Raw genomic sequence first — 119,589 nt, forward strand, 5'->3', positions numbered from 1 at the left:
AGAAGGAGCAGGAGGAGGGGAGGGAGTGGGAACTGGGATTGAGATGTAAAATTTCAAAATAATAATAATAACAATAATAATAATAATAATATAATAAATTTAGACCCTTTGTCTAAAAAAAATCAAACAAATAGAGCAATCCCTAGTCATGAAGCTCTTTATAGGTAGATACCAAGATGACTGTCACACTGCAAGCTGAATACTATTTCAATCAAAAGCAAAGGTATTTATCACCTGAGTTTTTCTAGTGAAATTTTTAACTGGAAAAAAGTATTATTTTCATTATATTAAAACGCAGTGATGGAGCTTACAGAACTCTTCTTTCATGGCTATGCATGCACATGTGTGTGCCTGTGTGTGTGTGTGTGTGTGTGTGTGCGCACGTGTGTGTGTATGCTTCTGTGTGTCTGGGAAGGCCTGAGGTTGCTGTTTTTCTTGATTGTTCTCTATCACTTTTATTTTATAAGTCAAACTCTATTCAACTTTATTAAACACACCTTTCACAAATGTTTATGGCTATTCAGGCCGGACATGGGCAGACAAGTATTAACACAATTTAGGTACTTTCGAATTCCCTTTTTAGGTGGACTCCAAAATCCAGTGGAATCTGTAATTGATGCTCTGAACAGGAGACGTTCAGAATGAAGGCAGACATTACAGGCAAGCCTTGTTCAACAACTTTCCAGAAGCTACGATTGGCTTCCAGGAGAGGAAATGCAGTGAGAAGAATTATCAGTCTGAAAAACCATAGTCTTTTAGAGAAAGGACAGCTGCCTGTTGAGGACGACCATCTCAGTTCTGTCCCTGCAAAACTCAGTCACTTAACACATTAGTTTAAACGATTTCAGGAGGTCAGTTCCAAACAAGTATCTTATTTTAAAGGAGTTAAATCTCCTTTAAATGGTAGATGGTGAGGAAGACATGAAAAAATAAGTTTTGAGTTTTCGTACACCACAAAGCATTTTGTGCTAAGGTGGCCAAATATATCAGCATCAGAGAATGCCACCTGGGATACAAGAAGAACCTTTCAAAACATGGAGAATAAGGTGTTTCTTCCACATCAATACAACTGGGTAGACATTTTGTTAGCAACACATTTCCCACCCTGCAAGCAATAAAGTGTGTTCTGTGTGTTAACAGCATGGCTTAAAACAAAGCAGCAAATCAAAGTTCTGCATTTGCATAACACTTGATAACGATAGTATTTCAAACTCTACAGTCACCAGAAGCACACAGCTACCAAAAATTCAGACAGTTTCCTGGACACCCCAAGGCCCTCAGCTTTCTGTGCTGTTCAGCTTTTGCATGTCCATTTTTACAGGATTTTTTTTCTTATCCTTGCCAGTCTCAGCTTTCCCCTTTTCCCTTGGGACACTGTCTCTCTCTCTCTCTCTCTCTCTCTCTCTCTCTCTCTCTCTCTCTCTCTCTCTCTTCTCTGCAGTGGCCTTTGCAAGCTTATGCTTTGGATTTGGAGGAGCAAGTTTCACAGATAACCTTGAAGATAGATAAATCTCAACTTTCACTTGGGGGCTTTGTCTCCTCTAGCGTTCTTCTGGGCATAGCTGTGGAAACAAAGGTAAGTGTTGACTCAGCAGATAGAGTGGCCTTTGGCTTTGGACTTTCTCATTTCTTCATGACACTGCTCCTGCACCGAATTTTTTTAAAGAGAGGGTTTACTCCTTGAACTGGAGTTCACTGCTGACTGGGCTAAACTGGTGGGCCAGTAAACCTCAGGGCTATTTCTGCCTCTGCCTCCCCAGTGTTGAGATTAAAAATGTAGGCTCCATTCATAGTATTTTACCTAGGTGTAGGAAATGGATGGAAGTCAAGTCTTAATGCTTTGACAAGCATATTACTGAATGAGATGTTTTACCAGGCCCTCAAAATTTTTGAGGGCAGTCTTTTTTAGTTCCAGATAGCAGGAGCTACTTACATTGAACCTTCTGGCCTAGAGAAAATTTCATTGCAAAGAACCTGGTCAATGGTTGTTCTCACAGAACACATTAGTCACTCTGTCCCCCGGGGATGGCTTGCTGTTGTATTTTTTGTTTCATTGCATGTCAGTGAAAGCACTTAGATTCTATAACCTCAAAACAATAGAAGTGATTTCAATAATCAACTTTTGGGTGCAGCATTCTCTGGATTACAGGTTGAGTATTGGCTACCCTTTTTACACAATTAATGTAAGTAAAAAAATCTTCTTTAGCTTTTGTTTCTTCATCTTTAAAGGAGGCTAAGCTCCAAAAAAGAGTTCCAATGAGAACTTTTGTACAGATGCAAAGGTCAGTGTCTGAAATTTGGCAGGAACATGTTTAGATTAGGATGGTCATCTAGAAATGATGTCTTTTATGTTTTTGTCCTTGTTATTATTATTTTTTTCTAAAAGTAGCTGAGCCTTTAAAACTTGTCTTTTATGAAACTAATCTTTCAAACCGTGTGGTCTTCTCAGAACATTGCAGAGACATGACTACTTTGACTTCCTATAGGTCTGGCCCCATTTATTGGATGAGAGAACCAGAGGCACACGCCTGGTCTTTTTCAGAGGCGGCACTGCTGGGGGTTTCCACGTGTGACTTCCCTGCATCCTTAGGTATAACAATGCTAATAAGACTTTAGTAATGACTTACACATAATATGGTCCCAGCCTCCAGCTGCGGAAGTTTCCTGATTCACTCATGCTTGCGACTGATTATATATTAAAATGAGATGATGGAAAGACACGTGTGTGGAAGTCAACCAAGACCTGATATGGACCTTTTCTAGCTGTTTTCCAACTGAAGACTGAAATCATTATACGGTTTCTTAAATTAACTCAAATAAGGACACTGCATGAAGTAAGGAGAGCATGATTTTTATTAAAATTTAGATTCAACTATATGCCACGGCCAGTGTGATAAAACGAATGTTATTTTAAAAGAAGAATCTTGCAAATCACACGATTAAGTCAGGCATGTCAAATGACTTTCTGGCACCTGTGAAGTATATTAATAGTCACTGAACATCGATTATGCTACCCACATTATTTCATGTTGTTAGCTGTTTAATTAACTATGCCCACTGCACCCTCCTTAGCGTTCCTTGAACTTCTGGTATAAATTTGAGAGGTTTTCTTTTTTCTAAGTTGGCTTTGCAATTAGGCAGCTTAAAGAGTACACTCCTAGAGGGAATCCGGGCCTCCCGATAATGACGTCAGTGTTAACGCTTTGCGGGCCTGATTTGTGGTTAGCAAAGTCTAGAAAGCTTTATCTCAAGATGGGATGGGCCAGCGAGAAAGGAGAAGCAAAGAGAGACTGGCCTTTAGGCTTTAGCTGCGAAGTGGTATTTGTAGGTAGGGCCGCTCACCTAGGGCTGGCAGGACAGAGGACGCTAATACACAAAAGGCTACTTCCGCTCAAATTTCCTTACCAAGTTTCCTTCTTTCTGCTGAACTTTTTTTTTTTTTTTTGAGGGGGATGGGGACAGACTCATTCCTAAGAAAGTAGGTGTGCGCGCGCCTGGATGCAGAGATCCTTCCCACATCTCCTATTCTCGTTCCCACATCTGGGGGCGGGGGTGTCGTCTGCAGCTGGACAGGCGGGGCTGGAAGCTGCAGGGGACGCCTCCACCTTCCCACCCGGGACGTCCTGAGCCGCCACAACAACAGGCTCGCGCGAGACAAAGGAGCCGGCACGGGGCGGCGCACAGGGCCAGGGGGGACGCGGGGAGGCGAGGGCGCGGCGCGGGTGGGAGCCGGGGCGGAGACCTCCTGCCCGGCCTCCGGACTCGGTCCAGCCTTTGACCCTCGGTCCCCCGCGGCCCCCCTGCAGGCCTCGCCCCGGCAACCGCTGCCCCGGCCTCAACTCGCCCCTTTCAGCCCCACGCACGGAGCGGAGCGCAGCACCCGGGCGCCGGCGGCATGGCGGTGTCCTGGAGCAGCTGGCTGGCCAACGAAGGGGTTAAACACCTCTGCCTGGTAGGATGGCGGGCCAGGCTGGCTTGGCGCCCTGTCTGTCTCACAGCGAGTTTGATTCATTCTTGGAGTGTGCACGGGTGGGATAAAAGAAGTGGAAGTTTGGGACCGGGACGGGGAGCGGGAGGGGAGAGTTGTTCCAGACTTTTTCACCTAGGCTCAACTTTACGCATTACTGAAGATAACTCCTTCCTGCTCAACCTAGACGAACTTCACTACAGAGTGATGGAGAGTCTACGTGGAGGAAGGGGAAGCCAAAGCGGCTTTTCCTTAGCCTTTCAAAGGCTTGCCTCTTTTACTCTTCCAATTGCTTTAGTTCCCTTCTGCCATGGTGATGTCTGGTATCTTAGCCTCAGTTTGTTCAGGGGTGGATTTACCACCAACCTTTATTTCAGGTGCAGAGTCTGCGTAAGGCCAAACGAGGGTCCTCAGAGTGGCTTTTCCACTTCTGATTGAGCATGCTTTCGGTGAATGCTGAGGTTGCCTGTGCAGGGCTGAGAGTCCAGTGAGGGGCTTCTATGGAGTTGTGTTTTTTTTTTTTTTTTTGTAATTTTTTTTGTAATTTTTGATTCTTTCCTTTACTGCTCTAGCTCATTTGGCTGTCCCTAAATGTCCTGCTTTTCTGGAAAACCTTCCTGCTGTACAACCAAGGGCCCGAATACTACTACATTCATGAGATGTTGGGTGTAAGTGAAACTGGGGTGACCTGGAGGAGTGGGTTTAAGGGAGCAGAGGGCTACAGAGCTTTGTCAGGCTGCCCATTTATCAGAGTAATACTTGTGTAAACACGTTTCTCTCAGAAAGCGGCTCTCTAAGGACCAGGGGTAGTATCTGCTAAAGTGAGGCGAATGAACTTGTCAGACCAGGCTATTAGTGCCTGAAGGAAATTGCTGCTTTTTTGTAAACTGCACCAGGGAGCCCTGAAGGGTTTGCTTCTCCAGGAGGACCAACCTAGGACAGGCTGTTAGTCTACACTTAGCAAGGCTTTCTGCCTGCACCCACGTCTGTCCAGAGCATTTCAGCTGTTTTACTAACACCCACAAAGTGAGCTGTTCCTTACTTCTGGGTAGGTCTCGGCTGGTGGCCTTAGGTGGCTGGCTGGATATGGTTCAGTCTGAGGACACTATCATACAAGCCTCTGCCGTGGTTTGTTTCATGTTGATGTTTCTCTTGGTTGTGCGTCTCACATCCTTCTCCCGTTCCATGTCCACCTTACCTGAGCCTGTGACTGTCAGAATTCCTCAAGGACATCTTACTCTGTATAAGGAGACAGAATTTTTGTATGCAACCACCAAAATTAGAAATGTGTTGTACAATCCCAGGGCAGCCGATCTATCATTGTCACTCGAAAGAGGAGACTTACTGCTTTGATTTTTATAAATATGTAACTATCTAAAAAAGTTAACATTACTTGAGATGAGTTCAGGGTAACTAGTTCTCCTCCTGTGCCTGACATACACATGCTCATGTTTTAGCCTTAGTACTCAGAGACAGTCATTAGCACATGCCAAGCCTGCAGTAAGTTCAACTAATAGATATTTTACAAAACAGACTACTGTATTTGTTATTGGTGGTGACGTCTTTTAACATTTAATCGCTCTAGTTTTAAGTAATGGGTTCAGAAAAATAGTTTAAAAAACAAACGACCTCTTATTGAAGAATTCTGAAGTTAGCATGCTTGCCTTTCTTTCATCCGTCCAACTTTGATCTAGTTATTTAGGACTGTCCTTCACATTGCTTTTTAAATGGACACAGGGATTAAAATCTTTACTGGTTTTTAAATGCCTTACACTCTAATGTAAACTAGCAACAAAACCCTACAAACAAACAAAAACAAGCAAGTAACTGTAGTCTAATAAAAAAAAAAACTAAGAAACTTTTCTCCCATGAATTCCCAAGAATGTCCAGCCTTTCATACCCATTTCTTGAAAACTCACTGCTCAAAGTGAATTAATAAGTTATAAATTTTCAAATGTGAGGCTTATTTCACTTAATACATAACTTGGTGGACCACTTGGGAAAAATCCTGAGATTTACACTAGCAGAATGTCTTCTGATTAGGGTGCTTTTGTTACTATATAAATCTACGATCTGCAAAAGCCATAACTCCTCTTTGAATTTTTACTCTAACCCTGTGACAACATTTAGCAATTAGCAAACTAATTTTGTAAAAATCCAACAAGGTAGTCTTTATGTACTTGGATGCTGTGTAATTTAACTTCAAGTTGATGCTGGTGGCAAATCGAATATGATTAAGATGGCGTGTTCAAGCACATGCACAAAGGAATAGACAAAATCCAACATATTTGAAGGACATATTAAAGTAGGATCCACTTTTCTATCTTCATTCTGCATTAGTGCTTTTGAGCAAATGATATTACAAATCAGAGAAGTCCAAGAACTGTTGGTGCATGGCAGGGACTGGATACATGAGTGAAAGACTCAACTACCTTAGCTTTCTTGGAAACTCCAGACTAATCATAGTGGGTGGACCTCCGAGCTACCTATGCAGGCCTCAACACTTCAACAAAACTCCTTGTAGAAAGGAATGGCCTTTCTTGGCACTTCTGAAAATTACCTGTTGTGAGTTCTGTAGTATTAATTATCTAAGCTATTTGTAACAGATACTTCAATTTACATATTAGTTTCTAATGAATAAGAGCTTCCATCCGTAGTAATACTGTGTACTTTGTAGAGGCATATGTAATGTGACTTTTGTCGATAGTCTTTCTGGGCTTACCTTTCTCATCTTACAAAGATGGGGTATGGTATTATAGTGGAAGAACTTACAGTTTCTTCTCTATTACAAATATGGTGCACCAATGAGATACAATTAATTTTAAAATGTACATTTTGGTCTCCATGTGTTACATTTTTTGCATATTACTTGTTTAATAAGCTAAAATTATATATGTGAAACAGTTCCACGCTGACAGAAATCTAGAAATGCTGAGGGCTATACAAGTATTGTGGTGTTTTAAGTCACCTTCAGGTAAACAATAGGTTTAAACAAAACAAACAAAAGAACATGGTGATATTTCTAGAAATCATTTACATTGCTTTAAATCCCAAATGGAGACTGGAAGACGGCACTTGTCCTGCAAGCACGAATTCCCGAGTTCAAATGCCCAGCAGACACGTACAAAGTAAGGAATAACCACAAGCTTCTATAACCCCAGTGCTGTGGGAAGCGGACACAGCAGGGACACTGAGAATTGCTGGATGTTAGCCCAGCTCCAGGTCAGGGAGAGTCCCTGTCTCAAGGCAATGAGAGGGATAGAGCCAGACATCTGGTATCTACATACATGGGCTCATGTACTCAGACACAGAAGCTTACAGATCACACACTCACTTAGATACATAAACAAACACATACCAAAAAGGGGAAAAAAGCACAAAGGGAAATAAACCCATTCCCCAAACATTTTGATAATAACATTAAGTGCACAGTTGCTCTCATTTATCTGTAAAATGTAGTAACAAAGGTATCCTGGTATCATAAGCTGTAAGGAACCACTGATCCTAAGTACTTATCCCATTGGTTAATATTTTTTTTATCAGTGTTGTTCAATAGAAATATAATGCACGACAAAGTAAAAAGCTGCAGGAATTAACTGAAAAATACCTTTAGCTCAGTAAACATAAAGTATCATTCTTTTGACATATATTCATTATTTAAAAAGATCAAAGTGATATTTGACAGTTTATCTTGCCAAATATTTGTATATTTGTAATAGAGTATGGATTCTGTTCTCTTTTAAGTTATAACCTCATATTGATTCACAAAATTACTAGACTTATTTAGATTTTACAAAGTTCATAGATAATAAGCAGATTCACACACATAAATACACACACATAAACTTTTCTGATAACGCACATGAGCAGTATCAACTTTAAATTTAAAATATAGGAGTCAGGTGCCTGTGGCGTGTACCTGTAGTGCCTACAGTCTCAACTACTTAAGAAACTGTAGCAGGTGGGTTGCTTGAACTCTAGGTAGCATGGTAGTAAGACCCTGTCTTGAGAATAAAAGTTAATAAAATCACTGAACAAACACAACAAATCAGTCCCATATTAATCCTAGGCATAATTAACATACCAAATCACCAGATGTGGCAAGTGGCTTGTTTTGGACATTTCAAGTAACAACTTTGGAGGTAGAATATTGTTACCTGGATAGTCATGTGACCTTACCATTCACCAAACTAGCTCAGTTACAGATGCCTCTGGGACCAATGAGATGGCTCAGCAGGAAAAGCGTTTGCTGCTAGACCTGGTGAACTGGGTCAATCCCCAGGACTCACCTGGTGGAAGGATTGAAATGGCTTTCCTAAGTTATCCTCCACACACACACACACACACACACCACACACATGCACGCAGGCATGCACACACGCACCCCCTCAAACACACACACATGCACAAACCCCATAAATGTAAAAACAAAACAAAACAAAACAATTTATCTAGATCTGAATTTTGGTGTCTTCCGAGTTCCTTCTCCACTGAACAGAAGTTCACACTGAATAGGATGGTGTGGGATGTGATAATTATTGGCTTGGACCATAAAATACTTCTCAGAGTTCTGCGTCATGATCGAAACTTGCTGGTGAGAGCTGGTTAGCGTTATGGGAAAGCCAATTCGCAAAAGTGGAGTGTTTGTTTTTATGATCATGTGGTTGTTTTTAGAACAATTTTAAAGGTTAGGAAACTTCTGACAGAGAAGAACCACTGGAAGATTAAGTAAAGGTGAGATTAATATGCTTTGGTAGGATTTCTTAGGATTATTTGTTCCTAGATTGAGAGGCAACCTTATCACGGCTGGTTTATGCTCAAATTAAAGTGCTAATCAGATCATGCACGCCTTTGGAGATGTTTAATTGTGACAAGCTGCATTTTGGAAACAGCCAAACAAACAAATAAGTAAATCCAAGATAACTTCATCCAATCTCCCATAGCATCTTTTAAAATAAAAGATACTTCTGAATGTTTAAGGTGAACTCTGTTTCCATTTATTTTTTTTAAGGATGTAAAATGTGGTTACTTTTTTTTCCACCACAATAATGAATACCAATGTATTATGAGCCACCCTGAGAAAACTAGGTTTGTGCCTTTAGTTGGTATAAAGTCATTGTTTATAGTATTAGATTTCATAAACACAATTTCTTTCTAATGTATCATGTGTCAAAAAAAAAAAAAAAGAATCTGGACTGAGTGATGTAGCTCTGTGGTCCAGTGCTTGCCTAATATACACAGTGCCCTGAATGCTACCAACTGTCAAGGGTGTTTTTTTTTTTAATTGCTATAAATAATATAATGTGAATCAAACATATATCTTCTAATAACAGATCAAGTTGTCTCAATTTTCTATATTGTATTCTCTACAAATTAATTTCTTTGTGCAAAATATTTATTTTCTCTGTAATTGTTCTTAGGCTATGATGAGAACTTTTTTTCCCTCCTTTTTCCCACAAATGTTTGAGATCTACTGCAGTGATCTTTTCCTTTGGAAAGCCTTAACTGAGATTTCCATGTTGAAAGAAAGTTGAGAGTGTTCTGACTCTTTTTAAATCTCTAGTGATAGCCAAGAGCATTTACCATGTCTTGGTGCCTAGGGTTATTCCATAACGTTTTAGGAGGCAGCTCTCTGCCTGTTCCCAATGGGGTCTGTGGTCTCCAGGTGGAAAGACCTGGGGTTTCAAGTCAGTGTTACTTTCACAGCTTTGAATCTGCTGAGGAAGGAAATAATATATGTTCTTTGAATTTCCAACCCAAGGGGGCTTAATCATTAACTCTTCCCCTTATTCTATAAATTATAAAAGTCTCTGTCTAGACTTAGCCACGCATGGATTGAGCTTTCAGCTCAGAGATATTTGTAGGCAAGAGTTTTTGTTGATGTTGAAATGCGAGATCTTAATCACTGACCAGTGAGAGGGTCTATATTATATTACTTTGACATTAGTCACATGTTCTTTATCTGCTTTTACTAGGTAGCAAATTTTGGTATTTTTTTCCTGATACCAAAAAAAGCAAGAAGGAAAATTCGCCGCTAGAAACACTGGGCTATAGTCCAAGAGCATGACTAGGAAGTCAAAGAGTCTATAATTCAGTTTCTACAAAACAAAAAACTGAAAAACCTCTAATTCGTGGTTTAATTTAAAAGATAAATAATTAATCAATGAAATGATATATTTATGGTCTAGATTCCACTAGTCTCCAATGACGCAATGTTATTGATATTACTACTTCCATCACAAAATGAAGAAAACAGATTTGAAAATGTTTAAGATCATCTCAGCTTCCACTTTAATGCGGTTTTATATATTTATAAAAATGAATGATGTGGTAGACACATAGCAGAGGTTAAAGATTAAGCCCTAAATTTCCGATATGTGGAATTGGGAGTAACCTACGTAAAATATCTCATACTTCTTTAACAATTTCAGAAGAATCAAAAATAAGCTCAAGGCCGAAAATAAATTTTACCCTGAAGGCAAGTCACTAAGCTTCCTCAACTGTCATATGTGTTCACGTATCATTTCATATAAAATAAAAAGCTAGTAGCCACGCAGTGTGGAGTTTAATGTGTTCTTTTTCTATGATTTCGGCTATTATTATTGTAAGTGCATGAGCATACATGATATATGTGTGTGATGAGGGGAGGTGGAATGTGCCACAGCATGGGACTGGAGGTCAGAGATACCGCATGTGCCACCAAAGCTCTAACTTAAGTTGCCTAGGGTATATAGCCATCTTGACAGTCCAATTAATGCTGTTTATTCCAGCGGGGCTAACTCTGGCCTGAGAATCAATAGGTTAAATAGTGTTCAGGCCACTGATTCCGTGGACGACAGTGAATGAACCACTTCAAACTCCAGTTTTCTATTTTGGAAAATATAAAAGGAAATCCACGATAAGGCATGCAAACACACGGCACCACTGGTACATGGCTGTAATCACAGTACTCAAAGGGAGGATCACTAGGGCATGGCTACGCAGTATTTTTGTATGTAGACTGTATGCGTGTGTCTTGGGTTTGGGGAGACACATGCTGTGGCACATGTGTGGAAGACAGTTTGTAAGAGTGGTTTCTTTCCTGCTAACGTATGCATGCCTTGGAGAGATAAAGCTGATGCCACCAGGTTTGGTAGGGAGTGTCTGTATTTGCTGAGCTCTCTCGGAAGCCTACATTCTCTGTCCTTAACTGAGGTTCATGTACATCCTCTCACAATGGTCCTGAATGAGATTTTTTGGATGTTTGTTTATATATTATGTATTATACCTTTATCTTTGTCAATAAGTACTTGATCAAACTTATATTATTAAAGACTACTATATTATTCTGAAAATATTTTCAATATTTATTTATTTTATTTTGTTTAATGAATGATTTGTCTGCTTGTATGTCTGTGTGCTACTTACATCCTTAGTGGCCACAGAGGTCAGAAGGCAGCATTGGATTTCCTGGGACTAGAGTGTTAGAAAGTTGTGAACCACCATGTGGATGCTAGGAATCAAACCTGTGTCCTCTGGATGAGGAGCAAGTGCTCATAACCACTGAGCCGTCTCTCCAGCCCTACTACCTTTATTTCAAATAATGTTCTTCGTTGATCCTTATACTTTCTTCATGTCCTTGGGAATCAAATAAATGAACTCTCCAGGAGCAATAGGATCAGCATTTCCTTTTGATAGCTTAAATGGCATTAAATCTGACTCCAGGGAACGAGCTTTGTGGATTCTGAAGGCTGTTTGGTTTCACGTGCAGCACAGGCCCTAGATCCTTCTATTGAGAATTAGTCAGCCTGCAGAAACGTGAGGGAAGACAGTAGTCCTGTGATGTGCCCCAGAGACTAAAGGGATTGTTACAGTCTTCCTGTACTCAGAGTAAAACTGAATGTGGAAAGCCAATCTTCTAACTTCTATTCAGTGTTTCTTCATGTCCAATCTGCTAACTACTGAGTTTACCATAGTAACAATTTTTAAAATCCCAGAGCTAATTCTGGAGAGGAAGAATAAAGATTTCTTTGTACTTTCTTATTACAAAAACTTCGGGTTTTAGAATTCTATGGAGATGAGTTTAAATAATGGTTCAGGGCTTTTTTTTTTTTTTTTTTTTTTTTTTTTTTTTTTTTTTTTTTTTTTTGAGACAAAGTTTCTTTTGTAGCCTTGGCTGTCCTGGAACTTGCTCTGTAGACCAGGTTGGCCTCGAATTCAAAGAACATGTTCAGGCATTCCTATGCATTTAGGCTTTGGGTAAACTAAGTTCTGACACAATCTAATGTTTGAAATGAAATTTAGGTATTGAAGATTGCATAAGAAAAGGCAGGTGCAATGCTTAGCATCTGGTACATAAATGCTTAGAGTATAAGTATTGCTATAAATACTATATAGTAGTATTTAGTGTTGTTGGTAGTGACACTGTAGATACCATTAAAGACTAATATTTTGTATTATTTATGTTTATAAGTATACATGCTAAATGGGGTTCAATGACATAGAGATGGGGGGGATTTGCTGAGCATACAGTACATGGCTTGCAAGGCATGTTGGTTTGTCCCTTTATCCATTATTGTAGTGCTTATACGATGCTTAGTAAATAGATATGCAGTAATGAGGCTGTGTTTCATTGGTCATCTGGAACCTTTGATTGACCACTGCTTTCATCCCTGCTTCTTTCTGAGAGGAGAAAGATATGTATTGCTTTTTGTTATGGTCGCAAAGTTTGTAGGAACTTGACTGATTGTTGGGTAGAATTTCTGTTTGAGGTAGATTTTTTTTAATTAGGAAGTCATTAAGAAGACCTATTACTATTATTAATTGCAGTTTTTAAGCAAATAATAAAATATAATTATCTCATGATATTGTTCTGATTCTTTAAACAAAGTTAAAGTAACAGCAGTGTTCATGGAAGTCTACTCATGGGCTTGAAATTGGTCTATATTCTTACTATATATTTTTTAAAAGTCCTGAATCTTCTTCAACACAGGTCCTATTCATAAGAGGAAGTTAAGAAAAGAATTTAAACATGAAGGTCACTGTGTTATTTTTAAAATCTTGAAAGATGGCAGTTTCCTTCTTTCCTGTATTCTCTTCCTTTACAACCTTATATAGTAATTCATGTTACTACTCGTTACCCGGGAAAACACAAATATGTTCTAGTCATATCCGTATTACACAGCACATTATGACATGTTTAGGGGAACTGAACGCAGCACAGATGTGAAAGATGTCATATAGTGTTTGTGTCTCTCAGCAGGCAACAGGTTCTAATTACCATAGTGCCATGGCATGACACTCCTGAAGGTCACTAAGAAACGTTTGCAGAAAGCAATAAGAGAAGGGTTTTCCTTCCTGAAGGAAAACTGGAGTTAACTTCAATGTCAAATATACCACTTACATTTACAGAAGTGCCTACTGAAGTGTGACTTCAAATGCCTGTGCCATGTTATAGGTAATAAGGAAACTTGTTTAACAGCAAGTTACTCGCTTAGGAAATACTCAGCACCTAGAGCCTACTTCGCTTTACACCTTCATAGACAATAAAGTTTGCTCTGTGATAAACTTAAACGGTGTGACATAGCATTTATGATGAAAATGAGTTCTTTCCAATACTGACAATGGTACTAAGGGAATAGTGGAAGGAGTAAGTAGAATGTAGATTTTGATTGTGTGTATTGTTAGAAATTAGAAAGCTGAATTTGACAATGGTTTCTATGATATGTTATTTCAATATATTGTCTTATATGGCCTAATTTATTTCTATGGCCCTAGAAATTCTTAAAGACAGGTATCTGTATTAAAAGTCACATGTAGTAAAGGCAAAATGAAATGAATTATGTACTCAGAGTAAAGCATTTTATATCTCTGGGATTAAAAATAGAGAGATTTTTAAATTAAGAATTGTTTAAGAAATAACTTTAGATGATGCCTTTTTTGACCTGATTCCCTTTTCTCTTAATAAAATTTTCAATTTCATGACTTCAGATTATGAGTAAGTTAAAAGTAAAGTTAAAAGTAAACATTTAACGAAACTTGGGAAGCTCACTTCAGCTGGAGGGAAACAGCCTGACAGCTGCTCTGGCAGATTTCTAGTCCTTGTTTGTCCAGCTCCTTCCTCAGTATGCTTTGCCTGTGTGCCTTCCTCTCACCCTGCCATCCCCGACTTCAAGGTGCATGATGGTACTCTAAGCAAAGAGGGTTTGATATGAAACTTGAAAGTAAAAAGTAGTACCTGCGGGTACAGATGAGCTGATGAGTTAGTGTGATGACGCTGCTTTTATCTACCCCACTGATAGTCCTTGCTCATGTTACCTTATAAGTTACGTGGGCGTTTTGAGCTGTGTCAGATATTCTGGTTTGAAGAAACATGATCTTTGAATTCCATTTTCAAAATACATTGAAGTAGACAAAGTGAAAAATTTCTTTTCTTCCCCCATAGTTCATAATGTCTAAGGGGAACACCTGACAAACATCAGTGGTTTGTATTAATGTCTTTCAGCTGGCATGGAATGACACAAGAATGTAGGATTTCCACACGAGGTTTCAGTCTCTATTTGAGAGATAAGGTGGTGTTTGCTGTTGGGAGTTGTCTGTATCCCATTTGTTACATCTCATTCTTCTTTTCTTTAGAGTTGAATACCGTCTTGGAATCTAGAAACTTTCACTGAAACAACTATTTAGATGTTTGAATTTTGTACATCTTTTCAAACATAAGATAGAAAATTCAATTCTTTGAAAAGTTTAGTTGCTGGTTCAAACTGGATTCATTTTTTCAAAAGTTTGTTTGAATAAAACTGGTCTATTCTTGTAGTTGAATATGTCAAATGTAAGGAGAAAAAATGCATTTTAAAGGAAGAGTTTTAGATATATAAAATTTAATTTGTTGGAGTCTTTTTGCCATCCATTCTAACTTCTGTTGAAATGAGGTGTTTGCCATTAATGTTTTCTGAGCATGATGTGATTCTTAGTTCAAAGGTCAAAATGGAAATAACTATAGACATCAAGAGTATCAATGGTAATGGTATGATATTGCACAAATAGCATAAATTTTTGAACGTTGACCAAGTTGTGAGCTTCAAATTATACTTTATATAAAATTTATTAACTACAGGGTCTGGTTCTTCAATTTCCATTGAAAATGTAGGTACCCGCTTTGGCTTTTAATTTTAGAAAGAATATGGGAAAATTTGAAAATGGATTAATGACGAGGGATGAGGCAAGGGTTTGGGATGGTTGCCTTGGATGAAGAGTGTCTGCGAAGTCACTCTGCAGGTGATGATTGTTGTCAAATGTGGTATGTCTATCCCTTGAGAAAATCTGGGCCCTGCTGAGTTTTCAAGTCGATCGTTCAGCAAAGTCAGTTGTACTCCTGACCATTCCCAGGTCCCAGATTACTTACGTTGAAGGAAGAAAATTTAGCAGTGTTATTTAACCAACTTCTCTAATTCTTGAAGCTTTTTTATATCTTAAAAGGTAATAAAGACTTAGGTGTGGGCACAAACATCATCATAAAAAAAAAAAAAGAGATCACCATATCATAAAAAGAGATGATTCATCTCACTAATGTCTTTCAGCCAAATAAGTGAAGCCACTTCATGGGTTTACTGGAAGTATTTTTGTTCCTTAAAGCCAAGTGAAGGTGGTTTTTAATGCTCTTTAACTTCTTCGGTTCTAAGTCTTAGAAGCCAGTGACCTCAATTGAGGCCACAGGTGTTACCCGAGATCCACATTTTTTTGCTTGGCAGCTGCTGATCTCTTCCTTCAACAGCACTGTCTGTAGAAGCTCATGAACATGCTTATATGCAATCTTGAATTCCAGTCCTGTTGAACTTTAACTTTCCCAGACAGACACAGTCTAGAAATGAATCACTGTTGTCATAGTGGTTGGATACATGAAAGACAAGCTAGATACAAACTGACAGAAATATCAAGCTCTGATACTGTTTTCCTCTGTACTTTAAAGAAAGAGGCTTAAATTCTTATGTAATAGCTACATGCTCCATTGACTTGTAATAAACGTTTATGAGGAAAAACCATGCTTGCATTGAACATAAAAGAATCTTCACTTTTAGAAAGAATGGAAAGAAATACACTAGCATTCAACGCAGGAAGGATTTAAGTTGGCAATAAGGAAATCTGGATACAGAGTAGGATAGGTTCTTGCTGTTTGGTTATATATTTATTTTTATGAGGAAACAATTCTTAAGCCTGTTCTATTTATCCCGGGCCCGCGCCCTAGGCTTCAAGGCTCACCGCAGCGGCCATTTAGCGTGCATGCCTGTGAGTGTAAATGTGCGTGAACACTTTTGCACATGGGCAGAACCCAGAGACTGCAATCAAGGTGTCTTCCTCTGTTGCTCTCCACCATATTTTTTGAGACAAGGTCTCACACTGAACCCGGAGCTCAGTGATTGACAAGAATGTCTGACCAGGAACCTCCAGGGATTTACCTGTCTCTTCACTCTGGCACTAGGGTTACACACAGCAATGACTACACTCAGCTTTAAACAAGACCCTGGGCAGGGAGCCTGGGTCCCTGTGCTATGGTGGCAGGCATGTTGCTCACTGATCTCCCATCGGCTATTCCTCTGGAAATGATCACTTGTTTTGGAGATTTTCTTTTCCCTTCGCACTGTTTAAACTGAGAAACGGTGTCAGTTGTAGTCAAATATTACGGGAAAGTTTGAAGTTTCTAGGGCAGCTGGAGGACAGAAGCCTGTTAGCATTATTTGACCTCAGTTATAGTTTATTACAGGCTTAAGGATGTCCACTTTCATTTGTTTTATAAGAAGTGATGATTGGAGAATATACATTTTTAAACAATTAATCAATATGGATGATTTCCTAGTTGTCCACCACATGCCATCTATAACTGACTTGGTGAAGCCGTATCAAAATCATTATTGTTTAATCTGATTTTTAACTAACTCATAACTGAATGCCATTTTTATTTTCCCCATCTGTCACCTGTTTCTCCTTTCGCTCCTCCCACTTTCCCCCTTCTCCTTCCTCCTCTTTCCCTTCTCCTGTCTGATTCCTCTTCGTTCTACCCTCTCCTGTCCTTGTCGTCTTCTCTTGTTCTCCCTTTTCTTTGTGGTTCTGGAATCAAGTTTATGGACTCTCACATACTAAACAATTGCTCCAGTACTCAGCTAACTGTTGTTTTGTTTTTAGTGTTTTTAGTGTGTGTGTGTGTGTGTATTGCATACACGTGGGTATACCCACCCATGTGTGTGTGTCGGGGGGTGTTTACAAGGCACAAGCCTGTCTTCTGTATCACCCTTGACTTCCTACTTCATTTATTTATTTATTATTTTATTTTGAGACAGGATTTCTCGTTGAACCTGTAGCACACCTACTGGCTTGACTGACTGGCCATCGAGCCTCCAGAATTCACCTGTCTCTTCCTCATAGTGTTGGAATCAGAGGCATACACCATCATGCTCTTTTTTTTATGGGTTTTGTGGATATAAACTCAGTTCCTAGTGCTCGTGCAGCAAGCATTTTACTGCCTGAGCCATCTCCCCAACTCTCTAGCTCATATTTTCTTCTTGAGTGAAGTTTTGCTGCCATGGAACATCCATTGTGTTCTAAATTCATATCCTTATAATGATGTATTCATTATACAAACTGAATAATGAAACCATTCACATAAGAAAAAAGAATTGATTTATAGGCACAAGAACCACAGTATCACAGGCATTTTAGGTTATGAAAAAGAAAATACAAAAACCTTCAAGATTTTGGAGCATTATATAATCAGCTTCTTCATGGGTTTGTCTTTTATCTCTATTTGTTTGATGACCACATTTTATTTTTGCCACCTTTCATTGCTCAAACCATGTTTTGCCCAGTGAGTACTTATTACACATAAAGTCTTTATGAATGACTATGCATTTTGAGATCACCAGGAATAAGACGCAATTTAAGCTTTGACATTTAACCTGTACGGACACTTGATAAGTTAGGGAGATGTGAATAATTAAATATAAAACAATCTGGCCTGTAATTAAATGCTCTTTGACATAAATGAATCATTGAAAAAGGCTCCAGGCTTGTCAGAGTTTCTGAAAATGGGAGAAGAGATATAGAGGGCAGAGTGAAGTGTTTGCTCTAATAGATCCTCACAGAAAAGTAAGCCTTGAGCTGGAGTTCCAAGGTTGTTAGAGTTTGTCTATTTGTCACGGAGGCTGCATAAGGTCAAGTTGCATCACAGATGGGATAGAAATACTGTGAGCTGTGGATAGGGAACGGGGACTTGTAGAGATAATGTGGACTAATTTAAGCAATGCATCTGGGAGCTAATCTGAGCCACATATGAAAATATAGCCTCATGGCCTTATGATATCATCAATTTGGCTTGTCAAAACCTACTTGTAATATAAATTAAGACAAAAATGGCTTGGACTGACTGACCCCTGTAGACTCATGAAAGAGTTCTAGCTGCTCTCAGATATTTTTACAGACTGGGCATTGCTCATTTCCAGAATTAGTCTGAGCTGCTGGAAACGGGAGAGTCGAGAAGACTGGTTACTTCCGGGTGATAAGACAGAGCGGTTCTGAATTCTAAGCCTAGATCTGAACTGTATTTCTTGAGTGATCACTTTTTGTTCCCTCTTTTTACTGGTGGAAAAAACGTTGAAGGGCCATTCATTTATTCAGCATCTAATAGTTGCTTAGAACTTCCTTTGAATTCATTAGATGCAGATGGGTGAAATCAAGCTCACCTTCATAATTGTAACGGGGACCCCATTCTACAGAGATGAAGATGAGATATCTGAAAGAATGGACTTTAGAGAAACTTTATCTTATTTTTGTGGATGGCTAACAATGCCTGTTGCTAAGCACCCCTACACTTAATTCTATATCATGCACTTATTACTATATATTTCTTTCTGATGTATGTACTATTGTCTCTTCGTTTTTCAAATTGCAGGTGAGAAAAAAATTAGGTTGAGATAGAATAAGTATTACGTAAGTTCACACAGCTAGTAAAGAGACTTCTAACTTAAATTAATGGCTTCAGAGTGTATGCTGAACTGGGACAGCATAAAATTAGTTGTGAGTCTTGAGGGGCCCACAACAGAGCTTTTTTGTTTGTTTGTTTGTTGTTTGTTTTGCGTGTGATATAATATATACAATTATGTATGGTATATGCACATTTGTGTGAGGTATGTGTTCCAGGCATACGTGTGTGTGATATAGCTATGTGTGGTTTATGAATGTGTGTATGTGTACATGTATGTGTGCACGTGTGGGCCTGTGTTTATAAATTCAAATGCGAACGTGAAGGACAGAGGACAATGTGAGGTGTCCCTCTCAGTCATATTTCCTTGAGACAGATTTCTCATTGGTTGTACCTGGACCAAGGCCGGCATAAGCTAAGCCCCCATTCTTCTGACCTGACCCCCACTGTGTTGGGGTTGCAGACATGTGATCTCTTCTGGCTTTTTATGAGGGCTCTGGTAGTCTGATTTCAGCAAGCACTTTTAGCCACTGAGCCATCTCTCTAGACTGCTACCCATCATGAGATACAAAACCCAGAATTCTACAAAGGGCATTGAAGGTATGCAGATTTTAAAGTAGCCCATCAGTACATCGGGCATTTCTCATCTGTAGTCAGATTTGGGAAAGTCTGGTAAAGTCTTCCATGTCATAATAGGAAACTCTAGGAGTTGAGAAAAAAGGATGAGCGGATAAAAGGGTAAAGAGGTATTGTGCTTTGGAGGGGTACTGGATAAGGTGTGTAAACTCACATTTTCCTCTGCCTGTGTTGTGTAGTTAGGAAATGACAGTGCCTGGAGGGGAGTTCACCTCCCATCCTTGTTTCTTTATAAAATGTTGGTGTAGTTTAATTAAATACAAACAGAAGAGCTGATGATCTGCCAGTCTATGAAAGAGCTGTAAGAATTAGGCATTGTATAGTTTAATATACAATACTTGGTTTAATTAAATATGGTTCAGAGGGAGAAGAATCAATTAAAATTAACTTTACAGGATCACATATATCTTGACAAATAGCGGATCACAATACACATACGCTTTATAAACTCTAGTATTTTATTTTTCCTGGAAATGGCTGATTGTTGATGCACAAGAGGAAGCTAAAGAAAGGGACCTGTTCTATACGTACTATTAACACTGCCAAGGCCTTTTCAGAGCCCTTTGAGCAACATATTTGCATAGCCCTTTGTAAGATGTCATATTTCTCCAAACTGTGAAGAGATTCCTAGTTGGAAGAAAAATGCTTGTTTGAAAATTAATTCACCAGAAAAGGTACCTGGTGTTGTTCTCCTGGAATTGGCTAATTCGCAGAATTTTTTTTCCTTTTAATTTTTTTAAAAAGTCTTTTAATAAGATGCCAAAACTTTGGGTAGGAAGCAAACCACATGAATGGAAAGCTTTTAGCTTAGGTAAAGTTAAGAGGGAAATAGGAATGTTGGCTTTACACTCCATGTAATGTAGTGAGCTGCAGTAGGAGCAAATTCTGTTCCTACTCTTTCTTCCTCATTGTATTTTCCCCTACTAGTGTAGAAAAGAAGGGTCATGGCTTCACAGTGAATCCTGGGAATCAGACTTACGTGTCACGAACGCAAGGACAACAGTTGTTCTATAATCTTGGATCCCGTAGAGTAAGGAATATGGTGGTGATCTTCCTGTGCCTCTTTTGTGGATTTATTTAACAGAGGTGCCTTGGGAAGTGTCTGCGACGATAAGCAACTCGTAAAATTATTTCAAGAGTTACAAACGCCATCAGTTATTTTCAACATGAAAAAATAATACTAGACCAGGAAATCATCCCCTTTTCAGACCCCCTTTATCTTCTGTTTTAGATATCCATTTCAGGAAATTGTTATCCAGTGCAGCTCTGTGGGTGGAAGTTACCAGGAAACAGATTTCATCTGCACATAAGAAAATAAAACAGTTTGACAGTGGAACAGACTGCTGTCTCCGGAGGAATTCAAGCAGGATGTTTCCTCTTGGCTGGAAACTCGCAGAGAAGAGATAGACCCTAGGTTAGATGGTAGGAGATGAGACCCTTTAGGTTTTCTGGTTATAAAAAATATATGTTCTACAACAAGTGATGGTGACAATTTAGCCAGGGAAAAGACTTCTTTTATACACCCCTAATGGGAATAAAAACTATTGTCGTCTCCATAGACATCACCACAGAGTGTGCGCAAAACAACAGCAAAAACCCCTAAACACAGAACTGCTGAGTCATTCCTCACTCTATCCCTGAAGGAATTTGTGTTAGCCTACAGCTAAGATACCTGCACCTCCACGTAAAGAAGCATTAATCACAGTAAGCAATCATGGACTCCGGCACATCAGAGATGAGTAGATAATGTAATATGTATACACAGATGTTTACTTAGCCAGAAAATAAAATCATTTCATCTGCGGGAAATTGAGAAGAACTGGAGATCCTTAGGATAAGCAAAGTAAGTCAGTTCCATAGAGAGAAATGTTGTTTCTTTCACATATAGGGAATCTAGATGTTTTTTTAAAATACAGAAGTGCAAAATAGGGACAACCAAGGAAGAAACGGATCAATGTGGGGAGAGGGGAGATAGAAGGTGAAGGGGACATTGTGAAAGAACGTTATTTGAATGTACTCAGTGTCGCCATGACACCCCCTGCTTAGTGCAGTCAATACATGTTGATAAAAACAGAGCTGGGAAGGAGCTTTAGATTCGCAGGCATGCAGATTGCCAGGGGAACAGAAGCCTTTGGAACAAGTCACTAAAAGGCAGTGTATTGACAGGTGGACCCCATCCCCAGTGAGGGTGATAATGTATCTTTAAAAGCTGTGCCATTTGTAATTAGTTACTAGAAATCTGTCTTACGCAATGGGTAGATATATTGAGAAAGTTTATATGCAAGATGCTTACCTTAGATGTTTTATTCTGCCTAATGTTAGAAACCTTAAAAAAATTCAATTGTATGTGAATACCTCCAAAAATGGACATAAGCCATCATTGTATAAACAAGCAGTAGGATTATCATAGTAGTTAAGATTAATATAATTGAGGGATATTTAATATTGTGAAGTCTGTTTAGCTAGATATAACCATTTGAATTTAAAATATGATTGTTTTTTTTCTGAAATTTTAGTATAATTACATCATTTCTCCCTCCCATTTCCTCTATCCACTTTTAAGAAATTATAATTAACTTATTTTCTACTTACGGAGTAAAAGGAATTAAGATTGATAATTCAAAAGACTGCATATTAAAGATACACAACTCAATTAATTATGTGTATATACTGTGAAATAGCACTTAAGTCAAGCTAATTAGAATATCTGCCAACTCAATAAAAAGAATTATACTTTAATAAAGTTAGTGACAACATAAATTCCCTGACAAACCCTGGTTATTCCTGACTCCTTTCTAGAGGTAACTCAGACATAAGTGGCTTGTCATTAACAAAGTTTCATTTTTGTTATCAGTGATATACGGTAACCAAGGTACCACGCTCTGTTCTAGTTCCTTCTAGTCTGTTCCTTGATAGTAGTTGTTATTAAACAGCAGTCCCCTTAATGACCACTCTCATCCAAAAATGCACTTATCCTGTGCTGTGTATAGTTTGAACGTATGTAACCTCTCCCCTTTCACTCCTACAGTGCTGGGTTTAAGAGTTGAGGCCTTTAGTTGATGAGACAAATAGGCCAGAAGGGTAGAGTCTGCGTGACAAAGACGAGGGTATACTATGTAAGGAATCCCTAAAGAAGAAGGAAAGACTAGTTCATGTTCCATGTCTGTCTGTGTGTCTGTTCATATCTACTGATTTCCATCATGATGTTCAGTTGCACCCTGAGAACAGCCATCTACAAAGCAGAAAGATGGCCCTCACAGACACACTGAACACCCTGGTAGCTTGTTCTTGGATTTTCTGGACCCAAGAGCAATAGAAAACAAACAGATGCTTTTGAAGTTGCTTTCTTTAAGGTGCGTTGTTAAAGATGGCCAAGCTAACCCTGCACAATTATGAAATCACACAATAAGACATCTGGATACAAGTACCTGAATTTTCAAATACAGGGCTTTGCAGCCTAAATTTGCTACTCCCTCTTTGTCTGTAGCAACTTAACTGCCTATAAAGCTAATCTAACTTAATGTTATGTAACATCAGCTGAATGAAATTAAATAAGACAAATATAATAGAAAAAACTATAACATGGTAATAGAATTCTAATTCTTTCCGGAGATGGCGGGGGTCTTGATTTCTTTAAGCTGTTGTTTTCCAATGTGCTGAAGAATTTTGAGGACCTTGAGGACTAATGCTTCAATAAATAAACATGGTGGGGGGCGGACAGATCAAGCAGTCCATCACAAGGATTTCAAGATTTCAAGTGTATGTATCATCTTACCATGACAGCACACCAGAAATTCTGTTAATTATGTCTCTGGGACATTGGGACAAACGTGAACTAGGAAAATAATACTGCCCTCTAGTGACCACCAGCTCCCTGAGACGGGAACTCTGGAGCGTTCATTTCAGAATGTGGATTCTCTTGGAGCCAATGGCAGGATAGGAATTAAATAAAAATGAATAGACTTAGCAAACATACTGATGTAGAATGTCACTCAAGAAGTAAAGAGGTGAATGATTTCTAATAATGCCAATTTAAAAACACTTTTCTGTTTTCCTCAATCTCGACACTGTTCTGAATGCATGAGTTTTGTACCTTATGAATTGAGGGGAAAGCTTTGGTTTTAGTTTTTTTTTTTTAAACCAAGTATATTCAGAAAACATATGTGAGGAAATGAATCATTGGTAAAATTTCCAGTTGGGTTTTGCATCATGCAAACGGAAAGGAATTCCAAAATAAACCCTGTCCTTCCCAAAGGTGCATTTAAAATCACTTTGATTTGAATTACTGTGTAGTTTAATGTAAAAACAATAATTAAATGGTTCCAGAATGAAATGACTACTAATGAGGAAGAATACAAATTTTTTATAAAGTATTTAATCCTAAAGGAAGTGGAGACGATTTATTAGTATTTTTAAAGTTCTGAACTTTCATGTTTAATTAGATCTTAGTTTACATATTTTAAGAGACATTATTATCCTGGTATGTTAATATTGCAGATAAAGCAGCCGTCTAGAATCTTGTGGGTTAAATTTTTCCGGGTCTCTTAGAAGTGGAGTTGGATGCTTGTGAGCCAATTTATGAGTGCTGGGAACCGACCCTAGGTCTGAGTCCTCTGAAAGAGCAAGTCCTCTTTACAACTGAGCCATTTTCTCTTTTCCCTATTTTGTTTTTTATTTGGCAGAATCTTATTGTTATTTTCATATCTTTTAAAAATATTTCTGATAATACATTGGTAATATTTTTACATAATTTCCACTCTTCCTCTCCCCTCTCCAACTACTTCTGTGTTCCTTACTCTCAACTTTATTACTAATTTTGAAATGATTGTTTTTTTCTTTTTCTTTTCTTTTTTCTTTTCCTTTTTTTTTTTTTTTTTTTACAAATATACATCCTACCATGTCCATTTAGTGCTTTTTGTATGCACATGTGTTAGGGCTGGCCACTTGGGATTGGATTACCCCTATTGAAGGCTCGTCCCTGGAGAAGGCTAATTCTTCTTCTGTCTGCAGTCATTGATATCCTGTAGCTCTTCACCTACAGGTGGGGCCTCGTGAGGTTTCCTCACCTATGTTGTTGGCATGTCCACTTGTGTGGTCATTATTTAGGTCTTATTTACACATTTGTATTAGTGAGATTTCACGGGTGTAGCCTTTTCATGTCTAGAAGACTATCTCACATCAGGAATCCTGGTCCTCTGCCTTGTACAGTCTCAATATCCCTTCTGTGATGAGAGGATGGACTAGTTACATTCTTTTATAATTCCTCTTTTTCTCCTCCACTCAAAACAATGTTTTAGTTTTATTTAGTTTATTTTATCGACAGTGCTTAACTCATGTATCCCTGTCCTTCAAATGTGTGCTCAGTACCTGCAGAAGAGGACTTTGAATCTCCTAGAACTGAAGCTATGGATGGTTATGCACCCTGATGTGAGTGCTGGGAACTGATTCTGGGTCCTTTGTAAGAGGAGCTCTTAACTACAAGACATTTCTCCAGGCCCTTCTCTTTTCATTTCTAAGAAAAAAATTGGGGTTCAACGAAGAAATGAGTAATGTAAAAATGTAATATATTTCAGAGAATTTTTTAATTTTTTTCTTCCATATTTCTTCTTGCTTTCTCTTTGTTTTATTTCTTACCATTCTATCTTCTTTTTTTCTTTTTCCTCCACCAAAAGCAGAATACATCAAATGTTAGAAAGAATAGCATTTATGGTGTAGAAAATGCCTTCTATTTTACAATAATTTGTGACTCCTTACAAGATGCTGCAGATGAATAATACAAACATCAGAAAGTAGAAATAACTTTCCCATATCTGGAGAGAATTGGTAGTAGTCTTTAAATTCTCACAACTTTGATTTGAAGACCTGTAACTTATAAAATATGCTCTACTGAGAATCTGTTCTTCCCTCCTCTGATTTGTCTCACAATCTTACTGGATTTAATTATGTCCTTCTTAACTAGATTTCAATCTTAAAAAAACCTATTAAAATAAGCATTTGTGTTGATTTATGTGAGATATATTTACTAGAATTTTTTACAGATTCAATCACTTCACAGAAGATTTATCTAAGGTTGTCTTAATGCATGGATTTGCATATGACTTCTGGGGGTTACAATAAGAGAGTTATGGCAGTGACCTATGTAAGTTTGTAGCTTTTAAAATGTATTTCTTTTTCTTTATATGTGTATAAATATTACTGCATTTCATGTAGAGACATGATATCTTCTGATAATAGTGGGACTTTCATTGACTATTCAAATTATTTTCTGTGATACCGTGAACTCCTCAATGTAAATTTACTGTTAGATACACATACATTATGAATAAAGACACAAGGAATCATTGCTAGTAGTAAGCTTGCTATCAATGCATGGTTTATGTCTGGAGTCAATTAAATTTTGCTTTTACAGAGTACTGCCATCATGTTAGGCCTGAGGTTAAAATTCTGTGAAGACCAGTCATTGCTTCTGAGAATCATGGGTATGATGAAAGAGTAGACAGGAAAAAGTCAAGGATGTAGTCCTGGAGTTGACTGCCAGTTGAGAGAGTCAAGGAGAGATTAGTTGACATAAAGATATTGTTTCCCTCTCTGAATGGCTTTGTGAGAATCAAGGCAACACAGGAGAACTTCAGGTTTGATGCCTAAACAGACACACATCCATTTATGAGCGTCCTGACTGAAGAGGAGGTGGCTCTGGCTAGAACTACAGTCGTAAATCAGAACCCAAGCATACAGTGAAACACCCAGGCTTGATGGGAGATGAAATTCAAGATTTTGACTTGGCCAGTGAGTTGTACTGGCAACTGCGACATGATGGAGGAGGCCCATGGGAACTATTGGAGCTAACTTATTACATTTCACGGTTTTCCTCCCATAGTTTTTGATGCCTTTTGATTCCCCGTGTTTTTAATATGAGATCAAAAGGCGTATTCTGGGTACAGAATTTACTTCCTTCAATTTCTGTGGCTTTGGGCAAACTACTTGACTTCTTCAGATTCCTTTATAAATCATCTGCAAAATGCATGAAGTACTTGCTTTCTTACAACGGTTTGTAACACAAGAAAACATCTTTTATTCATCCAGCTTCATTTTGTGCATCAGATTATCAAGCAGTGGGCCCAGCTTCTGTGATATATACCGTGTCAGCTTTATAGAGGTGACGTTGCTGTCACTTCTTGGTTTTATGTATATTTGGAATAATTGCTTTAATATTTCTAATGAAAATTAAGTTTTGAAGTTAAATTTGGCCATACATTTGGGAATACACATTTACTTGTTATAATTTAATGGTTGCCGTCATTTCCTACCTCATAAGCAGCACAGCTTAGCCAAGTAGCTTAAGATTGTGGTCTTCAACCTAGGCTACATTTTTAGAGTTATCTGGAAAAATTGTAGAAAAGGTATCCAGATACTACTCCAAAATTCTCCATGGAACTGAGAATTCCTAGCTGAATATCTCTTCTTTTGTAACAGCTGTCATCTATGAGGTGTCAGAGCCTAACTTAAGGAGCTCATCTGAGGATCACAGTAACAATCTGTTCTAAAGCAACCGATGCAAAGTGACGTTAAAGCATTTTAGAGATACTGTGTTCATAGGGAGATTAGCAGGCACCAGGAGAAACAGGAAAAAGCAAAGGAAGTCAAAGGCAGTCATACGTCATAGAGCAAAGGAAAAAGTGTGTTGGAAATCCCATCTCCACCATACCATTTCCAGTCCATTGTAATGAATATGCCCTTGTGGCTTCCTCTAGTACTACAGAATTCATACCTCAGGCTTCTCTAATGATTACGAGCAGGAACAAAGACCATCTTGGGAATGGACAGCGTCATGAAAAGGGAAGGCATCTAGGGTGGTTTTCTAAAACCACTTAGTTCTAATCTTCAGTGATCAACCAACAAAGTATTTATTGTCTGCTATTTGCTTCCGTTCTTTATTTAAAGTCAAGCTTAGGAGGTGGTGTGTGCAGTGATTAAGAGCACAGCTACTTGAGGCAGAATCTTTAGGATGGTGATTTGGTTCTATAAATTTCATGTTGTTTTTGTTGTTGTTGTTGCTGCTGCTCCTAGCGGTGGTGGGTCAAATCTTAATATCATAATGACATGTTCTGTCATATAGAAGAGATATTACTACCAATTACATTCTCAAGTTTCAGGGGGATGTTTAGAGTTAATAAATGCAAATTGAACAGTAAAGATAGGTGTTTACTAACATCTATAGGATCTGTTCTATATAATTCCTTTATTCAAGCATGAAGAAATATTTTAACAGTGATCAAATGGAAATGAATTTCTTTTAAAAAAGTTAAAACACTAAAACAACAAAAAGACCCTATATATTTAGACAAATGAATCACAGTTTTACTAGATATGGTCTTATTTCAAATTGGTAATTTGTAACAACGTATTGAACTTAGAGTGTTCTCAGTCAAGTGAGCCACACAGAGACGAGAACTATCATGGTGTTACTTACAATTTAGAATCTAATAGTTGAATTCACAGAATCAGAGGGTAGAATAATGATTACTGGGGCTTGCTGTGGTGAACTTTGTTAGTTGAAGATTATTAGTAAACGGGAGAAACAAGTTCCGATGACCAGTTGAGCAATGTGGCAATTGTAAGTCAGTAATGTATTACGTGTTTCACAGTGCAGAAAAGAGTTGAATTAGTGACCTTAATGCAAACAATGGTAAGTGTTGATGCAAAGCAGGAAGTGACGCATCTCGGTTAGTGTAGTGTGGTCATCTTACATTGTGTGTTCATGTAAATATTTCACCTTATACCTAATGAATGTGTACAGTACTTATTTGTCAATTAAAAATAAAATAAGATTTAAAAAGAGGTGATTGGAAGAGTGTTGAAAACATGATGGGACAATACAAAAGTAACAAGAGTCCTTGTCTCACTGGGATAGCTCCCATCTTCAGGCCAGGGCAGTACCCATAGTTTAAGGCGAAGCTGGAAGAGGAACAGAGCGGCTGGAGTGAAGAGTTGGAGGGGACTGTGTGTGAATGGGTAGCTGTGTAGAGATGGAGGGAGTTCCAGAGACAGGGCAGACTACAAATGCAGTTCCTTTTAGAACTCTCCTTAGCTTATCAGCGAGTTCTGATTCCTGTGATGCCTGTTCCTGGGGTTGTAGAACACATAGTGTTGAGACCACAAGCTTCTTAAAGCGAGGGTAGTGTAAGAAATTGACCCACAAATGCAAAAATATGTTAAAGTGATTATATCATTAGCAGAAAGGAGAAAAGTCAGTTTTATGGCCATTGGGAGCAGAAAGATTTTCTTTCCCCCTCAGGAAGCTTTAGTGAGATGAAAGGAACCCTTCAGGACTCTTGAAGGACTTGGCATTTGTAATGGTCCTTAGAGAGCAGGGCGAGACCTGTTGCTTTTCATTTATACTTGACTCTGTTTTGACCCTTGTCTTGTTTGTTCAGGTAGGATTGTGTCTAAGCAGAGCCTCTGCATCTGTCCTGAACCTCAACTGCAGCCTTATCCTTTTACCCATGTGCCGGACACTCCTGGCTTATCTTAGAGGATCACAGAAGGTATGAAAAAATATGTTTATGAATTTCTGTTTAGAAATCAAGTATAAGGATCACATGTTAATTTTGCTGTTTTTTTTAATTGATTCCTTTTAGAATTTTACTTCTCGGTGATGGTAAGGGACACAGCCATTGTAAAAGCGGTCAGAAAACTATTCTGCAAAATTAGTGTAGGATAGAGAATTGCAGACGTATTATCAATCATGCTTTCAGGGACTATTTTCAGTACTTCAGAACTCTCATGACTCCTAACAACAACTCTGCAATCAGATATCACTGGTCTATTTTAAGCTTGAGAACCCGAGGTATAGAGAGTATGGCTTGACCAAGATCGGAAATGCGTGAATGACAGAGCTAAAAGTTAATTCCAGTTCTGAGCTTTTTTCCACTCTATCAGACCTCATTGAGGTCTAAAATTTTCCTTAACAAAGTTCACATGAGCAAACCTGAGTCCTGTGGCCTTGGAGTATTGTACAGATTGCTAATAAGTGCAATTTTTCATTGCTTAGCACGCATGACTCATTTTGAGCTATGCAAGAGGCTGAAATAGATGCCTTTATTCAGTACCAATTCTCATCTATGATGCTTACGGTTGCAAAGTGAGAGAGGGAATGAACAAATTCTGTGTCATTATTTAAGAACTCACCTACAATTTTTTTTGGGTTTGATTAGTCTTTTGCATATGTGTGAGCATGAACATGTTTGTATGCATGTGTTGATTCTTCACCAAAATAACCAGGGATACACGGGTAGATAATTAATTATGTTTTCAGAGCTGTTGTCAGTGATCTGTGAAGTGTGCAATGCTGATTTACTCTAGCAAAACTTCTCAGTTTTTTTTCCAGGCAGTTATACTTGAAAAGTCTTTATCTTAATGCAGTCATTTATGAAAATAACATTCCCCAGGTTGCCAATATTCCTAAATGCTAGGATTTGGTCCCTCTGGCCAGACACTGGCTTGGCACGAAGAGAAGGAATATAAGTGGCGGAATGCGAGAAGTTCCCTCCAGATTTCTCATTAGATAATAGCCTTAAAGAGTTGGTGCCCAGTACGAATCACAGCTATTTAAAGATCCTTGGCTATTATGTTTCTACAAATCCAGCGGGTATTTAAAACCATAGATGTGATTGGCCTAACTAAAAAATAACTTTACTTTGCAACAAAAAGGAAGTCATGTATTCTATCAAATTTAAACATTTAAAAAGTATGCCAAGTTATCAGACAGTTTCACCTATGTTGTGACAGATGAGAGTTGGAGACAAATGTCAGCCCAGACATAAGTCCAGTGATGTTTGCTTCGAGCAACGTAAGAACACAGTGTGGTTCTAATCTTTTTATCCAACAGTGTGTCTTTCAGTTTTTTACAGCTCAATAGTATACTTTCTCACATTCATTTGAATGCCTTCAGTGAATCATGATGCCATAATTCCCTCAATTTTGACTATTAGGCTTGTGCTGTAGATTCACATTTTTGATGATATTAGCAATGGTGTAATGAAAAAAATTATACATATTTTGACTGGTTGTATTACTCTTACCATATTAATTTGTTTTTATTTAGGTTCCAAGCAGGAGAACGAGAAGATTATTGGATAAAAGTAAGACGTTCCACATAACCTGTGGCATAACTATCTGTATTTTCTCAGGTGAGAAAGTGGAAAATGATCTTTTTTTTTTTCAGAATTGTCCATCTTACCAATGCAGAATATTTGATTTCCTTCTGTATGTTTTCTCCTACCATGAGCTTATTTAGTGATTTTCTAATTAGGTATTTTAGTCACTCTTTTTGTGAGTCTGGAGACAGGTGTGAAAGGAACTAAGAACATAGGTATTTCTTTTTTAATTGATTTTTATTGAGCTCTGCTCGCCTCTCTGTCTCTCCCCTCCCCTTCAACCCTCTCCCAAGGTCCCCATGCTCCCAATTTACTCAGGAGATCTTGTTTATTTTCTACTTCAAACATGGGTGTTTCTTACGGCATTTTGCATTATGTTGTTCAGATGCTGAACCCAAGGTCATAGTGACTTTCTTATAATAGTAAATAACATCATTTGTAAAGGTTAAAGTAAGGAGACTAAGCATTTCCAGGCTCAAATGTAATATTGTATGACCATATGTGAATGAAAATTAGAATGTGAGATTTTTGTTTAAAAATATGATTCTAGCTCAAGATGTATTTGGCCAGCATTTTTTATATTGACAATTGAGTAGAAGAATAGAATTTAAATGCATGTAATTTTAGTAAGTTATCTACATTCAGGTGATCTTCATTTTGTGTTTTAGAATAGTTTCACCCAGATATTTCATTGCTTAGATAACTATTGGAGTTTTTTTTATGGAGAACTGTTGACTTCTAGACAAAGAACATGCGTTGAAATCCCCACTGACTTATCCCTGGTGTGGTCCCATAGGGGTGCATGTGGCTGCCCACTTGATGAATGCCCTCAACTTCTCAGTGAACTATAGCGAAGATTTCCCTGAACTGAATGCAGCACGATACCAAAATGAGGTGGGTGGTCCTTGCCCTTCCATTTTCCTTTCGCTTGTCATTAGATAACTAATGAGGGGCTGTGATTTTTACAGAAAATTTGTACCTTGCTGCTCCTTTGAGTGCTTTTAAAATGCGGTTGTCAAGTTGAGTTTTATTCCCTTTCAATAGAAATTGCAGGTAATTACTATTCTATAGTTTCTCCTGCTGAAAAATGGGAGTTTGCAGGGTCTACTTTTTATACCCTGCCGTATTCAGAAGGTTGCCACTCAGATCTCCGTTCTGACTCCCAGCAGCCTTTGTCTAATTCCTCTCGGTTAGCCGAAAGTGACGCCAGTGCCAATCTTAGGTAAAAATACTTTAATAACTCCCTTACTGAGCAGGGGGAACAGGGCACAGCTGCAGGCTGATTATTTGTGGATACTAAATAATGAAGTTATTTGACTTAGGATGTTAGTGTCTTTTTATGATTCTTTTGTTTCCGTGGAATAGACGACCTTGAGCTGAATTTCCTAGCATGCCTTATCTGACTTAGGGGATGCTCTTCTTTCATTTCATCTCTCTGTTCTTGAGATGAGATTGTATGTGGTCAGCCAGAGTAGATGTGCGGCTCATGCACAGCCCTGGCTAGGTCTCTGTGGCTCAGTACATTCACATTGTCTTCCCAGGACCAAGGCTGCAACCAAGCCAAGCTGCTCTGTCTCCATGCCCTTTTATGATAAATGACAGTGACTTGCCCTCTTATTAAATGTTCCCCTCATTCCATACTCCATTTAGTGCTTCACATATCATTAGAGCCTTCTCAGCCAACACAGCTATCATCATTTGTTTGACTCTTCCTAAAAGGAAACAAATGACAAAACAAATTGTAAAACTGAATACCGCAAATAATGTTCGATGAATCTGTTGCCTCTAGGACCATATATAAACATGAATATGATTTGATTAGTATGACTAGGGCATGGGAATTGCTACTTTTAAAAGGATGACCAAGTGATTATATACTGAGTAAAGCCCTGAGATTCTCTGGAGAATGTAGCTTCCTAGCCTGTCCAGTGTCAACTCTTCACATGGCATGTATCAGGCTGAGTTCTGTTTCTCTGTCTCCACCAAACTCCCTGTGCCATCCTCTAGCCTTCCCCCACCTTATCAATATTTGCTTCTTTCTCACTATTATCTCCTTAGCGTAGCATTCCCTTTTATGCTCCTCTTTCTGTAATTCATACTTCTTTAACACCTACAGTAGTTTTCCCATTTTCATACTATCTGCTTATAGTTAGTTGCCCAATATTCCACTGTCTTGGCTTTTTTTTAGTCTTTCAGATGGCAGATTATGAGGATGTGACAGGACATGCCTGTGTTGCCCTGGCTGTACTGGAACTCACTTTGTAGACTAGACAGGCCATGAACTCGCAGAACTCTACCTGCCTTTGACTTTCTGAGTGCTGGGATTAAAGGCATGTGCTAACATGACTGGCCCGTGTTTTAGAGTTAAAAATTATTATTTTTTGGGCATTGAATGCAGAGTATTTAAAAGCTATCTTAGCTGTAGAGTCTGGACGATAATAAATTTTTAAACGTACAATATTCTGGGCAACATAGTGAGACCATAATATACATTCAGTTTTGCAATATAGCTTAAGCTATTGAGTCTCAATGTCATTGAAGAATAAACATTACAGACAGCCTGTAATCACATCAATGGTCAGGTCTTCTACCTTATCCAGCACTTCCCTTTTCTCAGGCAGGAAGACTTCTCTGATTTTGCTTTATATAATGCAAAAATGTCCTGAGACTTAATTGAGCTGTTATTCACACTGTAAGAGTGCTGCTCTAATTCCTAATACACGGCAACAAACCTTGCGAACTTCTTGCAGAGGTTTATGCCGTTAGCATTTTATTTTCCAGTGAAATATTTTTTTTTTCTTTTCTCAGGATCCTAGAAAGCTTCTCTTCACAACTGGTAAGTTGTTATTCGTTGTTTTTCCTTAGATTCACAAAGGCCTTTGGAAATTAGCATAGTCAAATTCCCACATTCTATAAGTGATGTTAATAGTCTGGCTATGATGCTGCAGTGCCCACTGAGGGAAGGAAACAGGTAGTTTGGAGCTCAAAGAAACAAAGAGTAAAAGCAATCAGTGACATTGGTTTGTTGTATATTCTTTGACAAGTTCTTTGAATGAAAAGACTATAATGCCTATGCCCCCAGAAGGCCTGCTTTGAACAGTGACTGGTGCTGTGCAAGGTCAGATACATGTCCTGAGTACCTGCTCTCAAAGTTTAGAGGGAAAACAACCAGACTCTTGGCGTCAGTGCAGTTCTAATAATTGAGTCATCTTACACTGATAAGCGAGATTCGATCTTAAAATCAATAAGCAAGGTAGTTACTTAAGTTTTGGGTCTGTGTTACCTTTTCTATTCGTGATTGAGTGATTGATTGTTCCTTTTCAAGACTATCCTTTCAAGGTCATTCGGGCAGGGCATTTTGGTGCAATTATGCATTGTAAAGGCTACTAATTAATCATTTTCATATGAATAGATGTAAATAAGTAAGAATACATGTGCCAGTTTTCTTTCTCAAAAATACAAGTATATGTCTTTATTATTTGAGGGGCTCAAGTACTTTCAGATAAACAGGGATAATTCATGTGAGCAAGTTTATGCAGCTGGACTAGTGATTAATTTTAGTCTGTTTTTCCTGTGTTTTAGAATTTATGTCCATAAGCGTCTAATGGATTAGAACTTAGCTTAGTTGTGAGTCAAGAGTGTATTAGAAGCCATTCAATGTTTCAAGGATAACTCTGTGTTTATCACTTAGAGTCCCCCTGTGCTTTATTTTCTATGTTCTTCAATCTCTCTGGATTCACTACTGGACCAAGATTTTTTTTTTAGACTAATTTCATTTTATATTAAATATCCAATGACACGCTTTAAAAGTCCACCAATATTTAACTGAAAACAAAAGCCCTGGTTTATCTCTTTAATTTGTTGCATACATCTACACCAAATCCCAGATTGTAAGAAACAATTTTTTTGCCTATTTACTTGCATTTACTAGGACCTGGGTTTCTTTAAGATGGTCTCAACCCTTACCTTTTTGGTCATTCTAATTACAATGGGTTTGGGTATCTTTACCAATTGTATATTTTTCTTCTTAAGTTATCTGAATGAAATAATCTACTTTATACGTTTTGATCAGCAGTCAGTTTTGTGAGACTGAATCCAGAGCTTTTACATTCTGGGTAAAAGGTCTATGACAGAACTTCGTACTCAGTATGAACTATATGGACTCTTAATCATTTCGAGAGACAGAATTCTGCACATACATGTTTTTTTTATACATTATTCACAGTATCTAAGAAACTGAGCCATACCAGCTAAAGAAAATATGGTACATACATGTGATTGAATTTTTATCCATCCTTGGAAAAATATAAAATCATGACATCTATAGAAAATAGGTGGAACTGAAAATTATGTTATATAAATTATGTTAGGGATAAAGCCTGTATGTTTTCTCCCACAACCAAATCCTACTTTAATTTTGTGTGTGTGTGTGTGTGTGTGTGTGTGTGTGTGTGTGTGTAAGGAAATCACGGAGGGAGGGTTAGAACCCTAAGGGGTGAAATGGGGAAAAACAGACAATAAAAAGTATTTGACATGAAAGTGGAAGTGAGCTCATGGGAGAGCCTAGGGGATCTGAGAGAGGAGAACAGGGGGAGGCAAACAGGAAGATTCAACAGGAACAAAATATGACTGCAAATGTCCTAATGAAGCCCAATATGTTGTATACTGTGTTTAAAAATACTGCAAAAACAAATTGGGTATACAGAAAATAAAAGCAACAACAAATTTTAGATAAAAAAGATAATTTTATCAAGAGAATTAAAAATCATTGAATTTCTTCTCTGTAGTTTTCTGATGACTTTGCCAGAGGAATAATTACAAGACCGTAATGTCAGACCATTTTGAAGATAGGCTGGGTGGTCATGGGCTTCTCTTTCATCTTCCAGTGACAAGAGTTAAGCCTGCTATGTTCTCTCCCTCTCGTTCCAGATTTTTCCTCCGTGTTTTCCTCGTTCTGTTTCATGCAGGACATTCTCTAGTCAATTTTAGGAAATATTCCATCCCAGTGCATCTTTGTAGTTCTTCTGAGATGCTTTATTGCACTAATAAGGCTTGTGACTCTTCAAAGAATGCTTCTGATTCTTTTGAGAAACAGAAGTGAATATCTTACTAATAGAAAACTGTGGATGTATTCCAAATTACCCATTAAGATGCTTTGTAGAGAGATGCTTTATTTACTGACCAATTGTGGTAGGTTTAGACTGACACAGGAATCCTCCAAACCTAAATACTTAATGAAGGCAGAATGAAATTATCAGGGAAGTCCATCGGATCCCAAATTTTATAGTATGTAATAATCATGGATTCTAACACTTACATAGCTTTTGAGGCTTAAGTAGAGGGTTTTGTTGTTTGTTTGTTTTTCAAATCTTTCCACATCTAACTAACATCCACTAAATTGCCCATATATATGGAAAACACATTCTTTGATTGACTTTAATATGCATATGAGTTAGTCTTTACCAAAATCAAGACTTCATTTATTTCCATTACCCTGCTCCCAAATATGACCCTTAATTATCTCTCTTATTTTCTGTCCCTTCATGTGACTCAGCTGCTTTCATAACTAAAAGGTAACACGAAAATTCTAGACTTTTACATAAAAATTAATCAGCACATTTTTACATGTTAGTGGATGGGAAAACTTTACATCTTTTACTCAATCTAATAATTTGGGGGATTCAATCATGGTGATGCTTAATCCATCAATACTTCTTGTTATATTGCTCATTAATTTTCCAGATATGTGTAGCAATACAACTATTTCTCTACTTATCTGTTGATGTTAATGCGAGTAACTATATTCATGACTATTAAAAACAGCTATGAATATTCTCAGAAGAGTATTCGAGTTGATATATGCTTTCTTCTTTGAGTATATATTCAGGAACTAGGCCATTCAGGGATACTGCTTTCAAATATCCTATTGTCTGTCCTTCAGGGCAAGGTGGACTAATTTCCCCCCATATGGTTGGAAAGCAATCATTTACCAAGAGGAAATGGAAAAGATGCCATGAAATGAGTAACATAGGAAAAAAAAAAATGCACGGAAGACATTGTTCAGGTTAGGTGCATAAGGCAAGGGCAGTTTTTTCGAATGGCACTAAGTCTGTGTATTTGGAAAAGAACTCAAAAGTTTAAGTGCCAGAGATTAGATCCCTTGTTTTATATGTGGCTCTTTAAAGTGAAATTTGTTTCTAACATGGCGAGTATTCTGATATCATAATTTTTTAAACTTTCTTCCCAGTATTAAGTTAAAATGCACTTGTTAATGCTTTCCCAGTTCCAGGTCTGACGGGTGTCTGCATGGTGGTGGCACTGTTTCTCATGGTTACAGGTTCTACCTATGCGATAAGGTAAGTGTCGGAGTTTCCTTCCTCACCTGTCCATGGTGTCCACATTGCTGTCCATTTATACTCATTTCTGTGCCAATAGGAAAAGTCTCGGGTGGCTAAAGTATTTAGACAGTGCGGTTTTCAGCGGGTTCTTGTGGGTTGGCACAGTTGCAGTGGAGACATTTCTATATTTTGTTTCCAGATTTTGAAAATTACATTTTACTAGTCAAAAGGAATAATATATGGGAATTTCTACTGAATACCTCCGGAAGTAGAATTCTTCAGGATCTTTCCTATTAAACATAATTGGATGTAGCCCCGAATTTGACTGCCTGCCCACCGAACTTGAGAGTTCCCAGGAATATATGCTTTAAAAACATTTTGCAGCTGGCAGTTTTTGGTTTTGACTATAATATAAAGTAGTGTTTTAAGTAAAGCCTCTGAAACAAAACTGACACAAACTGAAATAGTGAGAAACATGATTCACATTGATTTTTCAGGTTAAAATATTGTTGGTGGGGCTTGGGAGAAGACCCAGGTGGGAAAGTGCTTGCCACCCAAGCGTGAGGTCCTGAGTGCAAATCCATATTCTCAATGTATAAGTCATGCATAGTGCTTATCCAGCACTGGCTGGAGCTACCTGTAGACCGATGGAAAATGGGGGCTTTCTGGACAGACACATCTACACATGAGCACACACAAACACACTATTCCCCCACCTCTCCCTCCCACACACCTTGATAAGTGTCAGATATGTGTCAGGAGCACTTGCATGTATTTTTTTTTTCTGAGTGAGCACACTCCATTTCAGAATAGAAGTGTCTCTCATAATCAATTAAACTTTTTGCTTGAATAAAGGAAAAGAGAGAAAAAAATATCAACAGATCTCGTAGCTTAAAAATATTTAATTATTGCATTGACTGAGATATAAAAATCAACGAACAAATAAATGTGTGTACAATTTTAAAATAATTTAAAAATGTTATTTTCAAAGGACTCTATTTTTATACTTTCATATACATCTCCCCATAATTATACTCCCCTCCCAATCATCACAGAAGATCAGTTTTGCCATTCTGTGGTTTATTTTCCTGGACACAACCCCTTACTCTTGATTGCTATGTGCCATTCCACCAACGGAACTTGGACTCACATAAGAGTTTTAAACATTTTCCGTGTTAACATATCTTAGTTTTCTCTGTCACCATGCACGTAGCACAGTATTTTTTAAGACCTATGCGTGTTGAGCTTTTGGGGTTAGCATATTTAGTTGTAAAACACTTGGCTCAAATAGTAAATTCTGAAACAGGTACCCGACATTATGTTTACATACATATTTAGATGTAAAACACTTGGCTCAAAAAGTAAGTGTATTTTTAAGCTTCTTATAGAAACTATAAATTTTAAAGTCTAGGTTTGGGGAAAATAGGCTGTTCTTCCCTATGAATGGGCCTGAAATAGATAAACTTATTTTTAGAGAGCATTAGATACTTATTATATTTATTTATTTTTATTTAAAGAAAAAAAAATTTCCGCCTCCTCCCAGCCACCCATTTCCCTCCGATACTTATTGGAAGTATTAACATTCATGTAGTATTTGACCTAAAGATAAAAACAAATTAGATAGGCACAAAATTCATATTATGAAGACTTTGGTGACATTCTTTGGGAAAGCAAATGCTATAAATTAAGCAAATGGAAAATAATTAACTCTTACTTAAAGAGGGTTTTTAAAAGTTGTTAGTGAAGTATTAAAGTCATTCAAAGAACTCTTACAAATATCTACCCTCTAACTCTAACATTTAATAAGTAAATATTTCCTCTAAACTCGTGAAATAAAATAAATCTGTGTGCCTCTCACATATATTAAACAAACAATGCTTATTTTATATCCTATACTCCTACAGAGCAATAACACTCTTATCTAGGGTTTCTATTGCTGTGAGAAAACACTTTGACTAAAAACAATATGAGGAGGAGCGGGCTTGTTTCAGCTTAGGAGTCTCAGGTGTCACCCTCCATCACCAAGGGACGTCTAGGCAGGAAGTCAAGGCAGGAACTTGGAGGCCACTACTGAACTGGAAGCTGTGGAGGAGCTACTTATTAGCTTCCTCCCCATTTTCTCAGCCCACTTATGCAATTTAGTACTACTCGCCCAAGGTGGAGACCTTCCACAATGGACTGGGCTTCTCTGCAGCAACCATTAATCAAGAGAATGGCCCATAGCATTTTCTACAGGCAATCTGATGGAAGTCTTTCCTCAATTAAAGTTTGTTTTCCCAAACACACTAGCTTGTATCAAGTTAATAAACAAAACAAAACAAAAGCTAGAACAATTGGCCGTCTTTCCAAATTGACACATCACTGTATGACGCAATATATTACTTTTCTTTATTGTTTATCCTCAAGGTCTCATCTTCATATCTATTTTTTTATTATATAATGTGATACTTCCACATTTAAAATTCAGTTTTTAAAGATCCAGTCTCTTTAAACTGTCCGAAATCCCTTTAAATTCCAAAATCTCGTCATTGTATTCTTGCAAAATCAAAAATAAATTGCTTACTACTACTTTCTAAAAGAAGATCCTGGGAACAGTTCAAATGAGATCAAAGTAAAAACCAATGTTCACCCATGGAAAGCTCTGTGTCCGCTGGGCTTCAAAGGCCTGGGCACCCCACTTCTGTGGTTCACTTCTATGGTTCTGCCATCCGCATTCCATGCAGAATGTCTTGCAGGCTCATGTTTCCTTCCATACTTGCCGCAGTCCTTGGTTTCTCCAAGATGCTGGGATCTCTGCTGCAACTGGGCCGCACCTTAGCCTGTAAACTTTCTGTTAGGGACTCTGGCCCTGTCACATGATGCTTAACCTCTGCTTCTTCCTAAGATTCCTTCAGTCCTGGAGCTTTTATCACAGCTATGTCTGTTCCTTTACCAGTGGTTTCTCCAGACCACTCACAGTGCCAAACACTCAGGTGCTCTCCATAACCCTTCATGCCTCCAAAATCAGTACCACCTGGGAAACACATTACCCAATTCAGTTGGCAGCCTGAACTTGGCCATTTCTGGACCATGGCTTCAAAGTTCTGACCTGGAGAAAATATTTCCCAGAGGATTTCTTTTCAGCCACTATGGTCTCTTCTTAATCAAGGCTTATTTTTCACCACTGGCTGACCAGAACCATTTATTCTTAGTCCAAAATATCGACTATCCCAGATAGTCTTTAAGGAATTCTCAAACTTCCCTCTGAAAATTTATGTGCCAGACCGATGTTATCTGCAGTGTCTTTTGCATTAAAAGTTCCCACAGTAGCTCAGTATACTCTGAACATCCATTTTTTTTTCTATCCCAAACTTTCAAGTCCTTGCACAACTACCCCCACCGCCACCCCAGAACATGCTCAGGTGTGTCAAAAAAAAAAATCCCGATTTCATGATACCAGAAATGTCTTAGATCGTCTTTCTGTTGCTGTGATGAAACACCATGACCAACCAAAAAGAAAGGATTTATTTCGGCTTCCAGTTCCGCATCACAATCTATTGTCAAAGAAAGTCAGGGTAGAAACTCAAGGTAGAGACCTGGAAGCAGTGACTGAAGCAGGTCGAGGATGCTGAAATTTTAGTAATAGTCTCATTTCTTTCCATTGGAGTTTTCTTTGAACTTCTTCAAAACATCCTTTGAAACCAGAACAGTATTACATTGGAAAATACTTGACAATTTAAATTTTAAAATTTTAATACATTTTAAAAAAAAGAGCTTAAATTGTGGTGCCTGCCTTTGATTGCCACATTCAGGAGTCAGTGACAGGTGGGTCTTTGAATCTGAGGCCAAGCTGATCTACAAAGTGAGTTCCAGGGTTACATAGAGAAACCCTGTCTCAAAAAAACAAGCAAATGAAAAGAAAATGCTACTGAAAAAGGACAGAAAAATTCTAAATCAGACTACACCATGGTCTTTATTTGAATTAAGCAGTATACACAACTTTCAAATGGTATTACTTGTGAGTTTTGATAGTTACCTTGTGTCGTGAGTTAAGACCCCGATCTCAGTAGATGGATGTTTGACACTTGAGAGTTCAGTGTTCTTCAAATATGGTTTTCAAAATGAATGTTCCTTTTCTGTGGCAAAGGTGAAGTCAGACTGAGATGAAGTGCTTTGCTTTTGCAGAGTTTCTAATTATGATATCTTCTGGTATACTCACAACCTCTTCTTTGTCTTCTACATGCTGCTGCTCCTGCATGTTTCAGGGTAAGTGGAACAACGTGTGCCGGCAATGCGTGTTCTCACCTCTCCTACAGCAGACGGGGAACCATCTGTGGAGAGGGTGATCCTCTGCAGGGGCAATCAACGTGTTAGCACCCCAGGGCTTCCACAAGGGACGCCCTCAATGCACTCAGCACCCACCTACTAGGAGCTGAAGTCCTGATCTTTGAATTATATTTTAGTTTCATCACTTTCTTCTAGTTTAGGTTGTTTTCACAAATCCTAAATAGTATTGGGTAGGAGTACAACTGGCGCCCTCTGATTTTCTCATGTCAAGTTTTTCCAGGGAAAGAGAGCTTCGAGAAACAACCCATTGCCGTTATATTGTTTTATAAACTACTTGTCAAGCTGTTAAGTAATTTATCTAAATTAGTTAGTTATTTCAGGGTGCGTCTTCAAAATACTCATTCCCTCCTCTCTTCAGTTTTGGATGTCATTGATATGGACAGGGATATTAACCAACTGGAGTGAATTTTTTTTTGATACCCCAACTCTAGAACATAGAGATGTAAGGCTTCAGAAACTTGACCACTTATAAATCATGAGCCCTGACCAATCATTGCTGCTCAAAAGGGGGAGGGCTTTGATAGATACAACTGAGAACTGTTTTTGTTCCCATGGTGGAGGTGCATTCAGTTTAGTCTTCGGCTGCAACAAAAGCGTTGGGTACAGTGAATTTCTTTGCATTTTCTCCTGGAAAGCAGCTGTGCTTATACCACGAACGCACCATGTGCTCTCGCCTTTAAATGGCTAATTTGTGAGTTCAGAACTGTGGTTATGGAGGAGACATTGGATCAGCATATTCTACTCAGGGTGCCAGTAATTTAAAATACAATTATTCATATACAATAGGCCAACCATAAAGTCCAATGTTTTTAAATATCTTCTGACATAAATTCTCAGGATTTTATGAAGATAATATTTTGAAAGCTCCAAGTGGGAAACTAAGGTTGAGAAAGATTCAGTGACTTTTCAGAATTTGCTTAATTAATATAAAATTGATTCAGTCATAGGCATTTTGAAGTTTCTTTTTTACTGCTAGACAATACACACACATATGACATGCATATTTTTGAGAGCTCGCCCTTCTCATTATGTGACTTTCTATTGTAATGTTTCTTTAAAGTTTTTCTGGCCTTACTTGGGACTATAATCTCTTTGTCACTATCTCTCCGTTGTTTAGTTCCTTTCTTTCCTCCTTTCCCCTTCTTTTCATCCTATTTGGAAAGAGAAAACATGATCACTTACTAGTATATACAATTATTCATTCTGCTTTTATGCCTTATTAAATAAAAATTATGAAAAAAGAAGTTCCATTGCAATTCAAAACAGTGGCTTTTTATGGTTCAGGAGCTCAAAAAGTTGTTACTTTAAAGGAGGATTATAGTAAGACCTTTTTAGCGCAATCTTTTCAAGAAAATGGCTACTGGTAAATTTTGCAGCTTGTTCAAAGTTTTCTTTTTAATTAACAAGTGCACATATGTGGGCAAATTATTTTACATTATCTTTTATGCCATTTCTGGGAATTCAGACACATTTTTACTCCTAAAACACATGCGTAATATCGTCCTCCAATCTTTTTTTAATAGGAAGGAGGTGGAGTTGTTGGAAACAAGATTCATGCATGCATGCTAAGATTTCTATTTAACAGTACACTGTAGACTCGATGAGAACAGTCTCTATGTGTTGGGCGCCCACGCCTCTGCCCATCAATGTACTGAACACTTGAGGTAAAGAAGAGCAATCTGCCATAGGACTTCAGTCTCCTAGGAGATAATTGATTTGAGATTAAACAAAGTCAATAAAGAGCCTCAGAATGTATCTTTGAAATACAAGCATTTATTTACAGGAATTATAGCAATTCAGGGAATAGATGAATCCGTACTGACTAGAAATTTTAGAAAAGATTTGGCTTCAAAGAAGAGGTGATTCGATTGTTTTGGCTGCTCTTTCTGCTTACATAGATTTTACAGGAAAAGGGTTGATTACATCAAGTGATTTTGTTAGGTTTTGTTTAACCGTAGAATTTTCAAATGTACTTTGAGCTAGCACTTTTTTCTTAATGTCAGACAACTTTTCTCTTTAAAATTGTGCTTCCTATTTAAATGACTGATAGCAATTGTTTGTTTATGAATAATGATATGAATTTTGATACATATATACATTCTTGGTTGATAAAGCCAGGTTTCCCTGTGTCTATCATAGATTAGCCTCAAATGTACTTCTGTTTTCTGAATAGCTGTGTCCCTATGGAGTAAATGCCAAATTCTGAAAATGCTCATTTTAATGTGGCAAAACTCTAATTCCCACTCATTTTCTTCCTTTTAGATCCCAAATTAATGTCCCTAAACTTTAACCCAGGGATTTAAACTCTATACACAACATCATTCTTAACTTTTGTTGTTGGACATGTTATAAGTTAACATTGACTGAGTGCTAATCACACACACACACACACACACACACACACACACACACATGTGCTGGGGATTAACCCCGGGGCTTCAAGCATTAGCCTTGCTAGGTGGGTGCTCTGCCACAGAGCAGCTATAGCACCAGCTCACTGATGTTTATTTTTTTGAGTTTTCCCAACAAGCTGACAGTTATTTGTTCTTCCTTTCACTGCTTGTCAGTGCAAGCAGTTACACAATCCAGGGTTGGTGAGTTGGCTGAGAGGGTAAAAGCACTTGTTCCGGACGTTGATCTCCAGAATCCGTATTGTGGAAGAAAAATACTGACCCCCGCCAGTTGTCCGCCAGCCTCTTCATGACACATGGGTGTGCATGCTTATGGGCAAGTGCACATGTGCATACAGTCCCATGCACACACACACACACACACACACACACACACACACACACACTAAAATAAATGAAGACTGAAAGAAAGAAAATATTCAGATCTCAGGAATCAACATAGCAAAATAAGAAAGCATGAAATGCCCTTGTGAATAGGGTTTCGAGCTATGTTCACTATCAGCTTTTTATGTGGTTTTGTTTATAACTCTCTCTCTATATATAACGCTATAGCGAGATTGAAAACAAACAGCTTTGGGAGTTAATGAGTATGTAAAAATTGTTTTCATAGATGCAACAAGCTCTAGCATTTGATGCCTGTTATTTTTGTTTACTATTTCTCCATGAACCATGAAGTCTGTTTTATCTAGTCTTATCCAGATCAAATATGATCCGTCTGCTTTTCTTTAAACCTTGGAGATGTATAGCAACGGAGCTATTTTTACAGTGTTGATTCAAGTGAAAACTTGTAAGTGGCTGTACAAATGCCTGATAGGAATCAAGCTTGTCCAACTCAAATAACATCAAGCAGCTTGAACACGCTTTCCTCTACCACCCAGACATAGTATTTGTGTGGGGAGCTAAGCATTTTCCCCTACTGCTTAGTAAAGAGAATTTATTTAAAATTTAAGACATTTTAGTAGTTCTGGAATAGATTACATATGGAATACCTTTTATAAAAGTTTATGTAAGGCCAACAAGGAAAAGGAAATAATTGTTTCCCTTTACCCCATTTCGTCCACTGACTCGGTCTTTTTTCCATCTCCTTGTTTTGATCTGATTTAACATAGTGGGCTGTTGAAGTATCAAACCAATCTAGATACCCACCCTCCTGGCTGCATCAGCCTTAACCGGACCCAGTCTCAGGCTGCTTCCTCCCCAGACTATATCGCCGAACATTTTCATGGATCTTTGCCTGAAGGATTTTCAAAACTAGAAGATGGTAACCAGAAAACACTTGTGAAGATTTGCCTGGAAGAACCCAAGTTCCAAGCTCATTTTCCACAGGTTAGATAAATTCTGTGTTTAAGAACTGCCAAGTCTGTGGTTTCACATGACTGAAATTACATTTAAGCAAGTCTCCGAACCTGTGTTTTCAGATACCATGAGATTTTTGAGGACACTGAGAAAGCAAATTGGTATTTTTTTGTAATGTATCTAATACTTCAAGGCAAAAGGCATACATTTAGAATATAGAAAAATGTCTAGTTATACGGTTTTACTGAAGTATGCTTCTTCTAGAGTTTGCTTCCAAATACTACATATTTATTCTAAAGCTACTAAGACGTGCAGATTGAATAGGAAAAACTGTAATACAAAACAAAAGCAGCTACCAATTATAATACGGTTTTTCATAATAATACAAAGATTATAAATTGTGAAGTTAATTTCTTGAAAGCTTGCTGTGGTATTCTTGGCACTACGCTGAGTTGCTCTGTATGCACAACTTCCTTCAGTGTCCACAGTTTAAAATTTAAAGCAATTACCCAACTATCAGCTGAAGACATTGAGCTTAAACATGTTTCCCGACTAAAGCCTATAACAAGTGGTGGAGGAGTAGTGTGTAGGTGCAGGTCTTTAACTCAAATGCTGTTCTTGAAAAGCTCCCCAAGGAATCCACAAATACTTCAGTAATTTCTACTCCCCTCTTCCCCTGACACACACACACACACACACACACACACACACACACACACACACACTCATGATGTCTGCCCTTGTGGCTGAGGGAACTGTCAACATCTAAGTGAGACCTCTATTCTGAATATGAAATGGAGGACTGGATAGACTTAGGAAATTCTGCTTTCAAGAGAAAAGATAGAGAAGTAACAAAGCTAGCATGAAGTTTTAGATGACTTTGGAGTCAGCTGGCCAGTTTTCTGAGTGTCATATAATAATGAATATCATCTGAGGTAAACATGACAAGTTCCATTTTCCAGACATGGGCCTTAATCATCAACGAGCGATCGGCTCAAAATTGCAAGCTCACTGTGCTGCAGGACTTATCCTGCCCTGCTTACTCTTCAGAGTGTCACGTTCATTGTCATAGTTTGCAGAGCAGGAGCTAGGTGTTTTCACTGAAGGAGCAATGTCTGGAACAACAGTGTAAATAAGGTTTCTATGAAGAGTCGTTAAAATCAGACTGAAGGTAAAATGGAATAAAAAGCCTGTAAACCTGTAATCAAGAGGCAGAGGCAATAGGATAGCAAGTCCAAAAGCGTGTTGTACTAACACAGTGAAGCTCGTCTCAGATAAACAAATAAAATAAACGTCTCTATAAATAAAATATAATTCGGTTGGAAGCTTTAAAGAGATGTGGAGGTGATAGTGTGCCCTTGTAGGGGAAAAAATTGTTCTCATAGGCATCTGACTTTCTCCATTTTTATATAAATGTAATTTTGACCATACTGTGTAAAAGTTATAATAAAACATGTTCAGTGCACCCTAATTTCAAAACTAGGAATGTATTTACATTTAACATTGTTTATGTAAGTCATATTTGCATCTACATACCTATCTTATGTTAATTAAATATCTAGAGCAATATTTTATTTTACTAAATACTGAACTGGTTTATTCTTCTAAATAATACTCAGATAAATATGAAGCTTTAGCTTGACCTTTGTTTGAATGAATTGCTGTGAGCATCAGCCGTTTTACTCATTCTTACCAATATCTTAATGTTTTAAACATACGTTGAAATATTATTTCTCAATTGTTTATACAGTCATCTGTTCTTGAAGCATACTTATACGAATTTCTCTTAGACCTGGATTTGGATTTGTGGACCTTTGTGCCTGTACTGTGCTGAGAGACTTTACCGATGCATCAGGAGCAACAAACCTGTCACCATCATCTCAGTAATTCATCATCCCTCAGATGTCATGGAACTCCGCATGGTCAAAGAAAACTTTAAAGCAAGACCTGGCCAGGTGAGCCAGTGGTTAGTGGCTATGCTGATATCCTTTATCGTTAGGTAGTTTTTGAACATTAGTAGACAGATGTTTTGCAATAATTTCATTTCTCTTTTGATCATTTAAAACATTATCTGTTTGTTGCTTTTTTAGTATATTATTCTACATTGTCCCAGTGTATCAGCATTAGAAAACCACCCATTTACTCTCACGATGGTAAGACATACATTTCTTGAATTTTAAAAATTTTAGAATGCAGAGCAGTTTTGTGTGTGTGTGTGCATGTACACATATGGGCATATGTATTTGTGTACCTGTGTGTGCATACATGTCTGTGTACACACGTATGTGTGTCTATACATGTGCACACGTCTGAGTATATGTATGTATTTATAGGAGTGAGTACATATGTGCAACAGACGTGTGTATTTGTGTGTGTATGGGTTTGACGTCACTCTAAAAATTATTGGAGTAGGGTCATGGTTCCCTTCATGTCTTAGTAAACTGTCTTTATTGTATTTATTTGTTTCTTGCAAAGAACTGTAGTTTTCTGTTCAGAAACTTTGTCACTCTTAGTTGTCCGTTATTTTCTCATTCTTTACTATTTAAATAAGTATATATTATACTTATTTAAAACTTTATAAAACTTACTAATTTAATGTGCAGACAATTGTTTCATTTTTTCATGTGTGTATTATGGACAGGGGGATGTTGATAGTTGTTAAAGTGCCTTTTTCGTATGCATGAAACGCTGGTGGGTTCTCTCCCCAGAACCTTGTGCCCTGCACATGCTGGTACATGCCTGCAGTCTCACTGCTCCAGAGACAGAGGCAGGGGAATCCTAAATTCAAGGTCATTCATGGCAAAAATAGTTCAAGGACAATGAAAATGGCATGAATTTCTGTCTCCAAAAATATTTTGTGGTGTTCCATGTGTGAATTATGCTTAGAAATCAGGTATGTAAGAAGGAAATGTAAGAGAAACAGGATTAAATAAAATAAAGGAAACAGCAGATGATTGATAAGAATATTAAGGAGAGTGGAAAGAAGAAAAAATAAAATAGCACAATAATAAAAGCAATTATAAAGACAATTTGATAAATGCAAAGGAACAAAAGGTAAAGCTTCTAAAATGAAGACCACGAGAGATATTGCATGAGGTGAGTTTGTTGGGAACTATGCTCAGGACAGCATCCAGGAAGGCTTGATGGACAGGAAGGCGGCCAGAACTTGAACAATGTGGTAGAGTAACAGAGGAGATCTCAAAGTGGCTAACTAAGAGTTCTCCAGATGACTTTTTATTCCACAGTTGTCTGACATGAAGTCAGGGGCCCAAAACTTTTTATCTCCCGGTTGACCTGTTTCTGAATTTGAGGTGCCTCCAGGACAAGGAAATTAGACACGGATGAGGAATAAACTTTTGGAATGAGTATAAGTTTCTGGGGAAAGTCCCAGTAGAAAGCCATCCCCACAGCCAGGAGAGTTACTGAATGCTTGGATTGTGAAAGTGGGGAAAGATTGAAAGGAAAGTGAAAAACCTGGGCAGCATAACATGTCAATCACAAGTTTCATCTCAAGACAATATTTTTTGCAAAGTAATTCCTTCTTTAGAATCTGAAATTAATCATATAGGTCCCTTTTATTAATATATTTAAGCTTCAACATCTCCTGTCCAAATTACATTTGGAGGATCAAAAATAAAAATTGTTGAAGGGAACAAAATCATTGTAGAATATAATTGATAAGAAAAACTTATCAGAACCCAAGTTTTATGATTTTTCCCTCATTAGACCTTTGTTGACTTAATACCTATATAAAATTTTACACTTGGTTCCTAAGCTACTCAGTGAGTCTTGGCAAGTGTTTCCCAGCTGTGTTCTGTAATGATAATATGTTTGTATTTTTCTTTTGCCAAAACTCTATTATGTTTTTTTTCTAATTTACAAAATTAAATCCAAAATGAAGTTTTCAAAAGCCAAGACTTAAGAAAGCATAAGATGTTCTACTTGCTACACAATATAGCACCTCTCATTTTTAGCTGAGGTAGATGTTATGTCCCTTGATACTTCTAATCAATTCTCATTTATGGAAATAATTCACAATCTTCCTTTTCATTGTTAACTCATTGAAGCATATGTGAATACATCCATGTCCTTTCAGTATTATTTTTATTCAGTAATAAACATGCTTTTCTGACATCTGTAATTTAGGTTATATTATTCATTATTTTTTAAGCTTGAATAACCTGATTTCACGTAAGTTTTGAGTCAGACTCCAGTGGCAGTCCTGTTTTTGTCTACACTTTACATAGCAGGCCTGCTCTTTCATCATTTCTATGTGGCATGTTTTTTTTTTTTTTTTTATCTCCTAAACAGTTACTTTTGGGAGTATTCTTTTATTTAAAGAAAATAAGACAAAAATTTATGGTTGTTAATTATTAAATTTTATGACATTATATATAATTAGAAAGTCTGTGTCAACTACTTTGATGGTTTGCCTTAATCTCATCTACTTAATTCTTAAACCTTGTTTTACTTTTCTATTCCCCAAGTCTTTTTTGCTCTAGAAACTAAGATGGATGAGGAGAAGGTAGACTGCCAGGAGCAATGTGTCATTATGTATTCTGCACAGCGATGCAAACCACAGACAGTGATTAGTATCCAAGGAACCCAGCAAAATGTTTGAGTTTTTTGAGAATTAAACATCAGCTAACTCCTGCTCTTTGGCTGTATTCCAGGAGAAAAGAAATGTCTCCTCAGAGGCTAATCCTAGCCCCTGTGATAAATGTGATTTAAATAATGTACCATGTTTGGAACAAATGGATTAGTTAATATTAATTTGATTAATTCAGTAAATAGGGTTTTTTGGTTTTTATTGTTTGTTTCTTATAGTTTTTTTATTTTTTGTTTGTAGTTTTTGTTTGTTTTCTTGACAGGGTTTCACTGTGTAGTCTTGGCTGTTCTAGAACTCTCTCTGTAGACCAGACTGGCCTCAAACTCACAGAGATTCTCCTGGTTCTGCCTCCCCAGTTCTGGGATTAAAAGTCTGTGCCACCACCCTTGGCTCAGTCTATAGTTTCTGATACTTCTTTCACCTCCAGGTATCAAGAAAAAATGCTGAAGGTACTTCCTTCTTGACTCTGCCCTCTGGCTACTGTCTAGCTCGTCAAATTTGATTTTCCTCTCTTAGTCTTTTACTTACCCTCAGATTTGTCCACAGCCCTATTCCCTGAAGATAATTCACGATGCACACTGCCCTCTTACTGTTAAATACAGTAACCATTTTCCAGTACTTAATGGTCTTCAGAGCTCGGCACCTTTTTATGCAGCTGACCATTTTATTGAAACACTTAAATTTTCATTTTGTTTCCAGGACATCGATTTATCTGGCTTTCTTCCTCATTCTCTGACATTGATTCCATATTATTTCTTTTATTCTCCTTGTCATCCTCGTGAGCTCTAAAGATCACGATGCACTGTGGTCCATTCCCAGAACCCCTATTACTTTACAGCTGTGCATATTTCTCTGGCGACCCATCTGTGTTTCCAGTTCTGAAATTCTGGTTCCCATCACTAAGTGTTCCCAGATATTTCAGGCCCTTCTTTTGATTGATAAAGCATCCACCGGATAGCCAGTATAGATAAATGAGGTGCGATGACTTACTTTTTATTATTAATTAAATTTATTCATTTATTTTATACCAGACTGCTCTTCCCCCTTCCTCCTCTCCTCTTATTTCCTCCTCTTCTCCTTTGTCCCCGTTCCTGCCCCCCACAACCCACTCCTATTTCTGATTAGAAAGGGCCAGGCCTCCTGTGGGTATAACTTTGGAACAGACTCTGTTTGCTACATTAAGAGTAGGCAAAGAAGCCGGATGGTGGTAGTGCACACTTTTAATTCCAGTACTCGGGAGGCAGAGGCTGATGAATTCCTGTGTGTTTGAAGCCAGCCTGGTCTACAAGAGCTAGTTCAAGGACAGGCTCCAAAGCTACAGAGAAACCCTGTCTCGAAAAAACACAAAAGAAAAAAAAGAGTAGGCAAAGGAGCAAAAACATACATAGGAAGGTCATCTAGTAGAGGTGTGATGATTGCTTTGACTGTGGTGTTGACATTGGAGATGGTGAGAGGGGCCAGCTTCTGAATCCATTTTCATTTTGAAGTGTAAATGGTCAGGACTTGCTCTCCCCCCCTCCCAGAAACTGGATTTTAATTAAAACTTCGTATCTCAGTTTCTGCCTAAACAATTAGAGGTCTATTGACTGAAACAGACAATCTTGGACTGGGTTTCAGATTGTGATGGGAATTTTAGGAACACGGTTTCAATTATAATATTTGGACATTACATGCAGTATCTTGTGTTACTTATTCAATAAATGAATGGCAGCCCATTCTTTGTTTTCAATGGACCATTGGTACCCAACCCAGTCCCCTGTGTGTTTTGCCTCTGCTTGCCTTAGAGTTTGTGGAATGGTACTTTCCCTATTTTTTCCCTTCTGGGAGAGATGAGGTAACAAAGAAATATAGACAGAAACTTTTAAATATCTTTGAATCTGAGCTCTTGCTTCCTGTCTCAGAGAGCTAAGATTCTCCAGTATATTTTTATTAATTTTTTGTTAATTAATTTTTTCCAGCCCAATCATATTTTTTCCTCTCTCCCTTCTCTCCCCACAACCTTTGCTCTCCCTTGCCCATCTATTCCACTTTTTTTCTTTCTCTTCCTTTTTTTTTTTTCTAGAAAAGGGCAGGCCTCGCACGTATCTGCCAGCCATGGCATATGAATTTTCAGTAAGACTAGACATCTCCTCTCTTACTAAGGCTGGATGAGGCAACACAGTAGAATGAAAGAGTCCCCAAAAAGCAGGTAGCACATCAGAGACAGTTCCCGCTCCCACTGTTAGGAGTCCCACAGGAAGATCAAGTATCGCTCTACCATATGTTCAGAGGGCCTAGGTCATTCCCACGCAAACTCTTGTGCTTGGATCTTCTGATTTCTCATGGTATGGGTCTCAAACTGGATTACCAGGCATTGTTTGGCCATTCCCATAATTTCTTGTCATCTTTACCCTGGCATATCCTGTAATCAGGGCAAATTGTTAATCGAAGGTTATATGGCTAGGTTAGTAGCACAGTCCTGCACTGTACTTGAATCAATCTGAGTGGTCACTATCAGATAATCTTTATCCATAATCATTAGGTTATATTTAAGTTTCCTGTGATTTAGCAGGTATATGCCCTTCCTATGTGAGTCCCTACCATGGGACATTAGCCAGCACTCCTAAATCAATTGGAGAGTCGTTAGGATAATACTTCTTTCTTACTGTCATGGCAAAAAGTTTACACTTTACGTCCTGTCATAACTTCAGGCTATGTAACGCTACCAAATGGATTGGGGAAAAAATATCCAGTATCGAAAAACGTTAAATTTGGGGATTGTAAATGAGCAATTAGCAGTCTGGAAAATGAGGGAAATATTTTCTCATCACTGGATGAAATGTATTCTGGAACCATAGAATAATCCTGTTTTACCTGCATTTTGAAACTCACTGGTCTCTACAGGTGTCAAACAGATTTTTTTTCCTGAAAATTAAAGACAAAATATATTAAATGTATTTTGACCAGTGCCACAGTGGACATGGAAATTCATATCATATTTAGAATATTTTGCTCATTGACTTCTCACGATGCATAATATCTGATGCCTTTGAATATGACACACAAATATCATTATTTTCAGTGCTTAGTTCTTCCTTATGGCTCCTATATTTTGTCTCAAAAGATATTTTAACAGGATTTATAGTTAAATACAATATGCTATTAAATTTTGTCTGTAGTTTTGTTTTATATGTTATTTATGGATCTTTAGAACAATTCAGATGTCCAAATGATCAAATAGCATTGCTTTTTCTATCATATAAATTTTATCCTTTTTTTTCTATTAGTCGTTGATCTGGGGACTTATTATCAGAATAAAAGTTTTGATCAGATCATGTACTTCTAATATATAACAATTAATCCAATTTTTTTTTCAGTGTCCTACTGAAACCAAGGCAACATTTGGTGTCCACTTTAAAGTAGTAGGAGACTGGACAGGTATGTACCATTTAAGAGTTTTAAATACCTTGAAAAGAATGGAGCATGACAAAATATATCAACAAAATAAATACTCCAATATATGGAAAATTACAGAGGTATTGAGCAGTTTAATTATTTCTTCGCTTACTAGCTATTATGTTTGAGTGTTTTTTCTCAGTTATTTTTGATCATTAGTATCTCATTAAAATAAATAATTACTTTAATATTTATTTTAATTATCTCCACCGGGAGCATTTAATATTGTCAGTTTTGCCCTCAGTGTGCTGTAATATTGAGAGAAATACAAGATCATTCTATTCAATGAGTTCAATTCTGCCGACAGTAAGACATTTCTCACATAATGGAGCCAAGCATGCATATTGGGAAGCCCTAAATAATTCTGTCCCTCATTGAAACAATATTTCAAAAGGAGATTTAACTGCCAGGAAACAACAAAGTTACAATTACTGGAGGAAAAATGAGAACATTGTCCCGAGAGATGTGAAATTAATGAATTTTCCTCCAAAATTAAAATTATTAACAGAGCACTATGTATAGAAGTGACAGAGATATAAGATAAGAATTTGAACATCACAAGCTTGTTTCTCTTAAGGGATATGACTTATTATTAGTGTGTGTGTGGATTATGATGTGTGTGTGCTCGCATGCATGAAGCTGCGTGTAAGCCCTAGTGTGCATTTGGAGTCATTGTGTGCTAGTGGAGGAATGTTCTTACCTTCCAAAATAGGTTTCGATTGGATCACTAGGTTTGAGTGCACTCACTTTTACCTACGGCCATCGCTCAGATCCTTGTTGTGGATTTTAGCATTGACTTTGCTGTGATAAAATGTGCTCTACCATGGGCAGCAGACAGGAAATAAAGAAAAGATTATTCCATACTTATCTTTCCGAGAGAAGCCTACTATACGCAATGTACACGATGTAACTGGAACGGCTGCATAGCAGGAGAGAAGTCACCAAGTTTCACACTTGTCCGCATTTGTTGCATCTTCTGATTGCATGAGTCACCCATTAAATTTAGAGAAGTCATGAAGCCTCAAGTGTGCAAGATAGTTTTTCTCCTTCTGCAATGATAATGTTAGTCAAAAGAATTGAATTAGCATTTTGTTTCTCTTCCAAAATTTATCATATTTCTGTTTCAAACATATGAACCCAGACTGCTATCTTGATTACCATTCTGTCTAAAAATATCTGTGCTAGATATGATTATTGTAGAATAATTTCAGCATCAGCATTTTACTGTTATTTTAATGGTTTAAATAGTAGATTTTTAAAAGGTTTTGAATTTTTATAACAAAAGTGTTATGTACACAGTGTCCACACATAATTAGTCTAAATTTTTGCTGTGGACAAATTCAATAACCAGTTGGTAGGTAATCATAGATAGACATTAAATAGAGTGCCTGTTATATGTGTCACATAATGACTTTTTATTAATTCATGTTTATAAAATTTTTGTATTGTCTATTATCATTTGTAATAATCATTAGATATGGTTAACTTATAGAATCCAAAGGGATATAAGGACAATATATCGCTGTGGATTTGCTTTGATAACATGAAACCAATCAACCACAGTATAAGAAATGTTACAAACATCCGCAAAATATTAGCTATTGCATCTGTCTGTGTCTATTTTACTATAAAGCATGCTTCATGTTCCATCCTGCTGATTTTTCATGAAAAGACTAAGAAAGGGCATGTGCTTTGTATGTTAAGTACTTTCTTAAATTTGTAATTCTCCTTATAAGTTAGATATAACCACACTAAATTACATTAATTTATGGTGACAACATATTCAGGAAAAAAATATATATATATAATTCTCCATATAGTAGAAATGACTTTGCCTGGGTCTGAAAAAGCCCGGGTTAAAACCAGTCTCGCTGAACATAGTGGACAATGAGGACTACTGAGACCTCAAGAACAATGGCAATGGGTTTTTGATCCTACTGTACCTATTGGTTTCGTGGGAGCCTAGGCAGTTTCGTGGATGCTCACCTTACTAGACCTGGATGGAGGTGGGTGGCCCTTGGATTTCCTACAGGGCAGGGAATCCTGACTGCTCTATGGGCTGACAAGGGACTGGGACTTGATTGGGGGAGGGGGAGGGAAAGGGGAGGCAGCGGTGGGGAAGAGAGAGAAATCTTTAATAAATAAATAAGTAATTAAAAAAATAATAATATAAAAAAATAAGTTAACACATGATACAAAAAAATGACTTTGAATGCTCAGTTTGCTTTTGTTTCAAGTAGCTTTAATAAATTCACAGAATCGTGGTATTATGAACAGGTTTTCAATTTACTTATATTTCTTTTTAACTTTCATTAATTGTATACAGTGAATTGTATTTCTTTTCTTCCTTATTGCCCTCGTCCATCTCCATCAGCCCCGCCACCAGCCATCTTCCTACATTCCAATCTTCTTTTCGTGCGTGACTCAATGAATCTAATTCCAGTTATAGGAGCATGATCGGGACTTATTAGAGCATGATCGGGACTTATTAGAGCATGAGCAAGGCATCAGTAGGCTGAGCACTGAAGAAAATGGTATTGCCTCCCCTAGCAGCCATTAGCTGCCAATAGATCCTCAGGGAAGATTGGGGCCTTTTCGTTACTGCAAAATTACAAATAATCCTGAATACTACCACTAAATCCAAATGTAAAGGCCATGCAAAGGGGAGAGCTAAAATAAATTGCAGAGACTAATAATCAGTCATGAAATAAACATTTTCTCTAGGCTGTAGGAGGATGAGCCAGGTCGAAGGCACGGTTTTCAAATCTGTCTCAAGGATTATTCATTTGGTCCTAATTGGTTCTACCTAGTGGTATCAGGAGGTACTTATTTAAATGGAGTGCATTTAGGAGGAAGGGAAAATGGTTGAGAATCCTGAGCTTGAAAGAAAAATGATGTTACATTTCACAGTAGGGAGCAGGGCCAGGCTCCAAGGACCTCGCAGACAAAAAGGTGGGCTCTACTCATTTTCTTATAATGAAAGCATAATAAGAGAACTCTTGTTCTCTAAAGAAATTAAAACTTTTAAAACAAAGTTATTTACTTATTAATATATTTATATGTAATGTATATATATATATACACACACACATGCATATGGACCAACAATTAATGTTAAAAGAGGCTTTGAATTGAAAAAGAGCAAGGAGGGGCATTTGGTAAGCATCGGAAGGAGGAAAAGGAAGCAGAAAATTATGTGATTATAATCTCAAAAAATAACTTACAGAAATTTGAAATATTTAAAAGCAACAAAATTAAAGCAAGATTGAATGTAGTTATGCAGGTAAGAGTCTTAAGGTTGCAAATATAAAACAATCACGATATTCACTTCATTTAAACTAAAGGAGGGCTGGACATGGCTCAGCAATTAAGAGCACTTGTGTTTTTCAGAGCATCTGGGTTTGAGTCCCAGCAACGACATGGCAGCAGACAACTATCTGTAACTCCAGTTCTAATAGATCAAACACCCTCCCCAGACTTGCAGAGGCAACAGGCACTCAAGTACTGCACAAACATATATGCAAGTGAAACATACATACACATAAAAATAATAATTTTCTTTAAAAGTTAAAGGAACAGAACAATATTTTGTATATTTTAAACATAATAAAGTTTGGGTGGGGGGGTGTACAGGCCTAGTGAAGGTCAGTGTTCAGAGAGAGAGAGAGGTGTGAAGATGGCGCCTCCAGCTTTTAAGGGCTGCCTGTGCATCTGCACAGGGGGATGGGGTGGTTACATCTTACGCAGATGACGGAGCTCACACATGTGCACAAGGGCTCATATAGCGGTGTCATACATTGATGCACCCATGCTGCACAGGGGTCACACAGGTCCTTTAAGATTCCCGGGGCCAACAATGAGGACCCTAAGAGAGACATATGTAAGATTTAATCTACATGGCAAGTAGAAAAAGACAAGAACTCCTGAGTAAATTCGGAGCATGGCGACCTTGGGAGAGGGTTGAAGGGGAGGGAAGAGGAGGGGAGCAGAGAAAAATGTAGAGCTCAATAAAAATCAATAAAAAATAATAAAATAATAAAATAAAGATTCCTGGCACCCATTAGGCACTTCTGCCTGAGGGCTTGTCCGCACATGCTTGGCCCCGGAACCCGGAAGTGTCAGCCATGTTGTGGGGCTGAATCATTACAGAAGGTGTATGCTGCCAACATAGAAAAGGCTGAACCATGTAAAAAAAAAAATCAGCCATTTTTCTGGATTAGTGTCAGAGATATTATGTGCCAGGCTAGATCCCCTCCCTCATGTAATCTTGATAAGAGGATTCCAGGAGTTTTCCACAGAGGGACTCATCACCTGAACTCCATGGTCCCAGTGTCTGGGTAGAACAGCTCCATGAACAGCAAGAACCTCCTTGTGGGCAAGGCTAAGCGATACCCAGTCTCCAAGAGGTCCGTGCTTTCACGAATTTATTGTCTCTGAGAGTTATAAGGTCTTCATAACAAAACGTTAAGAGAAAAATCTTGGACTTTTGTCAATGGCTTGGAAAAAATGAACTGCCTAAAAAAGTACCGAACATTCTTCTCCCTCAGCAGCCTGCCTTCAGGAGAAACTATTCTGCCAGTGAGTAGCTATCAGGGGACCAGCCTTGACAAAAGCTCCTCTTGTGAAGGTAGGAGCATAGGGATTTATGAATATAAGTAAAGAATACAAAGATGCCTGAAAAATAGTAATACAGAAACCATAGAATAGTACCAGGAGGGCATTCCGGTGAATACTGAAATCATCCACATTACCACAATAGTACTGTGGTATAACAAAAAACTTCTTTAACATGATACAAAGGACAATTCAAACAGTTAATTGCTTTAACACTTTGAGGCATCAAGTCATTAGCATTCTGTTGTTTAGGCAGTGAAGCCACCTTAGACCAAGTATCCTGAAGACAGCCACTCCCAGTTAACCTCATATAACAAAAGAAGGGCCGAAATAAGTTTGCATATCTGGACCATCTGTCTAGATGGAAATATTCTCACCATTTTGGGCTTCCAGTAGCCTGATGGGAACCTACTGCACATGTCTTCCTGGAGAAACAGGAATTCCGTACTCCAGCATCTCCCAGCTGTCGATCCTTCTCAAGCTAAGAGAACAGAAAACAAACAAACAGGCACAAGCTCACTGGAGCACCAAGACTAGTCTTCCATTACCCCATTCTTACACCTGTCCTAATAAAAAGCTATGGTCTGCCACTGATTCCACCCAGTGCATAAAAGTCTTATTTTACACAGATTAGAGGATTTTTATAAAGCAAAAACCAGAGGAGTATAAAATAGACAAAACTGGCATCCAAACTTTATTCAAACTGGCAGTTAATGTTTGAATTACTTGATTAGGAACTGCTAAAAACTGACTAATATGCTAAGATCTTTAAGAGAAAATGCAGACGCTTGCCAAAACATATAAGGAATTTGTATGGCCAAAGTGGACCTTAAAAAACAAGCAAGGAGAAATAATAAATACATGCTCGTTAGACAGTGGTCTTGTGTTCATGGGGCTGAGCAGTTGGTTTATATTCAAAGGTCTTGGAAGAGGGAGAGCTAAGACACACACACGAGATCTTTTGGCTTTTCTTTGCAAATATAAAAAAAAATAATGCTAAGCCAAAGGAACTGGACTTTAATTTCTGTCCTAGGGCCGATGAAGAATCTTTACCCCATGGGCTGCGCTCATTGTATATAATTTCTCTCTTGTCATCAAACTGTGAGCTGAGGAAATTCTGTGAAAATATTTTTTCTGTTCAGCATGATCAATCAAGACCTTTTCAAAGACTGAGCTTCTGAGTTGGCCCTTAAGTCCTGGGCAGAATTTGATTAAAGACCAGCATTAAAAGAAAAGAGGACATGGCAGTAGGAAAGCAGATGAAGGAGGAATTGGGGGGCTTATGGAAAACTGTCCAGTCCACTAGAACAGCACTATTTCCTTGCTGCTCTTCCCTGATACGGATTTTCTTTAGGCCTTGTCTATATCCAGTGTGTCCTATATTTAAGAACACAAAAGGCACACTGCTGGGTTGGTTTTGATAGATTTCAAAAGACCATGTACTTCATGGTATTAATTTTCATAGCCCAGGTTTTAGGCAAGAACACTTTAAACACACACACACACACACACACACACATACAGCCTTGCATTTTCTTTGAGTCCTGAACAAAATTGCCTATTCCTTTTTGAATATGAGCGTAGGTAGTATTAGAGTTTGTGCTGAAAGCCAAAACTGAATTAGTATCAAGCTGAGCCTTGATCATTTTGAGGTGTTACTTTTGTTCAGTGCCAACACTGTTTAACAATGTATTTGCTGTGGCAATTGTTCAGTAGAGCATTTTCCTTAGAAGGTAGATTGTGTGGAAGGAAACTTAGTAGCAGTAATGTGTTTATCCAAGAGTGCCTCTGATAATTGCTTTCACTCTTCCTGAATCTGTGTTTTCTTTCTTGCCCTTGTCGGTGCTTTTCTTGTTACTGCATAGCCTCCACAGCAATAAAAGAGAATTTACATCTTAGGAGAAATCCATTTATAGACAGCGAATCATTGATGTGTTTAGAGGCCAAGAAGTTTGTTTGTAGTTTTCAAAAGCTCATTCCATGTCTTTAAATTGTACGCTTACCAAATAGGAAGCAGAATAATGGGTCCAACGGGGATAGAATTTTATCACTGCTTCCCTCAAAAGTGGACAGGCCCATTGAAAATAGTTTTCCCTCTAATAATACTGCATTGTCTCCCTTCAGACGTGTGGTGCTGAAATCGTAGCAGGTGTGGTGGCGTGCAGATGTTAGGTGTGGTTTATTCTCACTATGTAATCCTTAGAAGGAAAGGGATACATACTGGTCCTAGTGCATGAACTGGCTCCTTGGAGCCCATTCCCTGTAGAAGGATGCTGTGGGATAATGCTCTTATACACTCTAAAGATTTATCACTCATATTATTTTAATAAAATGCTGGTTTGCTGTTAGTCAGGCAGGAAGTATAGGCAGGGTGACCAGACTAAGAATTCTGGGAAGAAGAAGGGCAGAGTCAGCCACCAGCCAGATGCAGAGGAGGCAAGATGAGAATGCCTTACTGACAAAAAGTACCAAGCCATGTGACTAAACATAGACAAGAATTATGGGTTAATTTAAGTTGTAAGAGCTAGATAATAATAATAATAATAATAATCCTGAGCTAATAGGCCAAACAGTTTATGATTAATATAAGCCCCTGTGTGATTCTTTGGGACTGAATGGCTATAAGACCAGGTGAGACAATTACTTCCCTTTACAGAGGGATAACTTGCTCAGTCTAGATACACAGGGCCTTGATCCTGCCTCAAGTAATGTGACAGACATTGTTGACTCCCCATGGAAGGCCTCATCCTCTCTGAGAAGTGTTTTGGAAGTGGGTATGATGAGGGAGTTAAGTGGAGAAGGAGGAGGGGAGGGAGGGGGAACTAGGATTGGTAGGTAAATTAAGATTGTTTTTAGAAAGGAAAAAAAGGGAGGGAGGACAAATGAACAGAGTGCTTTGTCTGGAAAGAAAACTGTGCAAACCAAGAAATCAAAACAATACTGGATGGCAGTTTGATTCTGCAATGCTTCTGTTTGGTTTTTGTCTCTACCTCCTCCTAGCCAGCAGACCTGTGGGTTGTCAGGCTCTGCCTGATGTTTAGTTTCCTTGCCCACAACACACAAATTCTTTCTAATCATTTCTCTGCTCATTATAGATGTCACATTATAAATCTTTTCAGAGAGGCAAAGGCTAGAATTAATATCTTATCTCTATCTGAAGTATTAGTGAAAGTAGATACCTTTTCATATAGTTGAGAGAATCTAAAAGGAATGTAGTTCAGGAGTTATGGCCAGAGCAGGGAGGGTGTAACGCCTCTTCTCAGGTTCAGCAGGTATAACTCAATTACTAGCTCTGGTTACACATGTTTTGCGTTTCTGCTGTCTTTTGAAAAGTATGTTTTGAGTTTGTTTTGTGTGCCTGTATATAAGACAGAAAAATAAGGTTTTGTTTTGTATTATTTTCACAATGGCCTTGATATTTGTGGAAAGGATGTTTCATAAAAATCCAAATGGGCAGCTGACATTTTTATTTTAAAGTTGTTGTCTATTTCCTTTTGAGTTCTGTTAGAGAAGGTTTGGCTATAAATGTAAAAAGAAAATGTTCTTTCTCTAGATCTAGATTTCTTGATCTATCCAAAGTAGTCTATTATGGATGCTTTTAATGTTGTTTTGAAAGCAATACTTTAAATAGAAGCCATTGTTGTTCAGCACTAGTTACCATGGTAATGAACAAAGTTATTTGATTTAAACAAATTCTCCAGAACAGAAAATTTATCCTCTATCTCTTTTCAGTTTATATGGCTGTCTCTATGTCTGCCCTTTAATTTCCATTGTTAGAAGTAATTGGTTTTGCTAAGATTAATGTGCATATTTTTCCTAGGAAAATAAACATCAAAACTTGAAAACCATTAATTTTGAGTTACTAGAAGTAATGCTCCTCTTTCCCTCTTTAAGTAATTTAAGTAATTTTGTAAGTCCCTTTAAAACCCCATCAACACATGTCTATAACGACTGTGAAATTGTTTTTGTTTTGAGCATTTGTTTCTGCAATAAGCAGAGTTGCCTTGATGAGAATTTTCTCTATTCATAGAACGTGCAAATAAGAACCGCTCAGTAAATGTTTTGTTGTGTGAGAAAAACAAATGTTTAATGTGAAGGAATTTCCAGCTTCCCTAAATATTGATCTTACTCTCAACTGTCTTCCATTAGGGTTTGTTGGCCTTTATTGATGAGGGAGAAAAGGAAGAATTTTATCAAATATATTTAGCTTGTCTTGTAGTTCCATGGATTAGAAAGGTTTCTTCTATGGATATCCTAACACTTTACTCATCTTCTTTTCTTTCTTTTATTTTATTTCTTAATAACCAACATGTTCAAGAAGCATGTTCCGCAAAGTTTGCAGTTCTGAGCTTACAGAATAACAGAGTTAGCATTGACGAATAAGTGGGTGTCTTTCTATAATGCCTTATACTTTGCTTTTTACTCACTGAGTCCCAGATACGACATCACAGGGAAATTGGGCTCTCCTCTTAGAATTCTAAGTCTAACGAGTAAGAATGGATTCAAAAGGGAGTTCAAGGCCTCTAGTAAAAAGAATGGTTTTGATCGTGCTATAAAAGTGGAGGGAATTGCATTGTACCAACCTTTCAGCCATATCAGATAGTGGCACCTGTTCCAAGGAATCTGTGTCTGAGAAGACTTTTTTTTTTTTTAACAGTGAGCATCTGAATATACAATTCAGATGTTTATGAAACATCTGGAATATGGGAAATAGTTCATTCCTGACCTTAGTCCTTCTTAGTAGCATGCACGTGTGTTTCACCTAGTGGCAAATTTCATAGAGAACCTCTCAGTACAAAATTTAGGCCTGCCAGTCTCATCTTTTGCAAGTTGTGTTCCAATGAAACTGATGCTGTGTTTTGTTTGTTTGTTTAATGTAATATTCTTGTTAAAAATCAATACCTTGACAAGAATTTATTGGATTGAGAGAAGTTGAGCAGCTGCTATACGGGGTCAATCCAATGCAGATACATTTATAATAGGCTTTAGAACAAATATTGATAATCGGATCTGTTCGGATAGGGCTGGAAGATCCCTACTTTCTGCATTTGGAGTTGGGAACTGTTCTGGGGGAAATCATTGCCTTTGAACATATGATCACCGCAGAAGGAGCTTAAGGGTCATGATGTGTGTCTGACTGCCATTTCTAGAGCTAAGCAACAAGCCCTTTGAAGAGGAATTTGAGAAAAAATGTGTCTACTGACTACATCACCACTAGCTTATTTTCTTCTCATTTAATTAAAAGAAGCATGCAATAAGTACTACACAGATCAAATGTCAGGAGGCAGGCATAAACCAAGCTGGACAAGGCAAGCAGAGATATTTAGAGTCATGTTCTTCTAAATGTATACTAAATGAATAAAGAAATTGGTGAATAAAGAAATTGCCTTGACCTGTAGGTAGGGCAGAATTTAGGTAAGCCAGGAAATCTAAATTGAATGCTGGGAGAAAGGAGGCTGAGTGGGAGAGAAGCCATGTAACCCTGCTGGAGACAGATGCCAGAACTTTACCCAGACAGCCACAGCCATGTGGCAATACACAAATTAATGGAGCTAGGTTACATTAAGATGTGTTAGCCAAAAGAAGCTAGAGCTAATGGGCCAAGAAGTAAATTAATTAATATAGTTTTTGTGTGATTATTTCGGGGCTGAGCAGCTTGGAACCAACAAGCGGCCTTCTTTCAACACCTCTAATGAGTTAAAATTAAGACATCAGGCTGAACTCATGCTTTCCTATGAGTAGAGGGTGATTGACTTATTAAAGTTGTTAACTTTATTTAATAAATTCATTGTGTATAATCAAGTTATACAATATAATATTTGTCATATACTATGAAATGATCACTATAAACAGTCAAATGCATACGTTTCCATGTCTCATTGATACCTTCTTGCGTCTTTGCAGTGATGAGAATATCAAAGGTCTTGTTGGATATCATGATTGCTATAATCTCTTGCTTTTAAGTGTTGTAAAGTATACAATAAGAAAGATTTGTCGGCATTATAAAATAATTTAATCTTTCAGCATAAAATTATTGTAAAAAGCATCACAGTATAAAAAAAGAGCCAAAAGAATTTGCATGTATATATTTGCATAAATAGGCAAATGATAGAAATTAGATAGATAGAAAAATAGACAGATAGGTATTTAGATATTAGATGACAGATGATATATAAATTATTAATAGATATATAAACAGATATGATATTATATTATATGATATGACAAATGATACATTGAGAGATCAGAAAATGGGATTATGTTTCAGACTGACTTAAACCTCAGATTCTAGGTGATCTAACAACTGCTGTCTGGACTCTATAGCAGAGAACCAAGTAGTTCCCTGTCCAAGAAACTTATCAATCTTAATGCAAGGTTGAAGCTCACTGGAAAGTTGCTGGTGTTGTTGGTTCACGGAAGGTCTAAGAAGCTAGAGTGTAGTGGCAGCAGCAAAATTCAAACCGTCTTACAAAGAAATGGCTCCCGGGCTACGAACACTGTTTTTCTCAGACCTCTTTTTCAGCCGGGGCTCCAGTTTCTTGGAAAGTGCCACTAATATGTTACTCTTCACACTCTCCAGCCATGCATTCACCACCAAAACACTCTAATTTTCTCACATGTGGACCCTTTTGAAAATGCCTCCTGAGGTACACAGTGATATATTAGCAGTCTTAGATACCTCTCATTGTAATCCAGTTGACTACAAAGACCAAATTTCACATATCTATACTGATATAGTACTTTCTATGTTAAAAAAAAATCAATGTAAAATCTGGTAAGTATCATGATAGAATCAATTTTACAGTTTCATTTTATATTGCCTGGGTGTAGTTTCTGTTTCCTTGACAACACAACTTCTAATATTACCTGTCATATACCTCCATTTATTTTTCCCATTTTCTTATGCATTTTCAAGAAGGAAACTTACTGTGTAGTAACGACTGGCTCTTATTTGCAATTTTCTTGCCCCAGCCTCTCAAGTGTTATATTAAAGGTGTGCACCACCATGGCTGACTTATTTCAGTTAACTTTATAAATAAGATCAAATATACCCTGGGGAACTTCAGTGTTCTTTAAGGATTTGATTTCGGGGCTTTTTGAAAAAGACAACCAAAACTGGGAAATTGTACATAATATAAAGATTAAAAGAAAAAGGATAAAATTGTATGTTTTAATAAAAATGCAATAAATGTCTCATTTTGGGGCAATTCTGTCACCTTTGAGAGATGCTTTATATGACTTTCCTTTCTTGCCTGTGATATTTGAGTATTCAAAGTAAGTGAAGCATTCATTTTCATATTGAAGATAATAGTGAAAGAAACAAAAAAAAGACCACCTATAGAAACACAATTATTTGAAGTTGCTCAAATCTTGCCTCTACCAAATAAATTCCTTTCAAGTATGTTACTGAACAAGATTAGTTAAGTTCTGTAATCAAAAGATTTTTTCCTAGGTTATAAAGGGATATCATTCCTCACTGTCAATTTTTCTCTTAAATCATTCCATCTTCCTCATTTTCTTGGTAGTGATAGGAATATTCCATTCTCACAACAGAAATAGATTCCCATGATTTTTATTGTCATTACACAAATCCTTGTTGTAGTTCATGTACTGCACATTGCCAATAATTGGATGATTGATTAGTTTCTCCTAAAGGTAACATGACACTGGGGCATAGTAAATATATCAAAACAAAATTTTTAAATTGGGAAATATTCCTTCTAATTTTGTTCTTGAATGGCTATATTGTGTCATAAGTGATTGTCTATACTGCACACATTAGTGTAGTTCTGTATAGGTTGTCCTCCAGGCCCATTTTGTTGATTGAATTAGAGAGAAATAAAATGAAGTTGAAAGTCTGTAGGAGCTCGTGTCAATTAAGGAATTCCCGGCTGGTGGAAAATCACCTCCAGACATCTCTACCTCATTAGTCAGCTCATCACTGCATCATGGCAGCGAGTCCCTTGGTTCTTGTCAGTGGCTTTAACAACTTCCTCTAGGATGCCTTGTGAAAGGCCTGAGCAATAGTGTTGGGAATCTGCTATTTTCTAAGAAAATCCTGTGTCGGCTGAATAAGCACGTTGTTTGGCATTTTACTTTCCTTTCTCGGCAAATGAAAAATCAAAGTATGTTTCTTGTGGAATCAGATGAAGAACGGATGGCCCTTGATAACTGATGGCAGGAATCTGAGCGGCTGAAGCATTTTCGTCTTAAGCAAGCTTGGAACTCAGTCTCCAAATTTCAAGGCATGCTTTTAGCTCCCAGTGAATTCTGCTATACGTTTTAGAGAAAACATTCTTTTACATGGTCAATAAACTTCTTGATTTCTTTTGGTCTTAAGTTTCATTTTTCAGGATCTATTTTAGAAAAGGATTGAATAGTAAAAGTATTTGGAAAGAGGTAAACATTGAAAAGTACTCCTTTAAAATAAAAGGCAGGGTCATGTGTCATCAAATAACAGATGCCATAAATTTGAAAGAGAGCAAGTGTTGTAAATAGAAGGGTTTGGAGGGAAGAAAGAGATGGGAAAATGATTTAATTATAATCTTACATAATAAAAGAAATATTTTTAAGAGAAGAAAGCAGACCACTTTCAAAAATAGTTGATATCATCCTACTGGAACAAATAATAACTTCATAGATTAAACATAACAACCCAGCAGTAGTTAATGTTTCATAAGTTTTCAAAAATTTGGATGCAAATTAAAGAGTAAATCCAAAAGGAAAAAATGAGAGCTTCAGCTTCAGAACTCTGCACTTCAAAATAGAACCAGAAAATATAAGGCCGTTCTTGGATCCCACTGCTTCACCCCCAAGCGTGTTGCTGTAAAGACTGAGTGACAAAGGCAAAAATTGTGATGGAAAACTGTGACATGATTCTGGTTAAACATGTGAAAAGAAGTTGTATGCCTCTTCTCTTGGGAATCCTTTGTGGCCTTCTGTTATGCTTACAAGTGACTATCTTTGTAACATACAGTAACTGGGAAGGAGCATTGTCGTCAAGTGTAGATTTTAGTATTTCAGGGAGAGTGCTCCCCTCTAGTGACAATAGATCTACAGCAGCACTGGCATTTTAGGTTGGCCCACTGCTGCAGCTGGGTTGTGTAAGTTGGGCAGAAGTACTCATTCTCTAGATTTACTAGTGGAGACAAAGACTCAGCTGTTCCCTAATGAATCATGATGCTCTACCTTGCCCAATTTTGCTACAGTAAACACTTCAACAATGCAGGCAGCGAGGCACTTAGTTAGTATTGCTAAGGTAGCATTTAATATAATTCGTGCCTTTTTCTCTGTCATATCTTCTCCTTGCCTTCCTTAAGAATTTTAAATGCCCTAAAGTCCATTCAACTAAATCTTGGTTCATGACCTCCTCTCCTTGTTTGACTACTCTAAACTCAGTCATTCAGTTATCGTGATAATATAATTAGTACATTTGAAGTATTGAGAAACATTCATTCATTATAACATAATTAGTGCATATGAAGTATTAAAAATTACTCACAATGACCTTTTTGCTTCTTCATTACTGAATACATCTAACTCTTCCTAAAAGTTACTGTGAAATGGAATTGACTGCCTCATTGTCTTCATTGGTTTCTTCAGCTTTATAAACACTGTGCTGACACAATGCATTATTTCATTGCCTTCTATCTCTATAAAATGATATTTTGTGCATTCCCATCCTCAAAAGCTTACAACATGATTCGGTTTGTATCTACAAATAAAAGCATTCAGTTTGCTTCTATTAGTAAGTGTTCTATTATCCGAAGAGAATAGGTTTCTTAGTCGCATGTTTATGAGAAATTTAGATATTTCTGTTTATGATTGTTATAAAAATGTTGCTTTGCATACCCTCATGCTTTCTACCCAGTCATACTGAAAGTTGCTACAGGGTATGGACTAGAAAGATTTAACAATAGTCATTGCAAAGTTCACATTTCCAGAATAACCCTAAAGCACTCTTACAAGCTCTTATAACTGCTCTTTATTATCAGCAGTGTATAGTGGCATGCTTAGGCCTAATGTTAATCTTATGACACTCATCGCTGCCAAATGCCTGCCACATAACATGAGAGCTACAATTGATATTTTTCAACTTATATAAGTAATAGCAGTATACATCTCTAATAATTAATGTCATTGTGTGTTTTCTGATGTTTCAGTGATAAGATTTTACAAGTCTATACCAAAGAATATACTTTTAAAAATTATTTTCAGTTACTTTATTATTTTAGTCATGAAATACATGCAGAGAGTAGAAAGAAAACTAATTCTATTTTGAGATGATTCTCTTGATGAACTTTTCACAGTTGATAATTACTTTTTTTTTTCTTTTGACAGAACGATTCCGAGATTTACTGCTCCCTCCATCTGGCCAGGACTCTGAGATTCTGCCCTTCATTCAGTCTAGAAATTATCCCAAGTAAGTAGCAGGAGTCTGCTGGGTGTTGAGAGGAGAAGCACTAGATATTGGCAGAACTTGATGCAAGGAAGCAAAATGTAATTATTCTGTGGGATTTGTAAAGATCCCGAGTAACCTAGCCAAATCACTTAATATCTCACTTATAACGTCTGATCTTTGGCTCCTCAGAAGTGGTGCAGAAGACCAATCTCTGCTTCTAATTACAGTGATCTTTGTGTGCCTGGGGAGTTGCTCCTCAGTGCAAGCAATGAGCCTCCTGTATAGTCATGCTGTATCATCAGTGGATGGCTCCTAATCTTATTCTCTATTTTCTATTCTTTACATTAAAGAAGGTGTATTTCCATAAAGATTGTCCTCTTAATTTTCTACTTCCTTTGCCGATTAATTGCAATAAACCATTTTTTGTTTAAAAATATGCCTTATGACCTAAAACACAAGGTAGAAAGCAACTTGTCTACAATATATTGCATATGAAGGATAATATCTATGAAACCTATAATATCCCACATAGGCTCACAATACTCTAGCTAATGAATGTGGTGGGTTTGGGATTTGGGTGGACTTAATTAGATTGTATGATTTCTTTTAATCTTTAGCATTCTCTGAACATGAAAAATCTAACAAACAATAGAGAATATGAAAATGTGGTCTTGAGGTGAAATAAACTCATGTGGTAGAAAACGTGACTCATCAATGAAATGTATGTTTGATTATATGACAGAGGAACAGAAACATAACCAAAGAAATATTAAGGGAAAGCCATTTGAAAAACATTTTGTAATAATTCTGGGAAACATGGTTCTAAATTATGACAAATTTTCTTAATCACATTCTTAAATTCATGGACTCTCATTTGACCCGTTGCCAAAAATAGGGACACCCGTTTTCCAAAAGTCAAGTGCAGACACTGTTCTGTAAGAGTTTTCAGTGTGAATAAATGTGGCTGTTATGAGAATAAACATGAGGACTCAAAGAGAGGAAGAGGACACTTAGTGCAAAGCACATTTGGATGTGGAGGTTAGAGGAAATAAACAGGCGTAACACATCTGGTTTCTCAGTCTCTGTTCAGCTCATGATGTCTGAAAAGATGTTGGCTTATGATATGTTTTTAGAGGATTTTTATATTTTATTCTTATTTAATCAGCTTATATGTGCAAAATGTTTGAAGAAATTTGACATAATTTAGACTGGAAGTTTAAGTGGATAATTAAGTCAACAAAACATAACACAGTAGCTTTGGAAGGCTTAGTGTGGATGTGGACAAAGTGTTGTGAAAATGCAGAAAAACTTATTTCCATTTTCCTTTCATATAGATTAAGTCCTATGAGATGCTAAGCACTTAGATAAGCATCCACTACTTATAAACAGGAATATTATTTATAACAGAAGTCAGAATTATTGTTTTGCTTGACTGCCAAAGAACAATCTTAATTATTTGGATAGTAAAATCTGTCTCAACCCAATCTTATTTCCAACTGGCTGCTTAAAAATGTCTTCAAGTCATAATATTGTGTAATATCTCTACAGCACAGTCCTCAGATGACCTTTCAGGTTTCATCTCTTAGCAAGATAGTCTTCCTTTTTCTTCGGTATTCAGAGTCCTATTTCTAGAAATTCTCTCTCTTCAGTAGTTTTTGTTCACTTAAGAGTAATATATTTTTCCATACTTTTATTATCACACTAATAATGAAATGTTAGTAGCATGCAGAATATATTTATATGTTAGGATTTATATTATACCTTTCAATGAATAATTCCATGAAATCTTTATCATTTCCCTAGTATTATTGTTTTCTTTTTATTATTATTATTATTTTTCCAGAGGATTGAGAAGAAAAAAATTAAATATCATAACCAAGTAATGTGGTGCCATTGATTCTCAAACTCAGATCTCTGTTATTCCAAATTATATTTAATCTTGTTATACAGGCTCTCATTCATTTATCCACCCATATTTTTATCTAACCATTCATCAAATGTGCATTGAATACATACCTCATGACACTTGATCATAACTACCAATAATATAAAAATGACTAAGGTACAGTGTATTATTTGAGGGCGCTAGAATTCTTAGAGGGAAAAGCTTAATGAATAAATAATATCAATGTGTTAAGGCATATGTGGAGAAATTGAAAAAAAAAGTATATAAAGTTAATTTTGTCCTTGAGTAAAATGTCCAGATGAGAGGTTCTTTAGTTAAAACCAAGAGTACATAACACATGAAGCCATTGTAATGCCTGAGGAGCACACCAGCCTACAATAATTGTGCAGTACACACATCTGTAGGCACACTCTAGTGAGAAGAATATAAAGATAAATGAAGATGACTCCATCTGGTCTGCTATTTAACGAAACTTAGACTTTGTTGCGATGACAGTGGAGAATCGTGAGAAGGATTTAAGCAATGGGAATAAAAGCTAACCTATATTTTCATCCACTTACCATGGATCAAAAGTAAAACATGAAGCATTGTCTCAGGATAACATAATCTCCATTCAAAATTCATAAAGGATCCATGAGGTGCTGGTGATAGGAACTGTTCAGTGACTATCATGGGATGTCAGGAGGCACAATCCACAAAATGTAGTGGTTACTCACTAGATGGAGGTGAAGAGGAGAGAAGACGCAGTCTGAATTTTGGGTGACTGCAACCTCTTTTTACTGCCCTCATGATGGGAAATGAGTGACAGTTTCTATGAATATCTTTCTTTACTCCTATGTTTTGATCAGAAGTAGCAAAGATGTTTTCTTCCTACATTAATTTGAGGAAGGCACAGTGTCTGTCCTAATTCCATTTTACACAGCTTTGTGGTATTAAAGAAAAGGATGTGAAACCCCAGGCCTGTAAAAAAGAAGTCAGTTCTCATCCTATTCCTCATTTCTCTCTGTTCTGCACTTCCTCAACCCTAAGCCTTGCCTCCGTGCAGCATGAAAGCTCTGTGTGTGGTCTGATTACCATTTTCCAAGCTTGATGCTGTCATAGGGATCACTGTGCTTCCCAAGAAAGATGTCCTGTTCATAGGCTCTGTTTGGGGGGGGGGTGATTAGTAAGGTTGAAGCCCTTTCTGTTGTGTTCCTGCTTATGTGATATGGATGCTCTTCTGGATGTTTCCACAGCCACAATTATGATTTTCTTTATCACAAATAGACTTTTTTTTTTTTTACTTACATTGTTGGTATAATGGAAGTGACTCAATGGTTAAGAGATGTGATGCTCTTGCAAAAGATCTGAGTTTGGTTCCCAGTATCCACATCAGGTGGCTCACCACAGTCTGTAAGGACTCCTTCACTCACATCATGCACATAGATACACAGACATATAAATACACAAAAATCAAAAAGAAATCTTTTTAAAATGAAAAGACAAAACAAGAATTATTGTCTCTTCTCTACTCCTCCCTACACTAGGACATCTTTACTAGTGGAATTCTAATACCTAGCTGAAAAGATAGCTAAAAATGTAAATTTTGGACTTGTTTGTAGAATTGAATCATGAATATTTCTGATGCCATTGGTATTCTCTAGTCTAGGGAAGCAATATGTCAAAGGGGGGTTATTCTGTTAATATTATCAGGTAGTAAGTCCCACAGCCCCTAACATTCAACTCACAATTAAAACATACTCTTTAGAGCTTTAGAAAACTAGCAGACCACTAAAATAAAATGATATTCCAAAAACTGAAGTACTGCTAAAATTTTAAGATTCTCTTTAAGAGATACGACAAATCAAGAAGCCGGCAGTTCAAAACCAATAAACAAACAAACAAGAGGACACCTATGTGTCTGACAGAGTAACTCAGACATATTCATAAGAACCGGTTCTAGAGGAGCCATGTGAGTCAGTTGGCTGGAGGTTTGCCTGATGCCTCTAACATTCTGAGTATGCACGCGTGTCCAAGAGATATGTATGCATGACTTAGCATCTGCGTGCTTGAGAGGCTTTGCTGGTTTGTCCTCCTCTGTTATTATTGCCTGCCAGACACCTTTCAGTGTCAGTGGACTTTAGGTTTGTGAGGTTTTCGTTGATTGGGAACTTTTTTTTTCTTTGTTTTGTTTTTGACTAGTAGATTGTCCTGAAATTCTTCGTTTGTGAAAAGATCTTAAAAATCCAGGTTGAGTTTCTTTCATTGATAAAGGGCTACTTGGCGTGCTTTGAACCTGTGGCTTTGATCCCCAACATGGAAAGAAGAGAAAAGTAAACCTTAAGAATCCCATGATAGAAACCACCCACTTTTAACAGAGTATTGTTTGTTCATTGCTCTTCAAAAGTATCCTCAGCAAACAGATAGATATCAGAGTTAATTCATAGCCTCAATAATAGTTGATGAATATGTTTTATAGATGAGTACTAAAATGAAAGTTAAAAGCTACTCTTAAACTAAATGTGTCAATTCATAATGGATATAAGAATATAATTTCAAGAATATGCTTTTTTTTGGTAGTTCCATTCCAGAAAAATTTTATCCTTGCAGATTTTTAAGTGATGAATGGCTTCTGTCTTCAAAGGCTTACTTAACATTTTGCTAGCAATGTTTCTTTCCTTAAATGTATATTGCCATCCAAATCTTCTAGCAAGGTCTGTGCTTGCTTGTTTTGTATCTCCATGTTTGCAGGCTCAGTGGCTCCTAGGTGGGCAAGTGTTTTACTGAACTTTACCACTGAGTTAAGTCTCCTGCCCTCTACAGAGTTTTGATCCAAATGTTATGGGCTTCCAGGAGCTCCCATGATCACTGTATTCAAAATCATCATCTGCAGTAGTACAGCTCTGCTGGGGATGCCAGGGATGCTGTTAGAGCTTCATGTCTTAGCCTTCATCCAGAAAATTAACCTTGAATAGAGAGTCTAGGGGTAGGGCCCAGATCTGCATGTGTTAATAAGCCCTCCAAGAAATTCCATTCTCACGTTCCTTTACAACCCATTAAAGCAAGACAGATTTTGAAGACCATCTCGGTCTTTTAATGCTCCCTCGCCACTTTTTATGGCTTTTACTGATGTAATTATCTCTTGAGTGATCTAAACTGCAAATCCATCTTCTCCTGGGGAGTAGTTAATCATAATCATTTTTCTCCCAGATGAAGAAGAAATTGTTACCTGATGGATGGTCGAGGACTGCATGCCCTTTATTTTCCCAACCAAAAGAAGTGGTGATTGGCTGGTATGATTAATGTCTAGTCATTAAGGAAAGGAATGCTGGAGATAGATTCAAAAGGAATTTAGAAATTATCTTTTCTCTAAATAGGAGTTGTGGTCTAGGGAAAATTACTTGATGTTTCGGCATTTAAATTTCCATTACAATTAAATGGCAATTTATTATGCCTACTTTAAGTTATTTTGTGACTCTACAGTGACGGGATATATAGAATAATTAGTACAGCTTCTGGAACAGATTAAATTTTAAATAAGCAGTTTTTATTTTGATGATATCTTGTTTTAGACTCTGAGGTAAAACTTAAGCATTTGTTGATTTTCTTAATTTAAAACTTTTAAGAAGAGAAGCCTCAAGAAAAAAAATCACATGTGACTCTAGTGCCAGTGCCTCTTCTGGCCTCCAAGGGCCACTGCGTATCGGTGGCATATAATGACATGCATGTGCGCACACACCCACACATACAACCACACACACACACAAATTAAAATAACAATTATTTAAAGATTTTTAAACGGTTTAAAAAATTAAAAAGATATATAAATAGTTTTCAAAGTACGAATGAAATGATTGTATACAGATCATAAATATTTGTCACCAGTAACAATATCATGATTTTTTAAAGTATGTTATATGTCAAAGTTCCATGTTAAAAGGCTTCTTTGGTTCTAAAAGTAGAAATGAATTTTGAATATAAAGGTATGCTGTCCTTCATAATAGAATGTTCCATCACTTGTCAACTGAAGTTTAAAATTATGTCCATAGCTCAGCTGCAGTTTTATAGAAGTGAAGACTTGCATTTAATATCCATAATCTTGTCACATATAATGTAATTGTAAAATCTGGTACTAAAGGTTACTACTACTCATAAAGTAAAACCAAGTTATTTTGCACATTAATGAAGTTAATGTGTAAAAAATTAGATTTCTTGTTTTTTTTTTTCTTGTCTCTTTCTACCTTCATAAAAAAATCTAGGTCTCATCAATCAGTGAACAGGTCACTAGTGATTTTGTAATCTTTTCCCTTCACCATTGTTTGGGCCGTGTGTGTGTGTGTGTGTGTGTGTGTGTGTGTGTTTGAATTCTGTTACTGAGATGATTTAAATATTTCATAGTAAATTCAGTTTTCAAAATATTACATGGGACCTCATTTATATGTATTAATTTATAACGAATTTTTAAAACTGTTTCTAATGAAAAGCAACTGATTCTCAGAGATCCATCATAACAAATCCTTACCATCCCCACCTTGTATTGAGCTTAGTCCACTTCTTCTGTTGATGCTGTGCCTCATCCCAGTGGCATACTATAAACACACTGATGTCTTATGTAGAAACGATCTCTGGTGTTTGGGTTGCATTCTACAATTCCTAACAGGTTTTCTCTGTCTCATCACATTTTGTATCTTTTATGGATGAAGAAAATGGAGTTTAGCAAGGTCAAGTAGCTCCTCGGTGATCTCATTCCTAGTAAGTGACTGGAACTTCAAGTTCTAGTGTTTGTGTTCAAAGCTATTACAAAACACCAGAGAATAGCCATGTGGGGAGGGAGGAGGATGTGTTGCTTTGGAAGCAGACACATAGTGGAAAGGTCTTTTTCATGATTCCTCTTACTTATTTGTTGATGAAATAATGTATAAATATTAATTCTGAAATTTACAGTCTCATCTTTTAAGGTATCAATGCATTCAATTAATCTGTTATCTAACTCATTCAATGTGGCATAGGTGAAGATGCAAACATTTATAGGGTAGGTCTCAAGTCATTGTGGGTCTTGAATCAAAAACATCATCATACAAATAATTCACACATATTTCATGTTTGCTGACTAAATGTAAGCTATGAGTTAAGTAGACAGAGTAAGAATTGTACATATGTAATTGTATAAGATATGTAGTCATAGGATTTCTTCCTACATTAGGCATATCAATTTTGATGCTTGTTTGTTGAGATAAATGTTCAATGCAACTGTCTTATCTACATAAGGTCTATCTTTCCTGTCAAGATGCTGAAATCACACAAACCACAAAAATATGGTTATTCTGCAATCATCACAGATAACTATTTGACCATAAAAATGGACCTTTTAGACATCGGGGATACAAGAGGAAAGGTGAAGGGAAAGAGTCACAGCAGCCAAGTGAGACAACCTCTCATAAGACGTCTTTCCATTCCAGAATCATTTGTTCCACATCTGCCAAAATAGCCACACAGTCAAAACAGATGAATGGAATCTGAGAAATGTGGTGTTTTGGCTGGACGTTCGCTTCCCTGAATAAAATTAATGTTCTGTTACTACGAGAAGAAGGATGGATACTAAGTAGACAATTGGTGATTTCTGTTTACAGTTAAGGATGTTTAAATGTATACACACACACACACACAAGCACTCACAGATCAAGGACAATATCTATTGTGATTTCTTAATAATTTATCTAGGGCAAGCGAGGAGCAATTAGATTCTTCTGCTTTCTCTGATTTCCAGTCCATATACTGTATATGTGAGTAAATATGTGTGACAGAGTACTTGCTACTCAAGGGTACACTATTAAGTTTCAAACATAGAAGAAACTGGTATTTTCATTTGGTCAGTTGTCATAGTGAAATATTACCAGAGCTTTAACCAATCACTCCTTTACAGAATAGTTTTTCCTGTGCTTTCCTAAACTTTTGTTTAAGGTAGAAATGGAAGGATGTTCTTGTTTTGGTATCAGTTGCTCAAAACAAATTGCTTTTTCCTTACGACTTCTCACTGTAAGAAACAAAGAGATAATGCCTGAGAAATCACAGTACCTAGAATTTGGATTCAGCATGAATAGTAAATGTCATAAGAAATTAGTTTATTTTCTTTGTCCACCTTCTCTATAGGTTGTACATTGATGGTCCATTTGGAAGTCCATTTGAGGAGTCGCTGAACTATGAAGTTAGCCTCTGTGTGGCCGGAGGCATTGGGGTCACTCCGTTTGCATCGATACTAAACACCCTGCTGTATGTCACTTAGATCTATTTTTACTCCAAACAGAGAAGTACCAATATTTAAATAATTCTAGTTTATATATGAAATAGTTCTTTACAGAGTTTTCCTACTCGCTATTCAAGACATTTCATTTCCTACTAAGAGAAGTGAAAAATTCAGTAACTCACAGTTTATGAGCTTCAGCACCCAGCATGCTCCCTGGAAAAAGAAATCCATCTTCTTTTCCTATTAAGAATTATACACCCTAGGCCTTCTTGCTTGACCTCCTCACAGTGGTGCCATTGTTCATTCATTTTGTGAAAATTACTTTGGGGTGCCTTTGTGCCAATTAATCTTAGAGTTACTGGGGGTAAAACAGTCAATGGAAACATAGACTCTGCTGTTAGAAAGTCAACATTCAATTAGAGCAACTTAAAATAAAGTAACACATTTATATGGTGAATTGTTTCTGAAAATATCAAATCCAATGAAAAGCTCTGTAAGGATCAGAGAATATTTTAATACAGGGAGGCAGAAAGAATAGAGATTATAGAGGCCAGGATTGAAATGTCCTCTTCTGGACAAAACATAACCATTGCAGTCATGACTTTCTGAGTCTGCAGAAGTATGAGCACATCAGTAGTAAGGGATTGATGAAGCCATTGCCAAACTACATGCTACTGATAGACTCAGGGAAAGAAAGTCAATGTCTTTAGTTTTGTGACCACTGGTGACCCCACCAGGCTCCGATGGTTAATTCAATCCTGTGGTCACAAATGGCTCTGGTAAAGCTAAATGGACCACAGGTCAAAACCAAAAGTCATGAATCTGGGAACAGGATTGATAGGGAATTAAGGAAAAATGATAGTGATGGAGGGAGAGAAGATAGGATTGTGGGGGGAGAACCAGAATACATTATATATATATAATTATGAAATTAATTCATAAAAAACCTTTTAAGCAAAAAAATGTTGAATAGATTATAAAAATAAATGTCTGGGGGTAATTATAAGAGTCTGATCAGGGAAAGCTCCTTTGAGAAGATGATGGACACTTCATCACCTCAGCCCTTCATTTATTAGCAACTTTGTAACAAACCGAAGAAAAGAAATGTCAAAGTTGAGGTTGCCCAAATGGGACATACTCTCAGTACTTTAGTTCCAGAATTATAAACAAAGGTTGATTCTTCACCATAAAAACACACAGTGACAGCAAAAAAGGTGATCCCGGATCACTTCCATTCACTTCTCAAATAGACAAAATTCACTTTAAAATGTTTGAGGGAATATTTTAAAAAGAAGGAGAAGGAGGAAGAAGAAGCAGAGGCATTAACACTCCTTTGGCTTAGTTAGGAGTGTCACGAGTTCAAAATAAGTTTGGGTTACATAGCTAGACCTTGTCTCAGCACAAAAGATAAATGAAAGATATTTTTGAATAATATTTTATTTCATTTCAAGTATTCTACTGGATGTGATTTGGGGACATGTTGGAGACTCTTAAAAAAATAAGCATGTTACAATCCAGAAATCATTTGTTTCTGACAATATATTATGAGTTATTTTGATATTTAGTATTATAAAAATAGGAACATTTTCTTAACCTCAAGTCAGCTTCATAGTCATAACTAGGCATCCTGACTTGGAATTGAGAGTGAATGGAATGTATTACATAGTGAGTGGTTGTGAAATCTTTATTAAGTGAGTGTTAAGAAAGGGATAAACAACCAAGTTTCTGGAATGATTTTTGCCTAAAAGTGAGGGCAAGGCCGAATGACCTTTTGATTCCTGCACAATGATACAGTTCCCTGAAATAGAGAACTTGTTTTTCTGAGACTCATGAGCCAGTGCTCTTCTTATCCAATAGTTCAGTTTATGGTCTCAAAGTGGATGTGTATATAATACTGATAAATTTAGCAGTTGATGACATCATAGAGTCAATGTATTGTTTACAGTAAGCGACAGTAATAGCATATAGTGTATAGCATGCTGACATGGAAGTGACTGGGTTTGGGACATCTTTGTTTGTCTCTTAGTGGTTGCTTATGAATGAAAATGTTCAAGAATAGGTGAATTTTGTATTGTTCATCCAGTTCCAGTCACAACTTCACTCTTGATTTTCAAGGGACGACTGGAAACCATACAAGCTAAGAAGACTGTACTTTATCTGGGTGTGCAGAGACATCCGGTCCTTCCAGTGGTTTGCAGACTTGCTCTGTATGTTACACAACAAGGTATTATTAGGATGGTTATTATTTTTTAGTTATCTCATTTTCTAAATATTTTTATATTTTAAAAGCAAGAAATACTCATTATAGAATAAAAGTTCTTTAGTATCTACAACCAGAAGTAATATCTAACAAAAACAGATGTACATCTTCTCAGATATGAGTGCTTTCAAATATATGTGTGTTCCTGTGACATTCTTTAACATGTGTTTTTGCATTTTAACATAAAACACTCCACATACATGTATATGCACATGGCTAGAAGTGATGAGAAAATAGAGAAAAGGGATGAAGGGACCACCACAAACACTACATCATCTTCTAAGCTCAATTATAATAAGTTTGTCCCATATTCTTGTTTTAATGTTATAGTCAGCAAGTTTCATGATCCACTATACATGATTAAAAATCAATTTTTTATTTCTTACTCAGAAATAATATGCATTTTGCCTATTCTATCATTAATACTTTCCATTAATTTTTATGTATAGAGAGGTATAGATACAAATTATATAAATAAAGCTATAAATACTTCAAATCAATTGAGTAAAGGCAAATCTCTTACTAATTTATCTATAAAGTCTATATCACTAGAATTATGAAAGTTCTAGCATGTTATTTATGTTTTTCTTCAAATCATTTGAAAACTTCTTTCTACATCATAAATGTTGTTTTTCTATGAGTGAGCATAGAATCAATTTGTTGTCTATACTGCTGTGGAGAATTCCATGGCTCACTGTTACTGACTTATCATTTCCTTAATGTTGGCACTTTCTAAATGTAAAAAGTTCTTCAGTGATCATCATTCACATGCTTCATTGCAATATTTTTTTCTACATGGAATCAATCTTGCTATCATCCAGCAAATATCATTAACTGCCAACTGTGAATTAGGATATAAAGATATATACGGTAACAAAATATAGCCATGTTTTTATCTTTCTTATATTAGTAGTAGGATAGACAACTAAACCAATAAATATGCAGTATGTCTGATTCTGAGATTTCAATTTGGGTCAAAAAGAAAGGAACGTAGAAGTATATCAGTGTTGCTGACAGAGTGTCTGTTTATTTAAGGAGTGAGTTCAGGAGTGTCGACCAAACCAAATGCTGTTGGGGTACAGACTTGAATGGATTGATTAGTCAAGAACCTTGGCAGCAAATTCAAGATGGGGAACCCAGCATTCCAGGAAGTGCTGTGATAGAGTCGTATGCTTAATGCAATAGATGAATAGTAGAGGAGTCTACAACATAAGAAAAAGCAAGAATAGAGTTGTGTGTATGTGTGCATATGTAGGGCTTGTGTTCATATGTTGCATGCATGCATGTGTATTCATTATGCATGTATGTGTGTGGTACTTCAGACTTTATGTTAGGAAAAAATTTTTAAGTACAAATCTAGTGTTATTGAAGATGTGGACTTGCACAAAGTGTTCCTAGAAGCATTATTCATAATATTCTAAACATGCAAACATCTCATGTATGCCTGATGAAGAAACGAAATACAGTGAATTTGTACACTAAAATTCTTTAACCTGAAGAGATGAGCACTCTGACACATGGTAAAGTGTGGATGAACCTTAGAAATACTCTATAATTGATGTGACATAACCCAAATATGAAGCTACTTGGAATAGTTAATGTAGAATCAAGGTTTCCAGGTGGGAGAGGAAAAGGAAAGCCTGTTGTTTCACTTTTTCTAGGCTGCTTCTTTGCCAGTTGCCTCTTGTCTCTTCCACTTTTACTTGAGGAAAGTCGGCAGTGAATGACCATAAACAAGGCACATGTCTACTTTTTATTCTTTTGATTTTTCCCTATGATGAATATCCTATATCCCTATTGTCTTTTTAAATAAAAATTATGTTTATTGATGAGTGAAGCAACAGGCTAAAATTTAGGGCCTCACAGAAAATAAAATAAAGGATGTTTAAAGGGGACTAGTAGGAATAAGATGGTGCTTAGAATGACTTATACTGCATCTTTAGGTGTACATAATTTTTTTCTGCCATCATCATCATCCCTAAATATCAGCATTAGATCAGAGCAAGGTATGAATATGAATCCTGTCACCTGTTGCTTGTCTGTGTATTTATTAATCACCTATCAACTCCATGACTACTTTCTATGACTATGTTACTATGATCAGCCAAATTATCTATTGTGTTATAGAATCACATATGCTAGGTAAAACCTGAGCATTTGGAAAGAACTTAAATGAGTCTATTCATTGTCTTGTTGCTCTCAGTTTTGGCAGGAAAACAGACCTGACTATGTGAACATCCAGCTGTACCTCAGTCAAACAGATGGGATTCAGGTATGTGGCTGGATGTTATTGTTAATTAAATGAGCCTCTTGATAATGGAAGATTTACAAGAAGAGCTATACTGGAAAAAAAAATTACCGCAGGAGGTTTGAGCAGAAGTGTCCTAAAGGAAAGCCTCTTTTGGAATCTGCCCAGAAAATTCATCACTTGTCCTTGAAGTCAACCATGTTGTGCCTTTCAGTTCCGCTCACAGCATGCTGAAGAAAACTTTTTGATTCCATCTTTCCTTTTGGGGTTGATTTGAAGTTCTTTGTCTCTAGGGAGACGGCAGCAATAAGTGTACACCCTTGTGATTCTTTTTCCATAGAGGGCAGTTTTGCTATGGTGAGCAAAGATAAAGCCATGCCCAATTAAACTTGGTCCTTCCCAGAGGAATCTCATGTAGAAACAGTAAGAGCTGCCCTGCCTTGTTTACGATAAGAGAGTACGCTGAGCATTTCCACATGGCATTTTGTTTACGATAAGAGAGTACGCTGAGCATTTCCACACAGCATTTTGTGTCATCTCAACTCATCGGGACAATGTCTGCTCTTAGTGGCGATATTTTGATGTGAAACAAACTCATGTTTAAAAATATCAAATAGCTGTATAAAATGTGATGAACCTTGGGGCAAATGTTTTTTTTTTTCAGGTTAAAAAAATCCTCTCTCTCTCTCTCTCTCTCTCTCTCTCTCTCTCTCTCTCTCTCTCTCTCTCTCTGTGTTTCATCTGACTATTATTCACTGACAATTAAGGAGTGTTTTTATTTCTAACAATGAACCCATCAACAGTCATTGATTGATAGGGTAGAAATTTTGAGCTCTGCTCTTTTGGGATGTCTTGTCTGCAGTTATTCCCCAAATTTTGTGATTAAATTGTGTTAATTTACTCACATAATGAGCATAATTTGACAGCTATCCTTACATACAAACATATGTCAGTGACATTTAATTTTGAGCCCATTTAATAGTATGCAGTGAAGTGGTATTTGTTCTTTATCTTACTTTGAATTTATTAAAAAGGAAACAACTAAAATTTAGGTATGTCAGCAACTTATAGAAATGGCATTCAAAAGGATAATGAATTTTAAAGGGAAAGAAAATGAAAGTGACATTTTGAAATGGTTGTACTTCATATATTTCCATTTCTTACCTTCTGTCTTAGCAATTGGGAAGTTAAGATATGGTCCAGATGAATTCACATAAGAGAAATGTGCTATTTATTCAAAGCTATGTCTTATAAAACATGTGCTTTCTTTTTGACAGAAGATAATTGGAGAAAACTATCCCACACTGAATTGTAGACTTTTTATTGGACGTCCTCGGTGGAAGCTTTTATTTGATGAAATAGCAAAATGTAACAGAGGGTAAGTAATGCACCTCATAAAACTGATGTATGGCTGAAGGTCAAATTAAAATCTTTCTAGACCTTCCCATGAAATGTTTAAAGATGAATTGTCCATATGGTTTCAAATCACAAAGTCATTTGAACATTCAATCAAAGGTTGAAGTCAGATATTTACCACCCTAAAAGCAGGGAATACCAAAAAATTAAAATTGATTTAGAAATCGCTAATGAATTAGACTCACCTATTTTTAAATCTCTGTACTCACTTTTACTTGGACATTTATTTACATGGTATATTCCAGGCAACTGGAATAAAATATTTTCAATGTCATTTTGGTAAACAAGGGAATGTCACCAATGGTTACATTCAGAAATTAATTTTTTGTACTTTATTGTCAGATTGGAGTTTTTTCAAAGCTTTTATTTTTATGTTAACTATTCAAAAAAGAAGTATTTCCAAATGCATTTTTCCTTTTTAGAAGCTGAGGTTCTATGAAGAATCTTAGTGTTATAGATGTGTCTGTGACCTGAAGAATTAATGGTGGAAGGAAAGGCATTTACATTAGGACAGATGAACCAGTCATATATGTTCACTGAAACTACCAGATTGAACTGCATTAGCCATAAAATACCGAAAATAGTTTGAAAGCTGTGTGCCCATGAACATCTAAAATTTATAACTTGAGTTTAATTTTCAGATGTTTCATAAGTTGTACTAAAAAGTTTGCAGATGTGGACATTTTGCAATTAATTACTTTAAACATGTATACTGGGATAGAAATATATTAACTCCTTGGCTATAAAAATGATGCCCGAAGAAGCTCTTGTTAGCAACTGAACATTGTACAACCTTTCCTCTTAAACTTGAATTGTTGTTTAATTTATTAATGATTTATTAATGATTTAATTATTGAACTCTCTTGGAATTCAATTTACTTTATACCTGAAAAATTGATGTCTTTATTGCTAAATTGATATTACTTCTATAACATCAAGTATGCATATAAATTGTAATTGTGTTTTTAAATTTTTTTATGAGAAGTTTGTACATAGGTTAGTATTTTTCGTATGACTTTACCATTGTAATCACTAATATGTACATTCAGTTAGCGATCTAGACATTTTTGGAATTGTTCGTCATGGGGAAGCACACACTTATATATTATATATTATGATTATTATATTATCATATAATTATTTATGTAATATGTAACATAACGATATTATATAACATGTAAAACCAATTATATGCATAATACATATATAATTATAGGGCAATATAATAATAATTATTATATGGTTCACAGTACAGTCCAACTGCTTGTACCAACTTGAGCACAAAGTCATGAACAATGTCCTGTACTTATGTTTTAGTCACAGCTACAGCATTATTAGGTGAGCAGAACTTTTAGTTCTGTTTCCATGTTATGGTACCACAATCATTTTTTATTAATCTTTGATTGAAATGTCATTATGTCATTCCTGAATGTAGTTGAATAATTCATAATTTTAATAATACATTATATATAAAGGTTAATATATATATATACACACACACAGAGGGTATTTAAGCAAACAAACTTGCTTAAGATAGGACATACCTCAGATCTCTATATGTGTCTATCTATACATGTGTTTATTTAGATAGACATAGTATTCCTAATGCAATAATGAGCAAAGCAATATAAGATTAAATGAAGCACAAGAGAAAATAATGCAGCCAAAAGTAATACTCTACCAGACATTTCTGAGGCTGCTGCTACTTTGCAGTAACTCTCTTTTTTAAGTAGAAGGAATGCATTCTACAATAACAAAATGTATAGTATAATAAACTTAGAAACGTACTAGCAACATGCTCATTTATCAATTGATAATTTTCATCATCAAGAACATTTTTTAACTATTTTCATCTAATGGGAGCACAGTTATATGTATGACAAATCTTTGATTGAAATTCATTCTGTGGTGCATGAATGTAGTTGAAAATTTTGCAATTTTAAAAACGCATCTTGATGTATAGAGGGTATTGATTGATTTTAAGTGCATAGACCATCTTGAATGAGGGTAAGCTTTAAAGAAGACCTCCAAGCCATGAGTGCACGGATGATAAAAAGTATTGAAGAGACCATTAATATTGGTGGGTTACTCCCACAAGCTTTGTGCCACCACTGCACTAATCTGTCTTGCAGGCAGGAAGCAGTTGACAATAGAGGGCTTGTAGCTGACTTGGGGTTTATGTTTCTCTTTTGGTAACATGTGCCATCTGGTACTAAGAACACTAGCCCCTAGGGTGCAGTTTCTAGGTAGGCACTAGTTTGTCTTCTCTATGTTCAATGGGCTGTGTGGTTGTTGGTTTCAGCAATGGGACCTGACTGTCAGCTGAGACGAGCCAACTACAGTCTTGCTGACAACTTGGTTTATGTGGGGAGTTCAAATGGATACTTTTTGGCTAACAAATCAATTAGATATAACCCAATCCTGCTACTGGAAGCATCATTTCGATACAAGAATAGTCCAGGTGCAGCAGCTCTGTCTCCCTGTTATTTGGTGATTTCATTTCGATCACCTTCATAGATCCTACTTGAGGATGTTTCTACTGTATTAGGTTTCCATACTACTACTCAAATGGTCCTTAATTTTGTCTGTCTCTCCCATATATCCTTCCTCATACCGTTTTTCATCCCACTCCCCAGCTGGTGAGTTTGGAACCCTTTTGAGATATAGGCAAGTATAAGAAAGTCAGGTTATTTAAGGACACGTTCAAGATGGGCAAGGCAAATAGAGATGACAGATCCTGTCTCTGTGTTCACTTGATACCGGAGTGAGAAAAATTTACTTTCCACTGTGACTGTGCACCTCCATTGTCAAGGTGACAGGATTTGGTGTCATCATGGAAACAAATCTCTGGACATTGATGTGAGGAATTTTATAAAGTTTACCTAAGATGGAAAATGCCACTCTGAAAGTCACAACATTCCGTTGGCTGTTGTCTTGGAGTGAATTGTAAGGGAAAAGGAGTTAAGCAGCCACTTTCATTGCTCCCTGACCCTTGACTGCGAATGTGATGATATTCACTACCTCAAGCCCCTACAGCCATGTCTCTCCTACTATAATGGGCTGTGACTGCAAACTATCAGATTAATAAGCCTAAGTACATTTTCTGGGATTTAATAAAGTTTTTAAAGCAATGAGTACACTAGATAGGTTCAAAAACAAAAGAGAAACAAAATGAAAACTATAAAATTAGAATCTATACAAATCAAATTCTGTAGAGAACAAAGACTGAGAAAAATATTACCAGCGAAGTTTGGAATAACAGCAACTATTTTAACATGTGCAGCTGATGCCCCGGTGGGAGAGAAGACAGACGAAGACAAAGCTGTGGAATTAGCTATAAAACATCCCTCAAGTTTGCTGTAAAAAAAAAAAGCCTCACAACCCATAAATCCATGAATCACATGAACCTTAAGAAAATGCTGAAAACAATACAACAAAGAGAAAAAACTTAGGTATACCTAGCAGGGGATAAAAAACCATGCATTATGCATCATAAACAGAAGATGAAATGCAATATTGTCAGCATTTGTCTCAAAACATGCATGTAAGAATGCAGTGGAGAGGCATCTCAAAGTGCCAACAGACCAAAATGCCAACTTTTGTATGACCAACCATAACATTCTTCCTAGAAGAAGCTAAATGTTACCAGATGGTATCCTGCTGAGCCTTAATTGTCAATTTAACACAGCTGAGAGTCATCTGAGAGGAAAGCCCTGCTACAGAAATTGTCTCAGACTGACTAGTAGACGTGTCTTTGGGGCTTATCTTGATTATTATTGGATTCAGGATGGCTCAGGCTATAGAAACCTATGGGTAATATTAAGCATGATTTTGTATAACTTCTAATCTCTTTAATACTTTCTTGGCTTTTGAAACAAAGAACAAGCGAAAAACAAGGAATGATGTTTATAGCCAGGTAAGGTGACTGGCAGCAACAGAAAACTGTCTGAACCCCTGTTATACATGTGTCTGTTCTCTTTCTGCCTCTTCATATGACCTTCCCCCCCATTCTTACTCAATACTTGTGCTCAAATTCCATCTAGATATATTACTTATATTGTATTCAAGCCAATTCTTCATGTTTAATTTTAACTTAGTCATCTTTTTAAGAGTCCTGTGGCCAAAAATAGTCACAATCTTAGGCACTGAAGTTAGGATTTTAACGTAGGAATGGAGGGGAACAAATTAGTCTATAATAATTCTAAGTAAATTTTGTCTTTCCTTTATATTATTGTGTGTGTGTGTGTTTTAGAGAGAGAGAGAAAGAGAGAAAGAGAGATGGGGTACATGCTGAGCACGTGATGTAATATTCACCTATATACTTGGGCCCTTCTGATAACATTTAAGTTCTGCCCATTTTAAGGTTTGGATGCTAAATGCCAATTTTAGCTTTTTCTTCTCAACTGTATTGGATTGTAGCATACAACTGCACTACTTTATATCAGTTTGCTCTTTTGAAGACTTCCTGTGAGATTTCTTAGTACAGAAGTAGATCAGTCTGAAGATTAAAGCTACTTTTATCAACCTCTTTACTAACTACCCTTTGCAAATAAGGGAAAACTTAGGCACATGACTCAGGAACCATGAAGCACAGGTCTTTCCATTCCGGTTTATGGTTTTAAAAGCTGTACACAGCACTCTCCCAACGTTGAGAAGTGTTTGACCTAGTGATCTCTTGAAATCTTTTGACTAAATTTATGTGGTTGAAAATGACCAGATGATTTTTTCAGTCAGGTATTCGAGGTTTCTATTTTCCAGAACTTTGGAGCTTCTTGCTGTAGATCTATCTCTTCTTTATTTTGTTACATGGCTTATAATTCCTTTGGCCTCTGTAAACTCATTTTTTTTTTGTCGTTTTAACCCAGTGAGACTTTTGAGGTTTTGCACAGTGTTTTTTTTTGGCATACAGATTTTTGCTGGGCAATAAGCGATGATAATCCTAAACTTAGTTTGTTTCTTTATTTTTTTTCCCCAAGATCGTAGTTATGTGTTCAGTTTCTGAAACACTTCCTTCACACATTTTGGGATATTTGATAAATATAAAGTATTTGAGAATTTTACACGTCTCAAGTGTGTTTTGATTACCTCTGCCTCCCACTCCTAAGTTCTCTCACATCCAACTCCCCTTCTCCCCATTTCACATCCTCTTAAAGCAGCAACACTGAGCCCAGCGTGTGCTGTCCTCATACGCATTTGTGTGAGGCTTTACTAGGGACCAGACCCTTAAAGAAAACTGTCCCTCTCCAGCCTCCATCAGCTGTCAATGACTCCTCAGTTCAGGGTTGCTGTTCCTGAACCCCACCTTCATGCTGCAATGTTGACCTGCCTGTTCTTGAGTAGGTCTTGTGCAGACAGACACTGCCACCATGAATTCATGAGTACAGTAGTCCCTCATATTCAGAAGAGTTTCACCCAAGTTCTCCCTGTACTTCAGCTCTTAAAATCTTCCATTCTTCCATCATGGGCTCTGAACCTTAAAAAGAGGGTGTGTGGTATAGATGCCCCATTTGTGAGAAAGCCCTCCATAGACATTAATTCTCTTCACTTTTCCAGTTGTAAGTTTCTACTTTAACTACCAACCATTGCATCATCTCCTGCTGAGTTCTGGGACCTGAACCAATTTATGAGTATAAAGATATGAATTGAGTGGGCAGATCAGTACTATGTTCATTTAGCAGATTTTGAGTATTGAGTAAGTTCATCCGTAGAGCCTGTGAGCTGCCCTGCCTTGGTTTCTTTCCCAGATTTATAGTACTAGGCATGCATTCCTCCCTTGAAGTGGGTCTTAAACCTAATCAGAAAGCAGATGGTTACACATAGTTTTTTGCTATTATTGCAACCATGGTCATATCTTGCTACACTATTCCTTATTATATCTCTCAGTGTTTACAGCTGGGTTAAGACCATGGATAATTTATCTCCAACAGTGTTCATAGTATCTTTTTAGACAACGAAAACTATCTATCTCAGGGAAGGTTTGTCACATTTGGCTCTGAGCTTTTTATTTGTCAGCCTGTGGCTTCCTGCATGATCTCCAATGTACAGTAGTATTATGTAAACTTATATATATATATATGTGTGTGTGTGTGTGTGTGTGTGTGTGTGTGTGTGTGTGTGAAGTTTATACAATAGTAGGTTTGTCATAATGGCAAGGTTAGAGATCAAAATTAGGGTGTCCCATATGAGAGGCAAAGGCACTAACCCTGAGATGTACCTATAGCCCTTTCTTTGGTTCTTTAATGGAAGAGGATGTCTGCATTTTACCATCATTGTTACAAGGAAACATTCTGTTTTAATGTTTCTTAATTTAATTTTCAAAGTGAAAAGTCTTACTATAACTGTTTTCTGTGTTTGTATGTTTCAATAAATTTTGGTCTTTGTCTTTTGCTCACCATTATACTGGGGTACTGAGGGTTTTCTGCATTTGTCTTAGTTGGAATAGGTCATTTTAAACATTTGATGTCCTAGAAAAAAGCCAGTGTGCATCAATAAACCTTGGATGGAGATCACATTGAAATATTTAATTCTTGGAATGTATGTTTTCTATTTGTTACAGCTGCATGGTTTTGATTATTGTAGGAAGTTTTATGTTAGCGAACAATAAAACCCATTTGTCATTTTTCGTGGATATAGCAGTATATATCTTCCCCCAGGTCGATAAAAAATGCTGTTTTCCAACTGGTAGTGATTTTCAGTCTCTTTTCTAAACTACGGCTCATGCAACTCCATGTGAAAAGTTTAGAACAACATTTATAAAATGCCAATTAAACAGTTGTCACCTCTTCACTCTTTCTCTTAGTGTGGTCACCACTGGCCTGTGGTGAAAGTATTAGATGCATGCATAATTTCCACCAGCCAGTTTGTGCTCACAGTTACATTGTTCCGAATTCAACCGTGAATGTCATAATTGGAAAGTTGTTTTAAAATGGAAAGCAGCACGGAATTAGCTTTCCCAGTACCTTAAAGCCACGTTCATACAGCTCGCTGCTTGTCGTGTTCTGTCGAATTCTGTGCCTGATTACCCATTTCTTCTCTTTCCAGGAAAACAGTTGGAGTTTTCTGCTGTGGACCAAGTTCCATTTCCAAAACTCTTCATAATATAAGTAACCGGAGCAACTCATATGGGACAAGATTTGAATATAACAAAGAATCCTTCAGCTGAAGCCTTAGGGAACTAATCTTTTCAGGACTACAAAGAAGGAACAGTGCAATTTCTAAGACTTGGAAACTTAGCTGAATCAAACAACTGTGCTACGCCAAAGAATATCAAGGTTTTATTATTTATGATTATTTAAAATGAGATCGCGAAGAATGTTGCAAAATGACATGTTTAATCTGCGAGCCAAAGAGGCCCTGAAGAATATTAGATGTGGTGATTCACATTTTGATGGGCAAATTAAAAAGAATGCTGTTAGATGCACACTGTTGATTTTTATGGGAGATTCAAGAAGTCTCTTGCGAGGAGCTGAACTTACTTACTCTGAAGCTGATAGCGGCAGTCCTCCTTAAATTGTTTTTGGTTGAGCAGATTCAAGATTGAACAAAATTAAAAATTCATTGAAACTAGACTTCATTTTCTCCGTTTTGCGTAAGTGGAGTAGCTTTCATTTGGAAAGGATCCTGGCCAACCCTTGGAGTTGGAAGCGGCAGCACAAAACTTTGTATCGATACGGGTACTTCACGTCCACTGAGGATTTTCTCTGCTCACTCTGTTGTCTCCCTGTGTTGTGTGTACTGCACAGGCTCCCAGGCCATCTGCCCTTGTTGATACAGTATCTGCTTTCTTATTTTTGCACCTTATCCTCTCCTAGGGAAATTTCATTCCCTCAGCAGGCCTTCCACACAATGATTTAATTGAACTAGTTTATCACCAATTTGCTCAATTTAGTGCTTTTGCATAGCAATGAAAACTGGGAAAGGTAGCCTCCTAGAGTGCTTGGCTTAGGCAATGCTTCGTAGACACCAAAGAGCAAATCTTGCAGGGAACACTGAAGCACAAAACCTCTCTCCCTTGTCTCCTTTTGCTTTCAGATAGAGATGTTGAAGTTACATTCCTGCAGTGCGACCCTCACTTTGCTTCCTAGAAAAGTGGGGCTATTTCACTATTTATTCAAATTTAAGTTAAGAATCACTAATATGATTTTTGCACTGTTTCATATCATGGTGAGTTATTAGATTTAATTTTCCTATTTTCATGATCCAATCGGTTTATGGCCTTTCATTATTTAATATTTTTTAATCAGAAGGAAAATCTACTTTACGAACTTAATTAAGATATTCGTACAGTTTGTCCATTTAATTTGGTACATAGCTATTAATGCTATCAAGTGTCATACATTGCTGTAATCAGTTTCTTGCCTTATTTTTGGTAGTCTTTTGTATGTCACATAACAGTGGTAAATGCTGTTATTATTTGATTTTGGTGTCATTCACCACTAACAAACAAGTTTACTAAAACAGCTAGCGTCAAATGACCACATGTGTATTTATTACACATATTTTTTTTCTTTCCTTGAAACACTTTCTTATCACTTCTGTGGGCAATGTGCAATGCTCATGTAGATTGAGCTCTGAAGACATATAGAGAGAAACACACACACACACACATATCATTACATCTTGGTAATGCTCAGATACAGATCAGAAAGAACTCACAAAAAGAAACGAGTTTATCCAGGCTTGTACACAATAACGAATCCTTATTAATCATAACATTCATTTGATTATGTAAATTCATCAAATTTCAATAATTCAGATCAAACATTTAGAAAAGAAGAATGACATTTTCAGAGCTTATCTGCGATGATAGATGGGCCTCCTTGCCTGATCTAAATTCCAGCGCATGTTCAAGCATCTATAAGTTAAAAATAGTTTTATTTTAGCAGGAATCTAATTAAAGCTTTATCACACATATAGAAGACAGCTTTGTTTGTTTTGACAAATTCTTTCTATGGTGGTGGTTATTGTCATGTATACTTTAAATCCCTAATTTGAATGGCAATAAATATAAAATTGAACTGGTGTCCATGAATCTCTTTTACAACAGATATGTCTGCAATTTGGTACGATAACCTTAAGAATTTGCATTCTGCAACTATAAATGTCATAGTTTAGTCATATAACTGTGGGTGAAGATTTTTCATTTGGGCTCAGTTAATATTTGTAGTAGTGTTTTTTTAATTTGCTTTGAAAAATTGTCTTGTATAGAGAAATTGTCCTCAAGTTTAAACAATTAAAAAATTGTTTAAGGCCAAAGTTAGCTTTAAGCTTCTTTTTCTCCTGTCTCTTCTTCCCAAGTGTAGAATTATAAACATTACCGCCATGCAAAATACAAGTTATTTTAGGTAAGATATCTATTTGAGAACATAATGTAAATCATGCTATGATATATATTGAACATAATATAAGGCCACAAACATCCTCAAATGGCAAGATCATATATCAAAGACTCTCTAGAGAACATGATTTCTGCTGTGGGTCGTTCTCCTTGCACATTCCCTTTATTTTTTGAAGAAATTATCAATAATTTATAGATTTATACTAACAAGTTTTCTTTGTGGATAGAGATTTAATGTGTGAAGGAATATTTAACCACCCTTTATAATATTATGAGCTTAGAATCTTTCCTCCAATAAGAAATGTTTTATCTCAGAGGAAATTGCTACACAACAGCCACCCATATGGACACAAGTGTGGAGCCACTCACTGGAGAATGGCTTATCTATTAGGGACCACACTTATAAAGAGAACTGACCCAACCTCCTCTAGAAACTCTAAACTGTCCATAGTTTCTTCTAGGGGTGGGAGCTCATGAGTTTCTTCTACCTTCGTGATAGAATGTTGAGTGACAAGATCTTGTATAAGCAACTGTACCAGCCCTGAGTTCATGAGAACATCATTCCTGTCCTGTCCAGAAGACCGTTTTGACACCATCTCCCCTAACTTCTGCTTCTTAAGTATTCCTGTTCCCTCTCCCACCATGTTTCCTTCATTTTGGGGAAAGACTCGTGAGATAGATGATCTCTCCACAGATAATGTGACCAATATGTAAAAGCACTTGCTACGGAAGCCTGATGATTTGAGCTCTGTGTGCAGAACCCATACAGACACACATCCCAGACCTCCTTCATCAGGAAGGCAGGCATATACAGGAGTATTTCCAGAAACATGCAGGTTGGTTAATCTGAAGTATGTAGCACAAAAGAAATGATAAAAAGGACTGTCTCATCAGGGTAGGAGGAGAGGACTGATTCCCAAAAAGTTTTCCTCTGACCTCCACAAGTAGAGCACAGCATTCACATGTACCAATCTCCCTCCCCCCTCTCAAATAATAAATATAACGACTGCTAGTTATGAAAAAGTTTCCTTTTCTTATGGTAGCTATGACATTTCCACATTCAGTTATGATGTAGTAATATAAAATGCTGAAGTTAGAACTCTTCTTTTGTACTTAAACTAGTGCCCAAAGAGAGCATGTGACATATTTTAAGATATCCATTTATAGCAGAATTCCGTTTATAGAAATTTGCTGCCAGGCTCTTTCCACTTTGCTATGAGATATACATTCAATTGAATATCTAGTCCTGTTTTTCCCGAATCTCTCTATAAATACCCTGTTTCATCTGGGGTGGGACATGACGTGAGGAAGATCACGTTTTCTGTCATTGGCAACTAACTATGCTAAAGGGTAAGGTTCTCTAAAGCTTAATGTTGGAAAATGCAAAATAAGCTTTCTAGAAACCTTAATATTAAAACTTTAGTTTTAAATGTAGACTCATAGTTGCAAGACATAATTTAGCCAACTTTCTGGTCTCCAAGAGACAATTTGATGTGAAAACACATGATTATTCTCCTGTCTTTCTGTTTCCATAACTTGCTACTTGGCCAGCAGAGCCAGCCTTTGTAAACTAGTGAGAAAAGAAACAAATGAAATAAAACAATGTGCTTTATCACATTGTTTTATTTCAATCACATCACAGGACAGTGAGAATCATTGTTGCTTTAGGTCTAAATTATTCTCCACTCCCTCCAATTTTACCTCATTGTGTATTATTTTCAATGAATAAAATTTGAAAAATCTGAGAATCTAGGTTTCCTAAAGGAAAATATAAGAATTCTAACAAATTGCAAAGGAGAATCAATTAAGGAATAAAGTGTCGCGTCTTTTTTAAGTTCTGCATGAGTTAAATATTTGAATAGATATTTTCATTTAAATGCAAAATACTAATTTTTATGCTTAGGAATTGTTCACTTCAGAAACATTCCTATAAGAATAGTGTTTGAGCATGGGATAAAACCGGACTCTCTGATCATGGCGAACAATGAGGACTGATGAGAAGCCAAGGTCAATGGCAAGGGGTTTTGATCCTACTTCATGTTCTGGCTTGATGGGAGCCTAGCCAGTTTGGATGTTCACCTTCCTAGACATGGACGGAAGGGGGAGGACCTTGGACTTTCCACAGGGCAGGGAACCATGACTGCTCTTTGGATAGGAGAGGGAGGGGGAGAGGAGTGGGGGGAGGGGGAGAAGAAAGGGGGGAGGGGGAGAGGAGTGGGGGAAGGGGAGAAGAGTGGGGGAAGGGGAGAAGAGAGGGGGGAGGGGGAGGGAAATGGGAGGCTGGGAGGAGGCGGATACTTTTTTTTTTTTCTTATTCTCAATAAAATAAAAAAAAGGAAAAAAAAAGAATAGTGTTTGAAACTTGTACAACGAACCTGGAAATTAGTATGGTGGCTTCTCAGAAAATTAGGAATCAGTCTACCTAAAGACCCATCAATACCACTCTTGGGCATATACCCAAAGGATGCTCAATCATACTACAAGGACCTTTGTTCAACTATGTTCATAGCAGCATTATTTGTATTAGTCAGAACCTAGAAACAACGTAGATGCCACTCAACCAAAGAATGGATAAAGAAATTGGTACATTTACATAGTAGAGTACTACTCAATGGTTAATAAAAAAATAACATCTCTGCAATTGCAATTAACAAGAAACTTTACTTTCTTTTAGTTATAATTGTTTTTAAATCAGTTGTGATTTAAGAACTAAAATTATTTGTGCTGCTAATATTATCTCAGATGTATAGCTTTCTACTTCAGAATGTCCCACCCAACAATGGCTACACCACTAAAGAAAACGGATTTTCCTTCTCTCCACAACTCACCAGCCAGAGGTAGGACTTCTTGCCCCCATCCCTGCACCGTGCTCAGAGTTTTGTTGAACTAGAGCTCGTGTAAGTTTTGTGTATGCTACCAACAACTACTGAGAGTCCACGGAGCAACTGCCCTGCTGTGCCCAGAAAACGGTATTTCTGTTTTATCATCCTCGACTTGTGACTCCTAATTTTTTCCACTTCCTCTTCTAACCATTCAGAGGAGAAATATGTGGAAAAGTGGCTGTCTATAAGATGTCATATCAAACTCCCCTTAGCTTATAACTGAAATAATTTTACAACAGGAAATATGTAATATATTGTGACTTCTTTCTCTTTAGAAAGAACTAAGGAAAATTTACAAATCCTTTACTCTCACCAAAAATACTTTGCATTATGTACTTGACAAGTCATACTGTTTTTTTTTTAGATTTTAATATTTAAATTACATCTGTAAGGGCCCAGACGATGACCTACAGACAAAGGGAGGAAATCACCTGGTCACAGAGGAGGAAAAGTACAGAAAGTAAGAAGGTGAGCGACCATCCCTAGAGAAACTGGGTGAATGATAGATTAAAAATGTATTGGGGTTGGTAAGCAAATTTCGTGTTCATCTATTACCATGGTATCTTCAGGGAAGGGAGGGCAAGAATTTAGACAAGCTTCTGTTCTAGTATTGTCATTGTTTATCCACAATGAAGGAGCTTTGCACGTTGCTTTGACCATGGTTTACAGTGGATATATATCTTTGTGGCTGAAGGTAAGAAGCATGTTTGACTGAAAATAAATTGATGACACTTATGCAATGACCTTTCCATACTTCACAGTAGCATAACAGTTAGCTCCAAGTTGAAAAAAACATAATCCTGTAATCAAAACTTTAGGTGCGTACCGTGTCATTTAATGCTGTAACAGCTGTAGAAAGCAAGAGAAGGATCGCAAAAAGATTTAATCTCCCTCTATTGTAAATTAATTTTGTATTCTGTGTGGAAAATCACATGGAATTTCGAGCAGAATATAGAATCTTGTTTTCACTGTTTCTGATCTTGAAATCTTTATATTCTAAGACTTTAGTTTTATTTATTTGAGGTGTTTATTTTGTTATGGTCAATTCTAATATTTGTTTCATCAAAAGTATAACATTTGCCTGCAAACTTCAAGAAGTCCTTGTTTTTTTACTGCTAAGTAGTACTCTAATATGTATATATTCCATACTTTCTTCATCCATTCTTCAATTGAAGGGCATCTAGGTTGTTTCCAGGTTCTGGCTATTACAAACAATGCTGCTATGAACATAGTAGAGCATATACTTTTGTTGTATGATAAGGCCTCTCTTGGGTATATTCCCAAGAGTGGTATTGCTGGGTCCAGGGGTAGGTTGATCCCGAATTTTCTGAGAAACCGCCACACTGCTTTCCAAAGTGGTTGCACAAGTTTGCATTCCCACCAGCAATGGATGAGTGTACCCCTTTCTCCACAACCTCTCCAGCAAAGGCTATCATTGGTGTTTTTGATTTTAGCCATTCTGACAGGTGTAAGATGGTATCTTAAAGTTGTCTTGATTTGCATTTCCCTGATCGCTAAGGAAGTTGAGCATGACCTTAGGTGTCTTTTGGCCATTTGAACTTCTTCTGTTGAGAGATCTCTGTTCAGCTCAGTGCCCCATTTTATAATTGGGTTGATTAGCCTTTTACGGTCTACTTTCTTGAGTTCTTTATATATTTTGGAGATCAGACCTTTGTCACTTGCGGGGTTGGTGAAGATTTTCTCCCAGTCAGTGGGTTACCTTTCTGTCTTAGCAACAGTGTCCTTTGCTTTACAGAAGCTTCTCAGTCTCAGTAGGTCCCATTTATTCAATGAGGCCCTTACTGTCTGTGCTGCTGGGTGCAGGCAAATGGATGGAAATAGAAAAAACTATCCTGAGTGAGGTAAGCCAGACCCAAAAAGAGGAACATGGGATGTACTCACTCATATTTGGTTTCTAGCCATAAATAAAGGGCATTGAGCCTATAATTCGGGTTCTTAGAGAAGCTAAATAAGAAGGAGAACCCAAAGAAAAGCATATAGGCATCCTCCTGAATATTAACCTTCATCAGGCGATGAAAGGAGACAGAGACAGAGACCCACACTGGAGCATCGGACTGAAATCTCAAGGTCCAAATCAGGAGCAGAAGGAGAGAGAGCACGAACAAAGAACTCAGGACCGCGAGGGGTGCACCCACACACTGAGACAATGGGGATGTTCTATCGGGAACTCACCAAGGCCAGCTGGCCTGGGTCTGAAAAAACCCCGGGATAAAACCGGTCTCACTGAACATAGCGGACAAGGAGGACTACTGAGAACTCAAGAACAATGGCAATGGGTTTTTGATCCTACTGCACGTATTGGCTGTGTGGGAGCCTAGGCAGTTTGGATGCTCACCTTACTAGACCTGGATGGAGGTGGGGTGGTCCTTGGACTTCCCACAGGGCGGGGAACCCTGATTGCTCTTTGGGCTGACGAGGGAGGGGGACTTGATTGGGGGAGGGGGAGGGAAAGGGGAGGCGGTGGCGGGGAAGAGACAGAAATCTTTAATAAATGAATAAATGAATAAATAAATAAATAAAAAGAAAGAAAAAACAAAAGTATAACATTAAATATCAATACCTAAGTATATTTTCTTCCAAGAAAAAAAACAATAATCTCTATTGTGCTCATTTTGAAATCCAGATACAGTTTTCCATTTGATCATTGTGAGCTCCAGCTTACCCAGATGCTGCCATATTGTCGAGTTCCACACTCTTGCAGCCACCACCACTTTCCTGTAATGCAAATGAGGGATAAAATAGTAACTCCCAGGTTTGTCTGGCATTTTGGGTAGATGGGAAATGAGGCATTTGCACCAGTTTGCCTGACATGTTCTGAAAATCGATTTAATCCATCAGTAAGCTGAAGTCCAGAATTTTCTATATAAATAATTCTATTTTGTTTCTGTATGCTGACTGTGAATTTCATAATAATCAATAATTTACAGTTAGCTGAATGAGTAAACATGCTTTAGTATTCATGAATATGGTGACCATTAGATCTTAAAATGTACCTCATGTTGTGCACAAATTTGGAATGAGATGACTCCTTTGTTTAAGAAGAATGAATGAAGTTTCACTTTAGAATAAGAGACTTTATATTATTCATGTTCCTAAATAAAAGTCTTTACATTATAGGAGTATGCCTTGTCTCTAGTTTAAAAGCTACTCCTATGTCAAATCAGCATTGGCTGTGTTTCAATGTGCAGAACATTTTAATAGTAATGACCGGGTTGTAGGGTTTAAGCAGGTTATTTCTTTATGTGGTACTGAATTCTTCTTTCAAATCAATTTTTACATGTGGCAATCTTTCAATACATTCAATTTCAAAGAGCTTGCTTCCCTGAAATGAGCCCTTGCTCCTTCTTTTCACAAGGCTGTCACACTATCTGTCATGAACATTTCAGTAGGGTCAAGTTCAAATGCATTTAGAAGACGAACCCATCAGTTATGTGCATACATTCTCCGTCCACATTATCTGCTTTGTGTCCTGAGGGGGTCAGGAGTACATGCATTAATAGCATTAGTGTCGTAAAATCGCCCAGTAAGACAGAAAAACAAAAGATAATTGGGGGGAAATGGCTTTGGGGTGTGAGCATGTACAAATCAAGGAGCTTTTGATGCAAATCTAAGTACTGAGGATTAAAAGTGTGTCTCGAAATGCTTCATTCTATCTGTATTGATTACTAAAGCCTTAAAATATAAAAAGATGTAGGAAGTTAGTGTCATCAGGCTTTCTTTAGTGCAGTAAAAACTAGTTAGAATTTCTTAGCTTGCCTGTGTGTTTCTAATTGGCAGGGGCCATGTTTACAGCTTTCTGTCGAGTGTGTGATCATCAGGAAGTGGGAATGGGCACCATCGAAGTTGAACACATCACCAGTGGTATTTGAAGATTGTGCTTTACTTAGAACAATGAGTAATTATGTTACTTGCAATCATCTGGACCAAGCAATTTCTAAAATTAAAAATTCTGTTTATTATGACAAAGTTTATTTACAAATTCACAAACAAATTAAGATTTCAGGATGCTTACCTCCCAGTGTGTCTTAGGTTTCTTTACTATGGTATTGATAGCTAACTCATTGTGTTCTTTCAAATGACACATTTACACATTAGAGTATTATTCAGTGGTAAATAAAATGCTTAGCGTTCACATGACAAGTAGCAATTATATAGAGTAGTACTTAGAAATGTGTACAATATATAAATGATTAATGGGGCTCTATTGTAACCAGTTGTGGTAGTGCATGCCAGTAGGATTTGCTGAAGGAGGCAGAGGTAGGAGGGTCATGAGTTTAAGGCTAGCCTGGGCTACACATTAAAAGGGGGGGGGAGAATCTATTTTAATTGTTTTAGAAGAAAGTAATCTAATCTAAAAAAATGTGTCTTAGATTAAGGATATTTAATCATTTTTTTCCTATTTTATGATCAAATTAGAGATATTTAATCATGTTTTATGATCTTATTTGTTAAGTTGTGTGTTGAAATACTGCTCGAGAGTGATATTATTTCCATCATAATTTCATAAATAATTATCTACTTGTCTATTACCTCAATTGATTCACAGTTTTCAATGAAGCATATAGTTTATGGATTTTAACCATCTTTATAGTCCCAAATCCTAGCAACATATCTGATTGTTGTTAACTCTGACTTCATTTTGTCTTTATAAATATGACATAACAACTTGAGCATACTTTTTTCTCTTATCAGTGGCATATATTTCTTGTGTAAAGGAATGAGTTAATTGTGACATCTTCAGATGTTCTTTAAGAGATGAATGGATAAAGAAACCATGGCATATATATATGGCAGAGATTTGTTAGCCAGGAAGAAGAACTAAATTATGTCATTTCCAAGAAAACGGATGGATTTGTAGTATATGCTGCTGAATGCAATAGGTTACGCTCAAAAGGAAAAATATATTTTCTTACACACTTGTAGTGGTGTGTGTGTGTTTGAAAAATGACCCAATGATTCTCTGGATTTTCTCAGGGTGTTATTATATCTCCCTATTTATTTCTTTTTGATTAATTTGCATATTCTATTTCTGCGTTTTAGTTAGTTTGGAAAAGACATTGTCTATTTTGTTGATTTTCTCAAAGTACCAACTCTTTGTCTCATTGATTCTTTGTATTGTTTTCTTTGGTTCTATTTTACTGATTTCAGCCCTCAATTAGATTATTTCCTGTCTTCTACTCCTCTTGGGTGAGCCTGCCTCTTTTTGTTCTAGTGCTTTCAGGTGTGCTGTTACGTCACTTAGTGTGAGATATCCCCACTTCCTTTATATGGGCACTTAGTGCTATGAATTTTCCTATTAGCGCTGATTTCATAGTGTCTCATAAGTTTGGGTATGTTATGTGATTTGGGCAGTGATGTACGTTGTGAATATGTTTTATTGCCATTGGTTAATAAAGAAGCTGCTTTTGGCCAATGGCTTAACAGAGTAAAGCCGGGCTGAAAGGGATCTAAAGAGAGAGTAGCCCGAGGCAGAAAGAAGCCCTGTAGCCACCACCGGAGACACACGCCTCCACTGGAGCCTGAAGAAAGTTTGCTGGTAGGCCACAACCTTGTAGTGATGCACAGATTAATGGAAATGGTTTAGTTTAAGAAATAAGAGCTATCTAGCAATACCCTTAAGCTATCAGCCAAACAGTATTGCAATTAATACAGATTTCTGTGCGATTATTTCAGGAGTCTGGGCTGCAGGAAAAGGAGCAAGCAGCCCCCGACAACAATTATGCATTTATTTTCATTGAATTCTAGAAAATCTTTAATTTCTCTCTTTATTTTTTTCTTGATCCAAGGGTGATTCAATTGAGCATTGTTAAATTTCCATGAGTTTGTAGGCTTTCTGCAATTAGTGTTGTTGTTGAATTATAACTTTAAGCCATGGTGACCTGATAAGATACACCAGGTTATTCCAATTTTGGGTGAAGTTTGCTTTGTTACTGAGTACGTGATTGGTTTTAGAGAAGATTCCATGAGGTGCTGGGAAGAAGGTATCTTCTTTTGTGTTTGAGTGAAATGTTCTATATATGTCTGTTAAGTTTATTTGAGTTGTGACATCTGTTCTCTTCTTTCTTTGTTAAGTTTCTATCTGGCAGACCTATCCATTAGTGAAAGGGGGATGTTTAAGTTTTGTACTATTAGTGTGTGGGGTTTGATGTGTGATTTAAGCTTAGTAATGTTTCTTTTACACATGTGGGTGCTTTTGTATTTAGGACACAGATGCTCCTAATTGACACTTGACCTTGATGGATTTTTCCTGTGATGAGTATGAAGCGTCCTTCTCCATCTCTTTTGACTGATTTTAGTGTGATGTATATTTTGTAAGATATTAGTTTAGCTACACCTGCTTGTTTCTTAGATCCATTTGACTGGAAAATTTTTGCCTTATCCTTTACTCTGAGATAATGTCTGCTGAGGTTGAGATGTATTCCTTGTATAGAGCAGAAAGATGGATCTGCTTTTGTATCTGTTCTGTTAGCCTGTGTCTTTTTATAGGTGAATAGAGTCCATTGATATTAAGAGATATTAATAACCAGTGACTGTTAATTACTGTTATTTTTCGGTGGTAGTGTTTTGTGTGTTTCCTTTCTTTGGGGTTTGCTCTTGTGAGGTTATCTGTTGCCTGTGTTTTCATGGGTGCAGTTAATTTCCTTGGGTTGGAATTTTCCTTGTAGTACTTTCTATAAGACTGGAATTGTGTATAGGTATTGTTCAAATCTGGTCCTATCATGGAATACCTTGTTTTCTCCATCTATGGTGACTGAAAGCTTTGCTGAATATAGTAGTCTTGGCTGGCATCTGTAGTCTCTTGGTGTCTGCAGCACATCTGTCCATACCTTTGGCTTCAGAGTTTCCATTGAGAAACTGGGTGTAATTCTGATAGATCTGCCTTTATGCGTTACTTGGTCCGTTTTCTTTGCAGCTCTTAATATGCTTTCTTTATTCAGTGTGTTTGTGTTTTGATTATTATATGGCAAGGGGACTTTTTTCCTCCAGTCTATGTGGTGTTATAAAAGCTTCTTGTACCTTCATAAGTATATTCTTTGTTAGGTTGGGAAACTTTTATTCTGATTTTGTTGAACTTATTTCCTGTGCCTTCGATCTGAAGTTCTTCTCCTTCTTTTATCCCCATTTTTCTTAGGTTTGGTCATTTTTTAGTGTTCCAGATATCCTGAATGTTTTGTGTTAAGAATGTGTTCATTTTAACACTTTCTTTGACTGATAATCTATTTCCTCTATTGTATCTTCAATTTCTGAGATTCTCTCTTCCATCGCTTGTATTCTGTTGGTTATGCTTTTATCTATAGCTCCTGTTTGATTTCACAGATTTTCCATTTACAAAATTCCTTTGGTTTGTTTCCCTTCCTTATTGCCTCTATTTCAATTTTCAAGTCTTGAATTATTTAAGCTGTTTGCTTCACCTGTTTGGTTATTTTTTCTTAATTTTCTTGGCTTTCTTTAAGAGATTTATTGGTTTCTTCAAAATCTTTTTAATTTTTCCATTTCTTTAAGGGAATTTTTATTTCCTCTTTAAGGATCTCTATCATCTTCATAAAGTTATATTTAAACTGTTTTCTTCACCTTCTTCTGAGTTAGAATGTTCAGGTCTTCCTGATGTAGATAAGCTAGGTTCTGGTGTTGTCATATTCCTCTTTAGATTGTTGAATATATTCTGGCATTAGCAATTACCCATCTCTTCTTCTAATTGGTGCAGTCATTGTCTTTACCTCTTGGTCCAATCCTTGGAGTCAGTGTCTATGTCTCAGGAATTCTCTCTTAGACCAATCATGACAGTTGCTGTTTGTGTCTCAGGGAGCCACTCTTGGTTTGTTCTGTGAAGTTGTTGTCTGTGTCTCTGGGATTACAGGGTTCGATGGGGGGTGTTGGTACAGTCCTCATGCAGGAGGCTTGCTTCTGACTAGCTATTGTAGCTGAGTTGGGGAGGGGAAAGGCACACGGTTTTTCCCTGGATCTTCAGGCCTAGAGACTGGGCTGACCAGCTGAGGGGCTGGCCACTTACCTCTTGGTCTGCTCTGTGAAGTATCAGTCTGTGTCTTAGAGAGCACTGAGGTCACAGGGTATAAATTATTCATTCTTATTGCTGATTTACTTGTTTTCTGCCTTTGAATATTACAAATGTTCATAAGCAATTCTGTGGAAAGATATGGTTAGTAGTATTGAAAAAATTGAATGTCCATTTCCAAAACATGAACTTCACTCTTACTCTTTCGTCTGATGTAAAAACTCAAAAGTTAATTGCAAATTATAAAAGTATTCATTTTCAAAACATCTTTATAACCTAGATTTAAGAAAATATTTCTTGGGTGGAACACAGAACCATAAATAATAAATAGTTGCATAAATTTGGCTTTACTAAAATTTAAAAAAAACACACATTTATTTTTTGCATTAAAAAGTTCCTTTCAGAATGAAGCGACTATGTACAGTGCAGAGAAAACATTTCCAGCTAGGAGCTCAACAAAGTGCTTAACTGCAAACATGTGTAAGTAATGCTTGAAACCTAACAGTGAATATGCAAACTGTAACTACCAACTTGACAAAGATCAAACTGCCATTTCATCCTGAGCTGGATTTGCTCAGCAACAAGGAAACCATGCCTGTCACTGCAAACCCAGAGAACTACCAAGGACTAATGAAGTCAGGAATTTTGGAGGAAAGTCTTCAACTGCCAATTTACTCAACTAGCATAACCCTAACTACTATCTAAATTTTTGTCCTTATGCCCATAGATAAATTTAGTCCTCATCCGTCATCAAGGAAACTTCCTACTGCAACAGATGGAGAATATTACAGAAAACCATAACTAGTCAAAACTGCAGAGGTATGACAGAGACCCACAACCAGACAATGTACAGACAATGAGAAGTTTTGGAGCACTCAGTTCTGACAAAAAGATTCATTAAGGAGGAACCATTGGAGAAAACTCTGAAAGATGTGAGAGATTAGCTATGGATATATTTAGAGAAAATGTGTTTTAGGTAAAGGTAAAGACTGTATCTGCAATGTCCTAAGAGTCGTAAAATACATATATGGTGATTGTCAAACGAATGAGCCAGGAAAATGTAGGGGAGCTCAGAGATGTGCACGGTCAAGCATATAATTCTCTCAGGTAATGGAGTTCCTTTATATTTAATTGCTTTTGTTTCTTGATATTATCATATAATTTCCCCTTCCTTTTCTCTCTCCAAACACTTCCATATAATCCTTCTTGTCGTCTTTCAAATTCATGATCTCTCTTTTTTGATTAATTATTATTGCATGCATACATGTTTATGAACATACACATATTCCTGACTACAACTTGCTCAGTCTGTATAACGTTACTGTGTGTATGCTTTCTGCTCTAACCGTTGTGCATTGGATAGACATTTCTCCCACTCTCGGCATTCCTAAGTTGCCTGGAGTTCTTTGTATATGATTGAAGCCTCCTGGCTTTCCCTGTCCACTTTGGCATGTGACTGCTATTGTTCTTGATGAGCTAATGTGGGCAGTCATGTTGGAGAGACTGTATGAGTGTAGCTTCTATCATCACAAGGGTCTCACAACAATCTTCTGACCCTCTGGGTCTTACAATCTTGCTTTCTTTCTTCTTCCCCAAATTCTGCAATGATCCCAGAGTCTTAGATGCTAGACTTGTTTTCTTGATGTACCCGTTGGAACTTGAATCCATAACTCTGCTTCTATTTTAAATTTTACTTTTCTAGACTATTTTACTAATTTTTTCTTACAATATAGTTTGACCATGTTTTCTTCTCTTAATTCTAATTCCTCTCAGATGCCCCTACCTCTGTCTTCACCCAACTTTAAATTCTCTCTCCCTTTTTCTGTCTCTCTCTCATCTCTCTCTCAAAAAATAGACAAAAACAATACCAATCAAAAAATGCACACAGAAATATAAAAACACAAAATGAGGTAAAAAAAAACAGATTTATAAGACAAAAATGTCCAATTAAGCAAAATGAGACAAAATGTCTACAAAAATATCATTGAGTTTATATTGTATTTTCTCAAGTACTCCTGGGATCACAGGGTTCACATCTGCCCTACGGTATGGTTAATATACCCAGTAAGACTCCATGGAAGAAACTATTGTTTTTCTTTGCCTGCAGGTATCAATTATAGATAGCCTCTTGGTCAGTAGTGGGAGCCTGTGTTCATTATCCCCTCTCTGGTCTGCTACCCTCTCTGGACTGTGCATCCTGTCACAGTCTCTGAGTTCATTTATAAGTATCTTATTAGTTTTTGAGAATTTTAAGTAATATATTTTGGTTATATCCATCCTCAACTTCCTTTAACTCTCTATAGCTCCACCCCTATCTTACTGCCTCCTCTTCTTCATTTTCTCCTTTCTTTTTATTTAATAACTCATTGACTCTATCTTATGTTGTGCGTATGGTACTGGAGTATAATGGATTTACCAGGAGATATGCTTGTGAAGAATAATGACTGTCCCTCTCTCAGAAGCTCATCAGTTAGGAGCTTGGATTGAGGACTTCCTGCCTACTCCATTATAGTTGCTATTACAAAAATGCCTAAAGTAATAAATCTGAAGCATATAGAATTTAAAAAGCACATTAAAAACTATATAAGTTATCGGCATATAGTTTTCCACAGCTAAACAATTTGAAAACTTTGGTGGTTCTCATAGCCCATTTTAATTTACTTTATATTATATAAACTGTCAAATGCTTTAAAAAATAAGCAAAACAAGCTTAAAAACTGCCTTTTGCATAATTGTGTCTCATACCTTCTAGGTGTCTAGCCAAAGGGAAGTAGAACTTCGTTCTATTGACAAACCCTCAAAATAACACAGATTCTCCATAGATAAGTAGATGGCCCAGAACCTCTCCCCGCCCCACCCCCCGTTGTCAAAGAAATTGTTCTCATAAATCAAAGCTTTTGCTACCATGGAATGGCAATTCAACAACAATGATCTATGACCATTGTTATCTAGAGACACAGGCTGAAGTGATGTGTATCAATCACAGATTCATTTCTACAGACAAAGGATTAGATGTTTGAGTTGTTGAAAAATATAAATACTAATATTACACTTTGTAAAACATAAAGCCCATGGGAGTGGGGAAAGTGAATAAAAATGAAAATAATGCCATTTATTTCTTCATAACAAAATATGGATTAAGGTGTAACAAGAGACCAATTTCATGATAGAAAATGAAGCAGTCTACAAAAGCCATACAATTAGCAAGGTTAAAGGGCACAAGGTTAAAGGGAATTTAATGAAATTGTTAGAGAGTTTGAAATCTCAGTAATATAATTTGGTTGTTATTATTAGAATCAATATGGAATCAAAGAGGTGGTATTTTTTATCAGAGACGTGGCTGATACACGAATAGAGACCTTGAACTTTTAGAGAAAGAAAACAGTATTCTATGATGACATGCCATGGCATAAGAGGGAATTACATTGTGATAAAGGGGAAAACTGAGTTTATAAAGATCCCTGTCAGTTGTAGCAAAAATTACTTGGGTGAATTTTTACGTAAATGTTCTGTAGAAAAGTGTAAGTGAATGTTAGCATGTCCTGTGTAAGGCCATGGATTGATTTCCAGGACTCCAAGTAAACACACATAAAATTTTAAATATGATTAGACAGTCATTCAGGACTAAGAATATACTTCCACAGCAGTCTTTGGTGAGTCATGCTAAGTCCAACCGTCTCGCAGCTGACCCACACCAATCCATGCTGAAACAGACCCACACCAATGTGCCCTGAGATTGACCCACACCAATCCATGCTGAGACTGACCCACACCAATGTGCCCTGAGATTGACCCACACCAATCCATGCTGAGACAGACCCACACCAGTGTGCCCTGAGATTGACCCACACCACCGTGCCCTGAGATTGACCCACACCGATGTCCCCTGAGATTGACCCACACCAATCCATGCTGAGACAGACCCACACCAGTGTGCCCTGAGATTGACCCACACCACCGTGCCCTGAGACTGGATGTTACCCTAGACTGTCAGTCCAGAAACCGATGCAGACTGTTTTCATTTCTGTTCTTATTACTTTCGTTTTTGGTCTTAATGATTTCAGATTCCGGTCACACCGACTTTTGAGTTTCAAATGCCACTATAATTGCCCATTTTGTTGTTTTGATTCTTTTTCTTTTTCTTTATTTTTTTTAACCTGGATTAAGTACAGGTAATAATCTCTCCTCCTCCCATGGGTCACCATTGTAGTAGGGAATACATTCCCATCTCTTTTCTGATTTCCTTCCAGCAGGCACAGATTTTGGAAAAGATAGTTTAAATATAACAAATAATAAGACGAACAGAGGATTCTCCTATACTATTTATTTCATAGTTACTTATAATTCTTAATCATTAATGAAATAAATTCAGAAGTAAATAAACAGATTATCTATCCCAGACTTTTAAAATTGTCTGAATCAACCAAAATCAAAATACACACACACACACACACACACACACACACACACACAAAATCACACACACAAATGGGGGGTGAAGAAGGGAGATGGGAGAAAGAAAAGATTTTTATTTTCTTTGAAATTAAAAGTGGAACGAAAACAAAAATGTGTCTCAAGTTCATAGGCATCAATTGTTATAATTTCATTATAATTATATTTTAAATATTCAAGACATTTATCAAAATCCATCCAGTTAATTGTAAGAGAAATTTTATTCAGATACAAATAAGAGTGACTTTTTAACAAGTACCAGTCTGTCTTTGGAAACTAGACGTTGGGGTAAATCAAGAGGCAGAGCAAAAGTAGTAAGACAAATAGCTGTGGTCTATGTTTTGTTATAGATTAAAATTGTGGGAACCATCCTCACCAACATATAGGTAGATTGAGGGAAGACCTTTTGGTCCCACTGTTTCCTAGGCTGTTCATAGATGGCTCTGATACAGCAAGCTGTGGTAGTCATCTTTTTCCATGAGAAGTGGTTGCCTTTCTTCCTGGAACTGCTTCCTCTTGTGAGGACGACAGCAAAGCCGACTGCTGAGCCCTGTCAGAGCTGCGGCAACAACAGCTCCTACTAGTGCTGCCCCGAGAAGCCATTGCCAGATCCTAGTAGCTTGCTCCAAGTAGGGCTCAATATAACTTCTGTAAAACCCTGGGTCTGAAATAGAGATAGTGCAGTTTTTAACAACATGACCATCATCATCAGTAGCGTTTTGGTACTTTGAAGTCAGATGCTTTGAGAAATACTTAACCCTGCCTCCTAGCTCATCTTTCTACTACATAACAAAATTAGAGTCTTCCCCCTTGTGCCTGGGCCTTCTCCTTTTATTCTCCAATATAATAGTGAATTGTACTCTAATTTATTTGTTTTACAGGTCAAAAGTTTCAAGAGTCCTATAATCTTTTTATTCACACATTATATAACTGATTTGATAATCTCTATTAATGTTGTCCTCAAAATATAATGAAGAATAATTCCATGCAAAACACTTCTAAGAATTTGTTCTCAATTGAGTCCTCATATTTCCTTCCATAATCAGCTGGACTTCCACACTGGATTTGATGCTTACTGATATCCAGACTACACTAGTCAGAGTGGAATTACAGTTGGTCATAGGAACTAGGAGTGTTAGTAAAGCTCACACATTTGGTCATTTCCTTTTCTAGTCATCTATTCATGTTTTATTAATTGTCCATCAATGTGCCAAAATAATAGTGCTTCTTGAATATCTCTTACCCTTAAACCATTTATAGCTTTACATTGTTTTCTTCAAGCCTTCATATACTACCTAAAGCTGAGTATAAGTGCAGTGACAAAATCAGCTTTTTCCATATATTGCTATTTAACATTTAAGAACTCACTTAAACTTTGTAAGACTGACATTCTCACTTCCTTTTATGGAAAATGATACTTATCTAATAATAAATTAAATACACAAATAATACATGGAGTTACGGTTTAAACATAAAGTGTTTGCTCCACCACCAAAAGACTGATGTTCAAAGGACTTAACTGCCAGCTAATAGGTTTGGCAATTGTATCATGAGAATTCTGGCTACATAAGTCAATTAATCAATAATGGATTTACAATATAATGGGACATAATTAGTAGGTACTTGAAAGTAGGGGGTGAGGCTTGATTGAAGGAGTTAAGTCATTGGAAGTTGGCCTTTGAAGGAAGACTACATCTTAGACACGAGTCCCTCTTTCTCTCTACTACATATGTCTAACCAGATACGTCTGTCTTGCCTCAGGCCAAAACCAATGGAACATGTCAATAATGATCTGAAATCTATTAATCCATGAAAAAAATTTCTTTAGGCTGTCTTTCTCAATCATTTTTTTTATTGTAACAATCACATAGACTAGAATAATATGTAGTTTCTGCATGGATTAGGCTTTCCTTACTACTTATTCCTTGTTTGTCAAAAAGGTATCATATTTCTACACAGGAATATCAAAGCTCAGAACTAATTCCAATCCTAAGGATTTTAACCAAAGGCATAGTAGTTGGCGATTAAAAGCATTATGACTCTCATGATTAGTTGGAATTGAAAGTTTTCATTATTGAATTGGTAATTCTACCAAGAGTCTCCCAGTGCTTAGTATAGATCTCCCAGTGGTACATCATAAAGTGCTCACCTGTATCATACTGCTTGCACAGAATTCTTTAACATAGTTCAGAAAAGTCACTGAGTTATTCTGATCTAAATATATAATATGAATGAACTGTAATTCAGGGAATTGAAATAATATTTCTTTTCTTATAAAAGAGCTAGCTGGTAGAATTATGGCTAAAAGGCATCCTAATCCTACACTCAATAACTTACTTGTACAAAATGTCTTAGAGTAGATAGAAAAGTTATAAAGTTTGGAATCCTCATAATTTCATTTATAAATGACAAAAAGTTGGTATAATATTGATTATTATTTATAAATGACAATAAATTTGTATAATATTCTTAAGGAATTTTGAAATAAACACTGTATACACATAGGATGTTTTATACTATCAAAAAGAGGTCAGTCCAGAGAACCTGAAATGACCCTATCCTATAGCCATACTGATAAATATCTTGCATATCACCATAGAACCTTCATCTGGAGATGGATGGAGATAGAGACAGAGACCCACACTGGAGCACTGGACTGAGCTCCCAATGTCCCAAGGAGGAGCAGAAGGAGGGAAAATATGAGCAAAGAAGTCAGGACCACGAGGGGTGCACCCACCCACGGAGACAGTGGGGCTGATCTATTGTGAGCTCACCAAGGCCAGCTGGACTACGACTGAAAAACCATGGGATAAAACCGGACTCTCTGAATATGGCGGACAATGAGGGCTGCTGAGAAGCCAAGGACAATGCCACTGGGTTTTGAACCTACTTCATGTTCTGGCTTTGTGGGAGCCTAGCCAGTTTGGATGTCCACCTTCCTAGACCAAGATGGAGCGGGGAGGACTTTGGACTTTCCACAGGGCAGGGAACCCTGACTGCCCCTCAGACTGGAGAGGGAGGGGGAAAGGAGTGGGGAGGGAGGGGGAGAGGAGAGGGAGGAGGGGGGAAAAGGGAGATGGGGAGGGAAATGGGAGGCGGGGAGGAGGCGGAAATCTTTTTTTTTTCAATAAAAAAATTATATTTAAAAAAAAACTGTGGAAAAAAAAAGAGGTCAGTCATATAGGCGTGCAAAGTTCATCTGAAGAGAACTGAGCCTTACCTGGCTCCTGAAGGTAGCTGTAGTCATATCCCAGATCCTTGGATGAAACGAAGAAATCACCATTTCTGTACAGTGGTATGAAAGGAACCATGTAGGATTCTCTGTTGTGGCCTATGGGTGCATTGGCTTCTGGGTAAACTTCTAGCAGAGGACGGTGTCTTCGGAGCCATTGTTCAAAAATACTGTAGAGGGAAGTGTTATTCATACTCAATAAAATTTTAAATTCTCAAAAGGCAATTTCTAATATCCCAAAGACTTGAACAAATGCTTACTATTTTCAAACTCTAGCAAGTTACTATCATATCCTGATGAAGACCACTCATCAGAAATAATTGTGAAAGTTTTTCTTTATGAAAACTTGCCTGAAAATAGGAGGGCAAACTAAACCAAACTAATCCAATAGATGCAAGGCAGTGGTGGCACACACCTTTAATCCTAGGATTTGGGAGACAGAGGCAGATGTATCTCTTTGCATTCAAGGCCGCCCTGGGCTACACAAGATCGATGCAGAAATATATCCAGGTGGTGGTCACTCACGCATTAACCTCAGTACTAGGGAGTCACACACCTTTAATCCCAGCATGAAAGGGGAATATAAAACAGAAGGAGGCAGAGGTTCATAGCTCAGTCTGCAGTCTCCCAGCCTTGGCAGAAGTAAGAAATCTCCATTGGCTTGACTATTTTGCTTTCTAAAAGATTGATTTTCTTTGGCTCTCAGTTTTCTCAACTTAAAAAAAAATATAACTGACTTAAAAAGAAGCACAAAATTCTAAGGTTATAAATACTTTTAATATTAACTTGTACTATTACCTTCCAAAGAATCTTATTTGTTAATGACATACAATTTAGAAAATACACACAAACCCAAAAAGAAAGTTTCACACGTAATTGCTTTATATCTTGTTATTGAGGTGTGTACGTATAATGTTCCATATATATACTTGACCCTAAATTAATATTAATTGTTAATATTGATATATAATTAACTATTAATTTTGATATATAAGTAAGTTATTTGCTTACATTCATATGTTTTTCAACTACTAAATATATTTTCAGTCACAAGGAGAATCTTTGGCAATTAATCATGTCCCAAACCCTCCACACTTTGGTATAGGAACAAGATAGTATGCAGTGAGTCACCAGGCTGAGGCTGGAGGTAAAATCTGTACCTGATGTCAATTGAGAAAAATTACTATTATAGTTTAATTTATAAATAATTTTATTTATACCACAAAATGAAAACAAAGCTTTTACCTAAATAGGACAAGAACATCAATCCTTAGCACCAGATTTAATGAATGAGACCATTAATTTCCTTATTACCTTATCAACCTTTGGAAATGAAGATATTTGTCTTGATTAAAATCTCTAGTGGTAGTTCTCATCTACAGTAAATTTCATCAGACTGTGTCTAGAATGTCTCCCATTGAAATACTAATAGTAAATTGGATAACCACACTGACAATTTGGGGAAAATCTTGTTGAAAATTCATTTTAAATGAATCTGGATAGATTTCTGAAAGTTTGGGAGACAGTGAGATAGGCACTGCCAAATTAGGGAAAAAAACTAATCATAACAATATGGAATGATCTGCTTTATAGATAAACCAACTGTAGTGCAAATAATAAAAATTCAGAGGCAGATTTTGGGGTTCAGGCTGAAAGATCAGAGAAGCAAAGCAGTCAAGCCACTGGAAAGCTCTTACCCCTATGAAATCTTCAGACTGAAAAGAGCGAGTTCCTGTCTCGTCCCACCTCATATTTCTCTCTAGTGCTGCTACTAAAGGCCTGCACCACCACTGTCCATCCTCTATGGCTAACTAGTATGGCTGCCAGGATTAAAGTTATGGGCCACCACTGTCTGACCCGATGCAGTGTTTTTTCAAGATTTCTTAAGAATCGATATTATACCAATTTGTTGTCATGGCTTCAGTCATGAAGAGCAGAGGAAGTCTTTTTACAGATTTTGCATGCTTTCTTCCTAGGAGTAGTAAGAAGCTGCTGTTTGAATTTAAAGTGGTAAACAAGGGCTTTAACAGACAAGTAGTCTGAAAAATTACAGATTACCTTGTGGGTGATGAATTGAAGGAAAAAAAATTGACCCTAAATCTGAAAATATTGGATGACAGAGCCCAATAAATGGAGACCAGGCAAGAGAGTTCTGCCTTCATGAATGGATAAATGTTCTTTGGAGCTGAATAATTTCTCTATGACAGGGCTTATTGTGAAAACAATTTTGTCCCTACCTTGATTTCATGTTCCCTTGTGATAACTGAGTACTCCAGCTTTTCCCATTGGATGTCAAAGCAAAATGAGTCCCTAAATCCACATCCTTAAGAACTCTAAGAAACAAATCTGTTATTTAATTACCCAGTTTCAAGTATTGTGATAGGAACAGTGGACTGAAACAAAGAAAAAAACCGATAGACTTGTACAGCAAAGGAATAAAAATAATATCAGAGAGGAAAACTAAAGAGGTATGGAAGCTGTATAGGACTGTAGGTATTGTGAGAGTTCATACTTGTGGGCAAAAGATTTTCTACACAGAAGCAATGGAACCCTGGAAGAGTGGTGGATGGATTGCAGTTGTTAATTTACAACATCTCTATTTAAACTCTAAGAGCCTCTCTGTAGATGGGTGTTTAGTGGGCTATTATGTACTCAACTATAATTTGCTAAAGCTATCTGAGGTTTCATATCAGATTTTTGTGATGTACAACTATACCCAACTTTTCTATTCCATGTTTAATTCTTTTCTGTTAGTATGCAAGAAATAACTTTTGATCATGAATGAGAAGCAACTTTGAATTATATAATGTCTTCCAGATTGCTCAGAAGAGATGAATTCAAAGCAGTGAAACACGAACCTTAGAAGTCTAAAGCTGTGTGTGTCTGTGTTCATAATTGGAATTTAACTGTTCTCCTATACCATGTGGGCCCCGAGTCCAGAACAAAGAAGTGGGTTGCAGAGATGAACACTGACATGGGATTTTCTGATGAGTAGCTTAATATTCTTTCCATAGGGTGACTTGTGTGTATCTGTGAGGTGACTCCCAAAATGCTGAGCGTGTTCTAGAAAATTCACATCCACAGCAGGTAGGTGTAGGTAGAAGGAGTTAAGGAAAAAAATTACATTACCTTCTGTTGAAAGAAGGAGTACCCTATGGGATGAAGAGATAAGAAGAAAAGATTTGTACTATGGCTTGTGAGCAAGGAAAGAAGCAGGAAATATGAAAATCTAGTTTCAGATTCCCCACATTATTTTTACTGTGAAAAACAAGAAATTATTTTCCTACCTTCATTTTCCTTAGCTGTAAAGTGTGGCTAATAAGAAATTTAAAGGTTTGTGAGATATCAATTAACTATATATTCAATGCACCTTAGACAGTCTACTAGGTACTCAAAGTGATTAGTCATAGATATTTTTTATGTAGCAGAAACATTCTTGCTTCATTTAACACAATAGTCAATATTAATATTTTTGAAATAGATATTCTACATTTTGGATCTGGTGCTATATTTTATATATCATTGACAAGATAAAGAATATTCTAAGAAATGGCTTTGCAAACATTTTATGTTTTGCCTTCACTAAGGATAAGAAACTTTAAAAACAGTTTAATACTCCTATGTACATATAATGCATTTATATCAAATCTACCTTCCATTCTCAGTTTTCCAATTCCTCCTAATCCTTCCATCATTTCTCTCCCAATTTCCTGTTTTCTCTCTTACTGTTCCTCCCTCTGTCTCACTCCTCTTTTAATACCCACTGGATTCATTTAGTACTGCTTATATGTGCATGGGTGTGGCATCACCTACTGGAGTGTCAGTACACTTTTAGATCCCCAGAAAATTAACCATTAAGTAAGTTAAGAAATACTTTGAAGTGAAGCCACACTGGATGTCAGTGTGGAGATTTCTCAAAAAATTTGGAAACAACCTTCCTCAAGACCCAACAATACCACTTTGGGGCATGTACTCAAAGGCTGCTCAATGTACCACAAGGACATGTGCTCAATTATGTTCATAGCAGCATTGTTTGTCATAGCCAGAACCTGGAAACAACTTGAATGCCCCTTGACCAAAGAATGGATAAAGAAAATGTAGTACATTTACACAATGGAGTACTACACAGCAGAAAAAGAAAGTAATGACATCTTGAAATTTGTAGGCAAATGGGTGGAGCGAGAAAACATCATATTGAGTGAGGTAACCCAGACCCAGAAAGATAAATATCATATGTATCCACTGTTAAGTGGCCTTTAGACATAAAGCAAAGAAAAAACAGCCTAAAATTCACGATCCCAGAGAACCTAGATAGCAATGAGGACCCTAAGAGAGACATACATGAATCTAATCTACATGGGAAGTAAAAAAAAAAAAAAGATAAGATCTCCTGAGTAAATTAGAGGCATGGGGAACATGGGAGAGGATAAAAGAGGAGAGGAGAGGAAGGTAAGGGAGAAGAGAAAAATATATAGCTCAATACAATCAATTTAAAAAAGAAAAAAGAAATAAAAGCAGTGAAGTTCTAATTTTCCTTACCCATAGACAATTAAGCTTATCTTTAGGGGGTAAACCCTGCACAATGGGCTATTAGGAAGGAAAGGGGATTGTGATATGCAACTAAACTGAAAAAATTTGTAGTTGGCAGAAACTAATTTCAAGTCAAATGAATCAGCTTTTACTCATGAAGCACAGTTAGACAGTGGGACTCAATGTGATGGTGTCGTAAAAAGCTGGCCTCTCCAGACTGTTCGGAATATAGGTAGGGGACTGATTCTACATTTATCTCTTGATAGAAAATACTAATTTGTTTTTAGAGCCGCAGCACTCTAATGTGTGAAATTATAATGATGACGTTTCGCTTACCCCCTCATTAAGGTCTTCATTAATTTCTGTAGTCACTCACTGTGCTATAAAACATTGGCCCTTCTTACTCCTCTCTAACTGTAACAGTATCCATCAATCAAGCTTCTCCATTCATTTCCACTTCTTAACAGATGTTAATAATTAGCATTCTACCTTCACCTTCTAGATCAATGTTTTAGATTCCACTTGTGGGTGATAATACACAGAACACCTTTCCCAGGCTTGCCTCACTTGATGCTACAGTGCAGGGCTTTTGTTGTACCTGGTAGGAAAATGTATCTAGGTTTTTTTCCTTTATAGATTATACCCATAAGTTAAATGCTGCTAGCATGAGAATCTTTGTTTCATTTTGTTTGTTGCATTCTATGATGATGAAATGTTTGACCTAGTTTTAACCATGAATATGAACAGTACTTATTTCCTAGATCCACTTCCTTAAAACCAAAATTATACTTCCTTAAATGCATGTTCTTTTTTTTAAATAATTTGAGTTACAGCTTCAATTGCCTTACTATAATGAGAAATAAATACTTCTGACTTGTTGGGTGGTTCTCTTTCATCCAGTAGAATGCTAAGTGTTCTGAAATGTATCACTGCATGATTTATTTATCCAATAACAATGCAAAAAGGGTTATTAGTAAAATTCTCAGTAGTGAGAGTTAAATTAGATACACTACTTGCCAAGGGCTATTCTAAGTCATCTCAATCCTAAATATTCCTTTTATATTATGTTTTAGTAACATCCATATTTTACAGGCCAGAAAACTGAGTGGCAAAGAGGATAAGCTTACCTATCGTTTAAATGACTAATAAAATTAGGTAATTGAATAAGGATTCAAAGCCAAGTAGTCTAGGAGTTGCAGATGTCTTTGGCCTTAATGAGGTACTATCTTTAAAATGTGTTTTCATTAAAGCCCCCACATGCAAGTAAGCAAGCAAACAAAAACTGAGAGCTTAGATAACTTCATTAATTTATTCAGTTAACATGTGGAGTCATTGGGGTTAAAACCATTTCTGCAGATCTCAGTTTCCCATTCCATCCAGTACTTTTAACCATGTTATTTTTGCAAACACAGATGCATGAAGAGTAAATTGTGTGACTAGGATAGCTTGCAATTAAGAAAGGAGAGAGAGAGGGGACTTTGAGAAAGACTGAGTGAAAAAAATCTGACATTTTACAAAGAAATGAACAGTTCTTATGTATTCTTGTCTGTGTCCATAGAGTATAGACCAGAGTTTGTCTATGCAACAGTTCAGCTAAATCTGCCTGGAATGGAAAGCATATATAATGCATTTTCTTAAGATATTTATTCTTTAAATAATATTCAGTACTATCTTAGGCAGGCAAAGGCAATATATTGCGAAGTTGGAAACAAAAAACTTCAAAAGGCAGATTCTGCCCCCAAAGGAAGTTTTAAGGGAAAATCACTTATACCCTGATATCTTCATTTATTTATATTATATTATCATTATATCTTAGCAAGTGGTCTTGATTCTGAGGTGGAATGACATCTTTAAGTTCTATCAACTAAACTTGATCATTAATGGCAATAACAGTTAAAAAACTTCATGATAGATTTGGTATTGGCACACTTCCAACACAATATTTCAATCCAAAGTGCTAGACAATAGCCTCTTTATCCTCAAATAGAAGTACACAGTACTATACCAATATTCTATACATCATTAATTTCTGTACTTCTTTCCCAGTTATGGCATATTGTACTGATCCCCCTCCCCAACCCAGGACTACAATGGAGAAGTTCATCATGATGATGATATCATTATTTGTGCTTGAAACTATTAACTGCAGACGAGTGCACATATGACATTTCATATGTAAATTTTAACCTTTATAGTTTCATAACTAAAGGTTATGACCTTGTGGAAACCCAAATAAATTATGCAATCATTCTTCCACCTAATAACCTACTAAGAGACAGAAGATTATTGTCGTCACAGATGCACAAATAATGCAGTTTCATAGTCTTTGGTCCTCCTGATGCATCCCTTATCAGCATATGTTTTTTATTTTCCTTATGGTTCTAGATTTCCTGTCAATGAAATCTACCAGAGTCTCATTTATCATCTTAGATTGCCACTTTAGCCACACTCTTACCTGGTCTGTGAATCTCTAATTTCTACATAATTGTTGAAAAATAAATAAAATAAAATGAACACTTTGATTTGGTTTATTTGGATTAAAAATTAAGGGTGGATTTCTGCATCTATTTCTATCAGTTTCTAGATGAAGTTCTCAGGAGATCATGTCTACTTCCCCTTCCTAGGTGAATCCATATATGTCTCTCTTAGGGTTGTCTTTGTTACATAGCTTCTCTGGTGTTGTAGACAACTAACCACTGGGCAGAGCTCCCAGAGTCTAGTCAAAGAGAGGCAGGAGAGATAATATGAACAAAAGGGTCAAGATCATGATGGGGAAACACACAGAAAAAAAAAAAAAAAACGGCCCCAAATAGTGGGAGCTCACTGAATCCAGAATGACACCCGAGGAACCTACATAGGACTGATCTAGGCCACCTGAATGCAGTTAGTGGGGTCATTGGCAATGGGACCAGGAGCTATCTCTAACAAATGATCCGGCTTTTTGGAGTCCATTTCCTATGCTTAGCCTAGACGTGTTGGAGAGTGGCAGGGCTTGGACCTGCCTCAACATAGTGATGGGACAGAACTCACTGACTCCCCATGGGAGGCCTTAACCTCCCTGAGCAACAGATGGGGAGTGGAATGAGGGGAAGGTTGGGAAGCAGGAAGAGGGGATAAAGGAAGGAATGGGATTAGTATGTGGAGATATATAGATATAGATATAAATATAGGTATATTAAGACTGGAAAATACATGGCACAAGTTAAATAGCAAAAATCTTTGTATCTTTGCCAGAGGACTTCGCATTAATTTTGCATCCAGTGGAAGATGTCGTTACCATTTTATCAAGAGGATGGTGTGAAACAAAACACTGCATGGAAGATTTATTTGGAAGTGTTGTACAAGAAGACTTTTTAATTCTCTTTTACTTTTAAGATTTGAGGTAGGGGACCAATACATATGGTGTGGCTAAGTACCAAGGGTCTACACTAAATATAATAGAAGCTAGAAGAAGTAATGTTAGAAGACATGATTATAAAAAAAAAATGCAAAGAAGGTCACAGATGTTTCAGCACCAGGAATGACATTTGTAAAGAGAAAATTGACTGTGAACTGAAGTGTTTCTTCCCGACTAACAGCAAATGTTCTATGCACGCTTCAGCATATTTATAGTTTATAATTGCAGAAGCATATGGAGCACAAATCCACAAATAATTTACACAGTAATATTACTGGTATCATTGGAATTTAAATGACAAGAAGAGTGTGTTTAGTCTAGCGTAATGGGTGAAGATAATGTAAAGCATCCTTCAAAAAGTGAATTTATCCAGGGCCGACAGCCTAACATTTGGATCACCACAAACGGCCCTCACTACTGGAAAACGGAATTCAAGAAGGCGCAGATGAAAGGCTGGGAAACAGATTCTTCTCTTTGTTTTGCTCTCTGTTTCTCTCCACCTGTCACTATTATTCCTGTACTTAGGATCTGCAACTGTATATATCCAAGTCTCTTCCTTTTCCTACTCAGTTAATCTTCTCTTCTAATTGGAGCAATTTAAAAATAAAGTCATTCCTTAGAAAGGCTGTTGATCTGTGTGCCACCTAATCAGGAGTTTTAAAAAGGTAAACTGACATATTGAGCAAAGGGAAAACCCGTGACTGTGAAGGAAGGGATGGATGGTAGGAGGGAAGAATGGAGGGAGGAAGGGCTGAAGAACAGAAGAAAAGGTCTGTCACTGGCAACTATATAGAGATAGATATGTTTAAGGACTTTTATTTTATTATATTTATTTAATTTTATTAAGCTATACATTTTTCTCTGCTCCCCTCTCTTCCTCTCCCCTCCCTCAACCCTCTCCTATGGTCCCCATGTCCCCAATTTACTCAGGAGATCTTGTCTTTTTCTATTTCTTATGTAGATTAGATCCATGTATGTCTCCCTTAGACTTTTATTCTTGGTTGTAGTGATGCCATTAATTTCTAGCTTAGCTCTATTGCCAATAAATATTCTTTTACCATTTCAATTTTATTTCATTGAAATTCTAACATGGACTACTGAAATAAAACTCAGTTTACATTGGAGTTAATATCATTGATTCCTTTGCCACATGAGGAGCAGGATAGCCATACAAGACTGAAGAAAGAACCCTGAATTGGTGGAAGATGATTCTGATTAAATTGTCCTCCTAGGGAAGATTGGAAATGGAAAATCTGGGTAAACGAACAGGAACTACAGAGACAAGTACTACCAACAGAATACAAGAGATAGAAGAAAGAATATCAGATACTGAAGATACCATAGAGAAAATAAACACACTGATCAAAGAAAACAGCAAAACCAACAAATTCTCATCACAAAACATTCAGGAAATATGGGACACAATAAAAAGACCAAACCTAAGAATAATTGGAGTAGAAGAAGGAGAAGAGGTGCAACTCAACGGCCCAGAAAATATATTTAATAAAATTATAGAAGAAAACTTTCCCAA

The 119,589-nt window shown here is 37.0% G+C and overlaps 2 protein-coding genes across 7 annotated transcripts in view; one reads left to right on the forward strand and one right to left on the reverse strand.

Annotated features, from left to right (window-relative positions):
- Positions 1–3,533: 3,533 nt before the first annotated feature.
- Nox4 (NADPH oxidase 4) lies at positions 3,534–91,436 on the forward strand. Of its 5 annotated transcripts, none has more exons than XM_050127232.1 (18): positions 3,534–3,952; positions 4,540–4,635; positions 28,988–29,098; positions 30,658–30,742; positions 31,506–31,603; positions 33,518–33,545; positions 36,993–37,065; positions 41,212–41,292; positions 44,894–45,110; positions 46,871–47,035; positions 47,171–47,233; positions 53,046–53,106; positions 68,080–68,161; positions 76,176–76,295; positions 78,385–78,493; positions 80,733–80,801; positions 82,055–82,155; positions 89,235–91,435. In XM_050127232.1, exons 1-18 carry the CDS (start codon positions 3,896–3,898, stop codon positions 89,353–89,355), a joined length of 1,737 nt encoding a protein of 578 aa, XP_049983189.1. In that variant the 5' UTR covers positions 3,534–3,895; the 3' UTR covers positions 89,356–91,435. The 5 variants fall into 5 exon arrangements, with proteins under 5 accessions (XP_049983189.1, XP_049983190.1, XP_049983191.1 ...); XM_050127233.1 differs by having other exon boundaries at positions 30,658–30,694; XM_050127235.1 differs by having other exon boundaries at positions 3,900–3,952; positions 28,992–29,098.
- A 15,894-nt stretch (positions 91,437–107,330) lies between these two features.
- Positions 107,331–119,589, reverse strand: part of Tyr (tyrosinase) — a 39,067-nt gene continuing 26,808 nt past the window's right edge. Inside the window, exons 4-5 of one of the 2 annotated variants that reach the window (XM_050127230.1) lie at positions 110,120–110,301; positions 107,331–107,563 (exon numbers count right to left, since the gene is read on the reverse strand). In XM_050127230.1, the coding sequence (XP_049983187.1) occupies positions 107,331–107,563; positions 110,120–110,301 (415 nt within the window). Of the gene's footprint in view, positions 107,564–110,119; positions 110,302–119,589 lie in introns of those variants that run through there. The other variant, XM_050127231.1, reaches the window with a different exon arrangement.

This window comes from Alexandromys fortis, unplaced genomic scaffold (genome assembly GCF_014885135.2).
Source record: "Alexandromys fortis isolate MF-2015 unplaced genomic scaffold, M_Fortis_MF-2015_v1.1 scaffold_272, whole genome shotgun sequence".
NCBI classification, from domain to species: domain Eukaryota; kingdom Metazoa; phylum Chordata; class Mammalia; order Rodentia; family Cricetidae; genus Alexandromys; species Alexandromys fortis.

Excerpts from the sequence above, each read along its gene's own strand:
- Nox4 (XM_050127232.1), top strand. The coding sequence starts at position 3,896 with ATGGCGGTGTCCTGGAGCAGCTGGCTGGCCAACGAAGGGGTTAAACAC. Across the intron at positions 47,234-53,045 it reads ACCCATTTACTCTCACGATG|TGTCCTACTGAAACCAAGGC; the intron begins GTAAGACATACA and ends TTTTTTTTTCAG. Across the intron at positions 76,296-78,384 it reads TCGATACTAAACACCCTGCT|GGACGACTGGAAACCATACA; the intron begins GTATGTCACTTA and ends TTGATTTTCAAG.